The 141,206-nt window shown below is 45.3% G+C and overlaps 5 protein-coding genes across 12 annotated transcripts; 4 read left to right on the forward strand and 1 right to left on the reverse strand.

Moving 5' to 3' along the window:
* Positions 1 to 7,188: 7,188 nt before the first annotated feature.
* On the forward strand, positions 7,189 to 14,467 carry LOC120033621 (tubulin alpha chain-like). Its single transcript, XM_038980052.1, has 4 exons — positions 7,189 to 7,316; positions 12,267 to 12,489; positions 12,636 to 12,784; positions 12,966 to 14,467. Exons 1-4 carry the CDS (start codon positions 7,314 to 7,316, stop codon positions 13,938 to 13,940), a joined length of 1,350 nt encoding a protein of 449 aa, XP_038835980.1. The 5' UTR covers positions 7,189 to 7,313; the 3' UTR covers positions 13,941 to 14,467.
* Positions 14,468 to 14,878: 411 nt separating this feature from the next.
* On the forward strand, positions 14,879 to 27,527 carry stk16 (serine/threonine kinase 16). 3 transcript variants are annotated; one of them, XM_038980054.1, is made up of 8 exons: positions 14,879 to 15,979; positions 16,971 to 17,072; positions 17,315 to 17,534; positions 17,745 to 17,878; positions 18,046 to 18,262; positions 18,524 to 18,645; positions 25,652 to 25,784; positions 27,360 to 27,527. In XM_038980054.1, exons 2-8 carry the CDS (start codon positions 16,987 to 16,989, stop codon positions 27,519 to 27,521), a joined length of 1,074 nt encoding a protein of 357 aa, XP_038835982.1. In that variant the 5' UTR covers positions 14,879 to 15,979; positions 16,971 to 16,986; the 3' UTR covers positions 27,522 to 27,527. The 3 variants fall into 3 exon arrangements, with proteins under 3 accessions (XP_038835982.1, XP_038835981.1, XP_038835983.1); XM_038980053.1 differs by having other exon boundaries at positions 14,880 to 15,979; positions 16,946 to 17,072; XM_038980055.1 differs by lacking the exon at positions 27,360 to 27,527 and having other exon boundaries at positions 15,806 to 15,979; positions 16,946 to 17,072; positions 25,652 to 27,082.
* A 26,403-nt stretch (positions 27,528 to 53,930) lies between these two features.
* On the forward strand, positions 53,931 to 63,475 carry mnx2b (motor neuron and pancreas homeobox 2b). 3 transcript variants are annotated; one of them, XM_038979432.1, is made up of 5 exons: positions 53,931 to 54,097; positions 55,083 to 55,194; positions 58,445 to 58,915; positions 60,847 to 61,004; positions 61,585 to 63,475. In XM_038979432.1, exons 3-5 carry the CDS (start codon positions 58,480 to 58,482, stop codon positions 61,975 to 61,977), a joined length of 987 nt encoding a protein of 328 aa, XP_038835360.1. In that variant the 5' UTR covers positions 53,931 to 54,097; positions 55,083 to 55,194; positions 58,445 to 58,479; the 3' UTR covers positions 61,978 to 63,475. The 3 variants fall into 3 exon arrangements, with proteins under 3 accessions (XP_038835360.1, XP_038835358.1, XP_038835357.1); XM_038979430.1 differs by lacking the exons at positions 53,931 to 54,097; positions 55,083 to 55,194 and adding an exon at positions 55,204 to 58,216; XM_038979429.1 differs by lacking the exons at positions 53,931 to 54,097; positions 55,083 to 55,194 and having other exon boundaries at positions 55,204 to 58,915.
* Positions 63,476 to 67,920: 4,445 nt separating this feature from the next.
* On the forward strand, positions 67,921 to 74,128 carry atic (5-aminoimidazole-4-carboxamide ribonucleotide formyltransferase/IMP cyclohydrolase). Its single transcript, XM_038979389.1, has 14 exons — positions 67,921 to 68,032; positions 68,386 to 68,512; positions 68,787 to 68,930; positions 69,696 to 69,784; positions 70,238 to 70,389; positions 71,464 to 71,620; positions 71,807 to 71,932; positions 72,022 to 72,215; positions 72,289 to 72,378; positions 72,505 to 72,630; positions 72,718 to 72,810; positions 72,984 to 73,166; positions 73,351 to 73,506; positions 73,674 to 74,128. Exons 1-14 carry the CDS (start codon positions 67,963 to 67,965, stop codon positions 73,791 to 73,793), a joined length of 1,827 nt encoding a protein of 608 aa, XP_038835317.1. The 5' UTR covers positions 67,921 to 67,962; the 3' UTR covers positions 73,794 to 74,128.
* Positions 74,129 to 76,215: 2,087 nt separating this feature from the next.
* fn1b (fibronectin 1b) lies at positions 76,216 to 104,243 on the reverse strand. Of its 4 annotated transcripts, none has more exons than XM_038980103.1 (42): positions 103,895 to 104,243; positions 103,537 to 103,659; positions 103,214 to 103,351; positions 102,984 to 103,115; positions 101,959 to 102,096; positions 101,707 to 101,853; positions 100,951 to 101,184; positions 100,013 to 100,195; positions 99,641 to 99,817; positions 98,857 to 99,012; positions 97,568 to 97,696; positions 96,628 to 96,771; positions 95,178 to 95,299; positions 93,454 to 93,622; positions 93,068 to 93,244; positions 91,930 to 92,058; positions 91,479 to 91,763; positions 90,158 to 90,436; positions 89,643 to 89,906; positions 89,041 to 89,304; positions 88,672 to 88,758; positions 88,112 to 88,303; positions 86,614 to 86,895; positions 84,849 to 85,040; positions 84,585 to 84,674; positions 83,698 to 83,964; positions 82,981 to 83,262; positions 82,437 to 82,592; positions 82,145 to 82,261; positions 81,706 to 81,975; positions 81,415 to 81,602; positions 81,180 to 81,267; positions 80,901 to 81,080; positions 80,335 to 80,616; positions 79,864 to 79,953; positions 78,837 to 79,303; positions 78,396 to 78,534; positions 78,017 to 78,181; positions 77,679 to 77,804; positions 77,362 to 77,468; positions 77,137 to 77,238; positions 76,216 to 77,017 (listed from the first exon to the last, which is right to left on the reverse strand). In XM_038980103.1, the coding sequence occupies exons 1-42, from the start codon at positions 104,040 to 104,042 to the stop codon at positions 76,928 to 76,930; spliced, it is 7,497 nt and encodes a 2,498-aa protein (XP_038836031.1). In that variant the 5' UTR covers positions 104,043 to 104,243; the 3' UTR covers positions 76,216 to 76,927. The 4 variants fall into 4 exon arrangements, with proteins under 4 accessions (XP_038836031.1, XP_038836030.1, XP_038836034.1 ...); XM_038980102.1 differs by having other exon boundaries at positions 93,068 to 93,247; XM_038980106.1 differs by lacking the exon at positions 86,614 to 86,895.
* Positions 104,244 to 141,206: the final 36,963 nt, after the last annotated feature.

Here is a 141,206-nt window from a genome sequence, read left to right on the forward strand (position 1 = left end):
TCAAGGCAGGCAGGGGTCGATAATCCAGAGCAGAGGCCAAGGTACAGGACGGCAGGCAGGCTCAGGGTCAAGCAGAGGTTGGTAATCCAGAGGTGGAGCAAAGGAACAGGACAGCAGGCAGACTCAGGGTCAGGCAGAGGTCAGGAACAGAGTCAGGACAGGCAAAGGTCAAAATCAGGAGGGAGAGTAAAAAGAGAGACTAGGGAAAAACAGAAGCTGAGACAAACCGCTGGTAAGCTTGAACAAACATGACGAACTGGCAAAAGACACACAGAAAACACAGGTATAAATACACAGGGGATAATGGGGAAGATGGGCGACACCTGGAGGCGGGTGGAGACAAGCACAAGGACAGGTGAAACAGATCAGGGCGTGACACATAACCATGTGTGTGAGGTGTATACTTGCTTCAAAGTAGATTTGTTTAAGACTACCAAGAAACACTTTGTGTGGTCCTGACACTGATTTGGCCCACTGCAGTAAAAGGTTAATTTGTCCTCCTCACAGGGAGACCCTGGTAAGGCAGGAGAAGTGGGGACCCCAGGTGGTTTTCAACCTATGGATGTTGTTCTTTAGATTTAACCGGAAACCATGACAAATATAATTGTTGACAACATGACTCAGGAGTGACTGGTTCAGAAATCCACAACAACAACAATGTCTGCAGTGAGAACAGCACTACTTCTAACGCTTTGCCTGTTACAAGAACACACGACACATCTTGGGAGGAATCTGCCCATAAGCAATATGTACACTAAGAAAAAAGGGTTCCAAAAGGGTTCTTCGGCTGTCCCCATACGAGAACCCTTTTTGTTTCCAGGTAGAACTCTTTTTGGTTTCAGGCAGAACTCTTTTGAGTTCCATGTATAACCCTCTGGGGAAAGGGTTCTACATGGAACCCAATAGGATTCTAGCTGGAACCAAAAAGGGTTCTTCAAAGGGGTTTTCTAAGAGTGTATTCACAGCATGAGATGAAGAGTGGGAATCAAAGAGCTTTGCCTGGTTGGTCTGTTTCAGCATCTGTATCTGCAGGTAGATGATTCCACATGTATGAAAGGATGAACTTGGAACTGGGTGCCCTCTATCATAGAACAAATATGTGCCCCATCTTCTTCTTCTCTTGAAGCCTTTGGGCCTATACATTGACCTTTGACATATTAACCCTACACTGGGGATCTTGTTTTCTCATCCGCTCTTCCTGGTTAGATAGAGGTGGGGGCTTGAAAGTGGTTGCTGATGCTTAAAAATATGTGGATGCTATTTCTGCTTTGAGAGAATATATACAGAAAGAATACACTGAGACGCAGAAGAAACCTCTCTGAGATGTAAACGCCTCCAAGCCATTGTGAGGGTGAAATACTCTGAATAAGCTGTTTTGAAGTCAGCCTTTGCAGAGGGAGATAATGTGAAATAACAGGAGACTGGCCCTTAAGTAAAATAACACTGTCAGTGATTGACATGGTACACAATAGCGCACCTATGGGACATCAGTTTACACTCACATTCATGTTGTAGACATCAGTTTACGTTCACATTCATGTTGTAGACATCAGTTTACGTTCACATTCATGTTCTAGACACCAGTTTACACTCACATTCATGTTGTAGACACCAGTTTACGCTCACATTCATGTTGTAGACACCAGTTTACGCTCACATTCATGTTGTAGACATCAGTTTACGTTCACATTTATATTGTAGACACCAGTTTACGTTCACATTCATATTGTAGACATCAGTTTACGTTCACATTCATGTTCTAGACACCAGTTTACACTCACATTCATGTTGTAGACATCAGTTTACACTCACATTCATGTTGTAGACATCAGTTTACGCTCACATTCATGTTGTAGACATCAGTTTACGTTCACATTTATATTGTAGACATCAGTTTACACTCACATTCATGTTCTAGACACCAGTTTACGTTCACATTCATGTTGTAGACATCAGTTTACGTTCACATTCATGTTCTAGACACCAGTTTACGTTCACATTCATGTTGTAGACACCAGTTTACGTTCACATTTATATTGTAGACACCAGTTTACGCTCACATTCATGTTGTAGACATCAGTTTACGTTCACATTCATGTTGTAGACATCAGTTTACACTCACATTCATGTTGTAGACACCAGTTTACGTTCACATTCATGTTGTAGACATCAGTTTACGTTCACATTTATATTGTAGACACCAGTTTACGTTCACATTCATGTTGTAGACACCAGTTTACGTTCACATTCATGTTGTAGACATCAGTTTACGTTCACATTTATATTGTAGACACCAGTTTACGTTCACATTTATATTGTAGACACCAGTTTACGTTCACATTCATGTTGTAGACACCAGTTTACGTTCACATTCATGTTCTAGACACCAGTTTACGTTCACATTCATGTTGTAGACATCAGTTTACGCTCACATTCATGTTGTTCAGTAATTAATGTCCCATTATGTGGCTAGGCTGTAAAGAAACATTTTCTTGCTATAGATGCTACAAAACCACCATACCATCATATACATAATGCTATATAGACAAGTGCTATATTATTATTATTTTTAAATATTTTTATTTCAACTTTATTTAACCAGGTAGGCAAGTTGAGAACAAGTTCTCATTTACAATTGTGACCTGGCCAAGATAAAGCAAAGCAGTTCGACACATACAACAACACAGAGTTACACATGGAGTAAAACAAACATACAGTCAATAATACAGTAGAAAAAATAAATATATACAATGTGAGCAAATGAGGTGAGATAAGGGAGGTAAAGGCAAAAAAAGGCCATGGTGGCGAAGTAAATACAATATAGCAAGTAAAACACTGGAATGGTAGATTTGCAGTGGAAGAAAGTGCAAAGTAAAGATAGAAATAATGGGGTGCAAAGGAGCAAAATAAATAAATAAATAAATAAATAAATACAGTAGGGGGAGAGGTAGTTGTTTGGGCTAAATTATAGATGGGCTATGTACAGGTGCAGTAATCTGTGAGCTGCTCTGACAGCTGGTGCTTAAAGCTAGTGAGGGAGATAAGTGTTTCCAGTTTCAGAGATTTTTGTAGTTCATTCCAGTCATTGGCAGCAGAGAACTGGAAGGAGAGGCGGCCAAAGGAAGAATTGGTTTTGGGGGTGACCAGAGAGATATACCTGCTGGAGCGCGTGCTACAGGTGGGTGCTGCTATGGTGACCAGCGAGCTGAGATAAGGGGGTACTTTACCTAGCAGGGTCTTGTAGATGACCTGGAGCCAGTGGGTTTGGCGACGAGTATGAAGCGAGGGCCAGCCAACGAGAGCATACAGGTCACAGTGGTGTGTAGTATATGGGGCTTTGGTGACAAAACGGATGGCACTGTGATAGACTGCATCCAATTTATTGAGTAGGGTATTGGAGGCTATTTTGTAAATGACATCGCCGATGTCGAGGATCGGTAGGATGGTCAGTTTTACAAGGGTATGTTTGGCAGCATGAGTGAAGGATGCTTTGTTGCGATATAGGAAGCCAATTCTAGATTTAACTTTGGATTGGAGATGTTTGATGTGAGTCTGGAAGGACAGTTTACAGTCTAACCAGACACCTAGGTATTTGTAGTTGTCCACATAATCTAAGTCAGAACCGTCCAGAGTAGTGATGTTGGACGGGCGGGCAGGTGCAGGCAGCGATCGGTTGAAGAGTTTTACTTGTATTTAAGAGCAATTGGAGGCCACGGAAGGAGAGTTGTATGGCATTGAAGCTCGTCTGGAGGGTTGTTAACACAGTGTCCAAAGAAGGGCCAGAAGTATACAGAATGGTGTCGTCTGCGTAGAGGTGGATCAGAGACTCACCAGCAGCAAGAGCGACATCATTGATGTATTAAAGAAAGAAAAGATAAAGAAACTAGTTTAAACCCATGGCCAGTGGGTTAGAGTTAAAAAACAAGGCCAGTGGGTTAGAGTTTAAACACATGGCCAGTGGGTTAGAGTTTAAACACATGGCCAGTGGGTTAGAGTTTAAACACATGGCCAGTGGGTTAGAGTTTAAACACATGGCCAGTGGGTTAGAGTTTAAACACATGGCCAGTGGGTTAGAGTTTAAACACATGGTCAGCGGGTTAGAGTTTAAACACATGGCCAGTGGGTTAGAGTTTAAACCCATGGCCAGTGGGTTAGAGTTTAAACACATGGTCAGCGGGTTAGAGTTTAAACACATGGCCAGTGGGTTAGAGTTAAAAAACAAGGCCAGTGGGTTAGAGTTAAAAAACAAGGCCAGTGGGTTAGAGTTAAAAAACAAGGCCAGTGGGTTAGAGTTTAAACACGTGGCCAGTGGGTTAGAGTTTAAACACGTGGCCAGTGGGTTAGAGTTTAAACACATGGCCAGTGGGTTAGAGTTTAAACACATGGCCAGCGGGTTACGGTCTAAACACATAGCCAGTGGGTTAGAGTTTAAACCCATGGCCAGTGGGTTAGAGTTTAAACACGTGGCCAGTGGGTTAGAGTTTAAACACGTGGCCAGTGGGTTAGAGTTTAAACCCATGGCCAGTGGGTTAGAGTTTAAACCCAAGGCCAGTGGGTTAGAGTTTAAACACGTGGCCAGTGGGTTAGAGTTTAAACCCATGGCCAGTGGGTTAGAGTTTAAACCCAAGGCCAGTGGGTTAGAGTTTAAACCCATAGCCAGTGGGTTAGAGTTTAAACACATGGCCAGCGGGTTAGAGTTTAAACCCATGGCCAGTGGGTTAGAGTTTAAACACATGGCCAGTGGGTTAGAGTTTAAACACGTAGTCAGTGGGTTAGAGTTTAAACACGGCCAGCGGGTTAGAGTTTAAACCCATGGCCAGTGGGTTAGAGTTTAAACACATGGCCAGTGGGTTAGAGTTTAAACACATGGCCAGCGGGTTAGAGTTTAAACCCATGGCCAGTGGGTTAGAGTTTAAACCCATGGTCAGCGGGTTAGAGTTTAAACCCAAGGCCAGTGGGTTAGAGTTTAAACCCATAGCCAGTGGGTTAGAGTTTAAACACATGGCCAGCGGGTTAGAGTTTAAACCCATGGCCAGTGGGTTAGAGTTTAAACACATGGCCAGTGGGTTAGAGTTTAAACACGTAGTCAGTGGGTTAGAGTTTAAACACGGCCAGCGGGTTAGAGTTTAAACCCATGGCCAGTGGGTTAGAGTTTAAACACATGGTCAGCGGGTTAGAGTTTAAACCCAAGGCCAGTGGGTTAGAGTTTAAACACATGGCCAGTGGGTTAGAGTTAAAAAACAAGGCCAGTGGGTTAGAGTTTAAACCCATGGCCAGTGGGTTAGGGTTTAAACCCATGGCCAGTGGGTTAGAGTTTAAACCCATGGTCAGCGGGTTAGAGTTTAAACCCATGGCCAGTGGGTTAGAGTTTAAACCCATGGCCAGTGGGTTAGAGTTTAAACCTATGGTCAGCGGGTTAGAGTTTAAACACATGGCCAGTGGGTTAGAGTTTAAACCCATGGCCAGTGGGTTAGAGTTTAAACACATGGCCAGTGGGTTAGAGTTTAAACATATGGGCAGTGGGTTAGAGTTTAAACCCATGGCCAGTGGGTTAGAGTTTAAATTCTTGGCCCGTGGGTTAGAGTTTAAACCCATGGCCAGTGGGTTAGAGTTTAAACCCATGGCTAGTGGGTTAGAGTTTAAATTCTTGGCCAGTGGGTTAGAGTTTAAACACATGGCCAGTGGGTTACGGTCTAAACCCATGGCCAGTGGGTTACGGTCTAACTCCAGTACATAAGATAAGGGGAAAGAAATCCTTAGCCCTGTAGTGTCCACCGTAGGAGGGAAAAACGATGCACATGAAAAAGATTTTGATCTATCGTTCTGTCTATCTCAAAATACAGAGGGGGGGGGGGGGGGGGGGGATTCAGGATGAAAAGCGTATCTGGAGGAATTCAGGCCTTGTTTGAGGATTATAACTTTTTCATTCATAGCCAAAAGCCAGAGAGAAGGGTCCTCTAATGCCTCAGGGGCCAGGGCCTATAGCATAGCTAACCACTTAGATAGGAGAGATAAAACTGAGCTCAACTGCAACAAAGTTAAAGTATTAAAAGAGCATCCTCTCAACTTTAATTTATTAACCACAGAAACAGATGTTACTGGAATCACAACTGCCACATTGTTCATGCACGGAAAGACAGCTCCAAAAATGATCCCTTAGACACAGAACTAGGATAATTTTACTCTCCTCAATTCCTAATGGAGAAATTAGGGAGGAAAATACATACCCGACCTCAGATCAGTGTCTGCCCAGGGACAACGTTGACCTATTTTGTTGCAGACAGAAGAACGTCTTCGTCATGGCAAGAACCAGCAAGCAGAACACTAGACAAGTCTGACATCTGGTGGCGAACAAGGAGCAACAAAACCCGACGGCAGTTCATTGCGCAAAGACAGAGAGGAAGAGGTGAAGCGAGAAGATTTACTCTGGACAAAATCTGTCCACGTGATATAAGCCCTTTTTGTATGGGGGGGCTGTCTATAAACGAGTGTTGAATTACGTGAGGCTTATTTGGTCGAATAGAAGTTTCGTAATGTTTAGGCTGTACTGATTGTGCTGATTTAAGTGGATGCACGTGGCATTCCGGCAACAACTTAGTTGTGCGTGTTGGTGCGCCCTCTCATTGGCTAGAATGGTCTCGCCTGCCTTCAATCATTGAGGAAATGTAATTACATTGTTAGAGCGGTCACTCGGCTATCTTGTCAATATAATATATAATCTTTGGTACAGCTACCCTTTTCAGTCCTGACTTTCCTACCTAGCCTGAGGTCTAATCTGCGTATGGAGGAGTTCGTTTTGCATGGCCCGGTGACTGGGGATTTCAGTTAAGGGCCAATGGAATGGTCTAAAACAGGGGTGTCAAACTCATTCCACGGAGGGCCTAGTGTCTGCAGGTTTTTGGTTTTTCCTTTCAATAAAGCCCTAGACAACCAGGTGTGGGGAGTTCCTAACTAATTAGTGATGTTAATTCATCAATCAAGTACAAGGGAGGAGCGAAAACCCGCAGACACTCGGCCCCCCGTGGAATGAGTTTGACACCTGTGGTCTAAAATATCCAACTACGCCTACTTAGAATGGTCTAAAATATCCAACTCCGTCTAACCGGGGCACCGGGCCATGTAAATCGAACTCAACCTATGAGAAAAGAGGGAGTGTCCAAAACTCCACCCCCGCCCTTCGCAGTTTATAAAAACAGATTGCAGTAACACACGCAGTTAAAACATACTCACGGAGACCCCATTATAGGTTCACTGTGAGAGGTTATACTACGAACACTTATTTTTCTACGGAAACGAAGACAAACAGAATCAAAATGGTAAGACCTTTATTTTTTTTCCAACATTGCCTTCGACGCATAGGTTGTAATAATGTAAAGGTTTAGAGTTGTATGAATTAGGCTAAATTTCTAATGTTTTTGTAGTCCCATCTTGTATAGCATAAACATTACTGTCTATAATACTTCTAGGTACAGCCTACGCTACGGCTCACCTGTTTTTATAGGATATTATTTTTCTCTGATAACATGGTGCGTCATGAAAGGAGTATCCATTTTGCTGCGCGTTCAACTTAGCGCGCCGTTTTGCTTTTCAATTCAAACACGACTGGCGCAGTAGACAACTATTACTAGAATGCATTTAATTATTAAGAGTCACCTGAGCCTTAATTGTCCTATTTCATATCATGAATCAGTTCACAGGTATCTGCATTTATTATCAAAATGTTGTCTTGGCGCTTGAAGCAGCTTCCTGCCATTTTGAATGGTTAAAGGAGTAACCCGTTTCCAGTTGCAGTGAGGCCAGTGTGGTTATGGGTGTGTTTATTTGCTCTGCTGGCTTTAAATGCTGATGTGGCTCCCACGGATCCGTGTGTATTCTGATGAGTGACTGTAGGCCTAGTCAGCTACTGTTCCTGTTGCTCTAGTCTACTGCGCAAAACTGGGAACGTTCTGTATGTAGTACTATTCAGTCCGAGCACATGCCAACGACTACTAATGAACCACAGATCTACTGAAGTATGGCAGATTACATCTACAATGAGTACAAAAAACAGATTCATTGGGATTGTTGTCCCAAAGTAACATTTTCCCACCAAGTTGCCACAATAATGTTTTTAGGACATGGCTCACATTGTATTACCTCACATCCTGCCCATATGATTTAATCATAAAATATGTCAAGAAATGTGAAATCTTTTGACTATGCACATGCTTAGTCGTGATAGGGGCAACCTTCAGTAATCTGACCTGAAAGGGAAATCTGAGGTTAGGAGTGACGCAGAGCCCAAAGGATCAGCATTTCAGACTAGCACACGGCAGACTGTCTGATCATGAGGTTAAGGTCTAAACTACTAAATGTGGGTGAAAGAGCCTTTATGATCCATTCCAGTTCATGTACTACTCGGATCATAATGCGGTGTCTTCAAACAGTTGACTCGCCTGTTAGTTTTGCTCATGACTAAAGATTACCATGGCATGCGGGAGTTTCTTTTGACACCTGCCATCTAATTTGAATGTTATGAAAGGAGGGGGAGACTATTTGTTTGGGTGTGAATTCCAAGCCATATGTCTTCCCGCATAACACAAGGCTTTCTTTGCCCTTAAAAAAAGCCCCATGGGGACAGAACAGGAAGCTGGAGGGGGGTTGCTTACTAGCTACTGAACAAGCCACAAGCGGTTAGTCCATCAGCCATGTTGGTGCCAAGTGTCTCAGCGGACTTGCAGTTGCACAAGCAATTTGTTAATCTAAACTGTACTCTACAGTCTATCGCCATACCATGAGTTCAAAATACAGGAAATGAATATCATAACCTGGCACTACCTGACTGGCCTGTTTGGTAATATTAACATAAATGGCCTATTATGTATGAGCAAACAGTCACTGAATCAACTTGCTATCAGTTACACACAGGCCTACACTAGGCTTACCTACAAGGTTTCTAGTGTGGATTAGCAAATCAGGGCAACCCCTGACAAATGCAACAGGGTGGAGGTTAGTTTTTTAAATCTGGTATGAACTAGGGACTGCCTGAACATCAACTCTGACTGAACTAGAGGTTCAGGACACCATGTGGTTGTTCCCACAGAAAGGGGTCAGTGGAGTAGAACGGGGTCTGGCGGGGCTACACAGTGGGGGGATGGAGTCATGATTGACACCTCCCTTTAAATAGCTGGCTGCAGTGCTGACCTAGCTGTCATGCCTAAACTAGGCACACACTCACATCCCTGTGTCACCGCCCCTCCCCCACCATGCACCCTACCCAGCTTGTTCTGTCAAACTAGGAGGTTGGAGAAATGTTTGACAGTAGTGGCCCCAGTCTCTACATGAGGAGTCATAACAGTAGTACATTATGTGTGGAGGGGTGTAGCAACATGCAGGTGAAAGACCTTTGTCACGAGGTCCTCACTGTAGTAGATTCAGATCAGAAGTGAGGTTTTCTAACGTTTCCTTCACATCCTCTTACTATACTGGAAGAAATAATTTCAAATATTTTACTGAGTTACCGTTCATAAAGGGAAGTCCTATTCCCATTATGCGGATTCTACCGTTTTAAAATAATTGCACTTGATACTAAAAGTTCAACCTAGCTTAAGGGGTTTATTATTCTATTCTACCAGAGGGCAAAGCCTAGTTGGCTGGTGTCTGTTCACCTGTTACTGTGGCAGGTGGTCTTGTTTATAGCTGGGCCTTCGCAAATCAAAACGCTCTGATTCATAAGTACTGCCAACACATAGAACCGCACAACATTCCCAGACCCGTCCTCTTGGCATGTCACTGTCTCATAAACGTATCTTCCTTGACTATCTCGTTTCTCTTGAATGTCTCGCTTTCCATCTCTCTGTATAGTAAGCCAGCTTGGACAGACTGGGTGTACGTATCCAGCTCTGCTTCTGGTACGCTACTATTCAGAAATGATAAGCTTGTTATCAGCTTCACTCATCCTTGGTGGTATTTTCCCCTCGTCCTGTTCGCTGTGAGCTGGAAATACTTCAGTAGGGTGTGGAGGGCCTTTTGGCCTTGACGCAGACTCGTCAGCTTCTGTTAGCATTGTTGCTACTCGCTAGCTCAATGACGCGCTGAGGGGGTAGGGTAGCCACTTGCCAAACCTCCCAGTTCGGCCTGGAGTCTAGTGATGTCTAATCAGACTTTGCTTCCTTGCGAAGCTGTAATGTTAAACAAATTCACATATTTGTATAATCTCTAATGACCTCGGTCCAAGTTGGCATTCCAATGAGGGGATGTATCTCAATAATCTAGTGGCATCCTCTCCTCAGGGTTGTGGAGCCTAAATGACATGAAGAATATGAGTAGGCCGTAATGGACTAGTGGGATGCACCTTGTGGTAACACATTCAGCATGGATGTTTCTTTTGTTAATGCTATAGGAGTCTAGTCGACTGGATGGTGTCACTGCAGTCTAGCCTCAACTATGCTGCCGTCTGCCAATACTGCATTGCAAAATTGACTCATTCCTCGCACGCACACACAACCTTCTGTTTGGTCCTTAGTGAATGTAGATATCAAGTGCTGCGTTCTCTATAAAATGTGTACACTACATGACAAAAAGTACGTAGACACCTGTTCTTTGAACATCTCATTCCAAAATCATGGGCGTTAATATGGAGTTGGTCCACCCTTTGCTGCTCAACAGCCTCCACTCTAAGGAAGGCTTTCCACAAGATGTTGGACCATTGCTGCGGGGACTTGCGTCCAATCAGCCACGAGCGTTAGTGAGGTCGGGCGCTGATGTTGGGCAATTAGGCCTGGCTCGCAGTCGGCGTTCCAATTAATCCATAAGGTGTTCGATGGGTTTGGGGTCAGGGCTCTGTGCAGGCCAGTCAAGTTCTTCCACATGGATCTCGACAAACCATTTCTGTATGGACCTTGCTTTCAGTAAAGAGCCTTCCCTAAACTGTTGCCACAAAGTTGGAAGCACAGAATCGTCTAGAATGTCATTGTATGCTGTAGTGTTAGTTGTCCCTTCACTGAAACTAAGGGGCCTAGCCCAAACTGTAAAACCGTCCCCAGACTAAAGTCACTGAGCTCTTCAGTAAGACCAATGTTTGTCTATGGAGATTGTATGGCTGTGTGCTCGATTTTACAAACCTGTCAGCAACTGGTGTGGCAAAAATAGCCAAATCCACTAATCTGAAGGGGTGTCCAGACTCCTGTGTAAAGTAGTGGGTGTACGAAACATTAGGAACACCCTTCATAATTGATCCACCTTTTGCCCTCAGAACAGTCTCAATTTGTCAGGGCATAGACTCTACAAGGTATCCAGCGTTCCACACTGATACTGGTCCATGTTGACTCCAATGCTTCCCACAGTTGTGAAGTTGGCTGGATGTCCTTTGGGTGGTGGATCATTCTTTATACACATACGTTGAAGTGCTTGACACAACCCGGTGTCATAAGGGATCATAGCTTTCATCTGGTCAGTCTGTCATGGAAAAAGCAGGTGTTTATGTTTTGTACTTTGTAGATCAGTTACATGGTTCAGACTACATTAATGACTAGGTAGTCACACGCTGAGATGTGGCTAGGCTTCTGAGACGGTAGCTGCATACAGTTCAGTATTGAAGTAGGTCAGATCGACTCACTGCAGAGTTGGCTAAGCCATGCTAGGAAGTGCAGTCAGTCCCATTTCAACACACTGCAAACAAATTGGATCACCATGCAAATATACACGACTCATTACTTTGGCTCATAACGCCGGTGGCTTGTTTTTAACTAGCTAGATCATGCCGCCCACTTTTCAGGCTCACCTGTCCTTTGTCACTCAGACATGGGCAGGTTAGGTTTGTTTCCTGTTAGTGTAGAGCAGTGGTTCCCAACCTTTTTATTTTACTGTACAAACTGAATTTTGCCCTGCCTGAAGTACCCCCTCATGTGCATTTTACCAGTAAAAGCCTATGGTCTCATGAGTCTTCTCAAGTACCCCCTGTGTATAGGCAAAGCGCCCCCAGGGAACCTAGTACCCCTGGTTGGGGACCATTAGTGTTAGTGCTCCCACTTGGTGGAGAAACAGCAGTAAAACAAGTGCTAAAATGGATGCCCAAATCCTTAATCGATCTCAGACTCCTATGCACTGAGTGGTTTGGAGGGGTGCGCCACTGGCTCCATTATCATTGGTGACATTGAAAACCAAGTGTTACTCCATCCAGTGCAGACTGCTGTCAATGCATCGGATCCTTGTGTAGTCAATGTGTTTTGTACCTGTTCAAAGAAACCATAAATTGTTTGACTAACCCTATTTCCTTGTCTCTCCAGCGTGAGTGTATCTCTGTGCATGTGGGTCAGGCTGGAGTCCAGATGGGCAACACCTGTTGGGAGCTGTACTGTCTGGAGCACGGGATCCAGCCGGACGGCACCATGCCTAACAACAAGGCGGTCGGTAGCACTGACGACTCCTTCACCACGTTCTTCAGCGCCACGGGCATCGGGAAATATGTGCCCCGCGCCATCTTTGTAGACCTGGAGCCCACTGTCATTGGTGAGTATTGGAGGGATCTGGCAGAGAAAATGCACTGACTGATTGACACTGGGAATGTGTAGGAAGAGGTCTTCATCAATATGGTGGTACAGTTCAAAACAAGCATCAAGACCAGACTAACCCTAGTCTGTTCCCCTTTCTCTCAGATGAGGTGCGGACAGGTACCTACCGGCAGCTGTTTCACCCCGAGCAGCTTATCTCAGGGAAGGAGGACGCAGCCAATAACTATGCACGTGGCCACTACACTATCGGCAAGGAGATCATCGACCAAGTGCTGGACAGGATCCGTAAACTGGTGAGAAACTGTCAGATTTGATATTCAATGGTGATATTAGGATAACTCATGGATTTTTCATGAATGTTTTATGAGAAAGGGTTTTAGCCTTGATTTGCATAAATCTAGCCTAAATGGGTCTTATCAGAGCTTGGACTTTCCTTCTAGAAAACATGTTGATGAGTGTCTTGTGTCTTGACAGGCTGACCAGTGCACGGGGCTCCAAGGTTTCCTGGTCTTCCACAGCTTCGGAGGAGGTACCGGCTCTGGTTTCACCTCCCTGCTCATGGAACGTCTCTCAGTCGACTTCGGGAAGAAGTCCAAGCTGGAGTTTGCCATATACCCTGCTCCCCAGGTGTCCACAGCTGTGGTGGAGCCCTACAACTCCATCCTGACCACCCACACTACCCTAGAGCACTCTGATTGTGCCTTCATGGTTGACAATGAGGCCATCTACGACATCTGCCGTAGAAACCTGGACATTGAGCGCCCCTCTTACACCAACCTCAACAGGCTCATCAGCCAGATTGTCTCCTCCATCACCGCCTCTCTCCGTTTCGATGGTGCCCTTAACGTGGACCTGACAGAGTTCCAGACCAACCTGGTGCCTTACCCCCGCATCCACTTCCCCCTGGCCACCTATGCCCCTGTCATCTCAGCCGAGAAGGCCTACCACGAGCAGCTCTCTGTGGCTGAGATCACAAACTCCTGCTTCGAGCCCGCCAACCAGATGGTGAAGTGTGACCCTCGCCACGGTAAGTACATGGCGTGCTGCCTGCTGTACCGTGGAGACGTGGTGCCCAAGGATGTCAACGTGGCCATCGGCAACATCAAGACAAAGCGAAGCATCCAGTTTGTGGACTGGTGCCCTACAGGTTTCAAAGTGGGCATCAACTACCAGCCACCCACTGTGGTGCCAGGGGGTGACCTGGCCAAGGTCCAGAGAGCTGTGTGCATGTTGAGCAACACCACAGCCATCGCTGAGGCCTGGGCACGTCTCGACCACAAGTTTGACCTGATGTATGCCAAGCGGGCATTCGTGCACTGGTACGTGGGTGAGGGCATGGAGGAGGGGGAGTTCTCTGAGGCCAGGGAAGACATGGCTGCCCTGGAGAAGGACTATGAAGAGGTAGGTATCGACTCATTTGAGGAGGACGAGGAGGGAGAGGAGTATTAGGAGAAGAGGAGTTCAAAGGAGGGATGGGTCCTCGGTCGGCTAACGTATCACTGAGAGATAGAACTGCCTTTACTTGACCATGAAGTGGGGAACGGCCTGCTCCTTCCCTTGTCGAACGTCATCATGTTTTCTTCACCAAAGACCCCACATCATCCATGTCTGACAATCTTTTCCTAGAAGGTTGACTATGGAACCTTGAAGATGAAGGTGTTTCCATAAAAATGTTTCCTTTAAGTTCATGGTACTTCTGTGCTTTCAGATCTATCCTAAACACTAAAGTTACTGCCAATCAGAAAACAAACTAGCCAACTAAACCCCATGGTGTTGGGTCTTAATGAATGTAATTCAGTAACTCTATTTTGTAGGATTATTTTGCATTGCATGTTAAGTTACCCCAAAATAATTTATTGGTTTTATCCCTACAGATTCTATTTTCTTTGCCATGTCTGTTATTTTAAGAGTTATCACATCAGGTTACTGTTGTGGCTGTATCCCCTCCTTTGTAAATAAAGTTTTATCTCAGTTAATCCTGTTTTCACCTCTTTCAATGGTTCTAATCAATCATAACTGCCTCCAGTCCTGACCCGAGGTTTCATTATTTGACTAAATTACTATTAAACGGACAAAATTATGAAACATCAGTCTGTGCAATCGGCCACACACATGGCCTGGTAAGTAGCAGAGAATTCCTGGGATATAAATGTAACTGCAGGGTGCCTTGAAAAACAAGATTATGGTCAAGGTAAGTGTCTAAATTGTATACTCATGTGGACTGTCTCCTCAAACCCCATTGGATGAGAAAGCCAGGGGTCTCTCCCTTCTGACTTTCTCCTCAAGGATAAAAACCTGTAGTGTTGACTAACGTGGAAGGATTTCCCCCATAATGTGAAACTAGTTTATTTAGTTACAGAATAGCCTAAAGGTGGATACATGGATGGTCGATTTGAGACCCACCTTAGCAAAGTTGAGTCCACTGGGTAGTGCTTTGGTTTAATCAAATACTTGATTTGGCCAGAGGAAGAGCTGAATCGAGAAGTTTTACTCGGCCCAAAATCTGTCCCCGGAAATAAACCCACAAAGTGAGGACTTCTTGTATGGAGGTCAATGAGTGTCCAGTTTGGTCAACAAAACATTGAACTAATTTGCTACGTGAGGCTTATTTGATCGAATATAGATTAAGTTAAGTTACGAATGCACTGATGTGTCGACGCACGTGGCATTTCGGCAACTTTGTGGGGGGAAAATACGTAATTTGTCACATGCTTCATAAACAACAGGTGTAGAGTACACGTAGTACTAGACCAAAGGCCTGCAGATGGCCATATTGAGTCGTTTTATCTTAAATCCAAGGGGAAACGCTTACTCGTGGGCATGATAAAATACTTTATATCGGACCTGTGCCTGTCATAGATGGAGCATGGGAATTGCCATTAAGGGCTTCCATTTTAACGTAGTCAACTGAGTAGAGATTCCTATGAGTTAGGCACAATCAACAAAGATTAAGATAATTTAGTACTTTAAAATGGCGCTTCCCATGCGGTCACAGACGCTGTAATGGCACGGATACAAAGACAACTACTATATTGCAATGGCCTGTTCACACGCGTGTATGCCCTTGTACTACATAGAATGATTTCGCCTCCTCCCGCCTGCCTTCCATCTTTGAGGACATGTATTTCCATTGTTAGTGTTCACTTGACTATCTTGTCGATATAATAGACACACTTCGATTGGTGCCGCGTTCGAAACAACTGGTAACTCGGAAATCACCGACTTCAGTGTGTTCAAAACAATTTGGAACTCGGAAAAAAACGAGCTCCTACTGGGAAAAATCGATTTGAACGGTCTTCCAACTCGGGAACTCGGGCCTCAATCTAGATAGCGACCTGAAGATCACTGACGTCATGATTTTACCTTGTATTTTTTTCCGAGTTCCCAGTTTGGAACGCAGCATTAGATCACAGGTCTGCGTCATCATTACGCGTTTTATGTACACGGAAGTAGCCAGCAGAAAACCAAAAACAGGACGAATACAGAAGGTAATTTTTATTTATCCACCGCTAACAAACGTAAATATCCCCATGTGTTTTCATCACACGTTTATCAATGTCTCTTATCAGATAATATTGGCTGATCAGGATTGATCTGCATGCTGCCCTCTTGTAGTTAGCTTGTATTCTCCTACCGGTGTGCCACGTTACCAAACAAAATCGTACACTTTTGCAAAGGTTTAGTGAAAGTATATTTGCTTGTGGTGTTGCTACTGCTGTAAAGAACCAAAACGCATAACTTGGGCAGATCACAACCAAGAGTCGCTGTAGCGCGGCTAGGAAAGTAACCGAAAGGTTGCTCGTTTGAATAGTTAGGCCAGTAACCGAAAGGTTGTTAGTTTGAATCCCCGAGCGGACAAGGTCAAGAAATCTGCCGATGTGTCCTTGAGCAAGGCACTTAGTCCTACTTTCGCCAGGGTCACCGTTGATAATGTCAGACCCTGGCCGTAACCCCACTCTCCAAGGTTGTCTCAGGAAGAGTTGTGATATGCAAAAAACCCATTTCCAATTCACACATGAATTGGACAAATATAAACACCCACCAAATTATTATCAATTGCACAGGTGACTGAATAATTTATGACAAGTGAAATTGACACTGCATCAATCCGTGGAACATAGTGGAATGGACTGGATTTCATGTTTCAGTATGTTCTTTACACAAATATATCCCATACTCGCCCTCTCTCTCTCCCATGGCTTTCCACTTGACCTCACTTTCAATTCCACTAAACCTAGTCTTTTACCTCGTATGCACTCCATCTCTCTCTCCTAATTCAATTTAAGGGGCTTTATTGGCATGGGAAACATGTTTACAATGCCAAAGCACAAGTTCCAAAATAAAGACATGTTGAATGACATATGTCTGTATACAGTGTTGTAGCGAGGTGTAAATAGTTCAAGTACAAAATGGAAAATAAATAAATATGGGTTGTGTCTCTCTCTCTCTCTCTGTCCATCTGGGTGTTGGTGTGTTGAGTTATGCCCCAGAGAGGATGGGTCAGACCCTGTGTATCTGTTCCCGCGGCTCCATCACCATTGACAACAAAAGATACTACTTCATCCAGAAACTAGATGAAGGGTAAAACCGTCCGCATCAGTGAAACACTATTACCTATTCTACATGGCAGACGATCATCCCTGTCCCTCCCACACATGTATTTGTATTTCAGTCTTCTGTAATGTTACATCTTACTGATCAGGACTCTGGTTTTGTCTGCCTCTCCACTTTCTCTTGCTTTCATTATCTACCCCCTCTGTCGTTCCCTATTTTCTCTCTTTCTCTCTTCTTTTACCTTCCCTCCATCCCTCCCCTCATCCCAGAGGGTTCAGCTATGTGGACCTGGTGGAGGGGGTGCAGGATGGGCGTTTCTACGCCCTGAAGAGAATCCTGTGCCATGACCGGGAGGGTCGCCAAGAGGCTCAGACGGAGGTGGAGATGCACCGTCTCTTCAGCCACCCCAACATCCTGGGCCTGGCAGGGCACACCTTCATAGAGAGGGGGGGCAAGAGTGAGGCCTGGATACTGCTGCCCTACGTTCAGGTACGTGTACGTGTGTGCATGTCTATGTACTCACGCCTGTATGTGTGTATTAGAGCCTGGACGCTTTTTTGGGGTCCGATACTGTTTTTTGTGGGGGGGGGGACAAAACTTACCGATACATCTGCGGATATACTGTTTTACAGCGTGGAAATGAAAAAGTGTGTATGTATGCGTCTTTGTATTCACGCCTGGGTGTGGGTGCTCCTACAGAAGGGCAGTCTGTGGTCAGTGCTAGAGAAGCTGAGGGACAAGGGCAGCTTCATGCCAGAGAGACGCATCCTGAAGGTCCTACAGGGCATCTGTTCTGGACTGAAGGCCATGCATGACAGAGGCTACGCACACAGGTACAGGCTGCTACTGCTATCACACACAGACACACACACACACACACACACACACACACACACACACACACACACACACACACACGATTATGGTTAGTGGTTCAAATTAGAATGAGGCTCTCTATCTCTATCCCTCTCTTTATCTCTCCCGCTCTCCTCTCAATCAGAGATCTGAAGCCTACCAATGTACTCCTAGAGGAGGATGACAGGCCGCTGCTGATGGACCTGGGTTCTATGAACCGCTCCAGGATGGAGGTCAAGGGGACCAGGGAGGCCATGACAGTACAGGACTGGGCAGCTCAGAGGTGTACTATATCGTACCGCGCCCCTGAGCTCTTTAACGTGGAGAGCCACTGCGTCATCGATGACCGTACAGACATCTGGGTAATGCACACTAGAGTACTACCCCCCCCCTTCTCACTTTAGTTTGGTCGGTGGAAACTGTCAGTATTGTACAAGCAATATAACATAGACCAATTTGTCATAACAGAGATTGTCTTTACCATTGGACTGTGCGATGCTGTTTTGACTCCAGCCATGTAGTCAACATGTTGGGCTCCAGTTAGATTGCTATCTCTCTGTCTCCATCATGCCTGGTGTTTGTTGACCTTGTAGAGACAGTATTCTCTCTCTCTTTCTCTCCAGTCTCTGGGCTGTGTACTGTACAGCATGATGTTCCTGGAGGGGCCCTATGACATGGTGTTCCAGAAGGGAGACAGTGTGGCCCTTGCTGTCCAGAACCCAGTTACCATCCCTCAGCCATGCAGGTCAGTCAGTCCCTCTGGCAAGCTAACTCTAACCCTAACCCAGTTACCATCCCTCAGCCCTGCAGGTCAGTCAGTCCCTCTGGCAAGCTAACTCTAACCCAGTTACCATCCCTCAGCCCTGCAGGTCAGTCATTCCCCATGGCAAGATAACTCTAACCCTAACCCAGTTACCATCCCTCAGCCCTGCAGGTCAGTCAGTCCCCATCGCAAGCTAACCCTAACCCAGTTACCATCCCTCAGCCCTGCAGGTCAGTCAGTCCCCATGGCAAGCTAACCCTAACCCAGTTACCATCCCTCAGCCATGCAGGTCAGTCAGTCCCCCTGGCAAGCTAACCCTAACCCAGTTACCATCCCTCAGCCCTACAGGTCATTCAGTCCCCCTGGCAAGCTAACTCTAACCCTAACCCAGTTACCATCCCTCAGCCATGCAGGTCAGTCAGTCCCCATGGTAAGCTAACTCTAACCCAGTTACCATCCCTCAGCCCTGCAGGTCAGTCAGTCCCTCTGGCAAGCTAACTCTAACCCTAACCCAGTTACCATCCCTCAGCCCTGCAGGTCAGTCAGTCCCTCTGGCAAGCTAACTCTAACCCAGTTACCATCCCTCAGCCCTGCAGGTCAGTCATTCCCCATGGCAAGATAACTCTAACCCTAACCCAGTTACCATCCCTCAGCCCTGCAGGTCAGTCAGTCCCCCTGGCAAGCTAACCCTAACCCAGTTACCATCCCTCAGCCCTACAGGTCATTCAGTCCCCCTGGCAAGCTAACTCTAACCCTAACCCAGTTACCATCCCTCAGCCATGCAGGTCAGTCAGTCCCCATGGCAAGCTAACTCTAACCCAGTTACCATCCCTCAGCCCTGCAGGTCAGTCAGTCCCTCTGGCAAGCTAACTCTAACCCTAACCCAGTTACCATCCCTCAGCCATGCAGGTCAGTCAGTCCCCATGGCAAGCTAACTCTAACCCAGTTACCATCCCTCAGCCCTGCAGGTCAGTCAGTCCCCATGGCAAGATACCTCTAACCCAGTTACCATCCCTCAGCCATGCAGGTCAGTCAGTCCCCTGGCTAGTCAACCCCTAGTTACTCTTCAATCCATCACCCTCTCAGCTTTCAAGGCTAGCAAACTAGAATTTATTGATTCCAAATAGGCACTCCTGCAGATCTAAAAGGATTGGATAGATTTAAGCATTTTTCATCTAGCCTTTTCATAGGTTGTATGGAATTGATACAATTTACAGTATGTATTTTTTCTCAAGTTACTCTGGAAGTTTCTCAGTATATATATTTGTTATTCTGGTAGTCAATTTTTTCTCAAGTTATTCTGGTAGTTTCTCAGTATACAGTTGAAGTCGGAAGTTTACATACACTTAGGTTAGAGTCATTAAAACTCGTTTTTCAACCACTCCACACATTTCTTGGTAACAAACTATAGTTTTGGCAAGTCGATTAGGACATCTACTTTATGTATGACACAAGTAATTTTTCCAAAAATTGTTTACAGACAGATTATTTCACTTATAATTCACTGTATCGCAATTCCAGTGGGTCAGAAGTTTACATCCACTAAGTTGACTGTACCTTTAAACAGCTTGGAAAATTCCAGAAAATGATGTCATGGCTTTAGAAGCTTCTGATAGCCTAATTGACATAATTTGAGTCAATTGGAGGTGTACCTGTGGATGTATTTCAAGGCCTACCTTCAAACTCAGTTCCTCTTTGCTTGACATCATAGGAAAATCAGAAGAAATCAGCCTAGACCTCTACAAGTCTGATTCATCCTTGGGAGCAATTTCCAAGGATTGCAGTCCAAAGAACACCATCCCAACCGTGAAGCACGGGGTGGCAGCATCATGTTGTGGGGGTGCTTTGCTGCAGGAAGGACTGGTACACTTCACAAAATAGATGCCATCCTGAGGAAGGAAAATTATGTGGATATATTGAAGCAACATCTCAAGACATAAGCTATTTTGCCACAACTTTGGAAGTCTGCTTGGGGTCATTGTCCATTTGGAAGACCCATTAGCGACCAAGCTTTGACTTCCTGACTGAAGGACAACAAAGTCAAGGTATTGGAGTGGCCATCACAAAGCCCTGACCTCAATCCTATAGAAAATTTGTGGGCAGAACTGAAAAAGCGTGTGCGAGAAAGGAGGCCTACAAACCTGACTCAGTTACACCAGCTCTGTCAGGAGGAATGGGCCAAAATTCACCGAACTTATTGTGGGAAGCTTGTGGAAGGCTACCCGAAATGTTTGGCCCAAGTTAAACAATTTAAAGGCAATGCTACCAAATACTAATTGAGTGTATGTAAACTTCTGACCCACTGGGAATGTGATGAAAGAAATAAAAGCTGAAATAAATAATTCTCTCTACTATTATTCTGACATTTCACATTCTTAAAATAAAGTGGTGATCCTAACTGACCTAAAACAGGGAATTTTTACTAGGATTAAATGTCAGGAATTGTGGAAAACTGAGTTTAAATGTATTTGGCTAAGGTGTATGTAAACGTCCGACTTTAACTGTATATATTTGTTCTCCAGTTATTCTGGTAGTTTCTCAGTATACACTGCATTCGGAAATTTTTCAGACCCCTTGACTTTTTCCACATTTTGTTTCGTTACAGCCATATTCTATAATGGATAAAATTGCACCCCCCCCCCCCATCAATCTACACACAATACCTCATAATGACAAAGTAAAAACAGATTTTTAGACGTTTTTCAAAAGTATTATTATTTTTTTTTTTAAGAAAGAAAGTGATGTCACATTTACATAAGTATTCAGGCCCTTTACTCAGGATTTTGTTGAAGCACCGTTGGCAGTGATTTAAAGCCTCGAGTCTTCTTGGGTATGACGCTACAAGCTTGGCACACCTGTATTTGGGGAGTTTCTCCCATTCTTCTCTGCAGATCCTCTCAAGCTCTATCAGATTGGATTGGGAGCGTTGCTGCACAGCTATTTTCAGGTCTCTCCAGAGATGTTCGATCGGGTTCAAGTCCGGGCTCTGGCTGGGCCACTCAAGGACATTCGGAGACTTGTCCCGAAGCCACTCTTGCATTGTCTTGGCTGTGTGCTTTAGATTGTTGTCCTGTTGGAAGGTGAACCTTCACCCCATCTGAGGTCCTGAGCGATCTGGAGCAGCTTTACATCAAGGATCTCTCTGTACTTTGCTCCGTTCATCTTTCCCTCGATCCTGACTAGTCTCCCAGTCCCTGACGATGAAAAACATCCCCACAGCATGATGCTGCCACCACCATGCTTCACCGTAGGGATGGTGCCAGGTTTCCTCCAGATGTGACACTTGGCATTCTGGTCAAAGAGTTCAATCATGGTTTCATCAGACCAGACAATCTTGTTTCTCATGTTCTGAGTCCTTTAGGTGCCTTTTGGTTAAGTCCAAGCGGGCTGTCATGTGCCTTTTACTGAGGAGTGGCTTCCACCTGGCTACTCAACCATCAAGGCCTGATTGGTGGAGTGCTGCAGAGAGGGTTGTCCTTCTGGACCTTTCTCCCATCTTCATAGAGGAACTCTGGAGCTCTGTCAGACCACCGGGTTCTTGGTCACCTCCCTGACCAAGGCCCTTCTCCCTCGATTGCTCATACTCTAGTAGTTTCTCAGTATATATTTGTTCTCCAGTTACTCTGGTAGTTTCTCAGTATGTATTTGTTCTCCAGTTGCTCTGGTAGTTTCTCAGTATATATTTGTTCTCCGGTTACTCTGGTAGATTCTCAGTATATATTTGTTCTCCGGTTACTCTGGTAGATTCTCAGTATATATTTGTTCTCCAGTTACTTTAGTAGTTTCTCAGTATATATTTGTTCTCCAGTTATTCTGGTAGTTTCTCAGTATATATTTGTTCTCCAGTTACTCTGGTAGTTTCTCAGTATATATTTGTTCTCCAGTTACTCTGGTAGTTTCTCAGTATATATTTGTTCTCCAGTTACTTTAGTAGTTTCTCAGTATATATTTGTTCTCCGGTTGCTCTGGTAGTTTCTCAGTATGTATTTGTTTTTCGGTTACTCTGGTAGTTTCTCAGTATGTATTTGTTCTCCGGTTACTCTGGTAGTTTCTCAGTATATATTTGTTCTCCGGTTACTCTGGTAGTTTCTCAGTATATATTTCTTCTCTGGTTACTCTGGTAGTTTCTCAGTATATATTTGTTCTCCAGTTGCTCTGGTAGTTTCTCGGTATATACACTGCTCAAAAAAATAAAGGGAACACTTAAACAACACAATGTAACTCCAAGTCAATCACACTTCTGTGAAATCAAACTGTCCACTTAGGAAGCAACACTGATTGACAATAAATTTCACATGCTGTTGTGCAAATGGAATAGACAAAAGGTGGAAATTATAGGCAATTAGCAAGACACCCCCAATAAAGGAGTGATTCTGCAGGTGGTGACCACAGACCACTTCTCATTCCTATGCTTCCTGGCTGATGTTTTGGTCACTTTTGAATGCTGGCGGTGCTTTCACTCTAGTGGTAGCATGAGACGGAGTCTACAACCCACACAAGTGGCTCAGGTAGTGCAGCTCATCCAGGATGGCACATCAATGCGAGCTGTGGCAAGAAGGTTTGCTGTGTCTGTCAGCGTAGTAACCAGAGCATGGAGGCGCTACCAGGAGACAGGCCAGTACATCAGGAGACGTGGAGGAGGCCGTAGGAGGGCAACAACCCAGCAGCAGGACCGCTACCTCCGCCTTTGAGCAGGAGAAGCACTGCCAGAGCCCTGCAAAATGACCTCCAGCAGGCCACAAATGTGCATGTGTCAGCATATGGTCTCACAAGGGCTCTGAGGATCTCATCTCGGTACCTAATGGCAGTCAGGCTACCTCTGGCGAGCACATGGAGGGCTGTGCGGCCCCACAAAGAAATGCCACCCCACACCATGACTGACCCACCGCCAAACCGGTCATGCTGGAGGATGTTGCAGGCAGCAGAACGTTCTCCACGGCGTCTCCAGACTCTGTCACGTCTGTCACATGTGCTCATGTGCTCAGTGTGAGCCTGCTTTCATCTGTGAAGAGCACAGGGCGCCAGTGGCGAATTTGCTAATCTTGGTGTTCTCTGGCAAATGCCAAACGTCCTGCACGGTGTTGGGCTGTAAGCACAACCCCCACCTGTGGACGTCGGGCCCTCATACCACCCTCATGGAGTCTGTTTCTGACCGTTTGAGCAGACACATGCACATTTGTGGCCTGCTGGAGGTCATTTTGCAGGGCTCTGGCAGTGCTCTTCCTGCTCAAAGGCGGAGGTAGCGGTCCTGCTGCTGGGTTGTTGCCCTCCTACGGCCTCCTCCACGTCTCCTGATGTACTGGCCTGTCTCCTGGTAGCGCCTCCATGCTCTGGTTACTACGCTGACAGACACAGCAAACCTTCTTGCCACAGCTCGCATTGATGTGCCATCCTGGATGAGCTGCACTACCTGAGCCACTTGTGTGGGTTGTAGACTCCGTCTCATGCTTCCACTAGAGTGAGAGCACCGCCAGCATTCAAAAGTGACCAAAACATCAGCCAGGAAGCATAGGAACTGAGAAGTGGTCTGTGGTCACCACCTGCAGAATCACTCCTTTATTGGGGCTGTCTTGCTAATTGCCTATAATTTCCACCTTTTGTCTATTCCATTTGCACAACAGCATGTGAAATTTATTGTCAATCAGTGTTGCTTCCTAAGTGGACAGTTTGATTTCACAGAAGTGTGATTGACTTGGAGTTACATTGTGTTGTTTAAGTGTTCCCTTTATTTTTTTGAGCAGTGTATTTCTTCTCCGGTTACTCTGGTAGTTTCTCAGTATATATTTGTTCTCCAGTTACTCTGGTAGTTTCTCAGTATATATTTGTTCTCCAGTTACTCTGGTAGTTTCTCAGTATATATTTGTTCTCCAGTTACTCTGGTAGTTTCTCAGTATATATTTGTTCTCTAGTTACTCTGGTAGTTTCTCAGTGTATATTTGCTCTCCAGTTACTCTGGTAGTTTCTCAGTATGTATTTGTTCTCTAGTTACTCTGGTAGTTTCTCAGTATGTATTTGTTCTCCGGTTACTCTGGTAGTTTCTCAGTGTATATTTGTTCTCCGGTTACTCTGGTAGTTTCTCAGTATGTATTTGTTCTCCGGTTACTCTGGTAGTTTCTCAGTATGTATTTGTTCTCCGGTTACTCTGGTAGTTTCTCAGTGTATATTTGCTCTCCAGTTACTCTGGTAGTTTCTCAGTATGTATTTGTTCTCCGGTTACTCTGGTAGTTTCTCAGTGTATATTTGCTCTCCAGTTACTCTGGTAGTTTCTCAGTATATATTTGTTCTCCGGTTACTCTGGTAGTTTCTCAGTGTATATTTGTTCTCCAGTTACTCTGGTAGTTTCTCAGTATATATTTGTTCTCCAGTTACTCTGGTAGTTTCTCAGTATATATTTGTTCTCCAGTTGCTCTGGTAGTTTCTCAGTATATATTTGTTCTCTAGTTACTCTGGTAGTTTCTCAGTGTATATTTGCTCTCCAGTTACTCTGGTAGTTTCTCAGTATGTATTTGTTCTCCGGTTACTCTGGTAGTTTCTCAGTGTATATTTGCTCTCCAGTTACTCTGGTAGTTTCTCAGTGTATATTTGTTCTCCGGTTACTCTGGTAGTTTCTCAGTATGTATTTGTTTTCCGGTTACTCTGGTAGTTTCTCAGTATGTATTTGTTCTCCGGTTACTCTGGTAGTTTCTCAGTGTGTATTTGCTCTCCGGTTACTCTGGTAGTTTCTCAGTGTATATTTGTTCTCTAGTTACTCTGGTAGTTTCTCAGTGTATATTTGCTCTCCAGTTACTCTGGTAGTTTCTCAGTGTATATTTGCTCTCCAGTTACTCTGGTAGTTTCTCAGTATGTATTTGTTCTCCGGTTACTCTGGTAGTTTCTCAGTGTATATTTGTTCTCCGGTTACTCTGGTAGTTTCTCAGTATGTATTTGTTCTCCGGTTACTCTGGTAGTTTCTCAGTGTCTTATGGGTGTTTTTGTTGTTCCCCTCCAGTTACTCTGAAAGCCTGCAGAACCTGCTGAGCTCCATCATGGGGTCCAACCCCCAGGAAAGACCCGACGTCAACTGGATCCTGGACCAGATACAGGACATGACGTGTTCCAGCCCCAACACACAGACCAATATGGTATGATGCTCCTGATCGGGGAACCATGGCAAGCCTGGCTCCTCTCTGGTTCCCCTCTGGTTCCAACATCTGTGGGTGATGAACTTTGAACTTTATGACCTCTGGACTGTTGTAATGGCGACCCTGACCTCGTCGTTTTCCTCTAGTCTTAGAAGCTCAGGGGATCCTACCCCATACACACACACCCGCTATTCGGCAGTTGAAACCATATTGACTTATGTCACAGGTCTTCACTGTCCTCCATATGCATGTGCAACAATATGCTCCTACATAGTGTCGGTCAGCTCCACATCCAGCTCCCCTTGGGGAAATTGAGGTTTGGGTGGAGCCATTTTATGACTGCTAGTGAATAGGAAACCCCATGGGTTAAACTATCATCAGACACTACGGTTGAAGGGGACACCGGACCAGGAAAAGGACCTATGGTAAATTCCAGACAGACGGTTTCCATGGAAATGTACTCGGCCATATCTTATATCAGCTTCAAAGAGATTTTAATAATAACTTGATTCCAGACCTGGGTTCAATACATGAGTATTTATTAAATACTTTTTCTGTGTATTTGAGTATTTTCAAATACACAGGCCAAATGTTATTTATTTATTTGAGTATTTGAATGGTTATTTGTAAAAACCAAATAGTGGACCAAATTGTATTTGAAAGTATTTTCAAATACTATTTTCAAATACCTGGGTTAAATGCATGGGAGTGTATTTGAGTGTTTTCAAATAGTTTCCAAGTGTATTTCCAAATACATTCCAATATTCATCTAATTGTTTTTTCAAATAAAGGTTATCTGATTGTATTGAAAACCAATTGAAATACCTGAAATAGTATTTTGAACCCAGGTCTGCTTGATTCATCCTTATCACATCTGAACTTCTTTCAAGTCCATCATAACTGTATTTATTTGTTATCACATAATGCTATACTGTAGCAGTTCTCTATTCTCCATTTGTGACACGTTCATTTAGGCCTGTATGTATTTGGCAATACCTCACATGATTCTGTTTTGAGTGTCAATAGGAAGATAAGTTCATCTGGTTTTAAGTCTCTCAGCAGGTTTTGCTCAGTTAACTCTCACTACAGTTGCTTGATAGGAACTTTTTAATGGTTGCTTTTTTAAAACTGTTATTTTTGTGTGTGCATCTATTTAAGGAGCAATGATTTATTTGTCCATGTAAATGCTATATGAATATGTTCTAAATAAGCCAATGAAGTTGGAATGCAGGCGTTAATGATGATTTCAATGGAACAATGTAGAATGTACTGGAACTATAAATGGTGGTTGTTGGCTATTTTGGACTGTTTGTAGCCTAATTCAGCCTGTCCAGGAATTTGCGATATTGTGATAAAATAATAGGGAATTGCATAATACTGTTAATACAACACTGCTGAAGGCTTTGCTTGTTTCTCATAAGATTGATGTTTTATAGGCATTTTTTTATTTATTTTTTATTTACATTTGTGGTACATCTTAATTTGTTATGTATAAGAGGCCCTTTTCACATACTTTTAGAGTTGTCTGAGGGCCTGACTTTCTTGACGTTGTCATTTGGCTTTTATTCCACACAGGGGAGCCGTGTCCTACACGTTGGTCAAAGCAGAGGGAGTCGGGATCTCAATGTTGTCTTACTTAGTCTGGCCAGACCTGTAGATCTGAGAAAGACTCACTCAGTATGTGAACATATGCAAAACCTCTACTCTGATAAACACCAGGGAATAAAATGGTACTGATTCTGATTGGTCCTTTCTCTTTTTGCTCCAATACATCCACATTCCATGATAACATTAGATTTGCCAATACCTACCTTTTCTGTTGATAAAAAGGGCAGGGCCAGTGGTTTTCATTGTAAATTAAAGTTCTATATTACAATTACATGTTTAAACTTTACTTATGGGATTGTTAGCCGTGAAGAAAGGAGGATGAGCGTGATGCCAGGGAGAACCAGAAGGTGCCGCTGGAAGCTCAATGACAGAGGCATGGATAATGTGCAGAGTGCAGGCCAGATAACCTTTAGCTTGTAGCTGTGTACACAGCCCTATACGTTGCTTTAAGTGTGTACGCACAGCCACAGTCTTGGATGGGCTGTGTGTGCGGACTACAAGGTATGAAACAATTATCAGAAACTGTTTACTGCGCCTGGTTTTACAGCCCTGTGGATCACGAGGGTCAAAGTGACGTCGTACCTCACTCCTCGTCCTAATCAATCTCAGACGGTCATAAACCTCACAGACATAACCCACAGCAGAAACGACTGACACCAGAAAACACACACACTAACACTAGAGGAATTCATTACACTTTAATTAACGTTTTCCCCAACCAAATACACCCCCATACAGGAGGTCGGCCCACCCATAGTCCAGACTCCCCTGAGACAGTATTCATTACACACAGACTGTGTTTACGGGTTGAGGAGCGGAGGAAAGGGACCCCCATTGGCTTAGCAGGTTGAGGAGGAGAGGGGAGGACCCCTATTGGCCCAGCAGGTAGGGGAGAGGGACCCCCCATTGGTCCACTACCTTTATACCCACCATCATCTGCCTGATGATGTCATGCAATACCAGAACAAGGTCAACACAATGCTGGTTCCATTTCAACACCCACCTTCCTCTTCCTTTGTGAGTCCATAAAGGCCATGGACGTGTGTGTGTGTAAGTCTTGTCTAGGTGTTTTTGTGTTTCATTGTGAAGGTCTATTCCCAATACCGTAATTAGTCCCCCCCCCCCCCAGTACTCAGAGCGGTGCTCACACCATAAACCATCTGGATGCTTTATTGATTTGGTGATGAATCAATTAGTGAATTATTTAATGAGCTGGGAATTATGGGTCAGTTCTGAACTGCTCCCACCTTGCACTGTTCCCAGGTCTCTCTAAATCATCATCACTTCATCACTACCTGCCTAGTTGTGTGTGTGTGTGTGTGTGTGTGTGGTGGGAGGGGGGGTACTCTGGTGTGTGTGTGTGTGTGTGTGTGTGTGTGTGTGTGTGTGTGTGTGTGTGTGTGTGTGTGTGGGTGGTGGGGGGGGGGGGGGGGGGGTACTCTGGTGGGTGTGTGGGAGAGGGGGGGATTCTGGTGTGTGTGTCCATGTGTGTCAGATAAACAGTCTCTCTAACCTCAACAGTATATTACGTGTGTAGGCAATATGGCCAGGATATCCAAATGTATCTTTAAAGTGGGTGCAGCAGACTCTTTCTCCAGCCAAAGCAGTAACACACCTGATATAACTAGTCAACTAATCATCGTCTTCAATCTAGACTTTATTAGTTGAATCAGGTGTGTTACTTCTTTGGCTGGAGAAAAAGCCTGATCCCATAATGGCCCTATGAAAGATTGGACCAGATTGTTTCTGGACACTGGACAGTGTCCTACTCTCAAAGACGTTTAAATTGGCTCTGTTGCCCTGAGAGAGGAGAGTAGGAAACGAAAACATATGGACATTATGTCCAGCCATTTGAGTGTGTGAGTTATGACTTCCACTTATTGCAGCTAGGGGAGATTTTTTAAGAGCCGGCTTTTTGCATGCTCATTAATTCCGGGAAGTGTTTAGGTTAAAATGCATAATGAGTTCATTAAGGGGGATTGGTGTAATCAGGAAAGGTATCGGCTTAATTACTGGCGCCGCGCCAAGGCGAATGCTCTCCCTCTTCTCTTTCCCGGCCGGGTCCCTGAAACCTGTCCTGGCCGGTAGCAGTAGTGCTAGCGCTATCTAATTTAATTAAGTGTACAAAATGCTACGCACTAACGTCCCCCCTGGGGGCAATTAGCAGGAGAGAGATTGAAAGATCCCTGCTGGCCATTTTACTCCCTGGCAGGAGACTCCCTATGTCAGTTAGCTGATTGCATTGATTCTATTGATTTGTAACAGCTTTTCAGGTAATTTCATCTGCAAAGGTGAGAGCAACACGTTGGCCCGCAGACTTTTATTTTTATTCATTCATTCTTTATTTAGGCCCCAGGGTTGTTCTGCCAAGTGATCAGATGAGAGTGTACCTCAATAAAACCTCAAACCCGGTCAGAACAGGTGGGATGTTATTGATGCTTTTAAAAAAACATCACAACTCTTTCAGCGTCTGGATAGGAATGTGCTGATGGATGCAGGAAAGTGGCATCAACGGTCAAACGAGACAAATCCACATACACACACACATAGCGTAATTATGCATGCACTCACACACAAACACACACACACACACACACACACACACACACACACACACGGTTGTAAGGAATTACAAAAAACTGTAACTGTAATGCGTTACATTACCAGCAAAAATCTTGTAATCAGATTACAGATACTTTAAAAATAACAGATGATTACTTTTAAATTCAGACAGGATGTTTGCAGAAAAAATCTTTGACATTTTTCTGTTTTCTCTATGACATTCAAATCAGCATTGAAAAGGCGCAAGTTTAAGTTTGTTCCACCTGAGCGACTCTGGCCATAAATCAGAGACCACTATGATGACACATCAAATGTGTTTGATGGATTGAGGGAAAAGAGGAGGAATAGGCTTTTGTAGGTTACAGTCCAAGCTATGTCTTCCAATGGTGCGACTGCTGTCGGCATCCAAAGATGATCCAACATGAATAAAGGCTTGGAGGTAATGATGACAGCAGTGGTGTAGTCTACGGCGATACAGATATCCCTTATCACTTTGCGCCTTGTGGTTGTTGAGGATGGCTGTTCACAAATCTAAATGTGTATTTGAACCCAATAATGATTGAATGCAAGAAGTTTGAGCTAACTATCCATCATTGTTTTTGAAACCAGTTGACAGCCAGTGAAAAATGTGCTCTTGCAACAGCTGTACAGTGCGGATCCCAGCCTATGGAATAAAAGTGGGGCTTTTATTTCTCAATCTAATTCATGCTGATACATTTTATAAATCCATAGGCCTAATGGACACATGTTCAAACTCGTACACTTTTGATAGACTTAAAGGGGCAATCTGTAGTTTCTATATCCATTTCTGGACGTCTAAAGCTGTCATCAGGGCAAAGGGTGACTACTGAAGAATCTCAAATATAATATCACTTTTTGGTTAGTACATGATTCCATATGTGTTATTTCATAGTGTTGATGTCTTCATTATTATTCTACAATGTAGAAAATAATCAAAATAAAGAAAAGCCCTTGAATGAGAAGGTGTGTCCAGACTTTTGACTGGTGCTGTATATCCATTGATTCTTGAAGAATATAACTTATAAATGTCTCATGAGCTTAGTTCAACTGTCAAACTCCATGAGAACCCAAAATATAAGCTTTTTTTTCTCCAATGTTTGCTAACATTGTCAATGTAAACAAACACTGTATAGCCTCATAACATGGTCTAAACAATACTTTTGATATCGTGGATAGTCAGTCCTTGTAGCTTTGTCTGTTAATCTGAGAGTGGTTACATTTCTCCAGGCCCATCCCTCAGCTTTTTACCAAAACAGAGGTGGGGTGACTGTTTTGTTATTGTTTCATCTGTGGATTATCAAGATATCAAAGTGTCACCAACAAAAAGTTTAACCATAGACCTACAGCAAATGCAGCATATGGCATTCATTTTTCACATGTAAATAACACTTTTCAGTAGTGCTCAAAGCATTCATTTTTCAACTCGAATCAATGAGTCCAATCAGTTCTCCATGACAACAAAATCATAAACAACATCAGTTACTTTTAGTGTAACATTTATTGGAATGACTGGAATTGTGATAGACTTTGGTTTATAATGTAAAGATATAATTTAATGTGTTATTATATGTAGTAGAAAGCGGTGGGTTAGAAGAAGCCTACATAACCAACCCATCAAGTAAAATGTAACATCCAAATATGGCCAGCTATGTACATTGATAACTAACTTTAACATTGATTTATCCTGCAACAGATGTGGTTCAATTGGTAACGTACATTTTTGTCTTCTAATGCCTCTTAAGGGGAAAGTAATCTAAAAGTAACTGAATGTAATCAGATTACGTTACTGAGTTTGGGTAATCCAAAGTTACTGATTACAATTTTGGACAGGTAACTAGTAACTGTAACGGATTACATTTATAAAATAACATACCTAACCCTGAACACACATACTGTATAGCCATGTTGCTCTCACACACACCAATACCAACACCGGTCGTTCATGTACAACTATTTTGCTCTTTAAAAATGTGACATATAGCTCATGAGACTATGTTGCAGCCTAAGAACAGACCAGAGTTCCATGTTTGGTTGATTCTCTGAAACAGATGTGTTAGAGCTGGGCTGGAACAAAAGCCTACACACCCGACCAGTAGTGGAGAGCGCAGGTTTAATTGGTGGATCAGGAGTTCATTTAAGCAGATTAGACGACATAGATGACAAGATACTCTAGCGGTGCACCGGTCGTTAGGGGCGACGGGGCGAGAGCCAATTAGCTGATTAAACCGCCCAGCACAGCCAACGTGCAGCAGGCTGAGGGGAGGGGCCTAGTGATTGATGGCTGAGGAGGTGGGAGGGGGAGTGTTTGTGTAGCTTGAATGAGTGAAATGTCTTCATCAATTTGGAGCTATTACCATGTCAAAAGGAGAGGATGGTGTTTAAAGGAGGAGAGGAGAGGAGAGGAGAGGAGAGGAGAGGAGAGGAGAGGAGAGGAGAGGAGAGGAGAGGAGAGGAGAGGAGAGGAGAGGAGAGGAGGACGAGAGGAGCAATGTGTGCCGATCTGTACACCCACGGCTGCTCTGCAGATGATCAATCTGATAAGCACGCACGCACACACACACGCACGCACACACACACACACACACACACACACACACACACACACACACACACACACACACACACACACACACACACACACACACATTGAATTGTCATTTTCATCATCATCATCATGATCATCATCATCATCATCACACACACAAAAATCAAATCAAATGTTATTTGTCACAAGCCACTAACCAACAATGCAGTTTAATAAATATGAATAAGAAATAAAATGAACAAGTAATTAAAGAGCAGCAGTAAAATAACAATAGCAAGACTATATACAGGGGGTAGCGGTACAGAGTCAATGTGCGGGGGCACCGGTTAGTTGAGATAATTGAGGTAATATGTACATGTAGGTAGAGTTATTAAAATGACTATGCATAAATAATAACAGAGAATAGCAGCGGTGGGGGGGGGAAGGGGCAGTGCAAATAGTCTGGGTAGCCATTTGATTAGATGTTCAGGAGTCTTATGGCTTGGGGTAGAAGCTGTTTAGAAGCCTCTTGGACCTAGACTTGGCACTACGGTACCTCTTGCCGTGCGCTAGCGGAGAGAACAGTCTATGACAAGGGTGGCTGGATTCGTTGACAATTTTTACGAACTTCCTCTGACATCGCCTGGTATAGAGGTTCTGGATGGCAGGAAGCTTGGCCCCAGTGACGTACTGGGCCATACGCACTACCTTCTGTAGTGCTTTGCTGTCGGAGGCCGAGCAGTTGCCACACCAAGCAGTGATGCAACCAGTCAGGATGCTTTTGATGGTGCAAGCTGTAGAACCTTTTGAGGATCTGAGGACCCATGCCAAATCTTTTCAGTCTCCTGAGGGGGAATAGATTTTGTCGTGCCCTCTTCATGACTGTCTTGGTGTGCTTGGACCATGTTAGTTTGTTGGTGATGTGGACACCAAGCTCGGTCCTCCTTTTTCTGTAGTCCACAATCATCTCCTTTGTCTTGATCACGTTGAGGGAGAGGTTGTTGTCCTGGCACCACACGGCCAGGTCTCTGACCTCCTCCCTATAGGCTGTCTCGTCGTTGTCGGTGATCAGACCTACCACTGTTGTGTCATCGGCAAACTTAATGATGGTGTTGGAGTCGTGCCTGGCCGTGGAGTCATGAGTGAACAGGGAGTACAGGAGGGGACTGAGCACGCACCTCTGAGGGGTCCCTGTGTTGAAGATCAGCGTGGGAAAGGGCAGTGTGGAGCGCAATAGAGATTGTATCATCTGTAGATCTGTTAGGGCGGTATGCAAATTGGAGTGGGTCTATGGTTCTGGGATAATGGTGTTGATGTGAGCCATGACCAGCCTTTCAAAGCACTTCATGGCTACAGACGTGAGTGATACGGGTTGTTAGTCATTGAGGCAGGTTACCTTAGTGTTCTTGGGCACAGAGACTATGATGGTCTGCTTAAAACATGTTGGTATTGTAATATTTGTGTTGTGGAGAAATAACAAGGCAGGAGACGGGAGTACAGTTTGTTTTCCTTTAGTCAAAACCTCTCCTGCTCTACAGTTTTCCCGGGCACACTAGTGCGCATGTGCATTTCCTATTAGGTGTAGTAACGTACACTGTCGTAATACATCACTGCTTAGTAACAGCATAGTAACTAATATAAACAGATGTAGATCCCAGATACTACAGGTATTACAGACTCGGTCAGGGAGAGTTTGAAAATGTCACGGAAGACACTTGCCAGTTGGCCAGCGCATGCACGCAGTACACATCCTGGTAATACGTCTGTCCCTGCGGCCTTGTGAATGTTGACCTGTTTAAAGGTCTTACTCACATCAGCTGCGGAGAGCGTGATCACACAGTCATCCGGAACAGCTGGTGCTCTCATGCATGTTTCCGTGTTATTTGCCTTGAAGCGAGCATAGAAGTAGTTTAGCTCGTCTGGTAGGCTCGTGTCACTGGGCAGTTCTCGGCTTTGCTTCCCTTTGTAGTCTGTAATGGTTTGCAAGCCCTGCCACATCCGACGAGCGTCAGAGCCAATACACACACTTATATAAATGTACATTCAGTCATTTAGTAGATGCTCTTATCCAGAGCGACTTGCAGTAGTGAGTGCAGACATGTTCATACTACTAAATCTACTCAAACACTTCCAAACACACACACCTATGTCTCCACACACACACACACACACACACACTGTGCGTCCTGGCCCCGCCCGGGCGGGCCCCTTTACCGTAAGCCTGTTTAATTTTCCTGAAATAGGGCTGTGACAGCTCAGTCATGCTGATGAGATGGGCTGAGGAGAGTGGCAGCCTGTCAGAGTCTGTCTCATCTGTCTCCATACTGCTGACCAGCCTCTCCTCATCTCCTCAGCCCTGTCAAATCATCACACACACTCTCACCACCGCATCTCCGTCCTCACTTACACACTTTACAATAGAGAACCTTGGCTAATCTACAGAGACGCGCGCGTGTGTGTGGGGGGGGGTGCGTGCGTGCGTGCGTGCAGTCACATATGTGTGTGCATGTGCGTGCGTACTAGTGTGTGTGTGCATGTGCGTGCGTACTAGTGTGTGTGTGTGTGTGTGTGTGTGTGTGTGTGTGTGTGTGTGTGTGTGTGTGTGTGTGTGTGTGTGTGTGTGTGTGTGTGTGTGTGAGGACTAAAGCAATAACTGAGAGCTGTTTTTTATTTCACCTCTAGTGATTGTTATGGGTCCCTCTATCACCTGACCCGGATCAATTATGCTAATTGGATACTGCAGTGACACCATAAGGTTGTAGGAATTGTAGAGAGAGAGAGACAGAGAGAGAGAGAGAGAGAGAGAGAAAGGAGAGGGAAAGGGAGAAGGGTGAAGGAAAGAAGGAAGCGAGAGAGGGGTGAGGGAGATGAGGGGAAAACAGCCTGTTTGAGGATTGCATATTACTTAGGACATATTGAAGCGCGGTATAGAATATTACTGATGTCATTTCCACCTGTCAGTCATGTCTGAATGCCGATAAACCCACAGCCATTACATAAATGAGATGTTGACGGCACCGTCTCTGTCTGCATAACCATATACACACAGAGCTGGGACCAACACTTGTCTGTTATTTCAGGTCCAGATCATAGAAGTGTAACAAGTAGTCAGCCTCTTAAAAAAAGTGATCGTGACCCCGTGGGGTTACAAAGGTGATCGTGACCCCGTGGGGTTACAAAGGTGATCATGACCCCGTGGGGTTACAAAGGTGATCATGACCCCGTGGGGTTACAAAGGTGATTGTGACCCCGTGGGGTTACAAAGGTGATCATGACCCCGTGGGGTTACAAAGGTGATCGTGACCCCGTGGGGTTACAAAGGTGATCATGACCCTGTGGGGTTACAAAGGTGATCGTGACCCCGTGGGGTTACAAAGGTGATCATGACCCCGTGGGGTTACAAAGGTGATCGTGACACCGTGGGGTTACAAAGGTGATCATGACCCTGTGGGGTTACAAAGGTGATCGTGACCCCGTAGGGTTACTAAGGTGATTGTGGCCCAATAGGGTTACTAAGGTGATTGTGACCCCAAAGGGTTAATCAAGTGATCGTGACCCCAAAGAGTTAATAAGGTGATCGTGACCCCAAAGAGTTAATAAGGTGATCGTGACCCCGTAAGGTTAATAAAGCGATTGTGACCCCATAGGGTTAATAAAATAGGGTCCTAAGGTGATCGTGACCCCGTGGGGTTACAAAGGTGATCGTGACCCCGTGGGGTTACAAAGGTGATCGTGACCCCGTGGGGTTACAAAGGTGATCGTGACCCCGTGGCGTTACAAAGGTGATCGTGACCCCGTAGGGCTACTAAGGTGATTGTGGCCCAATAGGGTTACTAAGGGGATTGTGACCCAATAGGGTAACTAAGGTGATTGTGACCCCAAAGAGTTAATAAGGTGATCGTGACCCCAAAGTTAATAAGGTGATCGTGACCCCGTAAGGTTAATAAAGCGATTGTGACCCCATAGGGTTAATAAAGCGATTGTGACCCCATAGGGTTAATAAAATAGGGTCCTAAGGTGATCGTGACCCCGTAGAGTTAATAAAGCGATTGTGACCCCATAGGGTTCATAAAGTGATTGTGACCCAATAGGGTTACTAAGGTGATTGTGACCCCATAGGGTACTAAGGGGATTGTGAGCCCGTTGGGTTAATAAAGCGATTGTGACCCCATAGGTGTTAATAAAGTGATTGTGACCCAATAGGGTCCTAAGGTGATTGTGACCCCGTAGGGTTAATACGGTGATTGTGACCCAATAGGGTTACTAAGGTGATTGTGACTCCATAGGGTTAATAAAATAGGGTCCTAAGGTGATCGTGACCCCAAAGAGTTAATAAGGTGATCGTGACCCCGTAAGGTTAATAAAGCGATTGTGACCCCATAGGGTTAATAAAGCGATTGTGACCCCATAGGGTTAATAAAATAGGGTCCTAAGGTGATCGTGACCCCGTAGGGTTCATAAAGTGATTGTGGCCCAATAGGGTTACTAAGGTGATTGTGACTCCATAGGGTTAATAAAGTGATTGTGACCCAATAGGGTCCTAAGGTGATTGTGACCCCGTAGGGTTAATACGGTGATTGTGATCCCATAGGGTCCTAAGGTGATTGTGACCCCATAGGTGTTAATAAAGTGATTGGGACCCAATAGGGTCCTAAGGTGATTGTGACCCCGTAGGGTCCTAAGGTGATTGTGACCCCATAGGTGTTAATAAAGTGATTGTGACCCAATAGGGTCCTAAGGTGATTGTGACCCCGTAGGGTTAATACGGTGATTGTGATCCCATAGGGTCCTAAGGTGATTGTGACCCCATAGGTGTTAATAAAGTGATTGTGACCCAATAGGGCCCTAAGGTGATTGTGACCCCGTAGGGTTAATACGGTGATTGTGACCCCATATGTGTTAATAAAGTGATTGTGACCCAATAGGGTCCTAAGGTGATTGTGATCCCAAAGGGTCCTAAGGTGATTGTGACCCCGTAGGGTTAATAAAGCTATTGTGACCCCATAGGTGTTAATAAAGCAATTGTGACTCCGTAGGGTTAATTTAGTGATTGTGACCCAATAGGGTTATTAAGGTGATTGTGACCCAATAGGGTTACTAAGGTGATTGTGAGCCCGTTGGGTTAATAAAGTGATTGTGACCCAATGGGGTTACTAAGGTAATTGTGATCTAATAGGGTCACTAAGGTGATTGTGAGCCCGAGGGTTAATATTGTGACCCCGTGGGGTTAATAAAGTGATTGTGACCCACATCATTTTCCTTTTCTCATTTTGAAATAATAGAGACTCATGAATGAGAGGGCGAGTGTGTGTTGAAGACAGAAAGACAGAAACAGAAAGACAGAGACAGAAAGACAGAGAAATAAAGACAGAGAGAGACAGAAAGACAAAGAGAGACAGAAAAACAAAGAGAGACAGAGAGACAGAGAGAGAGACAGAGACAGAAAGACAGAGAGAGACAGAAAGAGAGAGACCGAAAGACAGAGAGAGGCAGAGAGAGAGAGAGAGACAGAAAGACAGAGAGACAGAAAGACAGAGAGAGAGACAGAAAGAGAGAGAGACAGAAAGACAGAGAGAGAGAGAGAGAGAGAGAGAGAGACAGAAAGACAGAGAGACAGAAAGAGAGAGACAGAAAGAGAGAGAGAGCGAGAGAGAGAAAGAGAGAGCGAAACACAAAGAGAGAGAGAAACACAAAGAAAGAGAGAGACAGAAAGTGTGTGAGAGACATGAGAACATTGGACATAGTATATAACTTATAGTTTAGTTATGTTCAAACAGAGCATGGAGCCACTCTGAATAGGCCCTGCAACAGCCTGGAACTAGATTATTAATGACAGTCTGCTCTTTTATACTGTCCCCAGATGGATGTCAACGGCTTAGTCCCCCTTTGAATCCGGGTCTATGGCACAAAAGCTTGCAACATGGCGCCGTGCCAATTTACACACTCACAGAGCTCAAATGCCACTCGTTCTAACAGTATGCATATTCATTACAGTTAACTACAAAACCAGGAAATACATTAGCCGCAAGTCAGCATTACACTCAATTGTCTATTTAGATCTTGCTTGAAAAGGTCAACTACTAGTTAAATACATTAAATACAGTATACGTAGGTACTTAAAGGGAAGAAAAGAACACAATCATATGTCAATTAGATCAAACAGTCAAACACTGGATGTGAATAGGATTAGTTAGCAGCTTTGAGGTGTCAGTGGTAATTTGTGTATATTCTCCTGGTCAAAGAGCAACTGGATTGACTCATAGGCCTTTGTACATACTTAGTATTGGGTCACGCCAGGTGTATAGCGGTTAAGAATACGATTATGAATGTTTCCTTCATCCTTGTTCTCCGCCTTTAATTGGGCAATCCGGGATTGGTACGTAATTTTTTTACTTTAAAGTGATTGATATAGCATATACTGCAGCCATGGATTGTTGAAGAATATAACTTATTAAAGCCTCATGAGGTTAGTTCAACTGTCCAACCCACCAGAACCCTAAATATAAGCCTGTTTTACTCTATGTACAATCGTGGCCAAAAGTTTTGAGAATGACACAAATATTAATTTCCACAAAGTTTGCTGCTTCAATGTCTTTAGATATTTTTGTCAGATGTTACTATGGAATACTGAAGTATAATTACAAGCATTTCATAAGTGTCAAAGGCTTGTATTGACAATTACATGAAGTTGATGCAAAGAAGTTGATGCAAAGAATATTTGCAGTGTTGACCCTTCTTTTTCAAGACCTCTGCAATCCGCCCTGGCATGCTGTCAATTAACTTCTGGGCCACATCCTGACTGATGGCAGCCCATTCTTGCATAATCAATGCTTGGAGTTTGTCAGAATTTGTGGGGTTTTGTTTGTCCACCCGCCTCCACCCGCCACAAGTTCTCAATGGGATTAAGGTCTGGGGAGTTTCCTGGCTATGGACCCAAAATATCTATGTTTTGTTCCCAGAGCCACTTAGTTATCACTTTTGCCTTATGGCAAGGTGCTGGAAAAGGCATTGTTCGTCACCAAACTGTTCCTGGATGGTTGGGAGAAGTTGCTCTCGGAGGATGTGTTGGTACCATTCTTTATTCATGGCTGTGTTCTTAGGCAAAATTGTGAGTGAGCCCACTCCCTTGGCTGAGAAGCAACCCCACACATGAATGGTCTCAGGATGCTTTACTGTTGGCATGACACAGGACTGATGGTAGCGCTCACCTTGTCTTCTCCGGACAAGCTTTTTTCTGGATGCCCCAAACAATCGGAAAGGGGATTCATCAGAGAAAATTACTTTACCCCAGTCCTCTGCAGTCCAATCCCTGTACCTTTTGCAGAATATCTGTCTGTCCCTTATGTTTCTCCTGTAGAGAAGTGGCTTCTTTGCTGCCCTTCTTGACACCAGGCCATCCTCCAAAAGTATTCGCCTCACTGTGCGTGCAGATGCACTTACACCTGCCTGCTGCCATTCCTGAGCAAGGTCTGTACTGGTGGTTCCCCAATCCCGCAGCTGAATCTACTTTAGGAGACGGTCCTGACGCTTGCTGGACTTTCTTGGGCGCCCTGAAGCCTTCTTCACAACAATTGAACCGCTCTCCTTGAAGTTGTTGATGATCCGATAAATGGTTGAGCTAGGTGCAATCTTACTGGCAGCAATATCCTTGCCTGTGAAGCCCTTTTTGTGCAAAGCAATGATGACGGCACATGTTTCCTTCCAGGTAACCATGTTTGACAGAGGAAGAACAATGATTCCAAGCACCACCCTCCTTTTGAAGCTTCCAGTCTGTTATACGAACTCAATCAGCATGACAGAGTGATCTCCAGCCTTGTCCTCGTCAACACTCACACCTGTGTTAACGAGAGAATCACTGACATGATGTCAGCTGGTCCTTTTGTGGCAGGGCTGAAATGCAGTGGAAATGTTTTTGGGGGATTCAGTTAATTTGCAAGGCAAAGAGGGACTTTGCAATTAATTGCAATTCATCTGATCACTCTTCATAACATTCTGGAGTATATGCGAATTGCCATCATACAAACTGAGGCAGCAGACTTTGTAAAAATGTATATATGTGTCATACTCAAAACTTTTGGCCACGACTGTAATTGTAAACAAACATGGTTAAGTTTCAAAACATGGTTAAAACTGTATTTGATAACATGTACGGTTAGTCCTTGCATCCATAGCTCTGTCTTACATAAAACAAGTGGATGGGTGGCCAATTTTTTGGAATCCCGGATTACACCTTTAAGGATTGTACATTGACATTTGGGATTATAACACTGCAAAAATCTATTTGGAAAATCCAACCAACCATTGCGTTCACCTTTTCAGTTGCCAAGGAGATAATAATAGTTCTAAATCCATATCATCATCCACTGAGTCTCTCAGTCTCACCTTGTCCTGCCTTGTGCTGGTCTACAGTGCAGAGGTGGGTGATCCAGGGGGAGAGGGGGACTGGTTGTCTCTTGTGTGTAGGGAGGGGCTGCCGTTGGGGGTGGTGAGTGGTTTAATTAGAGCGAGTGCCTGGTCTCCGCCTGGTCCCTCGTTCACATTACAACATGCTGCCAGGGGTTAACTGGACTGATAAATGGGCCCTGACACACACACGCACACGCAAACACACACACACACACACACACACACACACACACACACACACACACACACACACACACACACACACACACACACACACACACACACACACACACACACACACACACACACACACACACACACACATACACATACATACAGAATACGAATACGAATACATCTGTTTAATCAAACGACCCTCACACTCTCACTCATGCATCCATACACTACAGTCAGAGACGTGTACACACATACACACACACACACTTTTACCTGGTCCTCTGTGGTCAGCCTGTAAGACAATAATTGAAAGATGCCCAAACGAGCGCTCGTTAAGTCCCTGATTGGGTAGCAGCCTTAATGACCCCGGCCCAGCGCCGTGACATCTGGTGACTGGGAGTAAAAGTGGAACTACCGTCTCCATTAGGTTTGAGTGTCTGCATCTGTCTAGGATAACTCTCTCACCTCATCTCTCTCCTACTAATCAGACTTCATGTTCTTTTCCGTTGACACTACAGAATTCAAATGTTAATACTTTTAGGAACCTTTGTCTTGCTTACATTATAATATATTGGAATACATTTTTAGCGTAAATCATGAAATGAAAACAGAACGATCCCTTGCTCTGGTTGCGAGGATTTGTGGGTGAGTGCATGCGTGTGTGTGCGTACGTGTGTGTGCGTACGTGTGTGTGTTCGTGTGTGTTACAGAGACGTGCCACTAGTGTGTGTTTCTTCATAAATCATGTGTCTTAATCAAAGGAGGCCTGGGCCATTAATAACTCTGTGTGGTTGGCCTGACGACAGAGCACAATGTAGCATAATGGAACTATTTATTCCATAATGCTGCATTGTCACTGCAGCCACCAGGAAGGGGACAGAGGGAGGAGGGGAGGGGAGGGGGAGAGGGGAGGGAAGAGGGGAGGGGAGAGGGGAGAGAAAGGAAAGAGCGACAGGGGAGAGGGAGAGTGAGGTAGAGGAGAAGAGGGGAGAGAAAAGGGGTGGAACGATAAGTTAGGGTTATGATGGGGAGAGAAATAGATGGAGCAAAAGTGAGAGAGAGCGGTGAAGAATGAGTGGGAGGAAAATCAAACACAAGGTTTGGGTTTGAGGTGAGGGATGAGAGCACAAGGTTGGGGTTTGAGGTGAGGGATGAGAGCAGAAGGTTGGGGTTTGAGGTGTGGGATGAGAGCAGAAGGTTGGGGTTTGAGGTGTGGGATGAGAACACAAGGTTGGGGTTTGCGGTGAGGGATGAGAGCAGAAGGTTGGGGTTTGAGGTGAGGGATGAGAACACGAGGTTGGGGTTTGCGGTGAGGGATGAGAGCACAAGGTTGGGGTTTGAGGTGTGGGATGAGAGCAGAAGGTTGGGGTTTGAGGTTAGGGATGAGAACACGAGGTTGGGGTTTGAGGTGAGGGATGAGAGCAGAAGGTTGGGGTTTGAGGTGTGGGATGAGAACACAAGGTTGGGGTTTGAGGTGTGGGATGAGAGCAGAAGGTTGGGGTTTGATGTGAGGGATGAGAGAAAGAAGAAGGAGAGAAGGGTCAGAGAGCGACATAAGGAGAGTGAGCAGGACAGAGAGGTGGCAGGGGGAGGAGGGAGGCAAAAGGGGGGAGTACAGAGTTCTAATTAGCTATTGAAGTTTCATGTTGGGCGAGGAGCGGGACAGGGCGGGAGATAAATCGTCTATTGACAGCTGCAGCCTTTCAGCTTGTCACCAGGCCTGACAGAATGGGCAATTATAGGATTTCTAATTTCTCAGTTAGCTCCACTCCTCGCTCCGGTCCCGTCCTGCCCTGCCACCGCTGTGCTGGACCACTTCCTGAACAGAAACACATAGTAACACAACACCGGCTCGGCCTGGACAGAGAGGAGAGGTGTAGTGAAGCTAGAGGTGACACAGGACAAATAGACATTAAATAGAGATTCAGCAGCCACAGGTAGTGACTGTTATAGCAGTGTTATAGAAGTGTTATAGCAGTGTTATAGTAGTGTTATAGAAGTGTTATAGAAGTGTTATAGCAGTGTTATAGAAGTGTTATAGCAGTGTTATAGAAGTGTTATAGCAGTGTTATAGCAGTGTTATAGCAGTGTTATAGCAGTGTTATAGAAGTGTTATAGCAGTGTTATAGAAGTGTTATAGCAGTGTTATAGCAGTGATATAGAAGTGTTATAGCAGTGTTATAGAAGTGTTATAGCAGTGTTATAGAAGTGTTATAGCAGTGTTATAGCAGTGTTATAGCAGTGTTATAGCAGTGTTATAGACGTGTTATAGCAGTGTTATAGCAGTGTTATAGAAGTGTTATAGCAGTGTTATAGAAGTGTTATAGCAGTGTTATAGCAGTGTTATAGCAGTGATATAGAAGTGTTATAGCAGTGTTATAGCAGTGTTATAGCAGTGTTATAGCAGTGTTATAGAAGTGTTATAGCAGTGTTATAGCAGTGTTATAGCAGTGTTATAGAAGTGTTATAGCAGTGTTATAGAAGTGTTATAGCAGTGTTATAGAAGTGTTATAGCAGTGTTATAGAAGTGTTATAGCAGTGATATAGAAGTGTTATAGCAGTGTTATAGCAGTGTTATAGCAGTGTTATAGAAGTGTTATAGCAGTGATATAGAAGTGTTATAGCAGTGTTATAGAAGTGTTATAGCAGTGTTATAGCAGTGTTATAGCAGTGTTATAGCAGTGTTATAGCAGTGTTATAGCAGTGTTATAGCAGTGTTATAGAAGTGTTATAGCAGTGTTATAGAAGTGTTATAGCAGTGTTATAGCAGTGATATAGAAGTGTTATAGCAGTGATATAGAAGTGTTATAGCAGTGTTATAGCAGTGTTATAGAAGTGTTATAGCAGTGTTATAGCAGTGTTATAGCAGTGTTATAGCAGTGTTATAGAAGTGTTATAGCAGTGTTATAGCAGTGTTATAGCAGTGTTATAGAAGTGTTATAGCAGTGTTATAGAAGTGTTATAGCAGTGTTATAGAAGTGTTATAGCAGTGTTATAGCAGTGTTATAGCAGTGTTATAGAAGTGTTATAGCAGTGTTATAGCAGTGTTATAGAAGTGTTATAGCAGTGTTATAGCAGTGTTATAGCAGTGTTATAGAAGTGTTATAGCAGTGTTATAGAAGTGTTATAGCAGTGTTATAGCAGTGTTATAGAAGTGTTATAGCAGTGTTATAGCAGTGTTATAGCAGTGTTATAGCAGTGTTATAGCAGTGTTATAGAAGTGTTATAGCAGTGTTATAGAAGTGTTATAGCAGTGTTATAGCAGTGATATAGAAGTGTTATAGCAGTGGTATAGAAGTGTTATAGCAGTGTTATAGAAGTGTTATAGCAGTGTTATAGCAGTGTTATAGAAGTGTTATAGCAGTGTTATAGCAGTGTTATAGAAGTGTTATAGCAGTGTTATAGAAGTGTTATAGCAGTGTTATAGCAGTGTTATAGAAGTGTTATGGCAGTGTTATAGCAGTGTTATAGCAGTGCCCTGTACTAGTCTTACCATAATAACATCTCCATCACTACCATTGTGTCATATTTGCAGGTTGAATTCACGTTGGTTGACAATTCAATCAAATATCAACCAAATGTGGATGTTGGTCTGATGTCTTTGCCCCATGGGAGCGTTTGTTACTTACAGTCATTAACATATCATTGCGTTTCCAGTCTCCTTTAGTTAGATGGAGTGAGATGACCCTGTTGATTAAACCCACCTTCTGTATCGGGAGGAGGGGCCGCTCAGTTAAACCAATTAGACTCCAGCTCTGAGAAAGATGAGCTCATTGACCTTTCACCTTTTAAACAGGTCATCTTCTACAGGGAAGGAGGAAGGGTAGGGAGGGAGAGAGGAAGGGAGGGCAGAGGAATGACAGATATGTCAAGATTCATGAGGAGGACACACACACACGTGCACACACACACAGTCAGATGGACAGCCTGTCTGAAGGGTTAATTAGGCATGGAGATGATTGGATCAGGAGCTGAGACACACTGTGACATCATCTATCATTGACCTCCAATAACAGACACTACATAAACATTACTCACACTGGTATAGTCAGGCATTTTCCTCAGAATACACTTTAAGCAGTAGAGACCAAATGGGTTCAAGAGCATGTAGATGATAGACTCTACATCACATCATATCAGTTCTATATAATACATGTCTCTCTGACTCAGAATGTTCTGGAACGTTGGGCCGTCGTGATCAGGGCCAAGGTCTCCTGATAACAGAATAGCAAAGTCACTGTGACCCAGTCTTGTCACAGCTAAGGTAATGTTACCCTCATCGATCAATTCAAAGTCACTGTGAGCCAGTCTTGTCACAGCTAAGGTAATGTTACCCTCATCGATCAATTCAAAGTCACTGTGAGCCAGTCTTGTCACATCTAAGGTAATGTTACCCTCATCGATCAATTCAAAGTCACTGTGAGCCAGTCTTGTCACAGCTAAGGTAATGTTACCCTCATCGATCAATTCAAAGTCACTGTGAGCCAGTCTTGTCACATCTAAGGTAATGTTACCCTCATCGATCAATTCAAAGCCATCACAAAAAGCACCAAAGCCTTGATTTACCCATTCCACAATTTCATAGATCGACAAAACTTCACACTGGTCAACTATTGATAAACCAATTGATTAATCGATTGATTTTCACATTTTTTTTACCCCTGTGATTCTCTACCCATTTTGAGATGGATTGAATATGAGGTGACACATTTGCTGGAATTGACAAAGTTAACACTAGCCAATGATTGGTTTGCTTTAGCCAATGAACAATATTTATCACTTTGAAGGACTCTTTCATCTACACCAGTAACCAATGTTCCCTCTAAATTGCGCACGTCCTCCAGGACTGCCACGCAAAATAAATGCCAGGCTGTGCAGAGACGCAAGATATTGAACTTCACTGAGTTCGCCCCATTAGCCTGCACTTTATAGATCAACGTTCTGTGATTGAATCAACATTATATCAGCCCCTTTTCAATGCAACAAACCAAAACATGATTTTGTTGTAGGCAGAGTCAGAGCGCAACCGAGTAGAATTCTATTGGCAGGGGTAACTAACGAGTGGACTTTCAATCACCGGAGAGAGAATGCGCTTTTCATATCAGTTCAGATCAGTGCGCAGAGCCGCGGGTGTGCACATTTGTTGATATTCTTTGCTATTTAGCTAGTTATTAGCCCAGTTATAGATAAGTATAGGTCAGAAATGTGGAGTTACTGCTCCCTACAAGAGCACAAACCCTGTAGGTTTCATTTGAAGCTGTCTTTAAAAAGCCAGTCAGGTTAAACGTTTATGTCTTAGTTAAAGGGACAGTGTTGTATTTTGAGACAGACTTGAATATGCAATAATGCCAATAGGCAGAGGGGTAGTCGACATTGTCTAATTCTCTGTATGGTAAAAACAATTAATTTTATTTTGTAAAGTGATCTCTTGCATCATACAACACAATACAATGCAATGTAAAGTCACCTATTCGGCCCATGGTGTTACAGACCAAGTAAAAAATTATTAAACAATGTCAAGCCCTTCATAATGTTTTTAAAAGTCTCAAGCAATGTAGGCCTGCATTAAACACCACATACTGTAGGTTATATCATAGAAATCAAAAGTTATTTCCATGTGAAAATGTTATGGGATTTGCTCCATTGGTTTTGTTGGTAGGCCTACATTATGCTCCAATCCCCAGAATAGCCTATTGGCTACTGTCTAAAACTGTAAGGGTACAGACTATTGGCTACTGTCTAAAACTGTAAGGGTACAGACTATTGGCTACTGTCTAAAACTGTAAGGGTACAGACTATTGGCTACTGCCTAAAACTGTAAGGGTACAGACTATTGGCTACTGTCTAAAACTGTAAGGGTACAGACTATTGGTTACTGTCTAAAACTGTAAGGGTACAGACTATTGGCTACTGTCTAAAACTGTAAGTGTACAGCCTCATTGTTCACTGTAAAGGTGCGCCGGAAGGTGCACAAAATTCTCACAACATTCAAGTTTTCACTCACAAGACCTAAAATTTGCTCAGTGCACCAAAAAATTGAGGGAACATTTTCCAGTAACCCTAACAGTTTGAACTGTGCTCCTATGCCTCTGGCACTCAGTGGCTAGATTAGATGAACTAGTTTGCGTAGTCCAAGGTGTGACAGATGTTCACGAATGACTCACTCAACTAGGTGTCTGTGTGTTTCTGTTTTAGGAGCACACACACACACACACACACACACACACACACACACACACACACACACACACACACACACACACACACACACACACACACACACACACACACACACACACACACTCCATTGCTGAGACATATTTTTATCTCTCCTGTCATCAAGTCATCTGGGGGTCAGCTCTATTGCCTTTGTTGTGGAGGAAGTTTTCAATTCGCTCTCGTCTTTAGAAGGAACGTGTGAACGAAACAATGACAGAATAGAGAGTCTGGGTGGCTCATTGTCCCATGTGTGTGTGTGTGTGTGTGTGTGTGTGTGTGTGTGTGTGTGTGTGTGTGTGTGTGTGTGTGTGTGTGTGTGTGTGTGTGTGTGTGTGTGTGTGTGTGTGTGTGTGTGTGCGTGCGTGCGTGCGTGCGCGCGTGTGTGTGTGTGTGTGTGTGTGCGTGTGGCGTGCGTGTGTGTGCGTGTGGCGTGGGTGTGTTTGTGTGTGTCTTCAGTGTAGCCATCCAGCAAACCAGCTGCCAAGGCTTCCCAGAAATGAGATTTCATCATGACATAGATCTATGTTTTATTTGATGTCACTGACTCAACAGTAGACTGATACTCTGTCAAACTAATTAACAGTAATCATTTTCAATCATTGACAGAGGTTGAGACTTAGGTCTCTCTCTCTCAATTGAAGGGCTTTATTGGCCTGGGAAACACATGTTAACATTGCCAAAGCAAGTGAAATAGACAAGAAACAAAAGGAAAATAAACAAGGGAAATAAACAATGATAATTTAACAGTGAACATTACACTCCCAAAAGTTTTTAAATAATAAAGACATTTCAAATGCTATAATATTACCAAAAAAGGAGCTATCTAGAACTTAAAAGGGTTCTTTGGCTGTCCCCATAGGATAACCCTTTGAAGAACCCTTTTTGGTTCCAGGTAGAACCCTTTTGGGTTCCAGGTAGAACCCTTTTCACAGAGGGTTTTAACCTGGAACCTAAAAGGGTTTTTCTTTGGGGGTTGTAACCCTTTTGGAACCCTTTTTTCTTAGAGTGTATATTCAGTGTTGTAACACTGTGCAAATAGTTGAAAGGGAAAATAAATAAACAGCTTGTATTTACATGGTGTTTGTTCTTCACTAGTTGCCCTTTTCTCGTGGCAACAGGTCACAAATCTTGCTGCTGTGATGGAATACTGGTATTTCACCTAATAGATATGGGAGTTTATCAAGATTGGATTTGTTTTCAAATTCTTTGTGGGTCTGTGTAATCTGAGGGAAATATGTGTCTCTGATGGTCATACAGTTGGCAGGAGGTAAGGAATTGCAGTTTGGTTTCCACCTCATTTTGTGGGCAGTGGGCACATAGCCTGACTTCTCTACAGAGCCAGGCCCGCCCGATGTCACCCTTTCTCAATCTCAATCTCTTCATTCAAAGACTCAATCATGGACACTCTTACTGACAGTTGTGGCTGCTTTGCACAATGTATTGTTGTCTCTACCTTCTTGCCCTTTGTGCTGTTGTCTGTGCCCAATAAAGTTTGTACCATGTTTTGTGCTGCTACCATGTTGTGCTGCTGCCATGTTGTGTTGCTACCATGTTGTTGTCATGTTGTGTTGCTACCATGCTGTGTTGTCATGTGTTGCTACCATGCTATGTTGTTGTCTTAGGTCTCTCTTTATGTAGTGTTGTGTTGTCTCTCTTGTCATGATGTGTGTTTTGTCCTATATTTATTTATTTATTTATTAATCCCAGCCCCAGTCTCTGCAGGTGTCCTTTAGCCTTTTGGTAGGCCGTCATTGTAAATAAGAATTTGTTCTCAACTGATTTGCCTGGTTAAATAAAGGTTAAGAGAGTATATGCGCCTCTCGAGTGTGTGTGAGAGAGAGAATGAAACAGAGAACAAGTGAAGGAGATGGCGTTGCCGCGACGGAGGTCTTCAAAGAGCTTGATGGTTCTCTCTATCCCTCCTAAGTGGTGAGATAATGCAGTGAGGAGAGGGATGGGGAGATACCAGGGTGAAAGTAATGATGTCTTATTGTGCCTGATAACAAGTGTTTATCTGCTATCAGTGCCGCTGCACACAATGGGGCCCTTGTATAGCGAGCAGTAAAATACACTGTTAGCTGGAAGAACCCATTAAACGGCCATAAAGATCACCAGCTGCCCTGATAGGCTGAAAGGAGCTTTTGCTACCTGGGAAAAAAAACCCAGGAGAGACAGGAGAGAGGACGGCAGGAGAAAAGGAAGGAAGGCTAGAGGAAGGGAAGGAGGGAAGCAGATATGGGAGAGAGGGAGGTCGTGTGGGCGAGAGGGAGGTAGTATAGGAGAGAGGGAGCTAGTGTGGAAGAGTGAGAGGTCGTGTGGGAGAGAGGGTGTCAGTGTGGGAGAGAGGGAGGTAGTGTGGGAGAGAGGGAGGTCGTGTAGAAGAGAGGGAGGTCGTGTGGGAGATAGGGAGGTAGTGTGGGAGAGAGGGAGGTAGTATGGGAGAGAGGGAGGTTGTCTGGGAGAGAGGGAGGTAGTGTGGGAGAGAGGGAGGTAGTGTGGGAGAGAGGGAGGTAGTGTGGGAGAGAGGGTGGTAGTGTGGGAGAGAGGGAGGTAGTGGGAGAGAGGGAGGTAGTGTGGGAGAGAGGGTGGTAGTGTGGGAGAGAGGGAGGTAGTGTGGGAGAGAGGGAGGTAGTGTGGGAGAGAGGGAGGTAGTGTGGGAGAGAGGGAGGTAGTGTGGGAGAGAGGGAGGTAGTGTGGGAGAGAGGGAGGTTGTCTGGGAGAGAGGGAGGTTGTCTGGGAGAGAGGGAGGTAGTGTGGGAGAGAGGGAGGTAGTGTGGGAGAGAGGGAGGTAGTGTGGGAGAGAGGGAGGTAGTGTGGGAGAGAGGGAGGTAGTGTGGGAGAGAGGGAGGTAGTGTGGGAGAGAGGGAGGTAGTGTGGGAGAGAGGGAGGTAGTGTGGGAGAGAGGGAGGTAGTGTGGGAGAGAGGGAGGTAGTGTGGGAGAGAGGGGGGTAGTGTGGGAGAGAGGGAGGTAGTGTGGGAGAGAGGGGGGTAGTGTGGGAGAGAGGGAGGTAGTGTGGGAGAGAGGGGGGTAGTGTGGGAGAGAGGGAGGTAGTGTGGGAGAGAGGGGGGTAGTGTGGGAGAGAGGGAGGTAGTGTGGGAGAGAGAAGGAGGTGTGGAACAGAGAGAGGAAGAGGATAGAGCAGTGTGTCCCAATCAAGGCGTAGATTAGACCGTTTTTGAGAAGGAATCTGAACTTTTTAACTGTTTGTTTGTCTGGGGCAAACATATGCTTTCTCTGAATCGATATGGTAAAGAAACAGCTATGCAACGATTGTGGGAAAATGTTATCAACCAGTTCCCTCCCTCAAGTCTTATATGATTGGGTACTCAGTCCTGCGTTCACCATTTTACTATGAGATTATTCTTTAGGCTATGTATAGTACCCATTATGAGATATTCCAAACAGATCACTGTTATACAAGTCAGTATTCAACGTCCGTCTATGTCTGAGGATGTCGGGAGATGACGTGAAAACTGGCCACTAGGGGGCAACAGTAAGCGCAGTAGGTTTTGGTTTTGCGAGGGTGTTGTGGGCGAGGATGAGCGTAAGCATCTGTCTCTGATTCCAAAGTTGGCAAGTTTGAAAAAAAAACTGTTTGTTTCTTATATTTTTGTTATAAGCCTATATCAAACCTTAACCCTTACATTAACCATTCTGAGTTAATGCCTAATCCTAAATCAGTTAATGCCTAAATTTAACCATAACCGTAAAATTTTTTAAATTTGAATTTTGGAACCACATCGAAATTTGACGTTTGAGAAACACGGATGAGCGTCTAATTCTGACGTGAGACTGTGAGAGCTTATTGGATATTCAACCTTGGTTTCACTGCTGATTTGAAACTATGTAATGTAGCTACCGTGGTGATAATAACCTTAATTTGATGAGCTTGTACAAAAAATTGCTGATGCGACAAGTTTTCCAGTCGGCCCACTAATGTTTTTTTTCTCGTTGAGATTCATCTATCTATTTGGTCAGTTCATTTAAATCCAGTTAAGGCAACCTGTTTTTGTCCAATTTAGTAACAAGCAAACAATCTCCTAATTAGCTCATGCTTTGTGATGACACAGCAGGGAATCAGGCCATATCGCCTGTCCTCGTTTAGTGTTTGTGAGGTCACAGATCAAAAAATGCTGATACACACCTGCTGAAGACCCACCAACACCTCTAACTAAGAGAGAGAAGAGAAGGAGACAGAGATAGATAGACAGACAGAGACATTCCCATGTCCAGTGTGCATATCATAAAGCAAAGCTCAATATTAGTTAATAAATTACAGAAGAAAAAAGGGAGAGAGAGAGAGCGGGAAGAGAAAAAAACTCTAATAAATTACCGTTATCTCCTTAATGAGACGACATTAATTAGGGTCTCAAGGTCTGGCGGAGAGCAGGGTGATTTATCGAGCAGCTCTAACAGTGTGGGAATTAGTCTAATTAGGAAAGAGATGGAGAGCTGATTTTCACTTCATAAAAAGCCCATTGTTGAACCCAAACCATTTATCAGAACCAGGGTTGCCCGGCTGAGAGGTGAGTACATGAAGAGCTGGGAGCTCACACAGTGTCCAGGTGGTGTAACTTGTCTGTGGATCTTTGGCGGAATGGCAATTGTGTTTCCTTGAATCCTCGTGTCCTCTCCTCACGCCCTTCACTTACTTCCTATTGAAAACATCAGAGGATTCAAGGAAAGGAAACCTGAAATGAAGGATCAGACTTAGAGACAGTCGTCATGTTGGCCAGACAACCATGGACGTACATCTGCTCTATGTTGGCACCAAAGGTATCAGGGGGACAGTTGTATTATAGCTATCGTACAGTAGTATTATAGTTTTACACATAGTTTGCCAATACATATGTAGGATCTTAATTTGAGCATTTTCTCACAGCAGGAAAATATAATTATTCTTTGGATTATAATTTATAGACATTTTTGTAGGGGTTGATACATTTTTTAGTTAGGGCATATCTGTAAGGGGTGCGTAATTGGTGGCAGGGAAGTCAGACGCAGGAGAGCAGAACTTGGTAATAGCCAGAGCAGTTTAATAGCAAAACCCACGGCATAAAAATAACAAGACATTTGGGTACAAAAACCTGTCAACACGTGCACAAGCACTTACAATAAACAATCCCACACAAAGACATGGGAGGAACAGAGGGTTAAATACACAACAAATGAATAGGGAATTGAAACCAGGTGTGAGGAAAAACAAGACAAAACAAATGGAAAATGAAAAGTGGATCGATGATGGCTAGAAGACCGGCGGCGCCGACCGCCGAGCGCAGCCCAAACAAGGAGAGGACCCGACTTCGGCGGAAGTCGTGACAATATCAAGTCTGACATTTTAAAATGGAAATTACAAACTTTAGAAGCCTTTTTAAACCTTGAATACACTTCAAGTTTGCATTTCCTGGAAATGTCCTTCATAAACAGGGAGATCAAATTATGTGTAGTGTTTAGCATTGTGTCTGACCTGCTCTTGGCAGTGATTCCTCTCAGAGTTACCAAAAACTGTGTGTGTGAAGCAACATGTCCTGTATCCAGAATGTTATCACAGAGTCTCAAGTTCAGGAGGATAAATATTCTGGAGGAGGCGATGCACATGTTGTTTCGTAGAAATAAGCGACTGTTTTATAGAAATAAGCGACTGTTTTGTAGAAATAAGCGACTGTTTTATAGAAATAAGCAACTGTTTTGTAGAAATAAGCAACTGTTTTATAGAAATAAGCAACTGTTTTGTAGAAATAAGCAACTGTTTTATAGAAATAAGCAACTGTTTTATAGAAATAAGCAACTGTTTTATAGAAATAAGCCACTGTTTTATAGAAATAAGCAACTGTTTTATAGAAATAAGCAACTGTTTTATAGAAATAAGCAACTGTTTTATAGAAATAAGCAACTGTTTTGTAGAAATAAGCCACTGTTTAATAGAAATAAGCCACTGTTTTATAGAAATAAGCGACTGTTTTATAGAAATAAGCAACTGTTTTATAGAAATAAGCAACTGTTTTATAGAAATAAGCAACTGTTTTGTAGAAATAAGCAACTGTTTTATAGAAATAAGCAACTGTTTTGTAGAAATAAGCAACTGTTTTATAGAAATAAGCAACTGTTTTATAGAAATAAGCAACTGTTTTATAGAAATAAGCCACTGTTTTATAGAAATAAGCCACTGTTTTATAGAAATAAGCAACTGTTTTATAGAAATAAGCAACTGTAATAAGCAACTGTTTTATAGAAATAAGCAACTGTTTTATAGAAATAAGCAACTGTTTTGTAGAAATAAGCCACTGTTTTATAGAAATAAGCAACTGTTTTATAGAAATAAGCAACTGTTTTGTAGAAATAAGCAACTGTTTTGTAGAAATAAGCAACTGTTTTGTAGAAATAAGCAACTGTTTTATAGAAATAAGCACCTAAAGTGAGGGTGGCTCAATTCATGTATGTGCATTCCAGGAACATTATCAGTCAACAGGTGTGTGTGTGTGTGCGTGTGCGCGTGTGCGTGTGCGTGTGTGTGTGTGTGATTTACTTTTTTTGACTGATTCTGCTCTTGAATGCACCTCTGCGAGATCAGACATGCAGGTCCTTATCAGCAGGTTGAACAAACCCTGAGGACCAGTAACCCAGAGAGAGTCAATAAACTGCTGACTGACTGGGACAGCAGATCACTGCAGACCTGCGTTCAAACACTACTTAAAATCTTTTCAAATACTTTAAACGTTTGTTTTACTGCGCCTGGAGTGCCAGGTGATGCAGATGTGCACTTTTGGGACTATTCTATTGGTTCCATTGCACCAGGTAAGCTTAATGAAGCGGAGATAATGTATTGTAAATTATTTTGAATACTAATTGAACCCAGGTCTAGATCACACAGGGAACACATGGCATGAGAACCAACCCCAACCTTTATGGCTCCTGTCATGTAGATCACAGCCCAGAGCCGTGGTAATGATTGAAAAATATGCCTGTAATGACGATAAGCTCTTTAATGTTTTCTAAACTCCGCCGGCACTAACGTTTAAGGCCAGAGATCTAATTAATTAACTGATCAACTTTGACTTTGTAGTGCAATGCGGGCCGCTCTCTCAGAACGACTCAACCACCTGCCTGTGGGGACTTGCAGGGTGTGTGTGTGTGTGTGTGTGTGTGTTTCTGTGTGTGTGTGTGCGTGCGTGTGTGTGTGCGCGCGCGTGTGTGTAAGTGTAACGGATGTGAAATGACTAGCTAGTTAGCGGGTACGCGCTAAAAGCGTTTCAATCGGTTACGTCACTTGCTCTGAGACTTGAAGTAGGGTTTCCCCTTGCTCTGCAAGGGCCGCGGCTTTGTGGGGCGATGGGTAACGACGCTTCGTGGGCGACTGTTGTTGATATGTGCAGAGGGTCCCTGGTTCGCGCCCGGGTCGGGGCGAGGGGACGGTCTAAAGTTATACTGTTACATATGGTGTCCGTTACGTGTGTGTGGTGTGTTCAAGACAAGGGCAGCTCTGCAAGTACTCCTGTCTTTGTGAGCAGGCATGCCAGGGTGTGTTTGTGAGTCCATCTAGCCCTACATGGCCAGCAGGACACTCTGGGCTTCTTATTAAAAACTATTCAGACACCCCTGTGCTGTTAGGAGATACATCTAACCAAGAGGGCAGGCTAAATGTACTGAAATAGTCCTATACAGTTTCTAGGGCCTTTATACCTGCTGACAATGTTGACACAAAACAAGCACATAGAAAATCTTAATTTGAGATTGTGTGCATAACTCTTAATTTCGTGTAAATGTCATTTTACACCCACAGATGTCAGGATAGGATTCGGCCCAGTGAGTCAACGGCAGCGGCTGAGACAGAATTCCATCGGATGCAACAGCAGCAGGATGGGTTTTTCTACTGAGGGACGAGCGGTGATGATGTGAATGTTTGTTCTCCTGTGTTGTTTGAAGGTGGATGAGTGGTGGGTGCGCGGTAGGGTGCGTGCCGCGGTAGAAGCGGGCTAAGTGTTCAAACCTAGGGACCTGACATCGGGGGCAGCGGTGCCATTTCGATCATTGATTCAATTTAATTTGTGCACCTCAGACACGGGGTGCGGATGACGGATTTACCCGCGGCCTGGCTATTTAAATTACTTTTAAATCATAAAAGCAAAGAAACGAGGCGCGAGGGGAAGAGGTTGGGAGGAATAGGCAGAAAGCACTCGCGCGGCGGCGGCTGATTTCCCTGGAGCAAATTAGCTCTATATCAGACCTGGCGACAGGCGGTATTCTGGGTGATAGGGAGCAGAGAGGGGGTGGAGGGGTTGGTGAGGGAGGAGGGCGGCCGCCCCCCGCGTGTCACTGCTTCAATCTTCTAGGGGTCAGACGCAACAACAATAACCACATACACCACCTCGCAGTGAGCGACGGTCTACAGCGGGGAGAGGTGACCATTTAAGCGTTTTATGCATCTTCCTAGGCCTGATTTCAATTTCTTGAGATATAATTTAGAGCCTTTCGGATTAGGCCGCGTGCCCCTTGGATTTTATGGGCCTAGTCCACTACTCTTCCAATTCGTGGGGCTCATTCACTATTTGATTATTCAACTGTGCTTCAAGTCATAAGTGCTATTGCCTACATCTGAGTACTTATACTAATATTTTATAATATTGGAATATTCATTATAAGTCTTTGACAGTTATTATAAAAATACAAAAATCCCTCTAGGATTTATTTTCTATTGTCAACATTTTCACAATTAGGCTAAATAAATCACAAAAAGTGATTTGTGGATGATGTTTTGTATCCTTTAAATATTCCTGGATAACATTGTTCCGATAATTTGTAAGTAAATGATCGAATCAAAATAATGTATGCCTATTTTCACAACATAACTAAAGTCTGGTTTTATTCAAATCTACCCGTTTGTTAAAAAAAATGATTGCAAGAATAAATGCACAGGCTTAGGATAATAGTAAAAAAAGTATTTAGCAAATATTACTGCTTTCGAAAAGAGTTTGAAAATATGACGTTATTGTTAAATAACGAATATGAAATTACTTTCATTTTATTATTGATTCATGTTTATTCAAAAGCAAATCGAAGATGTGTTGTGTATAGGTTACCATGACATTTTTAGGCCTATACTTTAAACTATGTTTTTCAAAGATTGTTGTTGAGTGGAGCATCATGGATAAATACATATGAGTTGATCAAATAGTGTATCATGTTCAGTAACCTATTGGCCATTGTGATACAACTATGAGCAAGTGGGCTTTATATGTTGATTTCATAAAAATGTCAAAATAACTATCACTTAGGACCTATAACAGTTGCTAGTGATTATTGGACTCGTGGTAGATTTGGTCTGGGGGTAGTAATTACAATAGTATCTCAGGAGTTAATGCCATGACGACGACGTATTCTGCGTCACCTGCTTGACCTGTTAGAAACCGGATATTTGTTATTTTTTGAAGTGCTTACGGCCCAACAATGTTCACATGACCTGAGGTGAGGACCACCTACAGTAGGACTATGTCTGCTTTCGTTCACACACCTGCGCGCATTCCTCCTCGGGGGTCAGTCAGATGCTGCAGATTGCGGTTGTTAAAGGTGGGAGACAACAGGGAGATTCCCCATAGTTCACTGACCGGAGCCGGGAGGAAGGATGCTGTGTTGTTGCCCCACATGCAAACATATAGAGAGCAAAGCAATTGTTATTCTGCTTCTTATTGCTGCAAATATCTTAACATCTTATGACACACGTCTAAAACTAACCGTGCTGATTTAGAACGAGTTGTAAAGCCTAACTAGGAATATGGCAGACTAATAACTGACCAATTATTATTTAAATCATGATGTTTTTCTGATTACCTTAATTTATTATGTTTTTACATTATTACCGATATGCTGTGGGCCTATGTAAATAGGCCTAATTACGTAGATGAATTGAAATGAGTCTTGGACATGGAAGAAAAGACACCTGGAGTGTGACCTAGCTATTCTATGCTAAATCAACTTTATTAATGCACTCTTTTACGGTTGATGTATAATTCTAGCTCATAAAGATGAATTACATTAGTATTTCAACCTGGAGAAACCCATGGGTTTTAAAATAAGCAAATCGTTAATATTGTGCTAATTAAAATATAAATCACTTGCCAATATTTCCTCTGAATAGACACGCAGAACAGATAATGATAGCAGGATTGATTTGATTTAGGCTATAAATAGATGTCCAAAATATGGCTTGAGATCCAAATGTGCAAAAACTACAAATCTGTAACATACTTTTATTATTTTCATCATCATTGTTATTATTATAATCACAATGTGGTAACTTATGTTTAAATAATCATCATCATTATTATAAATATTGTATCAATTTGTACTAATAGCTAACTACAGTATTTGTTCTATTATAGCCTAGACCACTTGTATCTTGTTGTCTAATTCAGGCGCGTTCATAACGCAACAGTAGAAAAGGCTAATATTGCTACCAGCTCTCACAGTCTCACGTCACAATTAAACACAGCAGAAAGTGTTGCTGACAGACAGAGGGAAAGAGGTTGGACATTTCTCACGCAGGAGACGTGTGAGGCGCGTTCAGAGGTTTCTTGAGTCGCGTGGAAATGAGAGAGTAATTAGTTAATTAGAAAACGGTCGACTAAACTCACCCCTCGAGTACCTGCATTAGCCAATCACAGCTCAGACAGCCACAGGGGTGGGGGAGACGGCGGCTGAAGGAGTGAAACACTTGCTTTAGTTGGTTAAGTTGCTATTAAACACCAAGACCTGGCTGTTAGTCATCACATGTGATGTGAATGTGCGGATAGAGGACAACAGAAACCAAATGGACACTCGGAAAGCATTGCAATTTAACATTTTGTTGTATAATTTTATTTCCTAATAATTTAAGCTCTTCAGGGTTCTTCAGAGAATATTGTACCAAAACTGTTACAGGTAGGTGATAGCGAGGGGGTGAGCTAAGCTAAGGAGCTTGCTATCGAAACGCATACTAAAAGTACCTTGTCTCAATTGTATTTATCATTGCTCTGACTTATTTTGGTTACGAGAGGGTTGCACTGGCATCCTCAGAGTGACTTTTATAAAAAACTGAAACATTTAAAACAGAAGATTGGAGTTGGAGCTGTATGCGCTCTGACGCACAGAACAAGTGTACATTGGCAGGTCTGACCTTTGAGCAGCTCGCGGCAGTTTTCCTGATGAGAGTCGGTATGGAGAAATCGAATAATTTTCGAATCGATGCTCTGCTGGCCGACGAGATTCACCGGGCGAACAGAGACCTCTCCCCAGGTCTGAGCAGTGACAGCCCTGCGGGCAGCCCCGTGTCCTGTCGGCGAGCGGACACCCCGTCCCCGCGCAGGACGCCCATCCATCTTCAAACCGGGATAATCCCCAAACCGGGACTACTGAACCTCCCTCACACAGGACTCGCCTCACTACCCCAAATGTACCCTGCCCCTATGTACCCAATGTCGGCTTTGGGTGGACAGCACCCTGCCTTCGCCTACTCCGGCTTCACACACCTTACCCAGTCGTACCCAGACCACCTGAAGGCGGCTGCCATGGCAGGGTCTCTCCCCCTGGAGCACTGGATCCGGGCTGGAATGATGATACCACGTCTTCCAGACTACAGTTGTAAGTATAGTACACCCGTGGGCTAGGCAGCACACTCAATAGGCTATATATACTCTTGTCACAAATATATCAACAAACGAAACATCTTTAAAAGAGAGGCATTATGCGCTAGGCCCATGGGGTTTCTTTTAAAATCAGGGATCTAAATGGAGTTGAACTGTCTGTTGGTGATGTGTTTTTGTGCTTGCTCAGAACACATAGGCAATATAATTAATATAGCTAAGCAGACGCAAAGCTAAGCCTAATTGCTGTAATCAATCATGTTTTTCAAATAGGTGTGGCGGGTATCAAGCAGAAATTAACTTACGCCCAGATACCGGAGGTTTATTGGTAGGGAAGGGATCGTTTGATCACTTAACAACCACTTCCAAAGCATTGAACCCAACCGCCTAGAGGTGTCGTAAAATCACTTATTGTTCCTCATTGCATGTAATCCAAAGGTGAGAAAAAGCAAATACAGGTACACACACACACACACACACACACACACACACGGCAAATGTTGTAAACATAATCAAATATATGTTCTAAGATTAGGCTAAATGTTGCAATTAACTTTAGCTAGATGTGCAAAACTTAAACCTATTTGATACCAGTATTGATAACAAAACTCAATATATTATAACATCTCTCATAACACATTTTACAAAAAAATTAAAAATTATAATAATCTGAAGAATAACACCAACAACAACAATAATAACAATAATCATACATTTCAATTTGTAAATAATGAATACATCTAATACGTAGGTTATTGGTTAACAATACGTGTTATTATATATTTATTATCATAATATTGTGTTACTAATTGTATTCATATTATTTCTAACTATTGCTAACATTTTTACCAATCAGACAAGATCTGTTTCAAACCATTTTTATTTCAATATAAGAGCAAGCACAATAGGGCTACATACAATGTGTTATCATAGAATTGTAATATTTCCATGTGTATTATATCATGCTAGAGGCTTATGTTAATCCACCTTTAGGGCAATATTTTAACACATCTTTTTAACTGCTTTCTGAACAAATAATAGTGCATATTCAATCTCGATGGTAGAACGGTTTTGTTCTTTGTTCAGTCATTAATACACAACGTCTGAAAAATATAGCCTATTTAAATATCATGTAGAGGTATAGGCCTAAATATTGTTTAAGTGTAGTCTCATGAAAAGTCTTGGATCGATTTACTGGTAACTGTAATATCATGTTTTTATTTTTGGCCTTTTCATTTCGCTATAAACGTCAACTCGATGAACATTGTCTTTGTACTGAGGAGGAAACTATAAACAAACACCTAAAACATTCTGCTAGTTCACCAATAAAATCACTAAAGCTTCATCGAATTTTCATTAAGTTAATGGTGCTCGCGCTTTTTATGGCCCTCGCGCCCAACTTCTGCCGTGTCCTCTCGTCAACAATAAACTGGAGTAAAGCTATTATAGTTAATGATGGCGAGAGAGTGCGGGCATGTGTGTGTGTGTTCCTCCCTCAACATTATATTGGACTCCCTATGTCCTTGGTATTGCAGAAATAAGACCATTGAAACAGTCTGAGATTAAATCTACTCACATGCATTGTCCAATAGCTTGAATTTACCAGAACACAGGCTTAGTAGCCTACACACCTCATTACATTTGGGAAGAACATAGTTGGAGAGAATTAAGCTATTCATTAGGGCAGAGTCATTGTAACTTTTTACCCAGTTGTTCACTAAAAATGATCCACAATGAAGAATATTGTACTGTACTAAGGTCTCTCTCTCTCTCTCTCTCTCTCTCTCTCTCTCTCTCTCTCTCTCTCTCTCTCTCTCTCTCTCTCTCTCTCTCTCTCTCTCTCTCTCTCTCTCTCTCTCTCTCTCTCTCTCTCTCTCTCTCTCTCTCTCTCTCTCTCTCTCTCTCCCTCCCTCTCTCTCCCCATCTCAGCACCCCAGGCAGGACTCCTGGGGAAGTGTCGTAGGCCCCGGACGGCTTTCACCAGTCAGCAGCTCCTTGAGCTGGAGAACCAATTTAAACTCAACAAGTACCTGTCCAGACCCAAACGCTTTGAGGTGGCCACCTCCCTCATGCTGACCGAAACACAGGTGAGGGAGAAAAGGTGTCATTCTGTGTGTGTCTGTGTGAGCGTGTATATATGTGTATGTGTGTGGATTTCCACCTGGCAGGCTATTCCAGCGCTGTCCTCCTCTTATCCTATGTTCCTCTGGGAAGAACCTGTACAAATGATCCCTGGTGTGTTTGTCCTTGAGATAGATTGTCTGCTATGGCATGCTCTGTTAGTCACTGGAGAGTAATGTGATGTCAGACAGTAGCAATCAGACCGCTAGTTCCTTATTTAGCTAATATATTACAGCTCTCTTGTTTCACCTGCCTCATCTAGTCCCAAATACCACCCCTAACGAAGCAGTTGACATGTTGATTTAAAAGATCAACTCCTCTGTGTTCGAACATATTCAGCACGTTTTCGAATGACTTCTTCAGATAAATCTTTCTGCAAGTGAGTAACGGTTGTTTTGGACATTTTAGCCCGGTTTAGTAGACAGAAAATGGCAGCCCAAATGTATTAAACTGATTTTGGGCATAGAGAGATAGAGACTGCAGGTGAGAGACCTCTACTCCTGCGTTAGTGTGTGGCTGACCGTCCTGCGTTCTGTCTCTCCACAGGTGAAGATCTGGTTCCAGAACCGGAGGATGAAGTGGAAGCGCAGCCGCAAGGCCAAGGAGCAGGCATCTGCATCTGCCCAGTCTGAGGCGGAGCGACTACGCACCGGGGGAAAACTGACCAATGGCAAACCAGCTGAGAATAGACGAGCTTCCACTCAGGATGACGAGGGAGAGCTAGACCTAGAAGAAGCAGAGGAGGAAGAGGAGGAAGAGGAAGAGGAGGAGGCGCCACACGAGTTTGCTGTTACCATGGGTGGCGCCGTGGGGTTGCAGCGTTCAACAGACTTTCTGAAGCTCACAGCGGAGCTTGGTTACAACCCCCACAGTCCCTTTTCTGAGGACGACTTAGTGGGGGTGACAGGGGGGGACAGGAAGATAGGCGCAGGGTTGTGAAAAGACAAAGACACACCCAGAAAGGAAAACGCCAGAGACACTGCTGCTTGACACTGGCTCTGGGAAAGTGGGGCTCTATAGTGTAAAAAGAGAAACAAATGGATGTGCCATTTCAAAAGCCTATGACAGTGTTTTTTGTGTACATAATGCTTAATGCAATGTAATGTTTCTGTGACCCTGACAGAGTTGTTTAAGGCAGTGGTTTCCAAACTGTGGGTCGCCCCCCCCCAAAAAAAAATGTTTTAAAGGAACTCAATCCAGCTTTAAACTTATTCTTGAAAGTTGTAATAGTAGAATGCACAAGGTGTCATTTCTATATTAGGTATTGCATCATCAGTTCCTCTTGTCATGTCAGTCATTACATACCTTAGAGAGCTATTTATAACTTGTTAGAAATGTCCAGATCCACTAGGCCATGTCAGCTAATGTTTTTTTTATTTGGTTTTTCAGCTCATAGATGTTGGAGTAATTTTTTTGTCAGTCAAATATCACATGAATACACATTAGGCATGGCAAAATGTACAGAATTGCAGGAAATAAGCTTTAAACCTGCAAAATTCTCTCCACCAACAAGAAGGGTGTGAACAGTTTGTGTCATTAACAGTGCTCGTGCCCATAGAAATAGACATGCCGCGCACGCAGGGGGGGTGTGGGATGTTCCCCAATGCTGGAAGGGGGCCCCGAGTGAAAAAGTTTGGGTACCCCTGGTTTAAGGTATAGGTGTTCTTTAGGTTGGACTCGCATCTCTAAGGATGAGGGAATATAAAGCATTTTATATTCATCATCACATCAATTAAGGCTGAATAAGACACTGAACTCTGTCTCTCTCTGCTGTATTTTTTCATGGCATGCAACCCCCCAAAAATGTTTTTACACAGGACATTCACCGACTGTAAGATTCCTGTGTTTTTCATCCAATTGGACTGAGAAGTACTGCAGCAGCAGTGAAGCAGTGAACACCACTGACCTCTATTACCGTGTCATCCATCTCAGCTAAACTCCGCCCCCCGACAGGCTGACTGACAGATGTGGCTCCTCCCACCAGCAGTGCTAAAGGATGTGATGCAACCAAGTTACGTTCAGAACCGTTGGACTGTTGCAAACAGCAACTTACACTGGCAGGAGTGAACAAACCCTGAGCAGTTTGCATTAGCTGAAAACGAAGGGGAAAGTGTTGCAAAGTGTTGCAGAATGTTGCGTGATGTTGTGAATGTGCCCCCATGAATGTCAGACATCTTGGATTTACAGACTTTCTGTGATGTCTCATATACTCTGTCTTGTGTGTGCAATTGAACATTGTTGTCATGTAAATTCAGATTTCTGTTGTTATTGTTGTTTGTTTGTTTATTGTTGTTATTTAACCACATTTAAATGTATCTAATTTATTTGAATTGACAGGTAAATGGCAGGGAAAAAGTGAATGTGTTTATCTGAAACTGGTCTGTGTTGATGTCAACTGAGTGAAATAAAAAAACAGAAATGAAAATTGTTCAAATAACTTGAGAAATGTAGGATTTATGCAAAGTTAACTCATGAAAATGAGGGATTGATTTGTGGAGAACATTTAGAATATCTATAAGTAATCTAAAGTATTTTAAAAGTGGGTTTAGTGGAAAGCATTGAGAGGGAGTTACACAAACACATTGAGCAGACAAAGCTGAGCATTTCTTTAAGAAAGTTATTAGTGTGTGGGGCCTTCATAATGACCTTGTGAGTCTTCTGAAACCACAGAGGGATGGTAACAATAGGGTAGAGAGGTCCAACTATAAATCCAGCTAAAATAGACATATTGGCCAAATTTCTACTTCCAATCCAACTTAATGGAAATCTCTCAAATGGACACACTTTTTTTTCTGTATCACACGTCCTTCCCTTGTTTCCTGTCTATTTCAGCCACCTTGTTGTCACAGATAACAGATGGCAAGATGGCAAAGAGAAAGGAAGAGAATCCAACACTGCATATTAAACCAGCAGAGCCCCTTTAATTTACAACCCTGGGGCTTTCAAATATGAATTACTCAGGCGGGTTTTACTGATAGTCAAATAATTAAGTTAATGAAGGAGAGGTAAAGGCTTATGTTCCAAATGGCTCCCTATTACCTATGTAGTGCACTACTTTTTAGGGATCTGGTAGTGCATTATATAGGGAATAGGGTGCCATTTGGGGCGCACACAAAGTAATCAGCGCCTGATGGTGATGTCACCCAGGCTACATTTTAATTTGCAAGAAGAAACAGAAGATGATGTGTGTCTGACCGAAACGGGCCGTTTTTATTGGCCGTCCAAAGTACGGGCGGTGATTAAAAACCGGACTAGAGGACACACGCGGCATAACTCGTCTCCTCCTGCCCAGCCCGCCGGCAGGCCCCGGCCCACAACATCATGCTTATATAGTGATTAAATGCATTTTTAACTGGCCGGGCAAGACGCTGGCCTGTCTCGTGAAACGAAGCCGGGATGGTTCTGCTACATGAACTTGAGACGGAAAGGGGCCTTTGTGCACAGCTACAGGTCTGGAGTCAGTTTAGTTTTAATTTTGGTGATGGTGGAGGGCAGTATGGAGTCAAGGGGCACTAGTCCTAGACAAGTTTAAGGGTTATTTTCTGTTTGGAGGCGGCTGGGTGCTCAGAAACTGAGAGCCGGACAAATGCAGTAATAGATAGTTATGGAACAAGGTGGAAGACAATGATTAGAGTTATTGAATGTGTTTGACAGTGTAGTGGATTGGATTTAGTATCTAAGGTTTTGAATATGTTTGACAGTGTGGTGGATTGAATTTAGTGTCTAAGATTTTGAATGTGTTTGACAGTGTAGTGGATAGGATTTAGTGTCAAGTGACTTCATCCTACTCCTTATGGCTCACAATCAGGGCCTGAAAAGCAGTTCACTGTAGAGTAAACAGTGCTTATAGGCCTTAAAGCACTATGTCTCAGACCTTACCACTATGTCTCCCTCAATGCAGCATTTAATTTGGCTGATGAAAAATCACATCAATCAATAAGAGTTAATTTAGATGTGTGACTAATGCCATTCGGCCTGTTTTATGATACAGGGCCGCCTGACAAACACATCTAAAATCATAGTAAATTGATAAGCAGGCTGAGCGAAATATAGAGATCATTGATTCAGTTTCTCAATTCTAATTTAATCTGAACTCACCTGTCATACTGATAAAAAATGATTGGTGTAAATTCCATCTACTGGTGATAACGCTGTCAATAGTGATTTCTCAACAGCCTGGTCTGACAGAATTGCTGACGGCCCCTATGCTTTTTCTATACCAATAATGCAATCGCCTCATTGTGTGTGTGTTTGTGTGTGTATGTATGTGTGTAAGTGTGTGTGTGTATGTGTGTGTGTGCGTGCATGTCTGTGTGTGCATCCATGTATGTGTGTGTATGTGTGTATGTGTGTGTGTATGTGTGTGTGTGTATGTGTGTGAGTGTCTGTATTTGTGTGTGTATGTGTGTGAGTGTCGGTGTGTGTCTATGTGTATGTGTGTGTATATGTGTGTATGTGTGTGTGAGTGTGTGTGTGTGTGTGTGTGTGTGTGTGTGTGTGTGTGTGTGTGTGTGTGTGTGTGTGTGTGTGTGTGTGTGTGTGTGTGTGTGTGTGTGTGTGTGTGTGAATGTGTATGTGTGTGAGTGTGAGTGTGTGTTTATGTATATGTATAACATTTTGTCCTGTCTATTACAGTGTCACAATCACTCAAGCGACTCGTCGAGACATCAGTGCGACCTGCACGAGTCCTCCAATAGGGAAAATGGTTACCAGAAAGGCCATTTTCATAGTTAAATAAATAAATGCAGTTTTCTTTCACTTTGTCAGATGGTAAATCAGGAACAATAACTTAAGCGGCAAGACCCTGTAAAATATTTACATCCTGTAGTTTAATCAATCAGCAAAATGTCGGCCTCATTACGGAAATATGAACAGATTGTCTGATCTTTTAAAGTAATCACCCATATTGGTTTAGGTTTCCCTTGGCCCTGTCGTGTTACTTAAGCTAATGGGTAAGCTAGGTAAGGGAATGAGGGACAGGGGCTGTAAATCCACATCTGTCAGACTTTAACCGCTGTTCAAATGCATGAAAAAGGCCAAGTTTTGGGTAATAAAGTTTATTGAAAAGGGTTGGCCCTCCGTCGGAACAATGGGGAATGTAATCATGAGAGGCTTTTATTGTTGCAGGAAATCTATGTTACAGGTGCTCAGAAAAGCAATGATCGTGACACAACAAAGCTTTGGTAATTGTGCTTGTCCCAATGTCATTCTCCAGACAGACAGACAGACAGACAGACAGACAGACAGACAGACAGACAGACAGACAGACAGACAGACAGACAGACAGACAGACAGACAGACAGACAGACAGACAGACAGACAGACAGACAGACAGACAGACAGACAGACAGACAGACAGACAGACGAGTCTCACTGTCATGGACACATATCTGGGGACCTGCCCACCTTTTGAAAAACCAAATTTAGAGGGAAAAAACATAGTCTTGTATATATACAGATCAAACAGCTTAGATAGGCTGGGATCCTATTAATATCTCAAAACAAAACCATGCTATAGGCCTACTAAGGCTCCATTATTCAGTACCCCTCCAGTGGCTTGGTGTATGTCAGTACCCCTCCAGTGGCTTGGTGTATGTCAGTAGCCCTCCAGTAGCTTGGTGTATGTCAGTACCCCTCCAGTGGCTTGGTGTATGACAGTACCCCTCCAGTGGCTTGGTGTATGTCAGTACCCCTCCTGTGGCTTGGTGTATGTCAGTACCCCTCCAGTGGCTTGGTGTATGTCAGTACCCCTCCAGTGGCTTGGTGTATGTCAGTACCCCTCCAGTGGCTTGTTGTATGGTAGTAGTCCACAAATGCTTCTTCACCTTTTCTCCTTTCTTTCATCCCTACTGATCTGTAAATAATGGATTGATTAAAGTAAAATGGTGGATGTCTACTGGGCATTCACTTTAGTGTGTTTAAGTTCTCTCAGAACAACAGCACCACTATTTGCCCATATGGTCCTTCTATAGTGGTGTAAACTCACCCTCCAGTGGCAGAGCGAGAGTCTAAAATCTCACATTGTTACCATTTCAAATAGCCTAAATCTCTCTGGCCTAATTGTGTGGTGGTGGCATGTGGTCAAGATCATTTGTGCGATCCATTTATACGATCCATAGTCATATCCCCAGCAATTCATTTTTGTCTCAAATGGACATGTGTTTTTGGTCTGTACCTCTAATGCCATACATGCCACTGTGTTAGGTCACAAAGTACATATGAGAGGACATTCTGGGCTTTTCAATGATATCATGTGTGGGGGGTGTCACCTTGATCATTTTTTTCTTTCTGGTTATCAAAATATCCACCATCACAATTAGCACATGTTATGCTGTAATTGTGTAATGATAATTTTTGACAGTTTGATATTCAAATCGTTTCTAATAGGTCAATATTTAGTTTGGTGAGTTTTCAGAGCAGTGTAATAAATACATTAAATAAGAGCTAAATAAAAGCTGGTTAATAAATGTAATCTGTTATGTTTACTGTAATGTTAACTTTTTATATATTTACTGTCAACCGAGTCTTAATGGCCACTACAGTCCACATACAGTAAAAAAATATATATATATGTGTTCACATTTTTCCTTTGTAACATGTTTTTTGCGCCTCAAACCGTTATCTTTACTGGGACTCAGGATAGAAGTCAGCGAATTTGCATTTTACTGCGCAGAAGGCAATGAAGAAGTTGTGTGGGGGGTACAAATGGGTTATGGCTAGCAAACCCTAACTCTATTTTCTAACCGTAATCTAATTCGAACCTGCTACATTAATTATCCTAACCTGCTGCGTAAATTATCCTAACCTGCAACGAAAAGTCACATCTGACAAAAGCTGTATCCCGTTTAGTCAAAACCGATCAAAGGGGCGGTCCTGTCAAATCACAAAGTTCCCATCATGCCATAAATTGATACAACTATACACATGGTTCTCCTGTCGTGCCCCATTCCCAGACAGAGAACGTTAGCCACAACCATGGCCTGCTCAGAACTGGGTAAACTTTCTTCTTTTTAAAATATTTTAGCTAGCTTTAGCTAATGTAGCTGAGTAGTCTATGTTGAAGAATAAGTTTGATTGTAGTGCTATATGCTGCGTGGTCCATATCCAATTCAATTGTTTCTTGCGTCGTGCTAGACAGGCTAGGTAGGCTATCTACGACTAGCATGCTACGAAAAACATGCTTCCATTTTAGTTAGCAACGGGTGGTTACAAAGGAGCAATAACCTATCTCAGTGGAGTCAACATATTTATTGATATTTGAAAAGAAAGTTTCGTTTCACATTGGTGCTATTAAAATCAATCTCTACAACTTTGTCACCGTTTTGTCTCTTAATTCTACACACACAGCACTGTTGAGTGTGTCCGACAAGTCTGGACTTCTGGACTTTGCCAAAAGGCTGGTGAACGTGGGACTGTCACTCGTCGCATCAGGTGGCACAGCCAAAACCCTGCGCGATGCAGGACTGGCTGTTCGGTAGGTGTAACCGTTTACATACATTTCCAATGCCTCATCTATCCTTGTTGATAGTGTTCAGCCACCAACATCCTCTTGCGCTAATGCTCAAATGATTCAATGTTATGCTGATAATGTATTCCTTTAAGTCTCCTTACTGTTTGGAACTTCAACGAGTAGGTCTATCTAGTAATTCTGCAATCATTGACCACCTTTCAGATGAGTGGCATACCCAGCCTCTAATTGAGAATGTGTGCCTCTGAATCACCTAACATCCATCTCCCTTTTGTTCCAGGGATGTGTCTGAGCTGACTGGCCATCCAGAGATGCTTGGTGGGAGGGTGAAGACCCTGCACCCTGCTGTACACGGGGGCATCCTGGCCCGGCACACTCCTTCGGACAAGGCTGACATGGAGAAACTGGGCTACAGTCTGGTCAGGTAAGAGACAGGGAAGTGGGTTTAATTTGGCTCTAGACATTGATCTAAGATCAGATCTGTTTTCCTCATTAAGAGTAGGACTTGTCCATCTCAGTCAACTTTTCTATACTTCTTTCCAGAGCCACTACTGCTTTACTGTGGTTTTTAGGGGTCTTTGAAAAACAGCCTTTTTGTGAACAAGCTGACCTAAAACACAATGCATGTGATCGGGCACAAGACTGTATTAGATTTGGCCCTAATGCAGGGCAGTATGGTTGTAAAGTAGGGAAACTTCGAGAAGCATGCGTTGCTAATCTAATAACCAGCTAATTCAAATGCTGCTGCATCTGCACACATCTGATCGTGTTACACTTTTTTATTTGTTTTTGTATCCCTGGGAATCTGATTGGCTGTTTAAGCTGCCAATTTGACATTCATGGAATGTAGTTGGCTTTGAGGAGAAAGTGTGCAATGCATACAGCCTCTGAAATAAGCCATGATTTGTCTTTGGAGCCTATGGGCACGTATGTTTAACAATTTGGGTTCAAGGCTGCAAAATGTGACCTGCCTAATTGACACATGTTCCCATTTACAAAAGTCAAAACTTCACCCTTTTTTCTTTGTAAGATATTGTTTCTCAATGAGTCATCTAGGGCACACACAATGTGGGGGATTAAACAGCCATGCTACTCATTATTTCAAATTGCCTAGATGGTTAGAAAAAACATAGTGAATTGCATTGCGTTTCTTGACTTGTATTGCTTTCCTTTGCCGGTCTTTGACCAGGGTGGTGGTGTGTAACCTTTACCCGTTTGTGAAGACTATCTCCAACACTAATGTGACTGTGGAAGATGCAGTGGAACAGATTGATATTGGTGAGTGGAATGTTAAAGCTGCAATAACTTTTTTTTGTCCAACCTGACCAAATTCACATAGAATTGTGAGTTAGATCTGTCATTCTCAATGAAAGCAAGTATAAGAAGCGGTAGATCTGTTCTGTGCACTATTTCTATGCTTTCTGTGAAGTTTAGTTTCTGCTGCTTTTACTTTCAGTTTTGTACACCAGCTGAAAATACAATATTTGGGGTTATGGAAAATAATTCACAGTGGTTTAGATGGTACAATGATTCTCTACCATATACGTGCTTGTTTTGGCACACAAACTGAATTTAGGCGAACTAATAGAATTTTAGCAAACAGGAAATGGCGGCACAATATATTCATACTGCACCTTAAGGCCAGCTCTACATTTTACTTTCTGAAGTCTGTTCTACAACCTGAAATGCCCTAGGTTGCCATGGCGATTACCCTGGCTGTGTCCTCCTCAGGTGGGGTAACCCTGCTCCGAGCAGCGGCCAAGAACCACGCCCGCGTAACCATTGTGTGCGACCCTGCTGACTACCAGCTGGTCGCTGTGGAGATGGAGGGTTCCGAGGGCAAAGACACCACCCTGGACACCCGCAAGACTCTGGCCCTGAAGGTAACTAGGGCAACTTGAAAGCACGGGTTTTACATTGTCCTTTGTCTCGTGTATATCATGTATATAAATCTACTTTCTGGACAATTTGAGAATGGTGAGATCTAGTTTAACTTCCCATGTGCTGTCCTTCTGCCTTCCTGTTTAGACATGTCTGCCAACCTCAACTGTGAACAGAGAGGATGTTGAGTGATAGAGAAATGATGCTATCAGGAACCAAACTGTACATAGACAAAACTGAAGTCTTAAGAGATTCTTCAATAGTAGCAAATCGGACATCTCAGGACAACTGGGGAAGGCCTCATACTGTGTCTTTGACAGATTATTGACCCTCTGTTAAAAGGATCAATTTGTACATTTGCAGACCAGATACCATGGAGTCTGTATAGTCAAAGCACAATTGGGACACTGTAAAAATTCAGGTCTTTGGGTTTTTGTTTAATTGATTGTTGGGTCAATGCGAGGTAAAGTTCAGAGTCCACTACCTCCCATGCTGCCCTCTCTTGTCCTTGGGGCCATGTTGTTCAGGTCAGCCCACAGTATTCTATTGATCCAGTATCCCTGGACATTGTAAATATGCTACTGGAACTGCCCCTTTACATAGTATGCTTACTCGATTGTTTTTGTTCTACCTTGTTGTTTTAATATTACATTGTTATTGATTACTGCATTGTTGGTTAGCTGGCAAAAAATCATTTCACTGTACTTGTGCATTTGACATTGAGACTTGAGACTACATGGAGTAGAATGGGTACATTTAGCACATGGTGTCCCTTGTGAAGGCATTACAAATCTTACAGTGATAGTTTGTATTAAAGCTGCCTCCAGATAAAACTATAGAAACCCATGTTGGCTTTGATCATGGAATAGGTTACAACGCTTTCTGGTTCGGCTGTTTACCCTGGGCTATGTTCATTAGGGCACACCGTAGAAAAACATTTTGCAGCAGTAAACAGATGTGCATTTCCTATTGGACATCACGGTTTTCCCTTTTTCAGTCCCTTTTCTTCCATATGTTGCCTAATGAACATGATCCTGGTGTCTAATCGATCTAGTTGTCCTCATTCTCTCTCCCAGGCCTTTACTCACACAGCTCAGTATGATGAGGCCATCGCGGACTACTTCCGGGGCCAGCACAGCCGTGGGGTATCCCAGCTGCCCCTGCGCTACGGCATGAACCCCCACCAAGCCCCCGCCCAGCTCTACACCCTGCGCCCCACCCTCCCCCTCACAGGTAGGCTTCACCCCCCCTCATTGTGTAGACAACAGTCTCAGAAATTACAATAGGGAAACATTGTCAACCCTCATTTTAATTGGTGTCATATGTTCAACTGGGACTGTCCAGGGGGACCTTCTCCTGTCTGGGTAGACTAACTGTATTGACCCTCCCTTCTCTCCATTCCATTTCTGCCTCTGTCAGTGGTAAATGGTTCTCCTGGGTTCATTAACCTTTGTGATGCCCTGAACGCCTGGCAGCTGGTCCGAGAGCTGAAGAGTGCCCTGGGCATGCCCGCTGCCACCTCCTTCAAACACGTCAGCCCTGCAGGTCAGACACGCAGCGCTTCCAATGCATATGCCAACAAGATTGCAAGGAATCCCAGTAACATTGACCTAGGCTGTCCTCTCCCTCTCTAGGGGCTGCGGTGGGTGTTCCTCTGAGTGATGAGGAGGCCAAGGTGTGTATGGTGAATGACATGCTGAAGGACCTGACCCCACTGGCCACAGCCTACGCCCGGGCTAGAGGGTCAGACAGGATGTCCTCCTTCGGTGACTTCATTGCTCTGTCTGACGTGTGTGACGTCCCCACTGCCAAGATCATATCCAGAGAGGTAGGGCTTCCCAGGTGTGTCGTGTCTGTCCTGTGTGTTTCCTGCATTTCCAACCCCTGTCTATCATTCTCAGGTCTCTGATGGCATCATCGCCCCTGGTTACGAAGAGGAGGCCCTCAGGATTCTGTCCAAGAAGAAGAATGGAAACTACTGTGTTCTCCAGGTATGGTTGGACATGGAAAAGCAGTTAGTGATCATCCTATGTTGCAGCCTTTCCTAGAAAACAAGTTTGAAGTTCATTTGCATCTTCTCACCGGTTGGGGGTGCTGAATGTCTAAATCTGTGTCAGATGGACCCAGCCTATGAGCCAGACGAGCCAGAGGTCAGAGTTCTCTTTGGCCTCCACCTCAAACAGAAGAGGAATGGAGCTGTCATTGACAAGGAGCTCTTCAGCAACGTCGTCTCCAAGGGCGCGGTGAGTATCTTTGTGGTTTGTGTGTCTTGATATGTTCACTGATGACATGTTCTGACCTTTTGTCCTCTTGTCTGTCTCCTGTTTAAGCTGTCGGTGGAGGCGCTGCGTGACCTGATCGTTGCCAGCATCGCAGTGAAGTACACCCAGTCCAACTCTGTCTGCTACGCCAAGGATGGACAGGTAACCAACCTGGAGAGGGAGGGGACATGGGAGGTTGCTGTTGAAATAGTATTTGGGCACAGTTTCCCCTTGTTGTCGCCTATACCCTTGTTTACTTTTTTCAGAATTAATTTGAAACATTTTGTACTGTGGTTTTTCTGGGTCACAATCCGTCTCCTCTCCCTGTGTACCAGGTGATTGGGATCGGTGCGGGTCAGCAGTCTCGTATCCACTGCACGCGGCTGGCAGGGGACAAGGCTGATAACTGGTGGCTGAGGCACCACCCGCGGGTGTTGGGCATGAGGTTCAGGAGTGGAGTGAAGCGGGCGGAGATGGCCAATGCCATCGATCAGTACGTCAGCGGCACCATCGGAGAGGTGAGGGGTCAGAGGTCAATTAGGGACATGCACTCTAAGACATCTGAAATGGCTGTTGTCGGATGTACAGTTCTGCTGTATGTTTTGTGTAGGTTCCTACTGTAGGTGTCTGTCTTTAAAATAAAACCAATCTAATTCCAGATGAGTCTGTCTTGCTCTCTAACTCCATGTCCTCTGTGTTCAGGGTCCAGACCTGGCAGTATGGAAGGCCATGTATGAGGAGGTCCCAGAGCCTCTGGATGAGACTGAGAAGAAGAACTGGCTGAGCTCTCTGCAGGCTGTAGCGCTCAGCTCTGACGCCTTCTTCCCCTTCAGAGACAACGTGGACCGTGCCAAACGGGTAAACACACACCCACACACTGCTGAATTATTACTTTTCACTAGTCTAAGATGGCCGACTTTCTGCTTTTGGTTCTTTAGTTGGTCTCTCGACTTCTAGTGCCTTCCAAGGTCTTTTCTGTTTGAAGCCCACATGGACTGATTATTCTGAGGTGTCTGTCTCTGTAGAGTGGTGTGGAGTACATTGCTGCCCCGGCCGGGTCCACAGCTGACGAGGTGGTGATCAATGCCTGTAATGAGCAGGGCATCACCCTGGTGCACACCAACCTGAGACTCTTCCACCACTGAATACCTGGAGTGGCTGTCATGCAACCCAACCTGACACATTTGACACGCCACACACCATTATGGCCCTGAGTAACTTAAAGTAGCCATGTGTGTCTACATGTTGGAGGTCCATTAACTGCTCTAGAATAGTGATCAACAAAGGTACTAACATAGTGTTTTTTTACACTGAGACATTCCTGTCCTACGGTTATCATGCACAAACGGCATGCGTCATGCTGAGGATCATTCAGATTCCGTTACATTCCGATCTTGCTTTCATAGTTGTATCTACATTACAATGTTACTGTCTGGAAGGTCAAGTTTCACCATGAAATAAACTGTTTCTTGAGAAATCCTGTGGAGTGTGAATATGCAAACACTATTTTACGTTATAGTAATATGAAGCTGGAAGTCAGGGACTGACTACTACACTAACATGGAATTGTTTTATGATGCTCATACCATGGACCATTTAGCTATTTGAATTTTAGGATGCTTTTAGGTATAAAAAATATACAAATATTTCAAGTTTTGAAATTGCCCTTTACTATTATAGCTCATAGAAATGCATTGAGTAACACATAAATGGCCAAGACAGCCCCCCCAAGTTTTCTGAGCAGAAACAATAGTTTATCTTTGTTGGCTAGAAGACTGTAAAAACACCAGGAAATCTGCTCCAAGTGATTATAATCTAAGAAATCTGTTTCCAAGTATTCCCACACATAATAGACAAATGTAAGCTAGCTTTGAAATTGTTTAAGAGCAGAAAATATGTTTTGAGATTAACACCTTTTGTTATAACACTACCTCCATACTTTAATTCATTTGTATGGGTTACTTTTAGACAAGTCCTGTGACACTTGTGGGGGTCGTAGAGAAAACGCCTTCCACCGCAGATGGTTGACATACAATGCCTTCAGAAAGTATTCACACCCCTGTACCTTTCCCACATTTTGTTACAGCCTGAATTTAAAATTGATTAAATTCAGGTGTTTTTCTTTTGGTTGTCACTGACCTACACACAATACCCTATAATGTTGAAGTGGAATTGTTTTTCAATTATTATTTTTTTACAAATTAAAAGAGCAGCTGTGTCTTCAGTCAAGTATTCAACCACTTATGGCAAGTTCAGGAGTAAAAATATGCACTAGTGGCATGGACTTACTGAGTGCACTAATAGTGCCTAACATGATTTTTGAATGACTACCTCATCTTTGTAACCAACGTACAATTATCTGTAAGGTCGCGCAGTGAATTTCCAACAGATTCAACTAGAAAGACCAGGGAGGTTTTCCAATGGCCACCTATTGGTAAATACAATTCTAAGACATTGAATATCCCTTTGAGCATGGTGACGTTCTTAATTACAATTTGGATGGTGCATCAATACACAGTCACTACAAAGATACAGGCGTCCTTAACTCAGTTGCAGGAGAGGAAGGATACCGCTCAGCGTTTTCACCACAAGGTCAATGGGGACTTTACAACAGTTTGTTTATTGGCTGTGATAAGAGAACTGGGGACGGATCAACGTTGTTGATGGCGTGAAAAGGAAGCCTGTACAGGAATATTTTCTCTCAAACATGCATCCTGTTTGCACAAGTAATACTGCAAAAACTTTTTGTCCTGAATACAAAGTGCTATATTTGGGGCAAATCCAACACATTACTGAGTACACCTCTCCATATTTTCAAGCATAGTGGTGGCTGCATCATGGTCTGGTTATGCTTGTCATTGTTAAAGACTGAAGCTAAAGTACAGGGAAAATCCTAACCTGGTTCAGTCTGCTTTCCACCAGACACTGGGAGATGAATTCACCTTTCAGCAGGACTATAACCTAAAACACAAGGCCAAATATACACGAGTTGCTTACAAAGAAGACAGTGAATGTTCCTGAGTGACCTTGTCACAGTTTTGACTTAAATCTGCTTGAAGATCTATTTGAAGATGTAAATGGTTGTCTAGCAATGATCAACAACCAACTTGACAGAGCTTGAAGAATTCAAAAAAATAAATCATGTGCAAATGTGGTACAATCCAGGTGTGGAAAGCGCTTGGAGACTTAAAGCTGTAAATCGCTGCCAAAGGTGATTCTAACGTGTATTGACTCAGGGGTGTGAATACTTATGTAAATGAGATATTTCTGTAATTTTCAATAAATTAGCAACATGTTTTTTCTTCACTTTGTCGTTCTGGAGTATTTGTGTGTAGATGGGTGAGACATCTAATCCGTGTGGAATTCAGGCTATAACACAACATGTGGAATAAGTCCAGGCGTATCAATATATTCTGAAGGCACTGCAGGGATTTAGATGCAGCACACGCAAAAAAAAACCCAGATCTCTAGTTTATACTGACAGATTTTGATGGGGATTTATTATGTTACGTAGATTGACGCACTGGTGTGTCTATGTATAAACAGTTATTCAAGAAACAAAGGCAATTCATGAGGTTCTTTTCAACTTTATCAAAACAAGGGAATCTCCAAACTTTGGCACCTTTTAGTACAAAAATAAAACCAGAACAAAGTAGACACCCCAGGTCTCACATTCACACAACAATGCTGTGATTAAAGGGATAAATAAAATGCATTAAAGAGTTTCAAAATTACAACTCAGGGTCAATCACACACACGCAGTGCTACCCCTGTCTACACAGAGGCTACAGAAAAAGAAAAATGATTTCAAACACTTGTCGACATGGCAACTACACCAACATTCTCTCAAAACAGTGCTTTTGATTTCAGACGGTTTAAGATTTTATAGAAGTAAAAAAAAAAAATGATTAGGACACGGTAATACTGGACAGGTAGTCTTGGAAATGTATAATTTGTAAAAGACAAGCACATCTGAACTGTTAACAAGCACACAAACACATACATTCAGGGACGAACACAAGGAATGTTCCTTTTTACCTCTTAAGTGTCTCAAAGGGAAATGACGAGAGACACAACTTAACCAACACTCTGAAAGTGTGCAGGGGGTTCTCTTAAGACTAGGAAGGCATGGACCTACAGTATGTAGGTGTGTTAGATATGGTTAAGCTGATCAGTAAGGCACCGATGTGTTAGTTCAGGTCTGTCTCTGACTGGACAGGGCGACCTCTTCTTCAAAGAGACTTGACAGACCATGGGTAAGGAAGAGGAGATTTATCTTTTACTCCAGGGGATTCTGGGGGATGTGTCCTTCTGCCAGTGCGTCTGCCAGTAGTTCAGGTCGAAGGCATTCGATGGGGCACTGGATGTTCTGCAGAAGGAGACAGACAGACAAGAGGTCAGTATGGGTCCAAACTCAGCATGGGGATTTCAAGTTCTAATCCAACACATTTTCTCAGTTGTCTTTTGAGAGCGTAGTCTATGACTCACCACTTTGCGTAGTGTGTTGGTGGGGTCTCTGTATCGGACGGGCTGCAGCAGACTAGAGTCAACCTCAGCACCTGGTCTACGACAGTTCTCACAACGCCAGCCCTGAGAGGAGGACAAGCATTACATTTATACACGTTGGTCATTCAGCAGGTGCTCTTGTCAAGTTGCATTCAACTAAGGTAGGTAAGACAAGCACATAGCACAGCCATTGCCAGTAAAAGTGACCTGTTGTCCTCCGTAGCAGGTGCAGGTACAGATGGCTCCCAGGTATTCTTTCTGCCACTGGTTACCAATCTGGTACATCTTCCCATCGTCATAGCAGGTGGACTCATCTGTAAACACACACGCAGGAGAGGGAATCACACACACAGGCAGACATGGAGGAGGTCACACAGGCAGACATGGAGGAGGTCACACAGGCAGACATTGAAACTGTACTGTGTTGTATTCTGACATGCTGCCCGAGAAGACAGAAGTTCTGGATTCTTCCTTTAATATCCAAACAAGGCGCGGGTGGTGACTGATGTTAAAGTGCTACTTACGTGGTTCACACTTGAACTCTCCCTTCCCATTGCCCAGGCAGGTGCAGCTCATCATGGGGCCCTTCTCCTCCTGGCGCTCCCATTTCTCCCCGATACGGTAGTTGTTACCTCCATCATGACACCACTCTGTTGATGGACAGGGAGCGAGAGAGAGGGGGGAGATATAGAGAACAAAAAAATAGGTCAGACCTGTTGCATAACATCCGACACTGTCTCCCAGCCCCTAGATCGGATTGGTGTAACCAATATGGCAACCATTACACCCAGCCAATCAGGTGGCAAGGGATCAATAAAGTTTCTTAAATTGCATTGAATTGAAGAGGTAGTTAAATACTCACTAGAGGAGTCACATCGGAAGTGTCCACTGCCTAGTCCCAGGCACCGGCACCACAGCTTGAAGCCCGTCTCAGACATGCGCTCCCACTCGGTCCCAACGTCATGGTAGGTGGCTGTGAAGGTGTCGTAGCACGAGTCCTTATCTGTGCCGGTGGAACCCTCTGTCACTACAGGCGGAAGAGAGGGGGTTCATTTCACCACAGAATCACAGGCTAAGCTTTGTAAGTAAACGCCTATCTATGAACTTTCTGAACTATATTTTCTGACCGTGGAACAGCATGACTCAAAACAACATCAGGATTCACTCATACCATCTATTCTATAGGTTAGATTTCAGTACTGATCCTAGATCAGTTGTCATAGTTACTGCTGGTTCCTTACGGGTGTTGCCGGCGGTGACAATCTCCTCCAAGATCTTGTGTTTGAGTGCCCCCTTCAGGGCCTCTACGATAACGTTGTAGGAGGCTCCGCTGGTCAGGCCGATCAGAGTGGCACTGGTGGAGGTACCAGGCAGACGCATCTGAGACAGGAGGGAGAGAGAGGAGATGGAAGGAGAGAGAGGGAGAGAGATGGAAGGAGAGAGAGAGAGAGAGAGATGGAAGGAGAGACAGAGAGAGATGGAGGGATAGATGGGAGAGAGAGGCGATGGAAGGATAGAGAGATTGGGAGAGATGAATGGGAATGAGAGTTGTAGAGCGTCATTATAAATAAGAATTCGTTCTTAACTGACTTGGCTTGTTAAATAAAGATTACATTTTTAAAAAGTGTCTCTTAGATGTGTCTTTATGTGAGTGTGTGTGTGTGTGTGCCGTGCCCTCTCACCTGGAACATCTTCTCGTTGACGTGTGTCAGAGGGTTGCAGGACACCAGGTACTCTGAACTCTGCTTGTAAGGCTTCCAGGCGATGGTGGTCTGGGTCTGGGCCTCCTGAGGGATTCCTGTGTCCTTCTCTGGAAAACCAAAGGGAGAGCCACCAGGCACGTTCACGCTCACCACCGGCACCCTGCGCCCCTCCGCGTCCGGAAGGGGCACAAACACCAGGGGTGTCTGGCCGTTCCCATAGGGTGTCTGGCCGTTCCCATGGGGTGTCTGGCCGTTCCCATGGGGTGCCTGGGGGTTCTGGTTGTTGTACTCAGTGTACTCCACGTTCTGGCCCTGGCCCCCCAGGGTGTCTAGGCCGTTGTTACCTACTACTGTTGGGACACGGCTCTCCTTTTCTTCAGGCACGTCCAGGTGGTCGTAGCCTCCGGGGCGGTTGGGGAGTGGCAGTGTAAGCAGGGATTCACGTTCTGGCCGGGAGAGAGGGGTTAGGAAGCAAGCGAGTTAGGGAGGGAGTAGGGAGTTAGAGGAGCTGCAGTAGCATGACGCCGCCAGCAGGGGGTGGCAGTAAGTCCGCATACTAGAGCCACTACTGTACTGCAAAGCACTGCACTTGAGGTAGAAGTTGCCCCTAAGCACAGATCTAAGATCAGATTACCCTACCCCCGTTTTAGTTTTAACCATTAAGGGGAGTGGAAAAATATCTGACCCTGTATCAGTGGTTTGGGCAAATATCTACTCCAAAGCCTGCCACTGCCGTCAATACCTTTTGAATCGCTTGTTTATTCAAAGTGAGTGAGCAGTATTATTGTTTTAAAAGACACAGCTGTTTGTAACAGATGCTGGCACGACTACAAACCAAATCTAACATCTCGGTCTATGAGTTGCTAGGCTGTTCTTACACTATTCTACTGCAGCTAAGCACATATGCCGGCTTCCCAAACCGTTCTTTGTAGCATCACCATTCAGGTACAAAAAAAAAAATCAGGTTTTGGGCCATGTGTGTAAAGAGTGTATGTGCTGTACTCACGAGTCCTGGCCGTGCCCACCAATGGGGTGCTTCTCTGGACATTCTGAAGAGCGATGATCTTGATGATGTACTCGGTGCCTGGTCTCAAACCTGAAAACATCCAACAACATCAAGCATCAACCTCTGCTGGAGGAAATCACATGTTGATTTGAGTCGATTCAGGTGTTTTCCATAAACTGGACGGGTTGAGAGGCTTGAGCTTTCAGAGGGTGAAGAGGACGGGGTGGAGTTTAAGAGGGTGAGGGTAACTTGAGAGAGAGAGAGAGAGAGAGAGAGAGAGAGAGAGAGAGAGAGAGAGAGAGAGAGAGAGAGAGAGAGAGAGAGAGAGAGAGAGAGAGAGAGAGAGAGAGAGAGAGAGAGAGAGAGAGAGAGAGAGAGAGAGAGAGAGAGAGAGAGAGAGAGAGAGAGAGAGAGAGAGAGAGAGAGAGAGAGAGAGAGAGAGAGAGAGAGAGAGCAGAGTTTGACGTTTACCAGAGATGGTGGCGTAGTTCTGGCCAGCGTGGGGGCGGGGGGTAAGCTCACGGGGCTGCGCCCTGCCTGCCTCCTCGTAGGTGATGTAATATCCTGTGATACGTGTGGCGGGGGGTTCCCAGCTGAAGGAGATGGAGTTGGGGGTCAGGGAGGTGAACTGGAGGTTGGTGGGGGAATGCACCGCTGGTTTGGCTGTGGTGGCCGTGAGGGTGAAGGGGGCACTGCGTGCATCACCGTTGATGGTGTAGATGTGGATAGTGTAGGAGGTGCCTGGCTCCAGACCTGAGGGACATCAAACACAACACACTGTCAGTCAGTCAAGAGCCCACTCTGTACTGTATATGGGTAATGTAGTTTACTATAATGATGATAGTTTAGGTGAAAGTGAGGATGGATAATGTAGTTGAGTGTAGATGGGGCGATAATAGGTAATGTAGGTCATTTATAGATGAGAGTGGTGAAAGCTGTGTGATGTAGTCTACTGTAGATGAGAGTGGTGATGGGTAATGTAGTTGACTGTAGATGAGAGTGGTGATAGCTGGGTAATGTAGTCTACTGTACAGTACCAGTGATGGTGTAGGTGCGCTGCTCTCCGGGGATTGTCTTCTTGATGGCGGGGCGGCTGCCGCCAAGGGGCTGAGCTTCAATGAGGTACCCAGTGATGGTCTCAACCTTAGCACGCCAGGTCAGCGTGATGGCTGAGTCCTTCACGTCAGAGATACGCACACGCCGAGGAGGACTGATGTCTGGGAGAGAGAGGGGAAGGGAGAGGGAGAAAGAGAGGGTGAGTTTACAGTGAGTAAACCAGTGGCCAGTAGAGGTAAAACTCTGTGAAAGCTGCTTACTGTCCAGCGTGGTGACCTCTCCCTCCAGGGGTCGGCTGGTCACAGAGTTCTTCAGGGCGTAAATGTGCACTGTGTACACAGTGGCCACCTACACAGGAAACACATGTTGACAGACACATAAATACAGTGACAATACATGACCTGAATTTAGACCGTTTAGCAGACACCTTCATCTAGAACACAGTTATGACATACATTCAGAATGTAGTACTAATAACTGTAGTCTGTTATTTACCATGAGTCCTGGGACCACGGCGCGCGTGGTGTCTGGGGCGATGGTCATCTCCTTGGTGGGTCCATTGTTGTTCTTGGGGTTGACAACCACGCGGTACCCAGACAGCCCGGAGCTGGGGGAGCGCCACGACACGGTGAAGGAGGTGTCACCAACCTCAGAGATGTCCAGATTGGTGGGAGCAGGGATAGCTGGGGGCAGAGATGGACATTGAGTATTTGTGTATGTGTGTATGTGTGTGTATGTGTGTGTGTGTGTGTGTGTGTGTATGCGTGTGTGTCTGGTATCTCCTACCTGTGGCCTGTGTGCCCACCAGTGGGGTGCTGGGGGTGCGTCCGTGCAGAACGATGACCTTAACAGTGTACTCTGTGCCGGGGCGGAGATTCCTCAGTACCACGGTATCGTCTGTCCCTCTGGGCGCCGGGCGCAGCTCTCTCTCGCCTTCCTCAGGGCTGGAGTACAGCACGCGGTATGATGTCACCGTGCCGTCCGGACTGTCCCATGTGATCCTCAGGGAGGTGGAGTCCACCTCAGAGAAGGACAGGGCCTTGGGACGGTCCATTGCTGCAAGGAAACAGGGGGGGGGGGGGGGGGTGAAGGCCAGAAAGAAGGGAACATCAGAATAACATACATTTGTACATTTCTTTCCTTTGTTATAATGACAGATCAAGGTTTTATTTAAACTCTTATACAAACCGAATGCACACATACACGCATGTACACACACACGCACCTGTGATGGCGTTCTCTACCAGAGGTGTGGAAGGTTCTCCATCGGTTCCCAGAGCGGTCACACTCAGAACGTACTCCACCGTGGGCATCAAGCCAGTAAACGTAATCTCGGTCTGATCTAGATCCACGGCAAGAGAAAGAGAGAGAGAGGTTGAGCACAGGAGTATAGCTGTAGAACAACAGAGGCTAAAGCTCCTTTCTATCAATGTCTCACAACACAGTCACAAAATGGCTGCCGTACATATGATCACAGACGGGCAGAGGACAAGGGAGAGAGCAGGGGCCGGTCTTACCAGGGGCCACCACCTCAGAGAAAGAGGGGCCCTGTCCATTCTTGGGGACGCTGGTGACCCTGTAGCCATTGATGGGGCCCTGGGCCGCGGACCAGCGCACTGTGATGGTGTTGTCCTTCACATCTGTCACGTCCATGTTGGTGGGGCCCTCCACGTCTACGGAGAAAGGAAGAGGGAGGGAGAGAGTGAACGAGGGAGATATGGGAGGAAGATACAAATACATTACAAATGATCTACACATGAATCTAAAACTATTTTCTTCATCTGATCATTCCTCACTACTGGTAGATCAAGGCATCATTTCCAGATAACCAAATACATTTGAAATCTAAAATTGTAATAACGGACACTAGATGGCGACACCAGATCAGAGCCTGTCCTGTCCCAGACATGAACATGTCTATAAATATGTAGTTGATCACGTGTAATTAATATGAGCATGACACTTAACCCAAACTGCTTCTGTAAGTCTCTCTGGATAAGAGCATCTGCTAAATGACCAACATATTGATGTAATAAAGGTGCATTAAACATCAGCCCGTACCAGTCTTGTGACTGATGTAGATGGGTGTGCTGGAGGCCGGGCTGTCCCCTCTCCCTGTCACAGCGTAGACGGTGATGGTGTAGTCGGTCCCTGGGTTCAGGTTAGAGATGGTGGCCTCGGACTGGGAGCCAGGGACAGTGAACTCCTTAGCAGGGCTTTCTCCACCGGTCTCTCCGTGGGTGATCCTGTAGTACCTCACGGTGACAGAGGGGGAGTCCCAGCGGATGGTGATGCTGGTGGGGCTGGTTGAGGTCACTTCCAGGTCGGTGGGGGCGTCAGAGACTAGTGGAGAGAGGAGATCAGGAAATAAGACTAGACACATTAGGAAGAACAAAGAGAAGGGAGGATGAAGAGGAGAAGCAGGGAGAGAGAGAGACAAAGAGAGAGAGAGACAGACAGAGAGCGAGCGAGACAAACAGACAGAGAGAGGGAGAGACAGACAGAGAGCGAGAGAGAGTGAGAGAGACAGACAGAGAGCGAGCGACAGACAGACAGACTGAAAGCATAGAACGATAACAGATAAAGACAGAGACATGAGGCTGTATCACAACCGGCCGTGATCGGGAGTCCGATAGGGCGGCGCACAACTGACCCAGCATCGTCTGGGTTAGGGTTTGGCCGGTGTAGACCGTCATTGTAAATAAGAATTTGTTCTTAACTGACTTGCCTAGTTAAATAAAGGTTAAATAAAAAATGAAACCAGTCTATACTACTCACTAGTAGCCTGAGTGCCAGTGAGAGGCAGACTCTCCTGGTTCCCGCTGACAGCGTAGACCTCAACACTGTACTCTGTCTCGGGGGCCAGGCCAGTCAGGGTGAAGTGGCTCCTGGTCGGGGGCAGTCTCTCGTCCTTGGCCCTGCCTCCGCTGGTCATCTGGTAATGGATACGGTAGCCGGTGATCACGGCGCCGGGGGCCAGCCAGTGGATGGTGAAGGAGTTGGTCAGGACGTCAACAAAGTCCAGGCCAGTGGGAGAGTCCAGGGCTACAGAGGAGAAGAGAGACACACAGCCATGATCTACATGATACACACGCTGTAGGCATACATATCACTTACTACATCCTGTAGGCATACATATCACTTACTACATCCTGTAGGCATACATATCACTTACTACATCCTGTAGGCATACATATCACTTACTACATCCTGTAGGCATACATATCACTTACTACATCCTGTAGGCATACATATCACTTACTACATCCTGTAGGCATACATATCACTTACTACATCCTGTAGGCATACATATCACTTACTACATCCTGTAGGCATACATATCACTTACTACATCCTGTAGGCATACATATCACTTACTACATCCTGTAGGCATACATATCACTTACTACATCCTGTAGGCATACATATCACTTACTACATCCTGTAGGCATACATATCACTTACTACATCCTGTATGCATACATATCACTTACTACATCCTGTAGGCATACATATCACTTACTACATCCTGTAGGCATACATATCACTTACTACATCCTGTATGCATACATATCAGTTACTATTTGTGCAAAAATACGTGTGCATTTGTCTCTCTTTTGAAGACATTTAGCCTGACAAACTGTCCTGTGACTGTCCATACTCACTTGTTCTCTGAGTGCCAGTGACTGGTGCGCTCTCTCTCTCCTCGTAAACACACACCACGCTCACCCTGTACTCTGTGTTGGGCAGCAGGTCTGGAGGAGAGATGGACAGGAAAACACTTGTTAGTTACCTCATAGTTAGTCTCCAAACCGATGCCACAACACACTGCATGAACCAGTGAGGTGTATGACACAATACATACAATGGTAATAATACTGTTCTATTTAGTTCAGGGGTAGGTCATAGGTCATGATGATGTCACTCACTCTGCAGCAGGAAGGTGTTGGTGGCTCCGCCCACATTGAGCTCCTTGACGTCGTCGTCGTTGCTGCCGGGGTGGTAGCGGATGACGAAGCGTGTGATGTCACTGGGCGTGGGGACGTTGGGGACGGTCCAGCTGATCCTCATGTGATCGGGGCCCACCCCTCCAAAGTTCAGGTTGGTGGGGGCGGGGACGGCTGGGGTGGGAGAGGGGAGATAATTAGGATACTAACTAGGAAATTATGTGGTAACAATAGATACCTTTAAGGAATTTAACTTGATTGCTTCTATTCCCAAAAAGACCAAAATTAAAGTATCTGATAATGATTCATTCATTTATGACAATTTTACCATGTAATTACCAGGATATGACTATTTTACCATGTAATTACCAGGATATGACTATTTTACCATGCAATGACCAGGTTTTTACCATTCTGCTATGTAACGACCAGGTTTTTACCATCCTGCTATGTAACGACCAGGTTTTTACCATCTGACCATGTAATGACCAGGTTATCATCATCTGACCGTGTAATAACCAGGTTATTATCATCTGACCGTGTAATGACCAGGTTATTATCACCTGACTATGTAATGACCAGGTTATTATCATCTGACCGTGTAATGACCAGGTTATTATCATCTGACCGTGTAATGACCAGGTTATTATCATCTGACCATGTAATGACCAGGTTATTATCATCTGACCGTGTAATGACCAGGTTATTATCATCTGACCGTGTAATAACCAGGTTATTATCATCTGACCGTGTAATGACCAGGTTATTATCACCTGACTATGTAATGACCAGGTTATTATCATCTGACCGTGTAATGACCAGGTTATTATCATCTGACCGTGTAATGACCAGGTTATTATCATCTGACCGTGTAATGACCAGGTTATTATCATCTGACCGTGAAATGACCAGGTTATTACCATCTGACCGTGTAATGACCAGGTTATTATCATCTGACCATGTAATGACCAGGTTATTATCATCTGACCGTGTAATGACCAGGTTATTATCATCTGACTGTGTAATGACCAGGTTATTATCATCTGACCATGTAATGACCAGGTTATTATCATCTGACCATGTAATGACCAGGTTATTATCATCTGACCGTGCAATGACCAGGTTATTATCATCTGACCGTGCAATGACCAGGTTATTATCATCTGACCATGTAATGACCAGGTTATTATCATCTGACCGTGCAATGACCAGGTTATTATCATCTGACCATGTAATGACCAGGTTATTATCATCTGACCGTGCAATGACCAGGTTATTATCATCTGACCATGTAATGACCAGGTTATTATCATCTGACCATGTAATGACCAGGTTATTACCATCTGACCATGTAATGACCAGGTCTAGCAGACTGTAAAGTAAAGAAAAACCAACAGGTATTTAGAATGATAAATAATAGAAGAGCATGCCAAGGAGAGGGGAGCTCCACACAGTTACCTCCAGGCCTTCTGTGGCATGTCCAGATGGGACAAGTCAACCAGACAAGAGAGGACACACTAGAGCATGGCAGGTATGAAAGAAAAACCTGGACGCAATCAACAATGACATTACTGCTATGATCAGAGCATATATCTACAACATGAGTATGTAAGGGGAGTATGTAAGGTGAGTATGTAAGGTTTGTGAGGCAGTATGTTCAGTATTTAGCTTCTTTCATAGCCTCCCCCCCCCCCACCCACCCTCTCTAACTACCCCCTCCCCTTGTAAAGTTGAAGGGTCAAATCACCAGTCTGGGTTTGTGTTCTGCGTGTGGCCGGCTCGCTCTCCCCTTCCTCTGTTATCGTAGTGACACTGATGTCATAATCCACACCGGGCTCCAGCCCGCGCACCGTATAATGGCCCGTCGACGAGTCCACCGTATCCATGATGATGGGCAAACTCTCGCCCGACGCCATAACCGTTACACGGTAACTTGTGATGGCGGTAACGTTTACCAGGGCGGTCCAGCGCAGGCCCACAGTGGTGTCGGTGACGTCGACAAAGTGGAGGTCGTTTAGCTTGGGCACGTCTGAAAGGTTTGAGTGCAGAGCGAGGCGCAGGCAGAATAAGACATACAGACATAGAAACCATAACAGACAGACAGAATCAAAGCAGATGAATGAACCGTGATGCATAGCCATACACAGTGGGACAGACAACACAACACCCTGTAGCAGAACAACAGTAGCCATGCTGGTTAGAGTTTATCAGACCCATAAATGATGTTGACTAGATCAATGACAGGAAAAGATGCTCGTGGGTTTTCAGAGTAATGGTTGTTCAATCGGCATATTCACATGATATCCTCAATGAATTAAGATCTCTACCTTCTCCATGCATATCTTACAAACAAACAGCCATGGAATACAATTACAGTTCAGCCAATTACCATGTTAGCCGGAGAGTGTGCAATTGAGGCATCACAACGGACAAAAGACAGACATGTACTGCAATGGTAATTCAGAAGAAACAACTGGGGATTTATAATGAAATTAAGAGTGATTTTAGGAATTATCCTTCAGTGAAAAGTGCTTTCAGCGTGATCAGCCGTGACCGTGCGTTTTGCTGGCAGGGAGATTCCGTACTTCAGAGAGAAGCCAGACTGGGAGGTTTATGGGAAGTTGGGCCTGTCCAGGTATACCACTTTTATGGAACGTGTACCGGAGTGTGAAGTGGGAATAAATCAGAGTTGGGAACGGTGAATATAAGAAGGGGTGGCAGAAGTATCGAATCGTACTTCAACATTTCCTGGCCACGGATTGAGAAGGAAAGCTATCCAATAAACTCTCACACACACAGAGGTGCGCAACACACCATAGCGAACACACACACACACACACACACACACAGAGGTACGCAACACACCGTAGTGAACACACACACACATTCCAACACTCCCCTTAAAATCAACCAATAGCGAAGACTCAGACAAAACCCTTGAATGTGTGTGTGTATCTCTGTGTGTGTGTTTATGTGTTGTATCTGTGTGTGTGTTTATGTGTTTAATCTGTGTCTGTGTTTATGTGTTGTATCTGTGTGTGTTTATGTGTTGTATCTGTGTGTGTTTGTGTTTGTGTGTCTTTCTATCTGTCGGAGCAACAGAACACAAGCTCCACAGCAAACAGACACTACCTGATCCAGAATCAGTCTAACCCTTCAACACAGCACAGCTCAACCTCAGCCTGTGCTCAGGTCCACTGATCTGAAATCAGCTGTGTGAAGCTGGGTGAGACAGCCAGTCCTACCTTGGGTGACAGTGGTGGACACAGGGACACTCTCCAGGTTGTCTTTGACAGTGTAGACAGAGACGTTGTACTCCACTCCTGGACTCAGGTTCTCCAGGATTAACTGGTTCTGGACCGGCTGGACCAACTCCTCCAGGGAGTTTCCTCGCTGCCCATTGGTCGGGGTGCATGTCACTCTGTAGCCTGTGATGTCTGTAATAATAATAATAACAATAATAATAATCCAAATAACAACAATAATAATAACAATAATCATCCCAATAACAATAATAACAACAATAATAATACAATTATAATTTGGTGGGTGCTTGTATTTCATATATGTACAGATCCTAGATCTGCCAGGATTTCATGTAAGTACTTGTTACCATTCAAAAGAGAGAGAGACAGAGACAGAGAATCCTACAGAGAGAAGCCTTGTTGCTGCTGACACAACGTTCTGAGGAAAGACAAGGTCCAGACAAAGTGATCCAGAGCCACAGTGAGCCTATCCTGGTTCCTGGGCCTTGGGCAGTGTGTCTGTGGCGTGGGCTGTAGGAGGGAGCAGAGTCAATATTTACCTGGCGTGTTGGCGCCGCCCCACAGGACAGTCAGCTCACCCGTGTCCGCGTTGGACTGCGTACTGAGGTCAGTGGGGGGAGACAGTTCTGGAGGGGAAGAAACATCACATAAGTCTATACGTGGTAAAAGAACATCCTGTGGCACATTTTCAAAAACGACAGACTACCTTACATGGTTTAAGTAAACTTACTGCAGAAACCTTAAAACAACCTCATTACTCCCTAACTGTACTAAATCAATATAGATGTGTTTTTTACCCAAAAATGCCTGCAGCAACACCACGTCTGCCTTGGAAAAAAGGCATTCTGACCTCAATAAAATAAAATGAATCGTTGACCGGAGTCTCTCTCTCTTTCTTGGTTACTTACGAGTGACAACATTTTTGGTGATGGGGTTGCCGCGGTCACGTCCGTTGATAATGGGCTGTACGCTGTAAGTGTACTCAGTCCCAGGGGTCAGGCCTGACACAAAGATACTTCCTGAGTCAGAGGTCACATCCCTGGGTGACTCTCCTCCCTGACTGGGCCTCACAGAGAGCCTGAAGCTGAACCTGCTGACAGGGGTCCAGGAGATGATGATGGAGGTGTCTGTCACATCAGTGGTGAAGCGAGGGGCATTACCCATCTTTGGAGCTGAGGGGAGGAGAGAGAGGGGGGGGGGGAGAGCAAGAGCGAGAGAGAGGGGGAGTGAGACAGCAAGAGAGGGAGAGAGAAAGAAAGAGAGACAGAAAAAAAGAGAGAGAGAGATGGGGGAGGTGGAGAGAGAGAGAGAGGGGGGTGGAGATAAAGAGAGAGAGAGGTGGAGAGAATATAACATCAGTGTCTTTCCTTTTTCTGCTTCATAATTCAAATAAACTCAAATCTGGAGTTGAATTGATCAATACCATTTAAACACCTTGCCACAAGCTCAGCAGAAGACTACAGTACTCAACAGAAGACTACAGTACTCAACAGAAGACTACAGTACTCACAGGTGGTGAAGATGCCATTGACTTCCTCACTCAACACGTTGTCCTGCTCAGAGTGCAGTTTTACGGTGTAGTCTGTGTCGGGGCGAAGGCCTCGCAGAGGGAACTGGGTCTGACCGCCTGGGATTCTCTTCTGGGTTGGGCTGGAGCCTTCCACGCTCAGGAACAGACGGTAGCCGCTGATGCTAGCCCTGGGAGCCTCCCAGATCACTATCACACTGTCCTCGCCGATGTCAGTGAAACGCAGGTTGGTGGGGGCATCGGGCTCTGACAGGGTTAACACACGTAGGGTCACAACATGGGTAGAAAGTACAACCACAGTATATCTATGAGAATCTCAGTCTATCTGCAGGTTTGAAATGGACTACACTGCAGTCGGCCTGCTCAGCATCACTGATCTACCAAACCTTCCCACATAGAGTAACTACTTATAACGTGATGAAGATTAGCTTCCTGCACCTCGACTGCTCAAACTGATCCCCTCAACACGCTGTTAGTGTCTGCACATGTATGCTCACTGGTGGCTCTCTCTCCCGTCAGCGGCTCGCTCTCCACTCCTCCGTTGATGGCGTAGATGTTGAAGCGGTACAGGGTTCCGGGCTGCAGGTGGGTGATCTCTGCATACGCGTTGGCCGTCATGGGCAGCTGCAGGGGCCTCTGGGGCGTGTCACCGGGGGTAACGGGGGCGAAGGTCACGCGGTAACCCGACACCTCGCTGGGAGGGCCGGTCCAGGTGATGATGATTTTCACGTCAGACACCTCGTAGAACTGAAGGTCGGTCGGGGAGCGGACTTCCTCTGTGGACAGGAAGTAGGAAGTGGTCAGTGAGTTGACTGAGGTCATCTTGTGTGTTGATGGCCTATTGCCTTGTGTTGCGGTGCAAGAAAGACGGAGTCAGATGAAGTTGAAACTGATCTGATCTAAGGTCAGTGTTGGATGGTAATGTGAAACATACTTCTACTTTACCAGCTGAGAGGAAGTTGAAAAGACAATGCCAGACAGGAAATTGAAAATGGAGAAACTCTGCTGTCAAGATGAGAAGGATTTAGAGCTGAAGGGAGGAGTAAGACGTCAACAAGAATGACCCAGATACCGTGGGGAGAGCGAGTGTGGGTGTTGTTTTTTATGTGTATGTGTCTGTGCGCGTGCAAGTGTGTGAGTCTGTATCTTTCTCATGTGAAAGTACTTAAATCAGTGAGGGAGGTGAGAGAACCAGTCTGACAGGCCCAGTCCAGAACCAAACAGAGGAGAAACCCTACCTCAGGTTCCATCTGGCCCTACATGGCTAGCCCAGAGCCCTAGGCTCCTCCAAGCTCACACTAAAGCTCTCTACCAACTGTCACTCACAGCTGGGCCTGACTCCAACCGGGGGACAGCATGACTTCAAATGTTCCTCTTGAGAGATAGAGAGAGAGACAGAAGCATTCCCCTAGAAGGTACAATGAAATGGCTCCATGGCTTCAAACTATAATTTTACTTCCTGGGCCTACACTCTCAGAAGAAAAGATGCAATCTAGAACCTAAAAGGGTTCTTCGGCTGTCCCCATAGGAGAACCATTTGAATAGGAATGTAGCTGTATAGGAAATTATTGATTCTAATGTTGGAAGGGTGATAAAGTGCATGCCAAAATCAACTCAAAGTCAGTTCAAACCAAGTCTGAGGTAGAAATGACTGCAAGCCAATTCAACAGGAGGACATTGGTCAATGGCCTATGCTTCTTATAGGAGCCATGGGCTTAAGTCAAGTAAGTCAAGTCTGAGGTTGTGTTATGGATAGAGTGTGTGTAAGGTTAGGGTCATGTTTGGTTCTGTTGTTCTGTATGCTGTCCAGTTCTCTACCTGGTGCTGGCTCTCCGGCAGTGTTGACCTGGACGAAGATGGGCTCGCTCTCCTGGTTCTCCTCCACAGCGTAAATGCTGATGTTGTAGAGCAGGCCAGGTCGAAGGTCAACCAGGGTCACGGAGGTCTCAGTGTCTGGGAGGATGAGCTCGGTGCTGCTGCCCTCTACTGACGGGGTGAAGACCAAACGGTAGCCTGTGATGGGGGCCTGGGGCTTGGACCAGCTGATGGAGATAGAGGTTTCTCCCACCTGGTTGATCTGATGTTCCGCAGGGGCATCAGGAGCTGAGGGGGGATAAGGAACACTGGATTAGAGAAGAGGTCAATGTATTCCTGTCAGAGAGTGAATTATGATGGTGAAGGGTGAGGGTGATGAAAAGATGAGGGTTATGAAGGGTAAAGGTGATGAAGAGTAAAGGTGATGAAGGGTGTGTGAAGGCTGGTATAATACCTGTGGTCTGAGAGGTAGTGAGGATGAGGGTGGGTTCTCCCTGAGGGGAAACCTCATACACGTTGACGTTGTATCTACGGCCAGGCAGGAGGTCACTGATGCTCACAGAGGTGGTGGTACGGGGCAGGTCTGATGGACAGAGACAATCAATCAATCAATCAAATAAAACATAAATCAACCAATCGGGCTAGTAACCAATTAACACATTAACCAATCAACCAACTAACCAATAAAATAAAACCAATCAAAGGCCTGCACACACAGCAGCCCTCCGGGACCAGGAGTGAAGAATGATGGACTAGTGTTAATTCATTAGCTCACATAACTAGTCAAAAGGTTTTCCATAACACATTGGGAACCACAGTCGTGGAGCTCGAAAAGATCACCCGAGACCAGAATACACTGGAAAACTCTGGATGGCCTATACTGCAGGAGTAAGACCAAAATACACTGGAAAAATCTTCTGGATGGTCTATACTGCAGGAGTAAGACTGGAATACACTGGAAAACTCTCCTGGATGGCCTATACTGCAGGAGTAAGACCAAAATACACTGGAAAAATCTTCTGGATGGTCTATACTGCAGGAGTAAGACTGGAATAAATTGGAAAACTCTTCTGCATGGCCTATACTGCAGGAGTAAGACTGGAATAAATTGGAAAACTCTTCTGCATGGCCTATACTGCAGGAGTAAGACCAGAATACACTGGAAAACTCTTCTGGATGGCCTATACTGCAGGAGTAAGACCAGAATACACTGGAAAACTCTTCTGGATGGCCTATACTGCAGGAGTAAGACTGGAATACACTAGAAAACACTTCTGGTTGGTATATGCTGCAGGAGTAAGACCAGAATACACTAGAAAACACTTCTGGATGGCCAATGCTGCAGGAGTAAGACCAGAATACACTAGAAAACACTTCTGGATGGCCTATGCTGCAGGAGTAAGACTGTAATACACTGGAAAACACTTCTGGATGGCCTATGCTGCAGGAGTAAGACTGGAATACACTAGAAAACTCTTCTGGATGGCCTATACTGCAGGAGTAAGACCAGAATACACTAGAAAACTCTTCTGGATGTTCTATACTGCAGGAGTTAGACCTCAGTTAGTCCAGTAAATGTTGGAGCTACTCACCCAGGACCTGAGGGTTGGCTCCGTCCTCACTCAGCTCATACTCCACTCTGAAGCCTGACACGGTGGCGGAGGCTGACACCCAGGAGATGATGAAGCTACTGGACGTGATCTCTGTCACCGACTCAGACGTGTCCACCACGGGAGGAGGCTGGGTCGTCTCACCCTCAGAGGTCACCCCTACTGGATGTGGGGGGAAATAACACATTAATAAGACTAAATTAAGATTTGTGGGAGAGAAAAAGAGAGAGTGGGGTGGGGGTAAAGAGAGAGGGAGACAGGCTTGTGAAAGTGTAGCTATATAGAGGAATGAAAGAGACGGACACAGATATATAGTACGGTCGGTGTAACATTAATACACTCAAAACACACACAGTTGGGAGACTTACGGGAGCCGTAGGTGGTGGTGAAGTCGAAGCGGGTGACCTCGCGGCGTCCATAGCGCAGGATGCTGATCAGCTGACCCTCATAGGTAATACCTGGCCGCAGCCCAGCGATGGTGTACGAGTTCAAGTTACCTGGGATGGTGGCCTCTCTCCAGGGGGCACGGGTGTTTTTCTACCAGGGGTCAAAGGGCAGAGAGCAGAAGGGAGAGGTCAGGGAGTGAACTTAAATGAAGACAGTAAGGGTCAAAGTGGCGATAGGAACCAATTTGTATCTGAAGTACTGTATGTATATATATATATATATATACAACCTACAGTGTCAGGAGTATGAATGAATCATGAGAGTTGAGATGATATGGAATGAAAAACAGTGGGCAACGTTTACAGTCTGCGCTACTAAGACTCTCATTCTAACACTCTCTCCAAGCCCAGCCTATGGCCAATGTGGTCACTAGCATTGACTCTCTGGCACCCTGTCTCTCTGCCCCTCCCTGCTTCTGGGAACATTCAACTTGGCTTCGGACGATCGGAAAACTACAGGTTCTTCACAACATGAGAGAGAGAGACACAGAGAGAGAGAGAGAGAGAGAGAGAGAGAGAGAGACACACACAGAGAGAGAGAGAGAGAGAGAGACACACAGAGAGAGAGAGAGAGAGAGAAAGACAGAGACACAGAGAGAGAGAGAGAGACACAGAGAGAGAGAGAGAGAGAGAGAGAGAGAGAGAGAGAGAGAGACACAGAGAGAGAGAGAGAGAGAGAGATAGATACAGAGAGAGATAGATACAGAGAGAGAGAGAGAGAGAGAGAGAGAGAGCGAGAGAGATAGAGAGACAGAGACAGAGACAGAGACAGAGACAGAGAGAGAGAGAGAGAGAGAGAGAGAGAGAGAGGACTGCCATCCAAAGCATACAAACCACTACCACTTAGCAGGAAATATGTTTGAATTAAATAAGTGGTAACAACTTGGCAGATCAGGGCCCCTTCAGAGAGAGTGTGAGACGAGAGAAAACAGGATTTTTCCTTTAAGAGAGAAACACACAGCATTTGTACTGTAGCTAGATGTTGAGGGTCGTTTGTGACCGTCCGATATCATTTGGATCTATGTGAGTGTGTGTTTTTCAGCCCAGTTCAAGAACCCCCCACAACCTTGTTTTTCTGTGCTCAAAACCTGTCCTCTTCTTCAGAGTTGACACACAGACAACTAAATGTTGCAACCTCCTGTTTGGGCACTGGTTTAGTCATTACTTTTCAGCAACACTTTCAGGAATGGAATAGGAACATCCACTTCAAGTGATTCATGATTTTTTTTAAAGAACGTCATGTGAAAAACAGTACCTGGAATAACTTGTTTCAACTTCGGATATCGGAGAATTAAAACAGGTGGAGTACTTCAAGAGAGTATGTTCAACTCTTGTTGTACTGCTTCCTATAAGACAGTCAGTCCACCTCTAGTGGCATAGGGCTTCAAAAGCTACCGAGTGGTGCAGCAGTCTAAGGCACTGCATCGCAGTGCTAGAGGCGTCACGACAGACTCAGGTTTGATCCTGGGCTGTATCACAACCGGCCGGGATCGGGAGTCCCATAGGGCGGCGCACAATTGGCTGAGCGTTGTGAGGGTTTGGCTGGTGTAGGTCGTCACTGTAAATAAGACTTTGTTCTTAACTGACTTGTGGCTGCACTACCACAAATGACCAGTATCTAGGATGAGCAGTAGAGAGCCACTTACCACTCTCCACTTGAGGATATACTGGGTGATGTGTGAGGAGGCAGGGGCGTTCCACTGGATGGGGTGGGAGTCAGGCTGCTTCCCTGCCTCTGTGATAATCACCTGGACTGGGCGGTGGCCACCTGGGGGGAGAGGAGGAGGAAGAAGAGAGGGGATCTTTTATTAGAAGTCTCTAGTCTACTATCAAGCCAAATGTCACAGACAAGGTACTGAATAAATGCTATGTATTCTCCTTGAACAACTTTATATTAAGCTTCTGGAAATAAACACACAATTGTTAAAAGTCACATTCGCTTTTCCGTGTCAATTGGTTCACTGTTCACACCAGACAGACCTGGTGTGACCAAAAATTATCCTAGACTAGCTTGTCAGTACAGTGGCTTGGATGGAAACTAGTCTGAACCAGAAGTCTCTCCACTGTCTGGTTTCAAACAACTAAGACACCCACTGGGCCTGTAAATCACTAGGTGTCTTCAGTGTCTGAAATCGCACCAGGACAATATGTCCCCCCCCCCCCCCCCCCCCCCCCCACACACACACACCATACACACACACACCTCCCTGTCACAGGTGAGCAACTGGCAGCAACAGCGGGGAGTCATTTGGGGCAGTCAGTGAGGTCATTTGACCTGCACTCTTAATTAAGGTCCCCGGCCTGCACCAAACATAATGTACTGGGTGATGACCTGAAACTCTAAACAATCAAAACAGACATGTATTCCTCTGTATCTGTAACAGGCCACATGGGAAAACTAGGGCAGGATAACAGGGTGCAGGATTCAGAGTTTAGACTGGAGTCAAAGTGTTTCAGAACACTGCATCAAAGTTGCCAGTTGGTAACTCCTGGTTGGTGTGGTCTGAACACAGCTCAGCTGAGCTTTTCGGATTGACACCAGTGCTGTGAGGGGCCTCTTAGGAGGTGGGACTGTTTCACCCAAAGCGTGTTACCACCCAGTGGATTGAGAGAGAGACAGGTAGTGTGCGCAGGTAATGAAGTCCCCCAACCTCTCGGCCCTCCCTGCCCAGCTGGGTAGAACAACAGTACTCAGCCTCTCAGGGGAGAGCCAACAAAGACCTCAGAAACTACAAAGACCCACGGAGGGAGGGGGGGCGAGAAAGGTGGACGGACGCACCCCTCTCCATTTGCCCCACATCAACATTTAGAAGTCCTCTCCGCCCTCCCTGCAGAGGTGGTGAAGGGGTGACACACCGCCCCCTCATTTAATTTCAAAGGGCCTTTCGATAGAGGGGGCATGGGGGGTATTTAAATAAGGGAGCGAATGGGAGAGTTAAAAAGAAGAGCTAACAACCCCACTGAAGACAGCCCTGACCTGGGTTATCTGACCTGGGTTATCTGACCTGGGTTATCTGCCCAGAGGACACACTCAGACAGTTCCACTTATGCTTCACTGGTCACACTTCTGTTAGCCAATCAGACGTCTCTCCTTACCTGGGAAGGTCTGCTGTGGCTCGCAGCTCATCTCACCAATACCGTTGCCATAGCAATAGCAGCGGTAGAGGACTTGGTGGATGGTTTTGTCCCAGGTCTCTCCAATCTGATAGAACACCCTGCTCTCAGGCTCCTGGCACTGGTCTAGAGGGAGAGAGAGGAGGAGAGAGATAAACTCCCATATCTATTGGGTGAAATACCACAGTGTGCCATCACAGCAGCAAGATTGGTGACCTGTTTCCAAAAGAAAAGGGAAAACACCCTTTTTGTAAATACAACCTATATTTATGTTTATTTTTTTTCCCTTTTGTACTTTAACTATTTGCACATAATATGACATTTGTAATGTCTTTATTATTTTGTAACTTTTGTGAGTGTAATGTTTACTGTACATTTTTATGATTTATTTAACTTTTGTTTGGCATTGTAAACATATGTTTCCCATACCAATAAAGCCCTTAAATTGAAATTCAATTGAGAGAGAGGAGGGGAGAGAGAGAGACAGAGAGAGGAGGGGAGAGAGAGAGAGAGACAGAGGAGGGGAGAGAGAGAGAGACAGAGAGAGGAGGGGAGAGAGAGAGAGACAGAGAGAGAGAGAGGAGGGGAGAGAGAGAGACAGAGAGAGGAGGGGAGAGAGAGAGAGGAGGGGAGAGAGAGAGGAGGGGAGAGAGACAGAGAGAGGAGGGGAGAGAGACAGAGAGAGGAGGGGAGAGAGAGAGAGAGGAGGGGAGAGAGAGAGAGAGGAGGGGAGAGAGAGAGAGAGAGAAGGGGAGAGAGAGAGAGAGAGAGAGAGAGAGAGAGAGAGAGGAGGGGAAGGAAAGGGATTCAAATTCCTGCTGCCAAAAATCTCTTTAGAATTTCAGCCCCTCTTGGGTAGAACGTGCCAGAGGTGCGATAAGGCTTTATTGAAGCTCTGAAGAGAAACCAGAGAGAAACTCACCGATGGCATCGCACTTCCAGCGCCCACGTCCCTGTCCATAACAGGTGCAATTCATCATGTAGCCCTGGTCATGGCGCTTGGTGAAGGTCTGGCTCACCTCGTAGGTCAGCCCATCCACAATGCACTGGTCTGGAGGAGGAAGGAGACAAGGGGTTTTAATAATGTACTGGTCTGGGGTAGGAAAGAGAGGAGACAAGGGGTTTGAATGATGTACTGGTCTGGGGTAGGAAAGAGACAAGGGGTTTGAATGATGTACTGGTCTGGGGTAGGAAGGAGACAAGGGGTTTGAATGATGTACTGGTCTGGAGGAGGAAGGAGACAAGGGGTTTAAATAATGTACTGGTCTGGGGTAGGAAGGAGAGGAGACAAGGTGTTTTAATGATGTACTGGTCTGGGGTAGGAAGGAGAGGAGACAAGGTGTTTTAATGATGTACTGGTCTGGGGTAGGAAGGAGAGGAGACAAGGTGTTTTAATGATGTACTGGTCTGGGGTAGGAAGGAGAGGAGACAAGGTGTTTTAATGATGTACTGCTCTGGGGTAGGAAGGAGAGGAGACAAGGGTTTTAATAATGTACTGGTCTGGGGTAGGAAGGAGACAAGGGGTTTTAATAATGTACTGGTCTGGGGTAGGAAGGAGACAAGGGGTTTGAATGATGTACTGGTCTGGGGTAGGAAGGAGACAAGGGGTTTGAATGATGTACTGGTCTGGGGTAGGAAGGAGACAAGGGGTTTGAATGATGTACTGGTCTGGGGTAGGAAGGAGACAAGGGGTTTGAATGATGTACTGGTCTGGGGTAGGAAGGAGAGGAGACAAGGGTTTTAATAATGTACTGGTCTGGGGTAGGAAGGAGAGGAGACAAGGTGTTTTAATGATGTACTGGTCTGGGGTAGGAAGGAGAGGAGACAAGGTGTTTTAATGATGTACTGGTCTGGGGTAGGAAGGAGAGGAGACAAGGTGTTTTAATGATATACTGGTCTGGGGTAGGAAGGAGAGGAGACAAGGGGTTTTAATAATGTACTGGTCTGGGGTAGGAAGGAGAGGAGACAAGGGGTTTTAATAATGTACTGGTCTGGGGTAGGAAGGAGAGGAGACAAGGTGTTTTAATATTGTACTGGTCTGGGGTAGGAAGGAGAGGAGACAAGGGGTTTTAATGCTGGTTGATCCTTTCAGTTCATTCTACATTCCAGTTGTCAAGGCTACTGGGTCTAGAAGCAGGTAATGACAGTACAACTCCTATGACTGTTGTCTAACAACACATAAGAGAACAGGTGCTAGTAAGGCGGTAGGACCTTTGAGTTGGGAGTAGGCGATGCAGCTCCACTCTCCGCGGTTGTTGCCCAAGCAGGTACATTGCATCATGTGACCCAGGACATCGTGGCGTTTGTCCCACTGGTCTCCCACACGGTACATGACCCCGTCGTTGGTGGTGCAGGCCTCCTCGTGGGCTGGACGGAGGGAGAGAGGGGTCAGTGAGGGGCTGTGTGTGCGTGTGTAGGTGGCATGGATCATCTCTTTTGGAACTGAGACAGACTTAGTTTCCAGACAGACTCTGGACCCATGCCAGTGTGTGGGTCCTATCCTCTGCCCAATGGAGCCAAGAGTCATTCATAATCATTCTAACAAGCTCTTATAGAGGCATTACTCAGCCCTCTTCATGACCGTCCCTCTCACTTAAATAGCTTAAAGACCAACTCATTAAATGCCCATTGAACCTCTAACGGCTCTGTAGACCGTAAGTAACCCCATTCAGTTAAACAGTCATTATTACCATCTGTAAGGGCAACATCAGACGGATGAAGACAAGACTAGTACATTTATCTTGATAAGACCTCTGTCAAATAGAGGAATTCAGTGAATGTTGAAGACAGTAGCCCGCCAGACCTTCCCACGCCCACCATACAGAGCCTGAATGACCTTTCAAAAGAGCGATCTTACCTAACAATAGTCTTGTTTGCATGCCGGTAAAGACGAGCTAGTCAATGTACCTGACTGCTACTGTGATTGTTTATTGTTTGGTGTGAGGGCCTGAGACGGGAAGAGACATGTCAATTGACAAATCACACACATACTCACCAGCCATGGGGCAAAATCCGTAGCGCTGCTCTCCTTCGTAGTTGGTTGTGGTACCGCACCACCTCATGCTGTCGCGGCGCCCATCGGCGGTACAGTCAGTGTAGTTACGCCCGTTGTAGAGGAAGGGGAACTGGCACAGGGCACCATTGGAGTTACCCCCTCGGGTCGACACCAGGGCTACAGAGCAGATCAAACTTTCAACAGTTAGATAGATAGCAGCATATCTATCTATCTACCTATCTAGCTGTCTAGCTAGCTACAGTATCTATCCATCTATCCACCCACCCACCCACCCGCCCATCCATCCATTTCCATCCATCTCCCTCCCTCCCTCCCTCCCTCCCTCCCTCCCTCCCTCCCTCCCAGACTCACAGTTCTTCTCGGTACAGAAGGAGTACTGCTGGTCTCTATGGTAGTCAGAGGTGGTGCTGCACCACAGCTGTCCATCAGTACGTCCCTCTGAGGTACAGGAGTAGTAGGTCTTATCCATGAACACAAAGGGGAACACACAGGCCTGGCCTTCTGAGTTCCCACCGTACACCTGGCTCTGGCCCTCTGGGGGGGGGGGGGAGAGAAGGTGAGACAGGTTAAGACCAAGTTAGATGATGTGAGACAGGTTAAGACCAGGTTAGATGAGGTGAGACAGGTTAAGACCAGGCATGATGAAGTGAGACAGGTTTAGACCAGGTTAGATGAAGTGAGACAGGTTTAGACCAGGTTAGATGAAGTAAGACAGGTTTAGACCAGGTTAGATGAAGTGAGAAAGGTTTAGACCAGGTTAGATCAGGTGAGACAGGTTTAGACCAGGTTAGGTGAGGTGAGACAGGTTTAGACCAGGTTAGGTGAGGTGAGACAGGTTTAGACCAGGTTAGATGAGGTGAGACAGGTTTAGACCAGGTTAGGTGAGGTGAGACAGGTTTAGACCAGGTTAGGTGAGGTGAGACTGGTTTAGACCAGGTTAGGTGAGGTGAGACAGGTTTAGACCAGGTTAGATGAGGTGAGACAGGTTTAGACCAGGTTAGGTGAGGTGAGACAGGTTTAGACCAGGTTAGATGAGGTGAGACAGGTTTAGACCAGGTTAGATGAGGTGAGACAGGTTTAGACCAGGTTAGGTGAGGTGAGACAGGTTTAGACCAGGTTAGGTGAGACAGGTTTAGACCAGGTTAGGTGAGGTGAGACAGGTTTAGACCAGGTTAGATGAGGTGAGACAAGAGGTAAGACAGGCCTTGACTATGGAAATATACTTTTTTGAGACACAACTTTTTACTTTCAGCGGAACTCTTGAAGTATTAGTCTGAGTTAAGACTCACCCTTCTCCTCACAGCTGACGGCCCCAGTACCCTGGCAGGTACACAGCATCTGTTTGCTGCCCTGCGTCCTGATCCAGCGCATCCCCACGTGGAAGGTGGTGCCCGAGTCCGTGCGACAAGCCCCCTCCTGGGGGGGTTCGGGGAGGGTGGAGGGCTGGTGGAGCTCCGTCTGGATGGTCACACGAGTACTTCCTGTACCTGTTCCTACACCTGTTCCTGTACTAACACCTGTGCCTGCGCACCAGGAAGACAAAGAGGCATGTATTTACCTATCCCAAGCGGCTGGTGGTAACTTCATTGGGGAGGACGGGCTCGTTGTAATTGCTGGAACGGAATTCATGGAATGGGTTTGATATCATTCCATTCACTCCATCCCAGCCATTATTATGAGCCGTCCTCCTCTCACCAGCCTCCTCTGTTACCTATATATTAATTTATAACCTGTATATCAGTGTATAACCGGTTCATTTAATTATTTATGCATTAAAATATATATATTTATTTATATTTTATTTAACCTTTATTTAACTAGGCATGTCAGTTAAGAACAAATTCTTATTTACAATGACTGCCTACCCCGGCCAATTGTGCGCCGCCCTATTGGAGTCCCAATCACGGCCGGATGTGATACAGCCTGGATTCGAACCAGGGACTGTAGTGACACCTCTTGCACTGAGATGCAGTGCCTTAGACCTCAGCGGTAATCTTGTAATCTTTTACAAAGAATATGTGTAAAACACAAGAGGGCCGACTCACCAGTAGTGGCAGTGTGTCTCTCACACTTCCACTCTCCTCTGCCATTTCCTGTACACAGACACTGGAGTTGGTGTCTGTTAGCATCTGTCTTGGTCCATGTGTCTCCGATGCGGTAGGAGGTCTTGGTGTCCTGGTCATTACAACGGTCTAAAGAAATAAGGAAAGGAATGATGAGTGTGTGTGTGTGTGTGTGTTTAAGTGTGTGTGCGTTTACATGAGTGTGTATGTATGTGCTTGCGTGTGTGTACTTACTCCTAGAGGTACAGGTGATGCGTCCGTTGCCCTCCCCCAGACAGGTGCAGTCGATCATCATCCAGCCTTGGTACGGCTTCTCCCAGGTCTGCCCCACCACGTAGGACGCTCCGCCCGTGTTGTCATAGCAACGCTCCGCTGCACAAAAACAAGTTCCCAAAATGTTGTTGTTATTATTGTAACCTAATTATTTGAACTTAATTATCCATCACCTTCTCCAAAGGGCCTGTGGGTTTGATGATGGAGTTACAAGCAAGTTATTTTCTATACGATAAGGAGCACAAACGTTAGTGGAACAACAGGTTACATCTCCATCACTTCCCTTCTCTGTCACACATCTCTCCTGTGAATCCTCCTCACGCGCAGGTGAATCTTGGAAAGGTATTTTCAGAATAAGATTTATTTAGACAGTGTGCACGTCTCCATCTTTTCCAGAATAAGAGTCCCAACATAAAATCTAAATGGCAATGCCATAATAAAAGTCTCAGATACACATGACATATTTCTGATTATAGAAGAAATTCCCAAACCATGCCTACATTATCACCAAATCATCTTCACCATTAGGGCCTACCACCATATGAGTCACCTCACCTAACGTTCCATGAAAACACTAAACTGAGCTAAATCAATAGTTATGGGGCAACGTTTGGGATAGAGATGACTGTTATGGCCTTCAAATATTTACAATGACATCTAGCACTATTTCCAATAAATGACTCAAAGAAGGACTTTGAACTGCAGTTTGATTGGTTTAAGGACATCCCCATTTAAAAAAAAACGTTTACCCCAACAACCCACAGGCCACACATTCATTCCTTTCAGATTACATCTAGTCTCTCTTCTACTCAAAGGACTCAGACAGACAGACACTCACACACGGGTTTGCAGGTCCTCAGACAGACACTCACACACGGCTTTACAGGTCCTCGGACAGACAGACACTCACACACGGGTTTGCAGGTCCTCAGACAGACAGACACTCACACACGGGTTTACAGGTCCTCGGACAGACAGACACTCACACACGGGTTTGCAGGTCCACTCTCCCTTGCCGTTTCCCAGACAGACGCAATCCAGCATGTAGTCGCCGGTCTCGTGGGGCCTTCTCCAAGTGTCCCCGATTTTATAGGATCTGCCTCCCTCGTGGCAGCGGTCTGGAAACGAAAATACCAAACATCATTATTCATGAACACTAACGTACTACATAAGTACACAAATAATACTATACGAGTTGTCGGGAAGGGCAACTCACTTCCGATTGTGCAGCTGATTTTGCCGCGGGCGGAACCGATGCAGGTACAGTCCCACATCATGCCGTCCTTCGCCCTCTCGTAGGTCGCACCCACAGGGTACGTCTGGTCGTTGTATTTGTCATAGCAGGTCTCCTCCCCTGCAGAAGGCACCAGAGAAGACTTTCAACATGTGGCCTAAACGTTTGAGATAAACGAAGCGACTTCTGTGCGCAATGGCAAAAGTGCCAAAAAGGGAACGCGCTCTAGAGCGCACGGATGTTGTGCAAAAAACGAAAGAAATTGCCTACTTCATTATACATTCAAGTCTGGTGCTCCAGCTCACCTTGGGGTTTTGTTTTACATTTGATCCCTGCCGCTCCGTTGCAGGTACAAAGCAGTGTACTCCCAAGGTAAGCCTTCTCCCATTGATCGTTTAGTCTGTAAGAATGTCCGTTCTCATCGCAGCCTGCAAGATGATGGAGACACACACAAAAGAGCCATGAGTCCTGAGCAAATTCGGCGCATGATAGGTTAGCTAAACACCCATATTCAATACATGTACAGTAGTGATTAAAAAAATCATCTTAGATGTCCTTCATAAATGGAATTGTAACTACAGTTGTTAATTACAAGCTGTGGGTTCAAGGTGCATTCAAATGCTTTAAGGGGCAAAATATGACATTAAGAGCTAGTCTACATACCTTGAGCAAGGGGTACTGTGTCTGCGAGTTCGGGGTAAACTTGTTCCTGAGCTTGTCTCTTGTTTTTCCCTTGGTTCTTTGGCATACAATGGACCGCGCTGCTTACGAACAGCGCAACCAGCAGCCCTGTCACTGGGCTACCAGTCATTTTGTTAAAGTTAAGAAGAAAAAAAACAAGACACTTTTACGTTTCCAGTTATGTCCTAAGTAAGAATAAGAACGATCCAGGTGCGGTGAAGTTGACCGTCAGGAGCGGATAGTATTCTCTCCCCTTGCTTTCCAAATATTACCCCGTGCTGCTTCTCCCAGCGGCTACTTTGACCGCCTTTCCTGCAGCTGATGCGATAGACCGACTGGAGGGACGCAGACCGTTTTTATATGTGATCACAAAGGCACTGTTTGGGGGGAGGGGCAATGTGCGTCTGGGTCCAGGGGAGCAACACAGACTCGTCACTTACCAACCACGCTAAACCGCAGACCCAGACCAAGAATGAAGACCTCACAAACAGAGTACAGCACGAACACCCTGAGGCTGGGCTGGGTTGTGCAACCTGGACTCAGAGGTAGACATAACACAGTAAAAAGTAAACCTGTTAAACTCAAATTAGCATATGTTACATTTAGTATGGTATGTATTCATTTGTGGATGTCCAATATCCATTTAGTAGGATATGTTATGAATTACAATTCATATGATATGTTACGAATTGCAATTCATACAATATGTTACGAATTCCAATTTGTTGTGGCTAACATTAGCTACATGGCTAACGTTAGCTAAGGTTATGGTTAAGGTAAGGGTTAAGGTTAGGGTTAGGGGTTAAGGTTAGGGTTAGGAGTTAAGGTTAGGGGAAGGGTTAGCTAACCCGCTAAGTAGTTGCAAAGTAGAGACCTCCCCCCATTCATTTTTGGCTTAAGTAACCTTCTGTCTTATGTACCCATACAAAACATAACATATCATACTAATTAGAGCATCACAGATTTACATTTACTATGTTATGTCTTCGAGGCCAGGCTGGATAAATAGGCCTACTACAAAATTAACCAGAGTTATTTTATTTCACATATTTTATCAAATTGATATGAATCGAATCCGTTAAATCGGAAATAGACTGCTTACAGGGTAAGGAAACCAATGTGTAATTTTGTAATTTGTGTGAACTATCCCTTCAACACAAAATGCCTACACTCAGACAAACTTCAATTTATAGGCCTAATGATAATGACAGCGTAATGTTGATAGGCTAATCATGCTAAACTGGTCCTTTACAGAACAGTCAATGTGACCCACAATGACTTAGCTATCAAACATTGGCAATTCAAGCGTTAAATGGGGAAAAAAACGAATTAAAGTATAATGATAAAACTAGGCCTGCAAGATTGCAGTCTCATTTCTGTTTGGACTTAAGAATGACATGTTTTGGTTAGTCGATGGGGGATGAGGGGGTTACTAACAGCTCACCCCTACGTTCCATCACTGTTTAGAGGGAAAAAGTTGACCCTAATGCACCCAGACTGGTTCACTGTTAGGGAGGAACCCAACAGTTTCATCTTATCTACACATGAAACAGAAAAAGTTTTAGTGCTATTAGCTACATTTATATTGATTGCGTAAGAGCCAAACATTATTTTGATGGAGAACTGTTTTGAAATTGGCTCATTCTGTTGAATTATTGTATACAGTTCTATCAGTACATTTCAGATGTTATGAATTGTGAAACATCACCCTCCCTTCCTCCCTTCATCATCCCATCCCTCCTCCGGTTGCTCCTCCCCATCCCACTCTTCTCTCTTTCTTGCCCGCCTTCCAACATTTGTTTTTTCCCTCTTCTCCTCTTCAGTATGTGTGTGTGTTTGTGTATGTGTGCGTGTTTGCATGTGTGTTTGTTTGTGCGTGTGTGTGTGTGTGTTTGATCATGCGTGTGAGAAAGCAACAGAGCAAGAGGTGTTCTTGCATTTTTCTTTGCATATTTTTGTCTGCCTCCTGCCCTTACCAAATAAATCAATGCTAATAGCACATTTTATACGCTCAACGACAGAAAACAAACCCCTCTTTTCATGAGTAATGTTTGGTTGTCTGTGGTTGGGGTAACTTTCTCCCCAAATATTGTGTCACCGATTAATCCCTCAGCTGAGGAAAGTAATGTTTTCCCAATGAGAGGAAGAAAAAGAGGACAGCGGGAGATGACAGATGATATGACTCCTGGTTGTGGCAGTGGACTGTCAACCTGGGAAAACCTCAAACGGACGTCTTCCGGTTTAACTGAGATTAGTCACAGTCCAGGTCTGGTCTGGTCTGGACGGTGGCTTCAGTACGGTAAGTCAGATCCGTGGTTGGGTTCCTGTAAGTGTCCACTTGGCACAAACCTGGTACCAAATCCCGGTTCTGAAACACAAAACAACGGAACACTTCCTTGTTTTTTATACGGATGGTGAATCACTGAACCTTCCACATGTGGAGAAAGGTGAGCGCCAAAAGTATCACATATTTTCCACCCATGAATCAACTCCAAAACAACCAGGTGTGGGTAAAAACTGACATTTAAGGCTGCATGACTCCAGAACATTTAATAAAAAAGGGATCAAAGCAAACTTCTGTGTAGTATATGCATAGACCTATAAACTCATGAGGAATCACCTTCAGCTCCCATTGGGCCATTCAACCCTCATCTCCAAGCCAGTAGCATCAATCTCATGTCCCCTGTTAACTACCCCCCCAGGTGACAGGTTGTTGATGGAGATAACTTAGGCTGTACTGGGGTCAGGGTTAGGGTACTCCCTATACATACTTCTGGTCTCCCCTGAGTATGACTTCATTTCCTGTGCTGGAGGTTGTAACCCAAACCCCGCTATGTCAGATTTATGACCAGTCTCTCTCTATAGCCCTAAACAGCAGCCTGGATTGTGTCACAACTCTCCCCCACCACGTCAACTCTGAGCCCAGACAGAAACCCAGGTACGGTAGATCAGAATTTGCTCTCACTCTCTGGTTCGTCTCTGGTTCATCTTTAGATATGTTTTTGCAGTCATTTAGGGCCAGTTTCCCGGACACAAATATCCTATTCCTGGTAATAGTTAGTAGTTAGAGACATAGAACCTGAAAAATAACTATGATGTCATGCTAGGAACAAATTGTTCTATCAATATCTCTCTCTTCTTCTCTTCTAGCCTCACTGTGTTCCTGTGCCTGTAGTCCTGGGAGGCCTTGTTGTTAACCTGTGGTTTCCTGACCCTGCCCGAGCAAACTGAGGACGGACGGCTTGGGGAGCGTCCGTCTGTCCCAGAGCCTGTTGCCAGTTGGCCCAGGGACAGAAGGGCTGGAGAGGTGACATGACAACTCACACCCACGTCTGCCTCGGGGGTTCCAGCCAGAAGGCTCGGGGTATTCAATCAAAATGTGCATCAGGAAGTCTTCTAAGAGAGAGCATGCCAGTTTATGCATTATGGTTTTATCTCGAATGCTTGAAAGCATGTCTTGTTCCAATGTTACAAAACAGTTGACAGAAGACACAGAACTCAGTGGCATTTTGCAAAACACTAAATGTATTTTCACTATTGGTTAGAGCCTGTAAGTAAGCATTTCACTGTAAGGTCTACACCTGTTGTATTCGGAGCACGTGACAAATAAACCTTGATTTGATTTGATTGATGGGCTTATCAGTCCACCTTCACCCTTCATCGTCATAGTTGTTGGCTGGATCAGCAAAGAGAGGACTGCACTTCTGAACAGGATGTGAAATACGTGCGGTGGTTTGGTGTGACGAAGGCCAGAGGTGGCTGGGAGAGGAGGACCCTGTCAGACACAGTGAGACTCTTCTGACCAGGCATTCCTCAAGATTCCACAACACAGTGCCACAAGGGCAGCGTTTCCGTGGTTACAGAGGGGCCGCCGGAGTTCTAGGATGACGGGGTCATCTTGACTTGAGAGAGTGAGTGATTGGAACTGGGAAATGGAGCTTCGCTGACTGAAAGTGTGGAGTTACACTAGCCAGGTGGGTTTTCAGTTGGTGAAGAGGTGTACTCATGGGAAGACGAGCAGAGGGACTCAAGGGAGACACACACACACCGTGCTCCACAGCCCTTTCCACCCACACCTTGGTGATGAGGCAACATCCACATAAAGAGCCCAGTGGGAAGGAGGAAAGTCCAAACACATGTTCTGTTCTGACCCATGCATTCTTTTACTAGCTATTTAAGACCACCGTAACTCCTCTCCCTGCAGAGTAGGATCCCTGTCCAAAATAAAGGAAAGGTTTGTGTGCTTCTTATGTTACAGGCTTTCTCAAACCGTTTTAGGCTGATGTAATGTCTCTTTCAGTGTCTTGAACACCTCCCCGCTTACCCTACCCTCAGCCAGGTCACCCATGATACAAGTCATTATTCAACGTCCATCCATGTCTGAGGACGTTGGGGTAAGAAGTGGGAACCGGCCACTAGGGGCTACGGTACGTGCAGTTACCTTCAAGTAGGTTTCGGATCTGCTAGGGTGTTGTGGATGGGGATGACTGACGGGCGTAAGCATCCTCCTCTGATTCCAAAAGTTGCACGTTTCAATCCAGCCACAGAACGTTTAAAAATATATATTTTTGTTTAAATCCTAAACCTTAAACCTTAACCCTTACCTTAACCATTCAGAGTTAATGCCTGACCCTTTAACATTTGGAGTTAATGCCTAAATTTAACCTCAAACACTTTGAAATTTGACATTTGGAACAACTTCGAAATTTGACATTTGAGAAACATGGATGAACGTCCAATTTGGACGTGAGACTGTGAGATCTGGTACCTACCCACCCCACCTAGACACACTCACTTCATTTCTTTATTGTTCCTCTAATTTTAGGCCTTCCTCTATTTCACCAACCAATGCGATGTGATGCCTCAGAGCTGGTTTGTCATAATTTCCCCTTTCAGTAAGCAGACTTTACATTAGTACAATAACCACTAGCATCAGCAGTCGGGCTGTGAGACCTCTCTGTCACCGCTGTGCTGCTTGCTGACCAAACTGGCTGTGTTTTCACACCACTGGCCTGGCTGGCTCGAGTCCATGTGCTCTTAAAAGGTGTGTGCTGTTTCCTCTCTCTCTGGAAGTGGCTGACTTGATCAAAGACTAGTGGCTCATGTGCGTGTGTGTGTGTGTGTGTGTGTGTGTGTGTGTGTGTGTGTGTGTGTGTGTGTGTGTGTGTGTGTGTGTGTGTGTGTGTGTGTGTGTGTGTGTGTGTGTGTGTGTGTGTGTGTGCTTGCATGAAGGTGTGTCTGTGCCGGTGGTATGGGGGGAGGTGCACTAACGTGTGTTGTTGTGGTGTGTGTGCCTGTCTGTTGGAGTTCAAGAGGTGTCAAGGACTTCCTTGAACCAACCCCCCCCCACACACACACACACACACACTTTCTCACCCTCCTAAACCAACACTGATGCATCGTGCCTGCGGGGTCTAGTCTGGGTTAGGTCACAGTGAATGCACACTGAGTGAAAAGGGAAAAGACTGGCCTCATCAGACAGAATATCGAGCCAGTCTGTCTGTCCTCATGGTTTAAAGTCAAGGGAAAAGCTGAGCGGGCACGTCTGCATCTTGTTTACCCTTAAGAGAGAAAAAATTGACCCTTTGTCTGTACTGGAACTACCCTTCACAGACATGCACAGAATTTGGGATCCATGTGAAAGTGTCTGTGCTGGTTCAGATTCAGATGAAGATTGATTAGCTGGTCAGGAAGTGACTGACCATAATCCATCACTTTAATTCATCCTTAATGAAAGTGAAAAGGTGATGATATTCACACTGAGGAGATACATGGCTTCCTGTATACTGACAACATGGGAGCATGGCCGAAAGAAAGGGAACATGGTACAACACTGCTGTGTGTGTGTATGTGTGTATGTGTTGACTCCGGTGAAAGAGAGAGAGAGTATGGGCGTGTGGTGTGTTGACTCTGGTGAGAGAGTTTATCTGTGTGTGTGTGTGTATGTGTGTGTGTATGTGTGTGTGTGTGTGTGTGTGTGTGTGTGTGTGTGTGTGTGTGTGTGTGTGTGTGTGTGTGTGTGTGTGTGTGTGTGTGTGTGTGTGTGTGTGTGTGTGTGTGTTGACTCCGGTGAAAGAGAGAGAGAGTGTGGGTGTGTGGTGTGTGGTGTGTTGACTCTGGTGAGAGAGTTTATCTGTGTGTGTGTGTGTGTGTGGTTGTCTCTTACTCATGCTGGTGTGTGTCTGGGACGTGCATTTGAACAAGGCCCCTTCTCTACAAATACCTGCTTCGTCATCTCTCACTGAAAAAGCGGTATATGGAGTGAGAGAAAGAGAGAGAGTTAAAGAGAGTGAAAGAGAGAGACAGAAAGAGAGAGATATATATATAGAGAGAGATATATAGAGATATATATATAGAGAGAGATATATATATATAGAGAGAGAGATATACACTGCTCAAAAAAATAAAGGGAACACTTAAACAACACAATGTAACTCCAAGTCAATCACACTTCTGTGAAATCAAACTGTCCACTTAGGAAGCAGCACTGATTGACAATATATTTCACATGCTGTTGTGCAAATGGAATAGACAACAGGTGGAAATTATAGGCAATTAGCAAGACACTCCCAATAAAGGAGTGGTTCTGCAGGTGGTGACCACAGACCACTTCTCAGTTCCTATGCTTCCTGGCTGATGTTTTGGTCACTTTTGAATGCTGGCGGTGCTTTCACTCTAGTGGTAGCATGAGACGGAGTCTACAACCCACACAAGTGGCTCAGGTAGTGCAGCTCATCCAGGATGGCACATCAATGCGAGCTGTGGCAAGAAGGTTTGCTGTGTCTGTCAGCGTAGTGTCCAGAGCATGAAGGCGCTACCAGGAGACAGGCCAGTACATCAGGAGACGTGGAGGAGGCCGTAGGAGGGCAACAACCCAGCAGCAGGACCGCTACCTCCGCCTTTGTGCAAGGAGGAGCAGGAGAAGCACTGCCAGAGCCCTGCAAAATGACCTCCAGCAGGCCACAAATGTGCATGTGTCTGCTCAAACGGTCAGAAACAGACTCCATGAGGGTGGTATGAGGGCCCGACGTCCACAGGTGGGGGTTGTGCTTACAGCCCAACACCGTGCAGGACGTTTGGCATTTGCCAGAGAACACCAAGATTGGCAAATTCGCCACTGGCGCCCTGTGCTCTTCACAGATGAAAGCAGGTTCACACTGAGCACACGTGACAGACGTGACAGAGTCTGGAGACGCCGTGGAGAACGTTCTGCTGCCTGCAACATCCTCCAGCATGACCGGTTTGGCAGTGGGTCAGTCATGGTGTGGGGTGGCATTTCTTTGGGGGGCCGCACAGCCCTCCATGTGCTCGCCAGAGGTAGCCTGACTGCCATTAGGTACCGAGATGAGATCCTCAGACCCCTTGTGAGACCATATGCTGTTGCGGTTGGCCCTGGGTTCCTCCTAATGCAAGACAATGCTAGACCTCATGTGGCTGGAGTGTGTCAGCAGTTCCTGCAAGAGGAAGGCATTGATGCTATGGACTGGCCCGCCCGTTCCCCAGACCTGAATCCAATTGAGCACATCTGGGACATCATGTCTCGCTCCATCCACCAACGCCACGTTGCACCACAGACTGTCCAGGAGTTGGCGGATGCTTTAGTCCAGGTCTGGGAGGAGATCCCTCAGGAGACCATCCGCCACCTCACCAGGAGCATGCCCAGGCGTTGTAGGGAGGTCATACAGGCACGTGGAGGCCACACACACTACTGAGCCTCATTTTGACTTGTTTTAAGAACATTACATGAAAGTTGGATCAGCCTGTAGTGTGGTTTTCCACTTTAATTTTGAGTGTGACTCCAAATCCAGACCTCCATGGGTTGATAAATTTGATTTCCATTGATAATTTTTGTGTGATTTTGTTGTCAGCACATTCAACTATGTAAAGAAAAAAGTATTTAATAAGAATATTTCATTCATTCAGATCTAGGATGTGTTATTTTAGTGTTCCCTTTATTTTTTTGAGCAGTGTATATCTATATATATATATAGAGATATATATATATATATATAGAGAGAGAGAGGGGGGGGGGGACAAGGCAGTGTTTTCAGTGGTTAGACCTTGTATTAGGCACCCAGGAGCACAGGGACAGGTAGCATGAAACACACTCATATACTCACCATATACACACAGAACACACAGAGCATTGTAGAGCACTTACAGTCATTTACTATAAATCCAGAATCAGTATGTTATGGATCTCCCTTTTGAATGCCTATGAACGTGAATGGCTATGAACGTGAATGGCTATGCTTTTCTTAAGTTGTAACTAGTGTTTGTTTCCAACAAACAGTTTCCCGGCATTCTTTTTCTATTTTCTGCTTTCATTTCAAGTAGTTTCCCCCAAAGTGCTATGATTTCTTTCAGCAGAGCTTGCGAAAAGGACAGTGGTTGGATTCACTATAGCGCCTCTCCAAAACAAGTCAAATAGAACAGGGTATGTTCCAGCTAAGCTCAGGAAATCTTACAGCCTTGTCTGCCTCCGAAAACTTGTCAATGACATCATTACTAAGTGTTTCACATTGAATGCCCTTGGAGGAATATAATCTAGGTTTACAAGCTCTCAGCAAACGTTCATCTCTCTTACTCTCGCTCTCCCTTCCTCTCTCAGTCAGAGCTAACATGGACTTTTAAGACCAAAAGCCAGGGCGGAAATACTTAGTTCACCCAATGCCAGCCACGCACACACACATGAGCGCATACACACGCGCGCGTGCACACACACACAGCCAGTAAAGTTGATCATCCACGTCCTGAATATTGTCCAACACGGACTGGGAGGAAGCTGAAAAGCAGCCCCAGTAGAGAGCAGCTCCAGTGCTGGGAATGTACAGCCACGCTCCCAACCAGTGAAGGGAAATGTCATTAACTGTACGATGGGCATCAGCATTACTCATTCCCGTCTAGACTCTCTGAGCCTGTCTGTTCTACCTGCCTCCTCAGTCACCCCAGGTGAGGTGGGCCTCTTTAGGGGGAGGAATTCCACGACGAGGCCCCTGGGTCTGGTTCATCCCTGGTTGTGTAAATGTTGTGTGTTGCCACGGGATGAGGGTTCAGGCTACAATAATAAATCAAGTCATTTGGTTCAGAACCATAGATTGAATGCTTGTCCTGGACTGGGCTGCGTGAGTATTACACAGATAAACTCACTTCAATAACATCACCTTTAACAAATTCATACATGCTGGGAGACTAAATAGTGTCTGGATCTGGAAACGTTCAATCAAAAAGGGGAAACAAGTAGGGGACACACACACACACACACACACACACACACACACACACACACACACACACACACACACACACACACACACACACACACCCACACACACACACACACACACACACACACACACACACACAGGTGTGAAAGGGTGAGGACAGACACATCAGGGAGCTATCCGACTGTATTTGCTGAATTGTCTGCCTGGGTGTGTGTGGGTTGGTGTGTGTGCGTCTGTGTGTGTTTGCGTAGACGTCTGAATGTGTGTGTGCAGGGTAGACTGTGGTAAGGGTCTTTCTACCACACCTGGAAGAGTGACACGGAGCTCTTAGTTCTGAATCTGCTCTTATTAGTTACAGTGTCAGTCAGTAGGCTTTCACAACCTGTCTCTATTCACCTCACCTAAACCTCACGGTGTGGCCCACAAATACTGTTGGACTCTAAATACGCAAATGACTCTTTTCACAGGGTTCTAAAATAAACGTTTTGATCTACTTGAACCATTTTGTCCAAGCTTTATACTTCTGAAACCAAACTAACCCACTTCTGAGCACAAAACTGCCAAAACCCTTGCCAGTGTCCGTCTGTAGGGGTGGCAGGTAGCCTAGCGGTTAAGAGCGTTGGGTAACCGAAAGGTCGCTGGTTTGAATCCCCAAGCCGACAAGGTGGAAAAATCTGCAGTTCTGCCTTTGATCAAGGCAGTTAACCCCCAACAACAACTGCACGCCGATGACGTGGACATCTATTATGGCAGCCCCCGCACCTCTCTGATTCAGAGGGGGTGGGTTAAATGCGGAAGACACATTTTGGTTGAATGCATTCAGTTGTACAACTGACGAGGTATCCCCTTTCCCCTGTCCTCACCACACAATCAGCCCCACAGGAGCTCAACATGACACTTACATCACATCCTCTGGGAGTATCGTCATTTTCCAAGCTGAGTACAAATAAACCTGTGAAAACAAACCTAAACATTTTAGGCGGTAAGGGGATGATTTTATAGGGTAGCTGAGTGCCCCTTTTCTAGCTGCCCCAGCCCATTTTTCAGCCTTTCTTTGTTGTTCCTGTCTGCCCTGTCCTGCTCCCATCTCTCTGCAGACATTGCTGTGGTTGGTCTCTGTTTGGACACCAAAACATCCAGACCCCCATGTCAGGACCAGGGCCAGGCCACCACCACATGCCCAGGGAGAGTTGACTTAGTGGGGAGGGCCGGAGGAGACTGGGACCATGGAAGAGAGGTCTTTGTCTGTCTGTCTGTCTGCAGTAGTGCTGAGTAAAGCTTAGTTCACATCACACACAGCTGATTCTTTTGCCATATGGTGAGTCAGTCTAGGGGGGAGGAAGGGTGAGGAGGGGTGAGGAGGACGTCATTTCTGTAAGTTTGTCTGTATTTCATCTTAATCAGACAACATCAACATAGTGATGGCGGGAATAAAGGGCAAGGCAATAATGTGTTCCACAGTGTCATGGTGGGAGGATGATCACAAGAGCAGTTCAGTTGAACTCTGCTGAGGATGCTCTATTCTCTGTCTCATCAGGTCTCCTTTCACTGTGCACTGTATCCCTCCCTTCTGATCCTCAAACACACACATTACCTCTCTCTCTCTCTCTCTCTCTCTCTCTCTCTCTCTCTCTCTCTCTCTCACTCACTCACTCACTCACTCACTCACTCACTCACTCACTCACTCACTCACTCACTCACTCACTCACTCACTCACTCACTCACTCACTCACTCACTCACTCACTCACTCACTCACTCACTCACTCACTCACTCACTCACTCACTCACTCACTCACTCACTCACTCACTCACTCACTCTCTCTCTCTCTCTCACTCCCCCTCTTTTTCGATCCCTCTTTCCACTACCTTTTTTGGTCCCAGTCATAAATAAAAATCTCTCTGGCCACATGTGAGGGGAAGTGAGACTGGCTCTCAGTATTTCTCAGGCCACTTAAAGGGCCGGCGCTGTTTTGGGGGGGAATACCAGGGTTAGTTAATGACTACGCCACAGAGAACCACACTAGAACCAGTCTGCTGAAAGACCGAGGGCCAGAAAGTTCTAGATAGTCTTCCCATTTAGGCCAAATGGTCTTGGTATTTTGCCCTGCCGTTCTGACTGTGTGAATGATATGTTTTAACTGAAAATCAGCTTTGGATTTAGCAGTTCGGTGTACTCACTGCACTTGGAGAGAAAGACAGACAGCCCCAACCACCCACCCACCCACCCACGCACGCACGCACGCACCCACGCACGCACGCACACGCACACACACACACACACACACACACACACACACACACACACACACACACACACACACACACACACACACACACACACACACACACACACACACACACACACAGTCTCTCTCTCTTTAACATTGGATCTGTAACAGGAGGTGCTAGAATAGATACGGTCTCTGTCTCTGTCCCAGCCTGCTGCCAGCCTGCACTAACTAACTGTAATCACATACACTACAGTTGAATCTATCCTGTTGCCAAGTCACTTTATCCCTACCTACAGTATATGAACATATCTACCTCAATGACCTCGTACCCCTGAACATCGACTCAATACTGGTTCCTGTGTATATAGCCTAGTTATCATTGACTCAGTACTGGTTCCTGTGTATATAGCCTAGTTATCATTGACTCGGTACTGGTTCCTGTGTATATAGCCAAGTTATCATTGACTCAGTACTGGTTCCTGTGTATATAGCCAAGTTATCATTGACTCAGTACTGGTTCCTGTGTATATAGCCTAGTTATCATTGACTCGGTACTGGTTCCTGTGTATATAGCCAAGTTATCATTGACTCGGTACTAGTTCCTGTGTATATAGCCAAGTTATCATTGACTCGGTACTGGTCCCTGTGTATATAGCCTAGTTATCATTGACTCGGTGCTGGTTCCTGTGTATATAGCCTAGTTATCATTGACTCAGTACTGGTTCCTGTGTATATAGCCAAGTTATCATTGACTCGGTACTGGTTCCTGTGTATATAGCCTAGTTATCATTGACTCGGTACTGGTTCCTGTGTATATAGCCAAGTTATCATTGACTCGGTACTGGTTCCTGTGTATATAGCCTAGTTATCATTGACTTGGTACTGGTTCCTGTGTATATAGCCTAGTTATCATTGACTCGGTACTGGTTCCTGTGTATATAGCCTAGTTATCATTGACTCGGTACTGGTCCCTGTGTATATAGAGTAGTTATCATTGACTCAGTACTGGTTCCTGTGTATATAGCCTAGTTATCATTGACTCGGTGCTGGTTCCTGTGTATATAGCCTAGTTATCATTGACTCGGTACTGGTTCCTGTGTATATAGCCTAGTTATCATTGACTCGGTACTGGTTCCTGTGTATATAGCCAAGTTATCATTGACTCGGTACTGGTTCCTGTGTATATAGCGTAGTTATCATTGACTCGGTACTGGTTCCTGTGTATATAGCCTAGTTATCATTGACTCGGTACTGGTTCCTGTGTATATAGCCTAGTTATCATTGACTCGGTACTGGTTCCTGTGTATATAGCCTAGTTATCATTGACTCGGTACTGGTTCCTGTGTATATAGCCTAGTTATCATTGACTCGGTACTGGTTCCTGTGTATATAGCCAAGTTATCATTGACTCGGTACTGGTTCCTGTGTATATAGCGTAGTTATCATTGACTCGGTACTGGTCCCTGTGTATATAGCCTAGTTATCATTGACTCGGTACTGGTTCCTGTGTATATAGCCAAGTTATCATTGACTCGGTACTGGTTCCTGTGTATATAGCCTAGTTATCATTGACTCGGTACTGGTTCCTGTGTATATAGCCAAGTTATCATTGACTCGGTACTGGTTCCTGTGTATATAGCCTAGTTATCATTGACTTGGTACTGGTTCCTGTGTATATAGCGTAGTTATCATTGACTTGGTACTGGTTCCTGTGTATATAGCCAAGTTATCATTGACTCACTGTGTATTTATTCCTTGTGTTATTATCTTTCTATCATTTTTCTATTTCTCTCTGCATTGTTCGGAAGGGCCGTAAGTAAGCATTTCACTGTTAGTCTACACCTGTTTGTTTACCAAGCATGTGACAAATAACATTTGATTTGATATACAGAATCTACATTCTCCAACTGTGCCTTCTCTGTTGCCTCCATTGTTGGCTCCCCTCCTCCTCCTGTGACAAATAACATTTGATTTGATTTAGTCTAGCTCGATCTCATACCCACAGTCTACAGCCTGCCAAGTGACTCACGCAGTCTGTCTGCCTCCCAAATGGCACCCTATTCCCTATTTAGTGCACTACTTTTGACCAGGGCCCTAAACAGGCTGCCAACCAAGTGACTCACAGTCTCTGGGAACAGTGTCAGAACCCTTTAGATCAATTTTCCAGCAGCCCGTTTGGTTTTATATGGAGAACACATTACGCATTAAGACCGATGAGCTGTGGAGGTTAACTTCTGCTGCTCTCCACTCTACATTAATACAGCAGACCATAATAACCCAATGGCAGAAAGTAACAAGGGCATAAAAACCAGCCACACCTTGGAAAGGAGTCTGTAATAAGGCCAGAATAGCTTATAACTCATCATAGTGCATAGCTCAGTTATTACAGTACAGTACACGGCCACTGAAATACACATTGCGCTCCAAAAGTATTGGGACCGTGGCACATTTGTTGTTGTTTTGGCTCTGTACTCCAGCACTTTGGATTTGAAAAGACACAATGACTACGAGGTTAAAGGTCAGACTGTTAGCTTTAATGTGAGGGTATTTTCATTCATATCGGGTGAACCGGTAAGAAATTACAGCACTTTTTGTACATAGTCCCCACGTATTAGGGGAGCAAAAGTCTTGGGACAAAATCACTTATATGTGTATTAGAGTAGTCAAAAGTTAATTAATTGGTCCCATATTCCTAGCATGCAATGATTACATGGATGCATTTGCTGTTTGTTTTGGCTGTGTTTCAGATTATTTTGTGCCCAATAGAAATGAATGGTAGTTAATGTATTGTGTCATTTTGAAGTCCCTTTTATTGTAAATAAGAATAGAATATGTTTCTAAACACTTCTCCATGAATGTACCGTGATCGCGGACAGTCCTGAATGAATCGTGAATAATGATGAGTGAGAAAGTTACAGAGGCTAACAGTCTGCACTTTAACCTCATAGTCATTGTATCATTTCAAATATGTACCAATACTTTTGAAGCTCACTGCAATTTAATAATATGCCATTTAGCAGATGCTTTAACCAAAAGCAACTTACAGTCATGCGTGCATACTGGGAATCCGGGAATCAAACCCACTGCACTGGCTTTACCACGCTCTACCATCTGAGATACACAGGACCACATAAAGGACCACACTGTATTACAGTAAATGGAACCAACATGTTTGTGGAGTCACAAGGTTGATGTAATCCTTGCGTGAATAATTATACACCATTTTAATGCTCTCAAAGTACTCAAGTAATAATAATAGACAATGTATATATAATGTAGAATGTTTTGACCATGAAGGGTCTTTGATAGGCTTAGCCCTACTTATGTTTGTTCACCCAGCCCAAACAGTACGTTTGACCCAACTGTAGTGAACTCGTGACCTCTCCTCCTCGTTCAGATGACCTCAACACACTGCTGAGTAGGAGCTCCTCCCTCTGACCCCTGTTTAACCCCTCTCCTTTTCTCTACAAAGGGCAGCTTAGTAATTACACAGAACCTAGCAAATGCACTCTGGGTGAAATATCTGTTGATGAGCTTTGATGTAAGTTCAAGTAAGCCAATAGCATGTGAGATGAGGGTGAGGCCTTTCCAGGTACAGGAGGTGTGTGTGTATATGCGCACCGAGTTACTAACCTCTCCTAATTATATAGCTCATCTGCCCCAAAGGCATCCGGCAACAGATGACATCATCAGAGTATTAGACGCTGTTGCTACCTGAAGCCATTCATTTAGAGGTGAGTGATTCTTCTGGAACATCTCACAGATCAGTCACCAGACAGACAGATGAGGGATGGGATGTCTCGTCACATGTCTCTCCAACCCTGGAAAACATGACTAGGGAGACTGCAGGAGTTGGTATCCCAACCACATAGTAAAATATCAGAAGGTAATGATTATCTAATAGTAAGCATTCCTTTCAAAAGACGGAATGCAGTAAGTATAGTGTGATTACAACTGATATGACGTGTTATCCCCATTAAATGACTGTTGTTTCCCGACTGTTTCTTCTGTTTCTCTGGAACACTCCAGAGGGCTCCCGAGTGTTGGGCTCCCGAGTGGCATAGTGTTCTAAGTCACTGCATCTCAGTGCTAGAGGTGTCACTATAGACACCCTGGTTCGAATCCAGGCTGTATCACAACTGGCTGTGATTGGGAGTCCCATAGGGCGGCGCACAATTGGCCCAGTGTTGTCTGGTGTAGGCCGTCATTGTAAATAGGAATTTGTTCTTAACTGACTTGCCTGGTTACTTAGTTTGGAGGACGGAATAAACAGTATTTGCTGCAGTGGACTGTGACATGGTCAAGAGGGAGGTGTTTGTTGTGGAGATGTTTTGGTCAGTGGTGAGAGGGCCTCATAGCCCAGCAGGAAGTCTTTTGGGAGGAGTATTCAGGTTGTGGTTGATGAGGTTGCACAAAAGCAAAGGAGAAGCAGTACACTGGATTGTGTACGGTAAAAAAGAGGAAGAATGAAGGGAGGAGATGGTGAGTAAGGGATAGAAAGTAAGAAAGGATCATATAGACCATCTTCCACTTCCCCATCATCACAACCAAACATTTCCAAGTTAGTTGTCTGTGCTTACGGTGTCCTCCTACTCACCAGTACTCACCAATACCAATTCCTCCCTCACTCCTCCAATCCTCCCTCACTCCATTCCTCCCTCACTCCTCCATTCCTCCCTCACTCCATTCCTCCCTCACTCCTCCATTCCTCCCTCACTCCTCCATTCCTCCATTTCTCACTCACTCCTCAATTCCTCCCTCACTCCTCCATTCCTCCATTCCTCCCTCACTCCTCAATTTCTCCCTCACTCCTCCATTCCTCCCTCACTCCTTCATTCGTCCCTCACTCCTCCATTCCTCCCTCACTCCTTCATTCCCCCCTCACTCCTTAATTTCTCCCTCACTCCTCCATTTCTCCCTCACTCCATTCCTCCCTCACTCCTCCATTACTCCCTCACTCCTCCATTCCTCCCTCACTCCTTCATTCCTCCCTCTCTCCTCCATCTCTCCCTCTCCTCCATTCCTCCCTCACTCCTCCACTCCTCCCTCACTCCTCCATTCCTCGCTCCCTCCATCCTCCATTCATCCCTCACTCCTACATTACTCCCTCTCCTCCATTCCTCCCTCACTCCTTCATTCCTCCCTCACTCCTCCACTCCTCCCTCACTCCTCCATTCCTCCCTCCCTCCATCCTCCATTCATCCCTCACTCCTACATTACTCCCTCTCCTCCATTCCTCCCTCACTCCTTCATTACTCCCTCACTCCTCCTCTCCTCCCTCCCTCCTCCCAATTCATCCCTCACTCCTCCATTCCTCCCTCACTCCTCCATTCCTCCCTCACTCATCCATTCGTCCCTCACTCCTCCATTCATCCCTCACTCCTCCATTCTTCCCTCTCCTCCATTCCTCCCTCACTCCTCCATTCATCCCTCACTCCTCCATTCTTCCCTCTCCTCCATTCCTCCCTCACTCCTCCATTCATCCCTCACTCCTCCATTCTTCCCTCTCCTCCATTCCTCCCTCACTCCATTCCTCCCTCACTCCATTCCTCCCTCACTCCTCCATTCCTCCGTCACTACTCAATTCCTCCCTCACTCCTCCATTCCTCCCTCACTCCCTGCCCTGGAGTAGTGAAGCAGAATGTCTTAGGTTCTGTAATTATTAATGAGAGGACTCAGAGGAGTCTGCTCTTAATATATATCTGGAGCAGCTCCAGGATAAAGAGGGACATTCATATTTACCCTTTCCCGACCTACACAATAATAATAATGTGTGTGTGTGTGTGTGTGTGTGTGTGTGTGTGTAATATAGGTTTCATTTGCTGACAGCAATAACATACTCTAGAGTCCCAGACGACTAGACCAATGAAAACAGCTCTTCTCTCATGTGGTCCTGGTCGACATGATCTGTTTCCCTACACAAACCCAAAGACGGGTGTTACTGCATCCCCCCTGCAGCCCTCACCACACAGGGCCTCACTGTGTCCAGGCACTATGACATCATCATTCCGAGCCAACAGTGTCCGGAGGGAGATGTCTAACAGTAAGATTACAGAACAGACTGAAAATTATAGCCACACGCTATATTAGCAGCAACACGGTTGTTATTCCAACTGTGATACTCAGCTATGTGAGGAGCAGCAGATTAGCCAACAGACGGGAGACAATCCATCAAACACTACTTAAAGCTGTCCTAGACATAGAACACATGTGGACAAGTGTGTCCCAATTCTCTGTTTCTAGAGAAAACAAGCACTTTAAGAAAGAGAGAGAGAAAGAGAGAGAGAGAGAGAGAAGCAAGGGATGATGAAAACATCACTGCCAGTCTGGCACCAAACACTGATCCCAGGACAGGTCTTAGTTGATCTTTGCTTATTAATACATATCATATACTGTCCTACCGTTCCTACTTCCATCATCTGATGTTATCACAGCCAGACAGGAGAGGAGCCTGCTATCACATCAGTTGATCTGAACTGTCTTTACACAGTCAGACAGGAGAGGAACCTGCTATCATATCAGTTGATATGAACTGTCTTTACACAGTCATACAGGAGAGGAACCTGCTATCACATCAGTTGATATGAACTGTCTTTACACAGTCAGACAGGAGAGGAGCCTGCTATCACATCAGTTGATCTGAACTGTCTTTACACAGTCATACAGGAGAGGAACCTGCTATCATATCAGTTGATATGAACTGTCTTTACACAGTCAGACAGGAGAGGAGCCTGCTATCACATCAGTTGATCTGAACTGTCTTTACACAGTCAGACAGGAGAGGAGCCTGCTATCACATCAGTTGATATGAACTGTCTTTACACAGTCAGACAGGAGAGGAGCCTGCTATCACATCAGTTGATCTGAACTGTCTTTACACAGTCAGACAGGAGAGGAACCTGCTATCACATCAGTTGATACGAACTGTCTTTACACAGTCATACAGGAGAGGAACCTGCTATCACATCAGTTGATCTGAACTGTCTTTACACAGTCAGACAGGAGAGGAGCCTGCTATCACATCAGTTGATCTGAACTGTCTTTACACAGTCAGACAGGAGAGGAGCCTGCTATCATATCAGTTGATCTGAACTGTCTTTACACAGTCATACAGGAGAGGAGCCTGCTATCACATCAGTTGATATGAACTGTCTTTACACAGTCATACAGGAGAGGAACCTGCTATCACATCAGTTGATCTGAACTGTCTTTACACAGTCAGACAGGAGAGGAGCCTGCTATCACATCAGTTGATATGAACTGTCTTTACACAGTCATACAGGAGAAGAACCTGCTATCACATCAGTTGATCTGAACTGTCTTTACACAGTCAGACAGGAGAGGAACCTGCTATCACATCAGTTGATCTGAACTGTCTTTACACAGTCAGACAGGAGAGGAACCTGCTATCATATCAGTTGATATGAACTGTCTTTACACAGTCAGACAGGAGAGGAACCTGCTATCACATTAGTTGATCTGAACTGTCTTTACACAGTCAGACAGGAGAGGAACCTGCTATCACATCAGTTGATCTGAACTGTCTTTACACAGTCAGACAGGAGAGGAACCTGCTATCACATCAGTTGATCTGAACTGTCTTTACACAGTCAGACAGGAGAGGAACCTGCTATCACATCAGTTGATATGAACTGTCTTTACACAGTCAGACAGGAGAGGAACCTGCTATCACATCAGTTGATCTGAACTGTCTTTACACAGACAGACAGGAGAGGAACCTGCTATCACATCAGTTGATCTGAACTGTCTTTACACAGACAGACAGGAGAGGAGCCTGCTATCACATCAGTTGATCTGAACTGTCTTTACACAGCCAGACAGGAGAGGAACCTGCTATCACATCAGTTGATCTGAACTGTCTTTACACAGTCAGACAGGAAAGGAACCTGCTATCACATCAGTTGATCTGAACTGTCTTTACACAGACAGACAGGAGAGGAGCCTGCTATCACATCAGTTGATATGAACTGTCTTTACACAGTCAGACAGGAGAGGAGCCTGCTATCACATCAGTTGATCTGAGTATCTCTGTGTTTTGGGGATGGTCAGTGTTCTGTTTAGTGTTGTGTTTATTTGCACTTATCTTTCCGATGGAGGAGAACCGTATGGCCTTCCTGTTGCATAACATCCAGGGTCAGAGGGAAGAGAGTGGAACCTCTCTCCTCCTTGTTCTTTTTCTTTTTCTCTTTCCCTTTCTTTCTTTCTTTCTTTCTCTCTCTCCCTGCGACTCTTTCTGTCTTTCTCTCTCTGCCCCCCCCCTCACACACTATCCCTGTCTCTGTCACACTATCCCTCTCTCTCTCTCCTCCATGCTCTCTCTCTCTCTCTCTCTCGCTGTCTCTCTCCCTCCCCTCTCAATTCAATTCAATTCAAGGGCTTTATTGGCATGGAAAACACATGTTAATATTGTTAACAAAAGTGAAATGAACAATAAAAATGAACAGTTAAACAATACACTCACAGAAGTTCCAAAAGAATAAAGACATTTATAATGTCATATTATGTATATATACAGTGTTGTAACGATGTGCAAATAGTTAAAAGTACAAAATAGAAAATAAATTAACATAAATATGGGTTGTATTTACAATGGTGTTTATTTTTCACTGGTTGTCCTTTTCTTGTGGCAAAGGGTCACACATCTTGCTGCTGTGATGGCACACTGTGGTATTTTACCCAGTAGATATGGAAGTTTATCAAAATTGGGTTTGTTTTCAAATTATTTGTGGATCTGTGTAATCTGAGGGAAATATGTGTCTCTAATATGGTCATAAATTTGGCAGGAGATTAGGAAGTGCAGCTCAGTTTCCACTTTATTTTGTGGGCAGTGTGCACATAGCCTGTCTTCTCTTCAGAGCCAGGTCTGCCAACGGCGGCCTTTCTCAATAGCAAGGCTATGCTCACTGGGTCTGTACATAGTCAAAGCTTTCCTTATGTTTGGGTCAGTCACAGTGGTCAGGTATTCTGCCACGGTGTACTCTCAGTTTAGGGCCAAATAGCATTCTAGTTTGCTCTGTTTTTTTGTTAATTCTTTCCAATCTGTCAAGTAATCATCTTTTTGTTTTCTCATGATTTGGTTGGGTCTAATTGTGTTGCTGTCCTGGTGCTCTGTGGGGTCTGTTTGTGTTTGTGAACAGAGCCCCAGGACCAGCTTGCTTAGAGGACTTCATTTCTCTGTAGGTGATGGCTTTGTTATGGAAGGTTTGGGAATTGCTTCCTTTTAGGTGGTTGTAGAATATAACGGCTCTTTTCTGGATTTTGATAATTCTAATTCTGCACTGCATGCATTATTTGATGTTTTACGTTGTATACGGAGGATATTTTTGCAGAATTCTGCATGCAGAGTCTCAATTTGGTGCTTGTCCCATTTTGTGAATTATTGGTTGGTGAGCGGACCCCAGACCTCACAACCATAAATGGCAATGGGTTCTATAATTGATTCAAGTATTTTTTAGCCAGATCCTAATTGGTATGTCGACTTTTATGTTCCTTTTGATGACATAGAATGCCCTTCTTGCATTGTCTCTCAGCTCATTCACAGCTTTGTGGAAGTTACCTGTGGCGCTGATGTCTAGTCCAAGGTATGTATAGTTTTTTGTGTGCTCTAGGTGTCCAACGGTGTCCAGATGGAATTTGTATTTGTGGTCCTGGCGACTGGACCTTTTTTGGAACACTATTTTTGTCTTACTGAGATTTACTGTCAGGGCCCTGGTTTGGCAGAATCTGTGCTGAAGATCTAGGTGCTGTCTCTCTCTCTCTCCCTCTTGCTCTTCTACATGGCCCGAAGCACAAGGAGTTTCCCATCAAACTAATTACACTAAACCCCCATGATGAGAACATACACAGACAGATAATCAACTAATGAAGTCATGGAGGGATGGTGTGTGTGAGAGAGAGATAGAGACACTTCAGACAAAACCCCTTCATATGTCAGGTGGGGGAGGAGGAGGGGGAGACGGGGGAGGTGGAGGGGGAGACTTGGGAGGAGGAGACTGGGGAGGAGGAGGGGGAGACTGGGGAGGTGGAGGGGGAGACTTGGGAGGAGGAGACTGGGGAGGAGGAGGGGGAGACTGGGGAGGAGAAGGGTGAGACTTGGGAGAAGAAGAGGGAGACGGGGGAGGAGGAGGGGGAGACGGGGGAGGTGGGGAGTGGACAGAACAGGGAGTTCCTGTGACTCATCTGGATAATGATCATTCAAGGACAAACCCAGACACTCATCTCTCCTCACTAACCCAGACTCTAACAGACTCTCCTCTCTCCTCACTAACCCAGACTCTCCTCTCTCCTCACTAACCCAGACTATCCTCTCTCCTCACTAACCCAGACTCTCCTCTCTCCTCACTAACCCAGACTCTCCTCTCTCCTCACTAACCCAGCCTCTCCTCTCTCCTCACTAACCCAGACTCTCCTCTCTCCTCACTAACCCAGACTCTCCTCTCTCCTCACTAACCCAGACTCTCCTCTCTCCTCACTAACCCAGACTCTCCTCTCTCCTCACTAACCCAGACTCTCCTCTCTCCTCACTAACCCAGACTCTCATCTCTCCTCACTAACCCAGACTCTCCTCTCTCCTCACTAACCCAGACTCTCCTCTCTCCTCACTAACCCAGACTCTACTCTCTCCTCACTAACCCAGCCTCTCATCTCTCATCTCTCCTCACTAACCCAGACTCTAACAGCCTCTCATCTCTCCTCACTAACCCAAACTCTAACAGCCAGCCTCTCCTCTCTCCTCACTAACCCAGACTCTAACAGCCAGCCTCTCCTCTCTCCTCACTAACCCAGCCTCTCATCTCTCCTCACTAACCCAGACTCTACTCTCTCCTCACTAACCCAGACTCTCATCTCTCCTCACTAACCCAGACTCTACTCTCTCCTCACTAACCCAGACTCTCATCTCTCCTCACTAACCCAGACTCTACTCTCTCCTCACTAACCCAGACTCTCCTCTCTCCTCAGTAACCCAGACTCTCCTCTCTCCTCACTAACCCAGACTCTCCTCTCTCCTCACTAACCCAGCCTCTCATCTCTGCTCACTAACCCAGACTCTCATCATTCCTCACTAACCCAGACTCTAACAGCCAGCCTCTCCTCTCTCCTCACTAACCCAGCCTCTCATCTCTCCTCACTAACCCAGACTCTCATCTCTCCTCACTAACCCAGACTCTAACAGCCTCTCATCTCTGCTCACTAACCCAGACTCTAACAGCCTCTCATCTCTGCTCACTAACCCAGACTCTAACAGCCTCTCATCTCTCCTCACTAACCCAGACTCTAACAGCCTCTCATCTCTGCTCACTAACCCAGCCTCTCATCTCTCCTCACTAACCCAGACTCTAACAGCCTCTCATCTCTCCTCACTAACCCAGACTCTAACAGCCAGCCTCTCCTCTCTCCTCACTAACCCAGACTCTCATCTCTCCTCACTAACCCAGACTCTAACAGCCTCTCATCTCTCCTCACTAACCCAGACTCTAACAGCCTCTCATCTCTCCTCACTAACCCAGACTCTAACAGCCTCTCATCTCTGCTCACTAACCCAGACTCTAACAGCCTCTCATCTCTCCTCACTAACCCAGACTCTAACAGCCTCTCATCTCTCCTCACTAACCCAGACTCTCATCTCTCCTCACTAACCCAGACTCTAACAGCCTCTCATCTCTCCTCACTAACCCAGACTCTAACAGCAAGCCTCTCCTCTCTCCTCACTAACCCAGCCTCTCATCTCTGCTCACTAACCCAGACTTTAACAGCCTCTCATCATTCCTCACTAACCCAGACTCTAACAGCCTCTCATCTCTCCTCACTAACCCCGACTTAAACAGCCTCTCATCTCTGCTCACTAACCCAGACTCTAACAGCCTCTCATCTCTCCTCACTAACCCAGACTCTAACAGCCTCTCATCTCTCCTCACTAACCCAGACTCTCATCTCTCCTCACTAACCCAGACTCTAACAGCCTCTCATCTCTGCTCACTAATCCAGACTCTAACAGCCAGCCTCTCCTCTCTCCTCACTAACCCAGACTCTAACAGCCTCTCATCTCTGCTCACTAATCCAGACTCTAACAGCCTCTCATCTCTCCTCACTAACCCAGACTCTAACAGCAAGCCTCTCATCATTCCTCACTAACCCAGACTCTAACAGCCTCTCATCTCTCCTCACTAACCCCGACTTAAACAGCCTCTCATCTCTGCTCACTAACCAAGACTCTAACAGCCTCTCATCTCTCCTCACTAACCCAGACTCTAACAGCCTCTCATCTCTCCTCACTAACCCAGACTCTAACAGCCTCTCATCTCTCCTCACTAACCCCGACTTAAACAGCCTCTCATCTCTGCTCACTAACCCAGACTCTAACAGCCTATCATCTCTCCTCACTAACCCAGACTCTAACAGCAAGCCTCTCATCATTCCTCACTAACCCAGACTCTAACAGCCTCTCATCTCTGCTCACTAACCCAGACTCTAACAGCCTCTCATCTCTCCTCACTAACCCAGACTCTAACAGCCTCTCATCTCTCCTCACTAACCCAGACTCTAACAGCCTCTCATCTCTCCTCACTAACCCAGGCTCTAACAGCCTCTCATCTCTCCTCACTAACCCAGACTCTAACAGCCAGCCTCTCATCTCTCCACTATCTGACTATAAGATCTACCCACAGGTCTGACTGGGAATGGGAGACATGCCAGTGAATGGATGCACTTTTGGGGGGTTAGCTGTGGTGTTTTGTCACAAGGTCATATAAGCCTTCCTTGTATGAACTCTAGGATATGAGCAGGAAGTGTATCAGACAATAACATACCCCATTTTATTCTGATGTTGTCTGAGGGTGTTTTTATTTTAGCCTCACCATGGTAACGTTACTAAATAAACCAGAGGAATTAAATAAAGAAACAAAAACATTTGTTCTCCATCCCCACCCTCTGTTATCCTCTGGGGTCTTTTTATTTTGGGAGTTCCCGTCTGATAAGCGTTTTCTTCTTCTGCCCGGTAACAGTAAGAATGTCAGTAAGAATGCTCCAATAATTATCCTCCTCTCTCATTCGCCCATATAAGGAAGAATGAACATTCTGCACTGGTGAATTCTTCTGGGTTGAACCTACAGCTGACCTGAGGTACAGGCTATACTACTAGCCAACTAACCCGAACCCCAAGCCCCTAACCCCTAGCCAACTAACCCTAACACCTAACCCCTAGCCAACTAACTCTAACCCCTAACCCCTAGCCAACTAACCCTAACACCTAACCCCTAGCCAACTAACTCTAACCCCTAACCCCTAGCCAACTAACCCTAACACCTAACCCCTAGCCAACTAACCCTAACCCCTAGCCAACTAACTCTAACCCCTAACCCATAGCCAACTAACCCTAGCCTTAGTGAACTAACCCTAACCCCTAACCCCTAGCCAACTAACCCTAGGCCTCGCCCTAGCCATAACCCTAGATTCATGTCCACATCCCGGTTCAACCCTAACCTTAGCCTCAACCCCAACCCTAACCTACTCGATTTAACAGATAAGGAGAACCAGTCTCCATAGTTGTGTAACAGCAGGATACCTTGGCTCGTAAAGCTGTCCATTTGTATAACTTGGGGCTCAGGACCAATAGACAAAGATAACGTTCTCCCACAGTCTTGAATTATTAGTAGATAACAACCTTCACAGATCCCCTGCTGATAGACCGCTTTATAGGAAGACTGTACTTTTTACTGTATCTCTCTGGCTGGGGAGATGTCAGTGAGTTTGTAGGGAGAGGTGACGGGAGAGGTGAGGTGAAGCCTAGTTTATCACTAGGCAGGATAGATGTGTTGCAAGAGCGAGGCGAGAGAGAGGAGTCTCCAGGCTTGTTCATGTGGACTGATAACTAGGATTAGAGGGAGAGCCAGGGGGAGCAGGGAGAGTGAAGGAGAACCAGGGGGAGCAGGGAGAGTGAAGGAGAGCCAGGGGTAACAGGGAGAGTGAAGGAGAGCCAGGGGGAGCAGGGAGAGTGAAGGAGAGCCAGGGGGAGCAGGGAGAGTGAAGGAGAGCCAGGGGGAGCAAGGAGAGTGAAGGAGAGCCAGGGGTAACAGGGAGAGTGAAGGAGAGCCAGAGGGAGCAGGGAGAGTGAAGGAGAGCCAGGGGGAGCAGGGAGAGTGAAGGAGAGCCAGGGAGAGCAGGGAGAGTGAAGGAGAGCCAGGGGGAGCAGGGAGAGTGAAGGAGAGCCAGGGGGAGCAGGGAGAGTGAAGGAGAGCCAGGGAGAGCAGGGAGAGTGAAGGAGAGCCAGGGGTAGCAGGGAGAGTGAAGGAGAGCCAGGGAGAGCAGGGAGAGTGAAGGAGAGCCAGGGGGAGCAGGGAGAGTGAAGGAGAGCCAGGGGTAGCAGGGAGAGTGAAGGAGAGCCAGGGGTAGCAGGGAGAGTGAAGGAGAACCAGGGGGAGCAGGGAGAGTGAAGGAGAGCCAGGGGTAGCAGGGAGAGTGAAGGGGAGCCAGGGGTAGCAGGGAGAGTGAAGGAGAGCCAGGGGGAGCAGCGAGAGTGAAGGAGAGCCAGGGGGAGCAGGGAGAGTGAAGAAGAGCCAGGGGGAGCAGGGAGAGTGAAGGAGAGCCAGGGGTAGCAGGGAGAGTGAAGAAGAGCCAGGGGGAGCAGGGAGAGTGAAGGAGAGCCAGGGGTAGCAGGGAGAGTGAAGGAGAGCCAGGGGTAGCAGGGAGAGTGAAGAAGAGCCAGGGGGAGCAGGGAGAGTGAAGGAGAGCCAGGGGTAGCAGGGAGAGTGAAGAAGAGCCAGGGGTATCTATTTTATAGATGGTGGAGAGGGGTGGCGTGGCGAGAGGAGCATGGGTAAGGAGGTAAACCAACCGACCTAAAATTATACTTACCAAGGAATGTGTGAAATCAGATATGAGTCTCTGAGTTTCATTAGTGGGTTTCCCCCCCAAAGAGGTGCCCCTCCAGGTGTGTGTGTCACACACACACACACACACACACACACACACACACACACACACACACACACACACACACACACACACACACACACACACACACACACACACACACACACACACACACACACACACACACACACCACCTACAGGCACCCTGTCAGAGACAGCGTCTTCCAGTTGGCTCCTGTCATCGTGACGATAAAGCTGAAGCAGCTGGATGGTGGATGACCTCATCGAAAGACGAGTGCATGAATACCATGGATACCATCCTGCAGAGTCAGGAGAAAACCAGACACACTACCCCTCTCATCCCTCCACCTACCACTCCAACAAATCAAACAAATGACTTCAGCTTCCTGGCTTCTTGTTTTGTTCTAGCTTCTATCTGATCTGCTTTCACCTACAGATGCAGGATCTTATTTTGACCAATTTCTCACAGCAGAATAATAATCCTGCAGCAACAGGAAATGTGAATTATTGTGTGGATTGTAATTAATGGACATTTTTGTAGGGGTTGATAATTTTTTACTTAGGGAAGATCAAGTCAGAAATTTTAGAAGCTTTTTTCATTCTAGAATACACTACAAGTTACATTTCTTGCAACAACAGGGGGATCAAATTAAGATCCCACACCTGTACTGTGGCCAGTTGTAACTTGTGGATCCGCTCACAAAACAGACATGACTGAGATTCCCCCAGGCAAAGTGACAGCCTCAACAAACATGACTGGTTGATACCTCTGATTGTTATGCTACTTTAAAGTTAAAGTTCCACTATGCAGAAATCGCTCCGCCATTTCCTGGTTGCAAAAAATATAATAGTTTGCCTAATTTCAGTTTATGTGACAAAACAAGCAAGTCTAGTGTAGAGAATCATTGTACCATCTAAACCACTGTGAAATATATTTTCCATACATTTAAATGTTTTATTTTCAGCTGTTTGAAGCTGGTGTACAAAACCAAAAGTAAAAGATGTAAAAACAAAACTCAAGAACGGGAAGCATAGAATTAACACACATAGAATACCGCTTATTAGACTTGCTTTTAATGAGAATGACAAATCTATAACTCACATTTCCATTTGAATTTGGTCAGGACACCCAAAAAGTTACGTATTGCAGCTTTAACTAAAACCACTTGATGCTCCACCTACAGTTTATCTCCTTCAGCTCCAATAGTAACTAAAACCACTTGATGCTCCACCTACAGTTTACCTCCTTCAGCTCCAATAGTAACTATAATATCCACTTGATGCTCCACCTACAGTTTATCTCCTTCAGCTCCAATAGTAACTATAATATCCACTTGATGCTCCACCTACAGTTTATCTCCTGCAGCTCCAAATAGTAACTAAACCACTTGATGATCCACCTACAGTTTATGTCCTTCAGCTCCAATAGTAACTAAAACCACTTGATGCTCCACCTACAGTTTATCTCCTTCAGCTCCAATAGTAACTAAAACCACTTGATGTTTTGGACTCCGCCTGCCGGCTGGGATGTGGGATGCACAGGACTGTATTTGGCTGTGGTTTTGGGGAGTGACTCGTCCTCTTTCACCACACCAAGCGGTGGTACGATTTATTAAAGCTCTCGTGATATTCATGGTTGCTCCCCTCAACCTCATCTGTTTGGCAGAGTTCAGTCATGTGAGAGATAAAGGGGATGTCACATCAAAGCATAGAGCACTCCTCCAGAACATCTGTTGGTACTCCCAGGGAGAGGAGGAGGAGGAGGAGGAGGGGGAGGAGAGATGAGACCTGGAGGAGATGAGCTGTTTGTCCACCACCCACAGGTCTTTCTCCCTATCTCTCTGCCCCCCCCCCCCCCCCCCCCCCACACACACACTCCCCCACCCAGCTGTGTTGTGCTCTGTAACGAGGTGCCATGCTATGTTGTGTCTGGCTGGCTTGGCTCTGTGAGGTCAGAGGTGTATCAGCCAGCTAGATCTACTCAGGGTGTTCTAAAGCTAGCCAGCTTCAGTTAGCTTCACATCCCATCTCAGGCTTCATCCGTACTACGACGGTGGATATTGCTGCGCGTGCATGTCGCACATGGCTAGTCCAACGCCAAACTCTTCATTGGGACAATGCTGAAACGTCAATCCATGGGCGAGTCTGTGGCACATTTTCATTTGTGCATTCTGTTATTACTAAATGTGTAATGTGATACATTTTAACAGGACTATTTTTAAGACACTTTTTTTTTTGATTAATAAAATATTTAATCAGTCGTCTTCGTCAAATGAAGGGGTTGATGACGCAATCTTTGCAAGAGGGAGGGAATCTGATTTCATTGGTCCTCAGCTCGTGGCTCAGTCATTTCATTCAGGGTAAGTGGAGTTAGCCGTGAGTTAGCCTACCTCAGAGCAGGTTAGTTCTGAAGGATTCGTTGCCGTATAACTTTACCTGGTTAAAAGGTAAGCTTTCGTATGACCAGTTACCCCGAGTTGAACTCAGAGTTGACCAAAGTTAACTCACTAACTCTTCAAATCAGCTTCGTAGGATAGCCCTCTGATGTAATCTCCCAGAGACCTACTGTACTGCAGCTTCGTAGGATAGCCCTCTGATGTAATCTCCCAGAGACCTACTGTACTGCAGCTTCGTAGGATAGCCCTCTGATGTAATCTCCCAGAGACCTACTGTACTGCAGCTTCGTAGGATAGCCCTCTGATGTAATCTCCCAGAGACCTACTGTACTGCAGGTTGAGAGGCTGCTGAAACAATGACACTGGGTCAGTCTGCAGGAGGAAGTTTGGTCTGGAAACATTACAATATGAGAGGAAGTCAATGGAGGGAAAGATTAGAAGTGTGTGTGTGTTTTTGGTTTTACCATCCTTGTGGGGACATTTCGCCGGTCCTCACAAGGAAAAACACTATTTTAGGCTAAGGGGTTGGGTTTATGGTTAAGGTTATAATTAGGGTTAGAGTTAGGGGTTAGGTTAAGGGTTAGGGGTTAGGGAAAATACTACACTGCTCAAAAAAATAAAGGGAACACTTAAACAACACAATGTAACTCCAAGTCAATCACACTTCTGTGAAATCAAACTGTCCACTTAGGAAGCAACACTGATTGACAATAAATTTCACATGCTGTTGTGCAAATGGAATAGACAAAGTTGGAAATTATAGGCAATTAGCAAGACACCCCCAATAAAGGAGTGGTTCTGCAGGTGGTGACCACAGACCCCTTCTCAGTTCCTATGCTTCCTGGCTGATGTTTTGGTCACTTTTGAATGCTGGCGGTGCTTTCACTCTAGTGGTAGCATGAGACGGAGTCTACAACCCACACAAGTGGCTCAGGTAGTGCAGCTCATCCAGGATGGCACATCAATGCGAGCTGTGGCAAGAAGGTTTGCTGTGTCTGTCAGCGTAGTGTCCAGAGCATGGAGGCGCTACCAGGAGACAGGCCAGTACATCAGGAGACGTGGAGGAGGCCGTAGGAGGGCAACAACCCAGCAGCAGGACCGCTACCTCCGCCGTTGTGCAAGGAGGAGCACTGCCAGAGCCCTGCAAAATGACCTCCAGCAGGCCACAAATGTGCATGTGTCTGCTCAAACGGTCAGAAACAGACTCCATGAGGGTGGTATGAGGGCCCGACGTCCACAGGTGGGGGTTGTGCTTACAGCCCAACACCGTGCAGGACGTTTGGCATTTGCCAGAGAACACCAAGATTGGCAAATTCGCCACTGGCGCCCTGTGCTCTTCACAGATGAAAGCAGGTTCACACTGAGCACATAAGCACATGTGACAGACGTGACAGAGTCTGGAGACGCCGTGGAGAACGTTCTGCTGCCTGCAACATCCTCCAGCATGACCGGTTTGGCGGTGGGTCAGTCATGGTGTGGGGTGGCATTTCTTTGTGGGGCCGCACAGCCCTCCATGTGCTCGCCAGAGGTAGCCTGACTGCCATTAGGTACCGAGATGAGATCCTCAGAGCCCTTGTGAGACCATATGCTGACACATGCACATTTGTGGCCTGCTGGAGGTCATTTTGCAGGGCTCTGGCAGTGCTACTCCTTGCACAAAGGCGGAGATAGCGGTCCTGCTGCTGGGTTGTTGCCCTCCTACGGCCTCCTCCACGTCTCCTGATGTACTGGCCTGTCTCCTGGTAGCGCCTCCATGCTCTGGACACTACGCTGACAGACACAGCAAACCTTCTTGCCACAGCTCGCATTGATGTGCCATCCTGGATGAGCTGCACTACCTGAGCCACTTGTGTGGGTTGTAGACTCCGTCTCATGCTACCACTAGAGTGAAAGCACCGCCAGCATTCAAAAGTGACCAAAACATCAGCCAGGAAGCATAGGAACTGAGAAGTGGTCTGTGGTCACCACCTGCAGAACCACTCCTTTATTGGGAGTGTCTTGCTAATTGCCTATAATTTCCACCTTTTGTCTATTCCATTTGCACAACAGCATGTGAAATTTATTGTCAATCAGTGTTGCTTCCTAAGTGGACAGTTTGATTTCACAGAAGTGTGATTGACTTGGAGTTACATTGTGTTGTTTAAGTGTTCCCTATATTTTTTTGAGCAGTGTATTTTGAATGGGAATCAATTTGTCCCCAAAGGGTAGTGTGTTTGTGTGTGTGTGTGTGTGTGTGTGTGTGTGTGTGTGTGTGTGTGTGTGTGTGTGTGTGTGTGTGTGTGTGTGTGTGTGTGTGTGTGTGTGTGTGTGTGTGTGTGTGTGTGTGTGTGTGTGTGTGTGTGAAGCAGTTGACAGTGAGTCACACAATGTTATGGCCATGATAAAAATCTACCTTTAGACACTCTGGTACACTCCTGTCTGGTACACTACACCTGGTACACTCCTGTCTTGTGGTGCACTCCTCTTCAGTACACTACACCTGATACACACCTCTCCAGTACACTACACCTGGTACACTACACTTGGTACACTCCTCTCCAGTACACTACGCCTGGTACACTCCTGTCTAGTACACTACACCTGGTGCACTTCTCTCCAGTACACTACACTTGGTACACTTCTCTCCAGTATACTATACCTGGTACAATACACCTGGTACACTCCTCTCCTGTACACTACACCTGGTGCACTTCTCTCCAGTACACTACACCTGGTACACTCCTCTCCAGTACACTACACTTGGTACACTCCTCTCCAGTACACTACACTGGGTACACTCCTCTTCAGTACACTACACCTGGTACACTCCTCTTCAGTACACTACACCTGGTACACTCCTCTTCAGTACACTACACCTGGTACACTCCTCTCCAGTACACTAGACCTGGTACACTAGACCTGGTACACTCCTCTTCAGTACACTACACCGGGTACACTCCTCTTCAGTACACTACACCTGGTACACTCCTCTTCAGTACACTACACCTGGTACACTCCTTTCCAGTACACTAGACCTGGTACACTAGACCTGGTACACTCTTCTCCAGTACACTACACCTGGTACACTCCTCTTCAGTACACTACACCTGGTGCACTCCTCTTCAGTACACTACACCTGGTACACTCCTCTTCAGTACACTACACCTGGTACACTCCTCTCCAGTACACTAGACCTGGTACACTAGACCTGGTACACTCCTCTTCAGTACACTACACCGGGTACACTCCTCTTCAGTACACTACACCTGGTACACTCCTCTTCAGTACACTACACCTGATACACTCCTTTCCAGTACACTAGACCTGGTACACTACACCTGGTACACTCCTCTCCAGTACACTACACCTGGTAGACACCTGTCTAGTACACTACACCTGGTACACTCCTCTTCAGTACACTACACCTGGTACACTCCTCTTCAGTACACTACACCTGGTACACTCCTTTCCAGTACACTACACCTGGTACACTACACCTGGTACACTCCTCTCCAATACACTAGACCTGGTACACTGTCAAACACTGTCAAACGCTCCCTAAAACACTTCTGCGAGCAGGCCTTTCTAATTGACCTGGACCGGGTATCCTGGAAGGATATTGACCTCATCCCGTCAGTTGAGGATGCCTGGTCATTCTTTAAAAGTAACTTCCTCACCATCTTAGATAAGCATGCCCCGTTCAAAAAATGCAGAACTAAGAACAGGTATATCCCTTGGTTCACTCCAGACCTGACTGCCCTCGACCAGCACAAAAACATCCTGTGGCAGACTGCAATAGCATCGAATAGTCCCCGCGATATGCAACTGTTCAGGGAAGTCAGGAACCAATACACGCAGTCAGTCAGGAAAGCAAAGGCTAGCTTTTTCAAGAAGAAATTTGCATCCTGTAGCTCTAACTCCAAAAAGTTCTGGGACACTGTAAAGTCCATGGAGAACAAGAGCACCTCCTCCCAGCTGCCCACTGCACTGAAACTAGGTAACACGGTCACCACCGGTAAATCCATGATAATCGAAAACTTCAACAAGCATTTCTCAACGGCTGGCCATGCCTTCCACCTGGCTACTCCAACCTCGGCCAACAGCTCCGCCCCCCCCCCCCCCCCCCTCGCAGCTACTCGCCCAAGCGTCCCCAGCTTCTCCTTTACCCAAATCCAGATAGCAGATGTTCTGAAAGAGCTGCAAAACCTGGACCCATACAAATCAGCTGGGCTTGACAATCTAGACCCTCTATTTCTGAAACTATGCGCCGCCATTGTCGCAACCCCTATTACCAGCCTGTTCAACCTCTCTTTCATATCGTCTGAGATCCCCAAGGATTGGAAAGCTTCCGCGGTCATCCCCCTCTTCAAAGGGGGAGACACCCTGGACCCAAACTGTTACAGACCTATATCCATCCTGCCCTGCCTATCTAAGGTCTTCGAAAGCCAAGTTAATAAACAGATCACTGACCATCTCGAATCCCACCGTACCTTCTCCGCTGTGCAATCCGGTTTCCGAGCCGGTCACGGGTGCACCTCAGCCACGATCAAGGTACTAAATGATATCATAACCGCCATCGATAAAAGACAGTACTGTGCAGCCGTCTTCATCGACCTGGCCAAGGCTTTCGACTCTGTCAATCACCATATTCTTATCGGCAGACTCAGTAGCCTCGGTTTTTCTGATGACTGCCTTGCCTGGTTCACCAACTACTTTGCAGACAGAGTTCAGTGTGTCAAATCGGAGGGCATGTTGTCCGGTCCTCTGGCAGTCTCTATGGGGGTACCACAGGGTTCAATTCTCGGGCCGACTCTTTTCTCTGTACATATCAATGATGTTCCTCTTGCTGCGGGCGATTCCCTGATACACCTCTACGCAGACGACACCATTCTGTATACTTCTGGCCCTTCCTTGGACACTGTGCTATCTAACCTCCAAACGAGCTTCAATGCCTCCAACTGCTCTTAAACGCTAGTAAAACCAAATGCATGCTTTTCAACCGTTCGCTGCCTGCACCCGCCCGCCCGACTAGCATCACCACCCTGGACGGTTCCGACCTAGAATATGTGGACATCTATAAATACCTAGGTGTCTGGCTAGACTGTAAACTCTCCTTCCAGACTCATATTAAACATCTCCAATCCAAAATCAAATCAAGAATCGGCTTTCTATTTCGCAACAAAGCCTCCTTCACTCACGCCGCCAAACTTACCCTAGTAAAACTGACTATCCTACCGATCCTCGACTTCGGCGATGTCATCTACAAAATAGCTTCCAATACTCTACTCAGCAAACTAGATGCAGTTTATCATAGTGCCATCCGTTTTGTTACTAAAACACCTTATACCACCCACCACTGCGACCTGTATGCTCTAGTCGGCTGGCCCTCGCTACATATTCGTCCCACTGGCTCCAGGTCATCTATAAGTCCATGCTAGGTAAAGCTCCGCCTTATCTCAGTTCACTGGTCACGATAACAACACCCACCCGTAGCACGCGCTCCAGCAGGTATATCTCACTGATCATCCCAAAAGCCAACACCTCATTTGGCCGCCTTTCCTTCCAGTTCTCTGCTGCCTGTGACTGGAACGAATTGCAAAAATCGCTGAAGTTGGAGACTTTTATTTCCCTCACCAACTTTAAACACTGTACACTACACCTGGTACACTCCTCTTCAGTACACTACACCTGGTACACTCCTCTCCAGTACACTACACCTGGTACACTCCTCTTCAGTACACTACACCTGATACACTCCTCTCCAGTACACTACACCTGGTACACTCCTCTTCAGTACACTACACCTGGTACACTCCTCTCCAGTACACTACACCTGGTACACTCCTCTTCAGTACACTACACCTGGTACACTCCTCTTCAGTACACTACACCTGGTACACTCCTCTTCAGTACACTACACCTGGTACACTCCTCTCCAGTACACTACACCTGGTACACTCCTCTTCAGTACACTACACCTGGTACACTCCTCTTCAGTACACTACACCTGGTACACTCCTCTCCAGTACACTACACCTGGTACACTCCTCTTCAGTACACTACACCTGGTACACTCCTCTTCAGTACACTACACCTGGTACACTCCTCTCCAGTACACTACACCTGATTTACCATTACAGCTTTAGTAGGGCTCATTCCAAAGCTTTCCAAAACGGACAAAAAAATAAGCTACACTTTCTTTCACAAACGTTTCAATGCCTCCTGTGTGGATCGCAAAGGTTCAGTCGGGAACCAAAAGTCCCCTAAGATTCCCTGGGGAACATTTTTTGGTGGGTGTCCAAAATGTCAGAACACCACGTCTGTGATATTGGCCAGGCTGGAGAAAGACCACATGTAGTATGTACTTTGTGTTCTTTGCAGTTCTTTTAGGTTTATTTGGCTGTATACCTGGAAAGCCGCTATGAAAACACTAAGGTCGTAATGTAATCGTCTTGGAGGAGAACAGAACAGTTCCAGCTCTTAGAACATTACTCCCCTCCGACTAGAGAACATCTCCAATGATTAGAGTGGACAGTTGTAAATGTAAGATAGTTTCGGATTTTCGTGTTCTGCTCCTCAATCCTAACTTGAATCACTATAAAAAAAATACCTTCAAGGTCGTTGGTTTATTTTATACAGGCACCTTCTGTACAAGCACTATGTGACATCATATTGAATTATGACGTAAAATGAGAATGAATTGGAGGTTGTGTTGCCTCTGTCATAAGCTTTCACCTCACCTTTGGTATGAACAACGTGAGCGAAGCCCAGGAGAGGAGGAGGGGTTGTGTACTGTAATCTACGTAGCTAGTCTCTTTCATCACTGTCCAGAAATAGAGGAGAGGTGAAGGGGTTGTGTACTGTAATCTACGTAGCTAGTCTCTTTCATCACTGTCCAGAAATAGAGGAGAGGTGGAGGGGTTGTGTACTGTAATCTACGTAGCTAGTCTCTTTCATCACTGTCCAGAAATAGAGGAGAGGTGGAGGGGTTGTGTACTGTAATCTACGTCGCTAGTCTCTTTCATCACTGTCCAGAAATAGAGGAGAGGTGGAGGGGTTGTGTACTGTAATCTACGTAGCTAGTCTCTTTCATCACTGTCCAGAAATAGAGGAGAGGTGGAGGGGTTGTGTACTGTAATCTACGTCGCTAGTCTCTTTCATCACTGTCCAGAAATAGAGGAGAGGTGGAGGGGTTGTGTACTGTAATCTACGTAGCTAGTCTCTTTCATCACTGTCCAGAAATAGAGGAGAGGTGGAGGGGTTGTGTACTGTAATCTACGTAGCTAGTCTCTTTCATCACTGTCCAGAAATAGAGGAGAGGAGGAGGGGTTGTGTACTGTAATCTACGTAGCTAGTCTCTTTCATCACTGTCCAGAAATAGAGGAGAGGTGGAGGGGTTGTGTACTGTAATCTACGTCGCTAGTCTCTTTCATCACTGTCCAGAAATAGAGGAGAGGTGAAGGGCAGACGGTCTGCTCATCTGCACATCCATAAAAGGCAAAGTACGTCAATCCATGGAAATGTAAAGCATTATATTTCAGATTCTCTTCCTCTTTCATTTTCCAGTTTATGATGACCCCAGACCGACCTCCACGTTTGTCTACTGTACAGTATTAACCACCAGCGTTACCACGGCTACCACACCAACACTGATGTCAACAATGGGTTTAAAATGGAACTGTCTATATGACATCTGTGCATCTCGCAGTCTGGGCTGTGATCACCAGTTTGTCTCTACTGCACTTTCTCACACACACACGCACGTATGTGCACATGCACACATCCACACACACAGACACATGCGCACACGTGCAAATTGACACACACACACTCCCTGTCATAACATACGCACATACAAACGCATACTCACCCATGCAAACTCACTTAATCTAACACATGACAATGGACCCAGAACTGTTTCATCATGGCTTCTGTCCTCTTTTCATGTGCAAACAAGCTCCGATGTATTATAGAGTTCTAATGCTGTAGTCTACAGTTGACATCCCATAATAAGCTGGTGCAAACTTTTCCCCCTACTTTCCTCTCAGTGAAGCTGACACTGTCACAGAGCAGGACTGACATCTGAAAATGATGGGGGAAAGGGTGTGCGTATGGCACCTTTCTGCTTAGGACAGTAATTCCCGTCACACCTCTCTCTCCCCCTCCACTCAGCCTCTGTTTCGAACAACTCATACTGAGAGAGAGAGAGAGAGAGGGGGGGGGGGGGGGGGGGGGGGGGGGGGTAGAGAGGGATAGAGAGGCAGAGGCAGCGGAAGAGGCAAGTTGCAAAGAAAGGAAGATAAAGAGAGATACGGTCATGTGAGCTCCTAGCTCAAGGAGTGACCAACAGACTCACATGTCACTGTCCGTTTGGCAGGGGATGAACGTGGTGTTTCTGGTCTCACTAACGTCATGGTTTTACCTCTCTGACAAACTCTACATTTGGGACTCATTATCTGGATTCTTATTTCCTGGGTTTTCTGGAAAGATGAATTTGCCTTTAGACAGTGATCTAAGTAAGGTCACTTGTATGTTGTTGCCCACCCTAAT

Source organism: Salvelinus namaycush, chromosome 40, assembly GCF_016432855.1.
Source record: "Salvelinus namaycush isolate Seneca chromosome 40, SaNama_1.0, whole genome shotgun sequence".
Classification (NCBI taxonomy): Eukaryota; Metazoa; Chordata; class Actinopteri; order Salmoniformes; family Salmonidae; genus Salvelinus; species Salvelinus namaycush.

What these genes read in the sequence shown, in the direction of transcription:
- atic (XM_038979389.1), top strand. Translation starts at nt 67,963, where the DNA reads ATGGTTCTCCTGTCGTGCCCCATTCCCAGACAGAGAACGTTAGCCACA. An exon ending in GCAAGACTCTGGCCCTGAAG is followed by an intron (nt 70,390 to 71,463) that starts GTAACTAGGGCA and finishes TCTCTCTCCCAG; the next exon opens with GCCTTTACTCACACAGCTCA. An exon ending in CCAAGATCATATCCAGAGAG is followed by an intron (nt 72,216 to 72,288) that starts GTAGGGCTTCCC and finishes TATCATTCTCAG; the next exon opens with GTCTCTGATGGCATCATCGC.
- mnx2b (XM_038979429.1), top strand. Translation starts at nt 58,408, where the DNA reads ATGCGCTCTGACGCACAGAACAAGTGTACATTGGCAGGTCTGACCTTT. An exon ending in ACGTCTTCCAGACTACAGTT is followed by an intron (nt 58,916 to 60,846) that starts GTAAGTATAGTA and finishes TCCCCATCTCAG; the next exon opens with CACCCCAGGCAGGACTCCTG. An exon ending in TCATGCTGACCGAAACACAG is followed by an intron (nt 61,005 to 61,584) that starts GTGAGGGAGAAA and finishes GTCTCTCCACAG; the next exon opens with GTGAAGATCTGGTTCCAGAA.
- LOC120033621 (XM_038980052.1), top strand. An exon ending in CCTGGAGCCCACTGTCATTG is followed by an intron (nt 12,490 to 12,635) that starts GTGAGTATTGGA and finishes CCTTTCTCTCAG; the next exon opens with ATGAGGTGCGGACAGGTACC. An exon ending in TGGACAGGATCCGTAAACTG is followed by an intron (nt 12,785 to 12,965) that starts GTGAGAAACTGT and finishes GTGTCTTGACAG; the next exon opens with GCTGACCAGTGCACGGGGCT.
- fn1b (XM_038980102.1), bottom strand. Translation starts at nt 104,042, where the DNA reads ATGACTGGTAGCCCAGTGACAGGGCTGCTGGTTGCGCTGTTCGTAAGC. An exon ending in GCGCACCTACACCATCACTG is followed by an intron (nt 80,617 to 80,900) that starts GTACTGTACAGT and finishes GATGTCCCTCAG; the next exon opens with GTCTGGAGCCAGGCACCTCC. An exon ending in CCTGCTACGGAGGACAACAG is followed by an intron (nt 77,239 to 77,361) that starts GTCACTTTTACT and finishes TCCTCCTCTCAG; the next exon opens with GGCTGGCGTTGTGAGAACTG.
- stk16 (XM_038980054.1), top strand. Translation starts at nt 16,987, where the DNA reads ATGGGTCAGACCCTGTGTATCTGTTCCCGCGGCTCCATCACCATTGAC. An exon ending in ATGACCGTACAGACATCTGG is followed by an intron (nt 18,263 to 18,523) that starts GTAATGCACACT and finishes CTTTCTCTCCAG; the next exon opens with TCTCTGGGCTGTGTACTGTA. An exon ending in CCAACACACAGACCAATATG is followed by an intron (nt 25,785 to 27,359) that starts GTATGATGCTCC and finishes TATTCCACACAG; the next exon opens with GGGAGCCGTGTCCTACACGT.